Raw genomic sequence first — 121,896 nt, 5'->3', positions numbered from 1 at the left:
GGTTGAGTGTGGGTTGTTGCTGAACCACATGAAACCCAGCCGCGCTAACAAACCATGGTTTCTGGTTTCAGTTCACAGCCCAACCCACAGTTCACAACCCAACAATACACCATGGTTTCTCTTCGTGGGTTGTTTCTGGTTAACAAGCTATGGTTTGTTAGCATGGCTGGGTTCACACAACACAACCCACATTTCAACCCGTCGTTCGACAACCTCCACACAATCCATACTCAACCTTAAATGTGGGTTGTCATGTTGTGTGAACCCAGCACTGTTTAGATCAACTTGTGGCCCTCCAATTGTTGATGCACTCCCATCAGCCCTAGCTAGCATAGCGAATGGTGAGGAATGATGGGATCTGCCATCCAACATCTGGAGGACCACAAGCTGGATAGAACTGTTAAGACAGAATTGTATTCTATATAATAAAAGTGAAGGCAGCTGTTATAAGGTGAATATAGTCTTTTTATTGACTACTGTGAGTAGAACAAACTAAATACATCTGTAACAGTTTGGGTTCCTTTATACAGTACATTAAATAAGTTATGCACATGAAATAGGTAACAAAAATTCCTAGTATAGAATCAAATGATAAAAAATATATATAGAAGTCAGAATCCATGAAGTCTTCCCATAGTAGAATTTCACATTTTTCAAAAAATCATTTTAAAATCATGACTGGTAGTATTTAACCTATGTACATTAATGTATTTCTCTCTTAATACACAGAAAGCCATTGTAGTTGCATGTTAAGTTATGGAAGACTGTCTATTTACACACAATTTCGGAATGCCAGCACTTGCTCTCACTCTCTCACACTCATTCACTATTCTTTGGAGCTGTTCTTGTAGCATTCAGTTCTTTCCAGAGAATTAGGTGGCAATTGGGATTTATAAGCGAATAAGTACTTTCAGCACCACAGCTTTAATTAGTATCTCCACACTTGCAAAACGCTGGGAATATCACAGAGACCAGTCTTGGTAGTACACTGCAGCACTAGAAAAGTGTGTGATGTTAACAGGGCTTTTTGTTTTGCTTTTTAACACTCAAAAGTTCTCTATGTGGCACGTAAAGTTCTGTATCAAACAGCAGTGGCCAATAAATCCAGATATTTTGATAACTTCAGAACCTTGATCCTCCTCCTCATTGACTGATATATATTCAGGACTTCCCTCTTTGGCAATGCAAAACTAGGGGATGGGTTTCACATGTGATTGTGGGTGTTTTTCTCCATATAGCCGCATCTCTGGGGAAATAAATGTATGGAGACATGTAACACATGAATCAGAAAAAAAGAGAAAAAATCAAAGTCACTCCAAAGCAGTAAGTTAGCAAAGAAAATATAACCTGAAAATTATTCGGCTCACAGTTGTAACGCCAAACCATGTTTTGGCACCATGTGAATTTATGTGCTCCCTCTTCCTCTGCACTCTCACTTTCCTCTCTATTTTTTTATTTAGCAGCAAAAGCAGGATTTGCTGTTCCATTTGAATTAGGCAAAACATGCTTTTAATGCTAAACCTCAAGTGAGAGAGACGATCAGGCCACAAGGTTTTTTCACATGGTGTACATCTTGAACCAATCCAAATAACTTTTCAAAAAGAAAGCCTTCTTAGGTAGTCACTCCTCTAGAAGGCTAACTAGACGTGAGTTTGGAAATGTGTAAATGCATCTCAAAATCCTTGTTGTTGGCTAAAAGCGGCTGTATGTGCATGTGCGGTGGGGTGGGTAGAAGGAAATTATTTGGATTGAGGCTGTGGTCTGTGTGTGGCAGGGAGGCAGGGAGTAACCTTTTGCCTCTATGCCAGTTCCCAATGCAGGCCCAACCACTACCGCCCACCTCCCTACGAACTTGCACAATAAGGCCATCAAAGCTAAGTTTCTATATGTGGCTTTCCTGGTTTCTGCCATTATTTATTAACTTTGATCAGGCACTTATATCCAACCATGTCATTAATAGGCAGTTTGGCATGCTTAAAATGGAGCATCACAACTCGCTGGATTTAAACATTTCTCAAGTATCCTTCTTAAGCAGGGGTGGGCAACTCATGGGCCACATGCCATGGTGCACTAAAAGGGTCAAATCTAGCTTGAGAAGAAGCTCAGTTAGACCCTTTTAGTGCTTTGTTGTAGTTTGCCACTGATTTCCCCCCCGGTGCTCTGTGGAGCGCGGCCTGCAAAGGTGGGGGATCCAGGAGGTGAAAATGGCTCCTGGACTCCCCCAAAGTTGCGAGCTCCAGTTGTAAAGGTATGCTTTAAAATCCAGCAAAGGAAACAGGCAGGTTGCTAAAGATGCAATGGGTAGATCCAGAACCTTAGCCAAATGCTTTGTTAAGGTGCCACACTGCTTTGTTTTCAACACATGCAACCTTTAGCTGGAGCCAACAATTTAAAGACATACAGTGCTTTAGAGAAGGAATAGAATTCTGTTTGGCCTGAGATGTTTGTGAAGGTTACTGTATATGACCTGAGCCTTGTTTAGTTTAGCAAACATGCTTTGAGAGATTAGGCTATAAATGATCTATTGGAATAATGCATGTGTGGTGTGCATCTGTTAATTTATACATTATTGAAACCTAAAACATCGTATTTAAAGCCAACTCCTATGTAAAGAACAAGCAAGGGAGAGTGACAGAGTTGAGATAAAATAAATCAATTTGTTTTGGGGAAAGAGCAGCGAGCCATTTTAAAATAATCTTTGGAAGACACATTTCAATCTGTTAAGGCCTACTCACATTCATGAACAGCCTGCTCCAGAACTGTAAGGGATTAGAATGGGTCAAGTGTGATGGCTGGTGAGTCATTTCATGAAGTCCTTTTAGATCCTCCTTTTAGCAAACAAGGGCAGCATCCTTCTGCCTCCCCTTCCCCTTATGTATCCAGATTGAAGGAAGTGGGGTGGGGGAATCAATAAATAGTCTTAGATGGGGGAAAGAGGAGGGGTGAAGATAGGTAGAGCTAACAACCAGGCATCTACTTATATCTCATTTCACTTGATTCATTTTTGCCTGAGAAAACAGTTTCTAATGATATCCCACTTGCTCTATCCCACAGTGCTGTTAAAGCTTAGAGTCACTGGGGGTGGGGTGGGGGGAACACTGTTGTACAGGGGAAGAATCTGAATATCAAGTGGAGAGAAGAAGCTACTCAGGCAGCCCTGCCCTGTGGTAACAATGAAGAACAACCTCCTCATTAGAAGCATAGAGTGATAATAACAATGGAGTCACCCTGTGAGAAAGTTCAGATAAAAACCAAACAGGCCAAAGTCCTCAGGATTCCAGGAAACCAGGGGGATCTTTCTGAGATCCCAATATGGAAGGCTAACATGAACTCCTACAAACAACATCACACTGATGTGCCCCAGTCACATTAGTCTGAGTGCCAACGTGCTGGAGTACAAACTTCTGACAATGTTTCAAGGTGTCTGTTTTTAATGTAGAAAACTAATAAAATGTGCTGAATGCCATCTCCTCTTTTAGAGCCCATTTGAGTCTATTGCTGTCACAGAGGCTGGAGTGGACGATCGAGAGGTGGTAGCTGATGTTTTTTCTAGAGCTGGGCTTGCTATTCCTTCGACTGTTTTTAGGGTGGCTGTGGCAGACCGCCCTGCTGGTAAGGGGACTGGCTTGATCTGGCTGTGTAAGCCCTGCCCACAGATTCGATGGTGTCTCTCCCAATCTTTGTGCTGGCAGAAGGAGCCACAATAGCGGGCAATGTTGCACCCACTGCATGTCTCACTGGCTTTGCGACCGCAGTTCCAGCAGCTCTGGAAAACCAAAGAAAGAAAGAACATCTCTTTAAATACACTCCCCAATAAACAGTTTGGGTCTTGTTTATTGTTTCAAGGATGACCAAGATCTCCAGGGAAAAGCTATACAAGATGATGTTTCGATTTGCAGGCACCGGTGGTGAGAAAATTGCATTGACACCGCAGGAATTTAAACAGCTTGCCAGACTCTATCACATGGCAACCTGTGTATAACTCAACCCATCTGAAACCATCATAGCAATATAATGAACAACCCCATGGGCTTAGCAACTGATATTTCTATCAAGCCAATGTTCATAGCAATCCATACAAGACCCCACCCTTGCCCCCACCCCCTGCTACTAAGATAACAGCAATGCTTCATAAGCAAACTTCAACCAGTTAGCTATACAGTAGGCTTAAATGGACTAACTTGAAAGAGGCAACGTTTTCTGCTAGCCTATCCAGCGTGTGAAAACCTTCCAGCAGCAGGGATTCCAACTTGGAAATGGGGCAGAACCACCAAGGGCACTAGGAAATCGGCTGGTGGACTTACAGCATAGGACAGATTTGCAATGGCTGCCCTGGCAAGAGGCCAAACCTGAGTGCTGCCCATGGTAGCTGGTCACAGATGCAGGGCAGAAGGATTAGCCTGCTACTCCTGGGTGTTCATGGCAGAAAACAATATGGGGGTGGAGGTCAGTTCTCTTTTGATGAAGCGTTTTCTACATTTGCTTTCATTCATCTGTATTTCACCAGCTATCAAAGTTCTGCAAATCTAGCAGGCAGCACCTAGCAAAGCTGAGAACTTTCTCACCTCATTGCTGACATTGTCCCCCTGTGCAACTGTCCCCACACAATGGAGATCAGCAATGTGTGAAAATGGCAGGTCTCAAAGTCACAGGCTAGAAGGTACTATCAAAGGACCTGACTTAGCTGCCTGCTGGAGAGAAGTCTCTCAAAAACACTGTTCTAGTTAGTCAAGGTAAGTAGTAACTGAATTTAAGTTAACCAGAACAAAAAACAGTGATGAATCCTGAAAAACTCTTGCTATGCAATCTTTAAGACTTCGCTTTTAGACTTTTCCCATGCTTTCCTCTCCCAAGGCTGCTCAAGAGATTCCCTTGGCTCCTCACCTCTGTGGACTCCTCCTGCTCATTAATCACAAGGAAAGCATCTTCAGTAGCCTGGCGCTTTGCATCTGCAATGGTCTGCTCCATTCGGGCCCTCTCAGATGCAATCATTTCAAAGGCCTTCTGCTCAGCCTCTGCTACAGCTTTTTGGACTTCAGACATGGCCTGGCGCTTCACTTCATTCACAGCTTCTTCTGAAGGAAAACAAAAGCCTCATCAAATGGCTTCATATTGGAAGGTAAAGAACAGCTTGGAATAAAAGACACCCTGCAGTCATTGGAGTAAAAAAGTACAAACTTTGCATGTACTTTAGTCTGACTTGTGACAACACTATTGAAATGAGGGTTAGCTTTTATGTCCGGTTTAAGTTTGTAGGCATTCCTCTCTATCACTTAAATAATATGCAGGTTATTAACACATGTGTATCCAAAGCTTCCTACAAGGAACTCAAACAGCATATACGGGATTACTTTGAACCTTTGGAACTAGGTGCACTATAAATAAAACTGAATACATTGAGATGGTTATCGCATTAACGAACTTGGCAGTTCATACAGAAACTCACAGATGCTGTTTGGGGAAATCAAGCAAGGTAGGAGAAGCTCTCTAGCATTCGCAGGCTTGCAAAATAAGGCAGAAGGCAGGCACGCCACATGCACACTAGTTTCAAGCCACCAGCAATCTCCCAGCAACTAAGGATAGTGCACATGGGTGAGACATGAACTGGGAGGGAAGAGAGGACTCTGCTCAGTTAGGTTGAAGGAGGGCGTGGGAAGATATTATAAATAATCAAATAAATCAATCCTCACTTTCCTTTTACATCACTTAAATAACTTAGGCTGGGAAATGCTGACTTGCCCAAGACTACTCAGAAAGGTTCACAGAGGAGCAGAAATTCAAATCTGGGTTTCTCACACTATATATGTGCATTATTTCAGTGTTGCTTGGCACCCTTTTGTTCCTTTGGCTGCTGCTGCGTCTTGGCATCATTTTTCTCTTCCTTCACCTTCACTGATGTTAGCCTTGTTTGCCACATGGCAGTTTAATTCTATTGGCTACAATGACCTACATGATTCTGCTTACGAGCATCCATGACATCATCACATCAGAGGTAGCTTTGCTGCATCTTCAACTAAATCACATGAATCACAACCGCCCATAGGATTATGTGTCAGTGTGGGCAAGAGAAGCCAAGGACCATGAAGGTGGGAAAAGAGGGGTGGGGTGGGGGAAGCATAAAGAACAAGAGCATCAAAAGAAAGTTAATATGTCCACAAGGAGTCTAGAAAGTCACCAGAGTCAGGAGGTGCTTTTTAACACTCACAAAAAAACTGATGAAAAATGACGTAAGTACTTTCAGCTGAACTCTAGTAAAAGAAAATGTTCGGGTAAGTTGACTGGAAACCTAAGCTAAAACCCATTGTCATCATGTTGTGCACTGTGGTCTCTGCTGGACTCTGACAGGCAGGCTTGTAACTATTGATTTAAGGCGGTGCTGCACAGATTGTGGCCCTTGCATAGCGCCCTGGAGCTATTTCTTCTGGAAGGTTTTTTTTTTTTTTAAAATAACAAAAACAACAAATTATCTAATTGACCACTACAAAAACATATACCTTTCAATCTCCCTTCTCACAGAAGGGGAAAGGGGAAAAGATTGCCTACTTTCAAGGGGACTGTATGCCTTTTTAGCTTGCTTATTTCACTATCCATTTTAAAGCTATTTATAATGCCAGCTTAAAGCAAAGTTTTCCTAATTGTTTGGGAACAACCAGCAGCTCTTTACAATAAATGCACTCCTTTGGAAACTGTTTCAAATTACTGTTGAAAGCTACCAGCAGCACCAGAGAAGTATAAAAGTGACAAAAGTATTTAGAAATTACTCCTGGGGATCTGTGAGCATTCCATCTGCCCTGCCTTTGCCCCATGCCTCTCAAGGGGTGGGGCAGTTTCCTTCCTTCCTTTGTTCTACTTTACCATTCTGCTATGTCTATTCTGCCAGCTGTTTCCACAGAGCAGGGGTGGGCAACCTGCAGCGCTAGGGCCATATGCAGCCCTCAACCTAATTTCAGCCTAATCTCACAGGTGCTCTGCGTGTAATCAGTTCAGACCTCTGGCAAGAGTGATCTGTCCCTTTTTCCCTGACAGCCCATTGACGAAAAGAAAGAGGGAGAGAGAAAGGGATGGGAGAGAGAAAAGGGGGTGGCAGAAAGAAAAAAAGGGGTGACCCGCCCACTTTTGGCTCTGGCTTCACCCACCACTGGCTTTGGCCTGCCCAGCACCAAAATGCGGCCCCAGATAGATTGCCTGCAGGGTAATGTGGCCCTCAACAGAAAAAACCTTGCCCGCTCTTGCCATAGAGGGAACTGCTGGTGCTTCCAGATGAGGCTATTAAGGCGACATTGCCCGGCCTCAGTCACTGCATTTGAAGCGGGTCCAGTTGTCGTTTTCAACTTGTAACCCCACCCCCCACTGCCTCTTCCATCTTTTTTCTTACTGCAGAAAATCCATTAAGGAGAAAAAGATGGAATAGCTGCACAATGCCTTCTAATCGATAGGGGTTGGAGCCTTCTGGAAGCACCTGGAAACAGGGACCAAATGGATGCTGTCATTACTTCTATTCGCCCAGACAAACTTGCAGACTGAACATGCAAGAGGCAGTGATGCATCTGAGACCCTCTGCCAGAGACTTAGAGAAACTCACTGGTTGGGGAAGATGCCACTGCTCAAACCCCAAGATCAAACAGGCAAGCAGTGATGGGTCCAACTGGTCCATTGATTTGGAGGCCCTGGTTGGCTCTGGCCACTTAGACCAGCCTTCCCCAACCTGGCGCTGTCCATATGTTTTGGACTTCAACCCCCATCAACCCTTGCCAGCATGATCAGTGATCAGCAATTCTGGGAATTGTAGTCCCAAACATCAAGAAGACACCAGGTTGGTGGAGGCTGCTTTAGGCAATGAGAAAGCAATGTATTTATTAGGCTTTCCCACAGCCAACCTGTGGGATGGAAGGCTTTCCTTCTTTGCAAGCACCTCTTGTAACATCCCACAGGTTTGTGTGGCAGTCCTCTAAACAGGGCCTTACTTACTTACCAGCCTTTTTCCATATCTCTTCAGTGACGTAACCAGCTGCTCCTGACCTGCTACTGAACTCCCGCTGAGAATCTGTAGAAGGAAGTGTGGTGGCAACAGTATTAGACACGGAAATGTTATCCCTCCCAAGTGCTAAGAATTGTTATGTAGCATCTGCCCAGCAAGAGGAAGCACTGAGAGAACAGGACGGGGGTAAGTGGTGAAACCAGGACAAGAGATGTCTGCAGCTAAGAGTGTTCTCCAATGGCAAAATGATAAATGACCGCATTTAATTTAGTGTCCTGCATAATTTATTGCACAGCATAACCCATTTCCATCTTTTAATACTCTGTCATCACAGACTACGCACTTTAAAATATATCTTGCCAAGCATCTGCTTTGTCCTGCTGTAGCAAACATTAATCCTTGCTAATGGGATCTCGCATTTTACACAGTGCATTGTATTTCCAAGAATTTCAGACAACTGAAGTACTGGCTGCATTTTAGGGAGTCACTCACTTGAGAACTGGAACTTAAGAGATACACAATGCCACAGAGAGATCAAGCAAGATCAGCACTGACAAATGCTGCTGCCGAACATTATGTTCTCACTGTGCTCAATGGCATTGTGGTTGGATGAGATGACTGCATACCTTCAGATGGAATGCCTGCATTTCTTCCACCCAGGTGTAAATGTACCTTACCCACTAATTTGCAGAAACCAGGGGATAAAGCACTTTCTCAGCTCCAAACTAGATCTCCACTCTCATCTCTCTTTCTCACTCTCTGCCCCGTTGCTCCTCCCTGCCCCCAAAAGGTGAATCTTAAAAGGTGCTGAAGAACTATAGGGCAATATCCGATATTGCTTCTGTGCTAGTGGGAATGACCACTAGCACAATGGGAAAGTACTGCTTGCTAGTGCAATCGGCAACCACCACTTCCAGAATGACACAAGTCAGCGGAGGTTGAAGAAGGGAGCTCGGCTAACTTCGCCCATTCTGAAAGCAACTGTTTCAGATAGTTTTGGGGCTGCACTAGCAAGTGCTACTTTCCCCTTGGGCTAGTGGTCATCCCCATTAGCACAATGGGTTTAGAGCTGGCAATCGCCAGCACTGGCTACTGCCCATAACTTATTTACAAAAAGCACTCCACATTTCTATTGTTGCCACTGTGCTTTTGTACATAAACTATACTATTTCTTCAGCACCTTGAGGAGTGTTTGGAACTGGGGCCGCCCTTTTCTCCCCTCCCCCATATCTGAATAGCTTTCCACTATCAAGCCAGGTCTTGGCAAGGATTGTAACGGAGGTTATTAACATTACTAGACCTGCGTTCTGCAAGCCATTATCCATGTTCCTGGCTGCCACTGGAAACGCCCTCCCAAATCAATCTGATTTGACTGTTTGAGGTGGTACCCCTACCTCAACCGAAGATTTGCCCCATGTGTGGCTTTGCTTGCAACATGCTGCAGTGCACTATGGTAAGGTAAAATTCAGGCACCCTGTTTTGAGGGAGAGGTATCGAAATGTCCCTCTTCAGACTTTTCTAATAATTGGGCTTGGCAACTTTTTAGAGGCATTTTGATGCTGCCTCGTACAAGCTCTAGCATAATGCCAAAAGGGTATCCATTTGTCTCCCTGAAATATGTTGGCTTTTGACATCATCCTATCCATCTCAAAATGACAAGAGATGTGCTAAATATTAAACTGTGCAATCTTTCTGATTCTGAAGAAAAAGAGACAGCTTCAAATACCAAATTCTTCTCAAAGATGCATGCCCCAAATCCAGTATCAATATGTGGCAGGCATCCCTTGCCAATGAACTATTCTGCATGTGCATTTCTATTAGGGAAAGCCATACTCAGCCCCAGCCTTGAATCAATATGGTGGGAATATTAATGGCCTATTAATGGCCTGTGGAGAGAATCAATAGAAAAGACTATCTAGCATGTTCTCACAGAAATAGCAGCAGCAACAGAGATAGCAAAGGATTTCACTGAGCCTCAAAATAGTAAAGAAACTTAAGATCATCATGTATTGCTGATGTTTGCATGCAACTCTACGTTAACATCAGTGGAGGTTCCAATTTCTAATATTGGAGACACACAAACCAGTGGGAAGGGTGGGGGCTCAAAGGTATCATGCTCGATTTTAGGTAGCCCCATTTTTGTAGCTAACTTAACAGTGCAATCCAGTATCAGAGGCAGTATGCCTATATGCACCAGTTGCTGGGGAACATGGGCGGGAGGGTGCTGATGCACTCGTGTCCTGCTTGTAGGTTCCTGGTCAACAGCTGGTTGGCCACTGTGTGAACAGAATGCTGGACTAGATGGACCCTTGGTCTGATCCAGCAGGGTTTTTCTTATGTTCTTAAGTGTGTTTAGGATGGCAGACTAACCTGCAAAACAAAGGGGCTGATTGAAAAAAAAGAGATCTAAAGCTTTGGTTTGCTAGCCAATACCTGGAGCACACTAATACACAGCCATTTCCTAAGTGCCATTCCACTTCATAGCACAGTGCAACAGAAGAACAGTCCTGAGTCCCATAGCTTACCGCTGCTAATGGAGTCTGAGCTCCCTGGACTATGTTGTCTCGTAGTTAAGTCAGTCCCTCCTTTCCGCGGCTCTGTGGGTTCACTGCATCGCCTCTTCCAGTAATTGAGCTCTTCCCTATCAGCCTCCTGACAACGGCGGAGAACAGCCATGGAACGCCTGGTCTTCTCTACCATTTCCATGATGCAATTCAATGCCTTCAACAGTGGGGAAAAAAAAGCAGAGTCAGAAACTATGCATCCCCTTGCAACTAAGAAACTCAGAGGCAAATTACACTACCTTCAAAATAATATAGTGCGCTTTTGCTGGATTGTACCATTTCAAACTGCGACATTGCCTGTTTGAATGCTTCTTTGGTGGGAAAAAAATCAATCCCCAAACCCTACAGACTATAAACTAGCATGTTGTGGAAAAGGGACATAAGTTTTTATATGCAGGGACATAAGGGCCCCTAGTACCCTCTCTGACTTAAGTTTTTACATGCAGAACAGTCCAGCAAGAACTGTACCAGATGATGCTGCTGATCATGTAGTCTGGCTATTAACTGTGTGATCCAGAACACCTTCATAGATTGTGAATAATCTGTATATTTGCATTTGTTGCTTCACACAAGAGAGTGTATACACTTTTCCTATGCAACTGCCTGTGTAGGAAAACTGTCATGTGTGGATTTCTACACTGAGCCTATAATGTAGACATAGATTGCAGAATACTTGATAGGACATTTCCTTGTAATTAGTTTAGATTAGGATGCAAGTAACTGATGTTAAAAATGTGCCAAAATTATATAACTATCAAATTTTCAGAAGTGAAAAATATACAAAGTTCTATTCATTATTGGCCTATTCATAGTGAAAAAAGCTGTGTTGCATTAATGCTAAGTGCTCTTCTTTATAGGTGTGTTGGTATGGTCCCTGGGCAGTATAAGGAAACAAGACAATACAGGACCCTGCCATCTATAAATAAGCATTATCAAGTACTTTTAAAGTTCACCACATCAAATTAAGTGAGGCTTAAATCAGTACAGATGTTTCATATTTTAAAAATTGGACACTCTGATAGTAATGCTTTGACCTACAACATGAGTTCTATTTTTTACTCTCATAAGAACAGACTTATACAAGTGCCATTTGAATGTATGCAAGTTAGTATTGTTAAGAGCTGATCCAGGTGCTATTTGTAATGAAACCTGGAAATTCTAGCATTACAGCTTTGATCCAGGGAACTATAGCAGTAACAGAAAGCTACATATTGCCGCACCTATGAGCAAACAATGCCCATATAGATTACATATGGATTGCCCCATGGCTTCTCTATGCGGCCTGCATTTACTGAATAGGGTACAGATAAAGTGTATCACCAGCCATTTACAAATGACTAGTGTAACACTGGGGACTCTGAAGTTTGGTTCAGGCTTGCAGTTTCTGCCCATTTTCAAAGAGATTACTGGGTAAAATGTTGCAAGGGAAATGAGGCTCAAGTTCATCCCTTGAGCCTCATTTCCCTTGCAACTCATGCCAAATGTAAGAATGAAATCAGAATCTCAGTTGGGAAGAGAAATGCAATACTTAAACAGTGTGCCCGCCAGCAGCACTTTGTCAGCTATAAACCTGCCCAAGGCCTAGAGCAGCTCCCATATTCTTTAAAAGCAAATTATACATGGGAATATCTCAGTGTAACAGCTTTCCTGCACGTAAAATCCCTCCCTGTGGAAAACAAATAGCCTGCAAACTTTGTGCAGGGAATCACATATTAAGCTTCCTTATACCCAAGTCAGACTATTGGTCCATTTAGCTCAACATTGCCTACTCTGCCTGGCAGTGGCTATCCAAGGTCTCAGGAAGGTGGGCTTTCCCCCAGCACTGCCACTGCAGATGCAAGGAACTGAACTGAGACCTTGTGCATGTAATACATGTGCTCCACCACTAAGTTATAGCCCCTGGAGGCTAAATGATCACATAATGCACACATCTAAATGGCTGTGTGCACACATGCTGTCATTTTGTCACAGCTCAGGGGCGAGCACATGCTTTGCATGCAGAAGATCTCTGTTTTGATCCCTCTGTTTTGATCCCTCCAGTCAAGTAGCAAATGATGGGAAGGACTTCTGCTTGAGGCGCCAGAGGGGTGATGCCAATCGGAACACACAATACTGGACTAGATGGACAAGCACCCTGCTCCAATATAAGGAAGCATCTTATGTACATAATATTGACTTCACAGAACTCAGCAGGCAGTTCATGCTAAGAGGAGCAGAACATCCTATCTTTAGCAGTGCCCTCCTCATTCTGGTCTCTTACGTGATCAAGATGCTTCCATTCGTCGGCCCATTCTCTCTCTGTTAAGCGATGGTCCACAAGCTCATCTTGATAGCCTCCATTTAATCCTGCTATGCATGGCAAGGAAAAGGCTATAGTCAGAAAAGAGTCTTGACAGTTTGATACTAATGCAAAGGGCTGGCGGAGAGATTAGTCTATAAACACATGCTGGATTTACGACATACCAGTGTTCTACAAGATCAAAATAGGAACGGGAAAAATTTGCACGTGTGCTCATATGCATGATTTTGCCATGCAGGAACTCAATCCACACTTTGGTGAAAAATCCTGCATCCTTCAATTCTCGGCCTCCATTCATGTGTTGAGTTCGTAGCGTTTCTGGTTAAAGAAATACATGTGAAAATATATGAGCTGCTGCCTGACAAAAAGTGGCTTCCTTACCTATACTATGTCTATCTCGTAATTCCCTATGCTCCAGCATCTTGCTTGGGTCTCTGTACAAATGGGATGTTGCAATGTCTTCCAGGGTGTAATGCTGGAGCGGGGGTGGAGTAGGATGAAACTGCCCAGCTGGATTTATGACGGGCAACATCAGAGCTGGGCTGTGCCGAGGTGCTGGGCTAATGGTGCACACCCTCTTGGCAGGTGGCTCTGACGGGAGCGGCTCTCTCTCAAAGCTGTTTTCTTCCCTCCTGCGAACAAGTCAAGGAAGGAAGGCTTCCATTAGTGCTAAGGGAGCAAATTCAGAAAGGCAAGCAAACGAATCTTATCCATTCGAAGAAGAACTCAGATTGTGTGTTGTGCAGCACTGAAATAAGTAATTAGTGGAGAAACAAGAGTTATAAAAGAGAATGCACTTGGAAAGTAGAAAACAAGTTCACATGTACAGATGGCACATAAGAAGAGTTGAACTGAGTTGGTTTAGACCAAAAGTCCATCAAAAATCTCACACACCCCTGCAACTATTAACCATTTAAAAAGCTAATTGTCACACCAGGGCAGGGGGGCTTCAATTTTCATCAAGCCTTTGGCTGGAGAAGGAAGGGTTAAAGCTCCCTCTTCCCACATGCTGTGGTTCTGATGACCCTACACACACACACACACACACACACACACTTCACTGAAAATAACAATAACACACACAAAAAAACTAGTTTGGCCTATCAAAAGCCAGTAATGAGCTTCTGAACCATTTGCAGGGCTGGCCTTGGGGGCGGGCGAGCTGGGCGGTCGCCCGGAGCACCGCGCTGCCAAGTTGAACAGAGGGGGGCGCCAAGCTGAGCTCAGTGGCTGTGTTTTTTCAATGAGCTGTCTGCAGCTAGGACGGCAAGAAGCAAGGGTCTGTAACCTTTCTTTCAAGGTTCTACAGGTCATTTGGATACTAACTACAAAAATGACCTTCCTTCAGTTAGCTTTAAAGTATGTTTCCTTTTCCTTTTCCATTTCTATTTTGATGTTATTTGCGCTAGGTAAAAATCAGTGGAACACAGCTTTACTTTGAGGCAACGCTACAGAGCACTTAGCTCTTCAAATACTGTAAACACCATAAGCACTATATAAATAATAATCAAATAAATCCATAAGGTGTAAGAGGTCAGCTGGATATGTTTTTTATTTATATCTTTTAAAAACTATTTTTAAAGATGAAAATAATGGATATTCTAAAATAAAGAATGCTTACCAAAGGATAGGAACTGCTACAAAACAAAAAATATTGTAAGTAAAACCTGTGATAGTTCTGCTGTGTTGCACAGCTTAGAATGTGGCTTTTCGAACTTTGGCTTGTGCAACCTGTAGCACAGTAGCTGAGAGATCAAGGTTTTGAGCAATGTCATTATCAATGGACATCACATCTGCACCAGGGCTCATAAACCCTGGAGGGTGGTCCTGCAAAACTGACCACTGGGGGCAGGACACCACAGGCACATAGCCCACGGCACTATTTATCCTAGGGCCAACCCTGATCATTTGGCATGTAGTTTCAGTGATCCATCCCATGGTAACCTTCTGTTTAGATTACCGTAAGGCATTGTACATGGGGTTGCCTTTGGAGATGGTACAGAAATTGAATTTAGTACAGAATGTGACTTCAAGGCTACTAACTGGGACTGGGTGCTAAAAGCATATTGTGCTAATACTTCGCCATCCTCACCGGCTCCCAGTCCATTTCTGGGCCCAGTTTCAAAGTGCTGGTTTTGACCTTTAAAGCCCTTCACAGCTTGAGGCCATGGTATCTGAAGGATCACGTCTTCCCATAATCTACCTGTATGTGCCTTTCAACGGAGGTCCTTTTCTATGCACCCCAAACCTTAACAAGTAGCTCCAAGAAAAAAAAGGCCTTCTCAGCAATGGTCCCTCACATATGGAATGCCCTTCCTGGAGAGGATCGCCTGGTGCCTACTTCAGTTTAGTTTTTGGTGCTGGGCATAGACATTTTTTACTTGTACAGGCTTTTAAATGTGATTCTTTATACTTCTGTATTTTATTATGTCTTATGGGGCTGTTCTTTACTCTCTGGAATTTTTAAGGTTGTTAATATTTACTGCTGGTATGGTTTTAGCTTTCTCTCCGTTTATACTGATTATTTTAATACTTAATTTATTGTTAAATCGTATTTATATTTTAAAACTTTGAATTGTTTTATTATACTTTGGATGTTGCTCAGAGAACAGTAGCTATTGGGCAACTAATAAATATAGTGAATAAGGAAAAACAAACATGAATTGTGGTCGTCGATACACTTAGGCTCCATGGATTTGTCCAACCCCTTTTAAAACCATCTAAGACAGCAGTATCACCACATCTTGGGGGCAGCAATCTCCATTTCCTTTTGTCTGTCCTCAAAATCACCCACCAGGCAGTTTCATTCGCTTTTTATTGTTCTGTCCTCAGTGTGTAGCATTTCCTAACCATCAGCATTTCCTTTTCTAAAGCCTCCTAAACAGTCTTGCACTATCACTCAAATAAGAGAATATGAAAACCTTACCTAGCCACCAAGCAATGATTCCACAGACTTTGCTTATGTATTCCAAGTAGCCTAAGGAAAAGCTGTGTAATGCTGAACAACGCTCTATGTTCCTCCAGCTCTACCACACTCAACCTGTTTTGCTACCCCCCTATACATTGAATTCATTTGTACCTCTCTCCATTCCTATAAATCCCTCCTCAAAATCCACTTTTTCCATACGACCTTTGGCTTATCCCCAAATCCACATTCTCAACTGCAACCAAGGTCTAATCATGCCTAACAGCATTTGTCCACATTCTTCCTTCCTTACCCTTTTCTCTCCTTGCTGCCTGGAACAACAGTGGAAAGGAATGGGAGAGATTTGGTCATCCCCATCTCAGACACAGGCAAATCTTGAACTCACAAATGTCTGAAGAGGCCATACATTTTAAGACATGACATGCAGCAAATTTCCAGTAGAAGAAATAACGAGTCAGACACACAGAGAGAGACACACAGATTCCTGTGCTTTGTAAAAAGCTCACATTACCTGTCTGGACTATGCCTCTTTCCATTTCCATTCACTTCCATCAGCAGCTCTGAAGAGTCAGCTGGGGATGCAGTGTTTGTATTCAGCAGGATGTGCTCATGCTGGGCCAGGTATTGGGAAGGGGTTTGTTTGGCTGCCCGAGCACAGTGCAGCAGCTCCCTCTGTAGAAGTGGGAGGTTGGCCTGCAAAGTAATGTAATGGTTGCCAATTAGATTCAGAAATTGTGGAGACCCTATTGCTACTGTCCATCTAATGACTGATGGCAGCAGGACTATTATTAAAAACACTTGTGAATCAATACTTATATGGATATTTGGTGTGCATTTGTTGAAGTTTCTGTATAATTCTTAGCAAGCTGTATTTTCATACACACACACACACACACACACACACGTGTGCACACTTCATGCGCATTTATTGAAACTGATATATTCAGATCTATGTAGCTATATTGTTTATGTAGCTATATACAGCTTCACCTTTCAGTGGTGCTATAAAAGTGCATACGGAAAATACATGAATTGTTGCTTTCAATGACAGCCAATGTAGTGTAGTGGTGAGAGTGACAGACTGGGAGCTGGGAAATCTGGGTTCTAGTCCCCAATCGGACATGGCAGCTCACTCGGTGACTTTGGGCCAGTCACAGACTCTCAGCCCAACCTACCTCACAGGGTTGTTGTTGTGAGGATAAAACGGAGAGGAGGAGGATAATGTAAGCCGCCTTGGGTTCCTTGCAAGAGGAAAAAAGGCGGGATATAAATGCAATAAATAAATAAATCACTGGTCATATCTCTGCAATTTCAAAACCTATCTTAAGTCAGCAGATATTCAAAGTAGCAACAGTGTTCAGGAGACCACTCAGTCTCAGAATAAACTTGGCCAGGACATGCATTAGGTACTAGGATATAAGCCATTCAAGCCATATGTGCTCTGATCCAGCCACATTGTCATGAATCTCTTCCCTTTTCCTCTGCTAAACAGATTTCAGGCAAGACAGGGAAGGCTGTATATGTACCCATACCCCACAAGTTAGGTGTGTGAGAGGAAGGATTCACAAGCAGAGTAAAGGGTATGCAACCTATTCCTGTATGTGCAGTTCAGAGTAGAACTGCCGCCATAAGTGGGACTGAGGGACATTCTGAATGCAATATGACTACATTGGCATCCTTTGCTAGATCTTAGATAAATTGCTCTAGTGTGGCACACTGAGTTTCCTCCTTATTGTCTCACAGGTATAACACTCCCATTGCACACAAGGCATGAACCAATCACCTTCAAAAATGGAATCACAAATGGACGAAGAGGAAAATTTGTAGCCTCCTGAAGCTTGCAGTGAAACTCCTCTATTGTCACTGTAGAATTCTGTAAAAAGAAAGGGGTTTAATCTGGATTTTATCTCCAGTTCAATGAAAATTCTATTAGCCCTTCCTTCCCCAAACTGAACTTGTTTCAGATGCTGGCTTTGCATTTACCATGGAAGAAATAATAGTTCTTAGCATCCAATTCTCTGTTCAGTTCCACCTCACATTTGGCTAGAAACACAAACGACACTTAAGTCCTACAGCTCCCAGCTGGGCTGGGCAATTCTGGGAGTTGTAGGGTTTTTTCTGTCTAGAAAAGCATAGGATTGCACCTTTAAACTCTCACACTGATTTACACACACCAGGATTACCAGAATTCTTCCAAGTTGAATGGATGTAAATTTTTAAAAAAATCAAATTTAAGTGTTGGAAAGGGTCTTGGAGATCATCTAGTCCAAGTGCCTGCTCAGTGCAGGATCTGCCACACAGGATACAGCTACAACATCCCTGACAGATGGCTGTCAGCCTCTGCTTAAATAATTCCAGCAAAGAAGAGTGCATCACCTCCTGAGCCACTCTGTTCCTCTGCTGAACAGCTCTTATGTTTAGGAAGTTCCTCTTAATGTTTAGCTGAAATCTGCTCCACTGCATTGGTTCTAATCCTGCTCTATGGAGCAACAGAGAACATCTGCTCCGTATTCTGTATGACAGCACTTCAGATATTTGAAGACCACTATCATGTCTCGCCTTACCTTCTCCTCTCCAGGCTAAACATACCCAGCTCTATCAACTGTTCCTCACAGGACTTGGTTTCCAGACCCCTCGCTATCCTGGCTGCCTTCCTCCGGACATACCCTAGTTTGTCAATGTCCTTCTTAAAAAGTGGAACCCAGAACTGGGCAGAGTACTCCAGAGTACTTCTGTAGAATAGAGTGGAACTATTACTTCTCATGATCTGGACACTACACGTTTGAATTCAGCCTAAGATTGCATTAACTTTTAATCTCACAGCTGGCTCATGTTCAGCTTGTGGTTGGAACACAACACACACATATTCGCTCTTTTAGGCAAAATTTCCTCAGAGTAGATTTAAGCTGAATTTCACAGGGGTCAATAGAAACAGTTCTTTAAAACATGTGCATTGTATTTCTCTTTCAAAACAGGTTAAACCCCAGTCAAATGCCATCAGAAAATAATTTATCATATTCCAAATGATTATGACATTAGCATTTTCTAGGGGAAAGATAGGCAATGTTCCAGAAGAAATTCAAAATCAGACTAGACAGGAGAGCAAACTCTGTAAAAAAGCATGGTGATATAGTAGTTTTTTAAAAAAATATTCTTTAAAACTAGCTACCTAGCAACACCATTCTGCTGGCAAAGATGTACCATAATCAGAAGGCCACATACCCAACTTTTAAGAGCCTTTGCTACACCATTCTGCTGGCAAAGATGTACCATAATCAGAAGGCCACATACCCAGCTTTTAAGAGCCTCTGCTTCTCAATTCTTTTCTGTACTCAATCTGTTAACACTCACCACTAATGCCAAAACAAGGGTCCGGACCTTTTCCCCGATCTCTGGTGAAATGTCGTTGCCAAACTGTTGGAGGGTGGTTAGGAAACGTTTCAGTTTGCTCAGCTGACGAGCCCCACAGGTAGCTGGAAGCTGCTGATTGGTCAATGAGGATGAAGACGAGGAGGCAGGCCCATTGCTGAACCTCTGAGGGGGTGATGGTGCTCCATTCAGTGTAGGGGGAGAATGGTTCATCCCATTGGGTACTAGAGTGCGGGGTGGGGGATTAAAAAGCAATGAAGATATAAGCGTTACCTTTAAAGTCTATCTGCAATATGCTCTTGAAAAGGAGATCCTATTGTTAGGAACAGAATTCAGGGTTTCCTTAACAGCTTTTAAAGTTTGGCAGGAAAATATGAAGTATTTAATCTTTTAAGAGAGCAATCTTATGTCCCCTACACAGCGGGGGGGGGGGGGAGAATAAGATATTTCAGATTCCTGGATCTGAGGTTGGAGACAGCACTCCAACCTTGGACCTAGGAGAACTGCGGCAGCTGCCTCCCCAAGGCTGCAAAGGTGACCTCGGAGAGGAGGGAAAAGGGGTGGTTCTGTGGGTGGGGAGGGGACTGCGGAGGCCAGCTTATGAAGAATCCTCTAGCCTCCCCAGCCTCCTTCCCTCCTGCTCCACAGAACCCCAGTTGACAAGCAAAAAAGCCCATCTAGCAAAAGTGCAGAGTGGGAGGAGCATGGAGGTGAAGATCGTTTCTGCACTCCTCCTGCTCTGCACAGGATGCCTGTAGGCCTCCAAGTTCATAAGCTGATGGGCATCCCAATAGATCTGCGCCCTAAGAAGACCTTGCCAAAGAGGGCAGGATGGCATAGCTCAGTGGCAGAGCACATGCAAGGTCCCAGATTTAATCCCTGACACCTCCAGTTAGTAGTTGATGGGAAAGACCTCTGCCCAAAATCATGGAGAGCTGCTGCCAGTCAAGAGCAGACAATACTGGGCTAGAGGGACAAATGGCCTGACCTGATGCCAAGCAGCTTCCTGTGTTCCTATGAGCTCTCTTCGTTCTCTGAAGGGTGTCTACACCACAGGTAGAAATTCAACTGTGAATTCGAAAGGCCTGCCCACTCCACCACCCCTTTAGGTTTTAGAATCTGAGAATAAATAAAAAGTTAACATACTTGTCTTTGCTGATAAGCACATCTCTTATTGGTGAACAAAATCAAAATGAAAGACAGATTCAAGAGCTTTATGCTCTTGAGAAATTAAACAAAACTATTTTTAAATCACTATCTATTTTTTTTTTAAATCTATCTTCCCTGTAGGCACCATATACAGCAAAGGGATGTGACCACAGGAGGTTGGATTCATGAACAGTTACTTTTCTATGCTCCAATGCTGGATCTTTAACACTGGGCTCATTAGTGCCACTGGTAATAATGGTGGGATATCTTGTTCAGTCCTCCAAAGGCAACAGTGACTGGGTTTACACAACATGATAACCCACACTCAGGGTTGAGTATTGGTTGTGGTTGAACAGTGGGTTGCTGTTGAATCGTGGGTTGTTGTGTTGTCTGAACCCAGCCGCACTAACAAACCATGATTTACTAACAATGAACAACCCATGAAGAAAACCCATGGTTTGTTGTTGGGTTGTGAACTGTGGGTTGTTTCTAGTTAACAAACCATAGCTTGTTATCATGGTTTCAGACAACAAAACAACCCACGTTTTGACGACAACTCACACAAGCCTATCTAAGACACACTTACTAGCAGGGGTGTGAATTCCCCCATGTCCCTTCCTCCAGAATGTGACTGCAAGAGGACAAGACACACAAAAGATAGCCTTTCCCAAAACAACTACACTTGGTAAGATGATACAATTTTTCCCCGAAAAAGCTTTCCCCATAATTTTGCCCCAATAGGAGCTATGCAAATCTCAAAAGCGTGAACACTGTCACTAAGACAGAATTTCCAGCCATTGTAGGGGATTTTTCCCAGGTATTGTGCTTCCCCAGCACGCAAAGTGCAGTATCATGTCAGTTGTCATCTCAATGACAACAGTGAGCACTGTATGGAATATCATTGCAAAGAGGCCATAGGTTCTTATGGCCTCATCTGGGATGACTGACAGAACTCTCCCCCTCAATAACTACGCCATGGGTCCATCTTGGTGGCCAAGCCATGTGGGTTGGTACTGATGGCCTAGATCACCACAACCACCCATCATCCTTTACAAAGTTGAAAAAGAAAGGATTCCATTGGAAAAAAACATGCTTCTATATCAATAGGAGATCTATTTTATTTAATTTATTTATTATTAAATTTATTAATCGCCCATGCCTATTAAATGAAAAAGGTAAAAATGACAGGCTGATTTAATTAGGGAACAATACTAGCAGTTCACCTTTCCTGCCTTGGGACAACAGCCCCTCCCTTTTATACAGTGTGCATGAAAATGAATGAAAGAGCTTGTGTGGACTCTTTCAAAATGATGTTTCCTTTCCTTGTAACCAAGTACAGAGACTCACTGGGGGAAGAAAGTAAAGTGGTTATCACAGCAACTGGTTCAAGGCCAAATACGCCACAGCCTTACATGCTGCTGGGGTAAATGAAACAGGCCGGGGTCCACCACTGTTGACAGGAGGCAATGGCGGCATGCTGGACGGAGACGATCTTGACTGTATTTTTACTTCCACGGGGGATCCTGGCATTACTGGCACCCTCTTCTCGCTTGCAACTGAAATGGAAAGTAGAAGGAAGCATTTTAAAGCCAATTAAACGGTAAGAGCTCCACCTGAAACTGATACACTGGAGAGACTCAGCAAAAATACAAAAGGAGGAGAGGGAAAAAAGCAAGTCTGGATGAGGATATTTAGCCTTTACATAATGTTACACAGTGTTTCAAGCAACTCATATTCATTGATCTGGTTCACACGTAACAACAACCCAGAATATGAATAGAATATGGGTTGGGTATGGGTTGTTCTTGAATCATGGGTTGTTGTTGAATCACGGGTTGTTGATACATGTGAACCCTGCACTATGGTTTAACTGTGGGTTGTTAAATGCAAACAACCCAGGAAGAGAACCCATGGTTGTGAACTCTGAGTTGTTTGTGGTTAACAACCCATAGTAAAACTATAGCGCAGAGTTCACATGTAACGACAACCCACAATGCAATGACAACCCTTACTCAACCCATACTTGGCTTGTTGTTATGTGCGAACCAAGCCACTATCTCAGTAATCCTTACAACTCTTTAAAGAAGGGATGAGGAACATGTGGCCCTCCAGATGTGGTTAGACTGCAGCTCCCATCATTCCTCACCACTGGCTATGCTGGCTAGAACTGATGGGACCACATCTGGAGGGCCACACATTCCCCACCCCTGCTTTAAACTATGTTTATCTCTGGGGGGAGCGGGGTGGCAGCTGAGAGTGACCTAGGATCAACTAATAAGTTTACAGGAGATGTGTCATCTGAACTGGGGACCTCCTGGTCCACTGTTCACTCTCTTAACCACTGTGCTTCCTTCCTTCCTTCCTTCCTTCCTCCCTCTCTCCCTCCCTCCCTCCCTCCCTCTTAATTAATGGAACCAATTACCTGGGGAGGTGGTGGGCTCTCCCACACTGGAGGCCTTCAAGACGAGGCTGGACAGCCATTTGTCAGGGATGCTCTGGATTCCTGCATTGAGCAGGGGGTTGGACTTGATGGCCTTGTAGGCCCCTTCCGACCCTACTATTCTATGATTCTATGAATTACATTTATATCCCACCTTTTTTTCCTCCTTAAGTAACCCAAGGTAGCATCACTGTGGATGTATATGTGGATTTTCTGAAGGCTACTAACATTCTCTTAATTGCAGTTTGACTTTGAAAAGCATTTAAAAACTTCAGCTGGTGCAAAATTGATCTTTGGAGTTAACTTCTTGAAGCATACTACTCCTGTCTTGTACTATCAGCACTGGCTTCAGTTTGTTTCCAGGTGCAACTCAAATCCCTAAACTGTTTGAGACTGTGACATTTGAATACCTGCTCTTCCCATATGAACCTGCCCACCAACTAAATACATCACCAGTGGCTTGGCTACACGTTCCGTTGCCTTCCATGGTGCAGCTGCCTGGGACATGGGGCAGGGCCTTCTCAGTTGCAGCACCAAGTGTGCAACTCCTTCCCTAGAGAGATTCAGTTCACTCCCTCTCTTTGGTGCTTCAGATGAGCTGTGAATTGGTGTGCTTTTAAAAAATGTCTTTTGGTTCCCTTCTTGTTGATTGATTGTACTTTTAGGTATCCTGTTCTCCTCTCTAAATGTATTTTTAATAGGGTTTTGGAATGTAATTGTTTATTGGTTTGCTTTAGTTCGGTTTGCTTTAGTTTATGTCATTGTAAGCTATTTTATGCTGAAAACTGGAGCTTAAATACTCAAATAAATATAATATATGAGAACAATGGGCTACAAGTGTGTATCTCAAGACCCTACACATATCTCAAGATAAAACAGTAGCTATAAATATAAAAGCCAACTGTGCCCCAAAGCTATGCTATTCCAAACTTCCCTCTTACCCCACACTCATTGTTCCTGAGATGGACATGCTTAGCAATATGGAATAAATTGGCTGTATTCTGAGCTAACACTAAACCATCATCCAACTGGACACTAGTGCTAATGTAAATTGTGTTACACTATAGGATAAGGGACCTCTAGTGCAATTCCAATAGCGTTAGCTGGCGCAACAGGATTTCCTGCAAAACCCATTGTGCTAGCTAACTCTGCTGGCATTGTGCCAGAGGCCCCTTATGCTAGTGCAACGTAATTTACATTAGTACTGGTGTCCTATTGGATACTGCCCCATGGTTTAGCATTATGAGAATGAGCCTATCCTCTTCCTAGGGCCACACGCTCCTCCGGTCCCTCTCCTTCTCCAGAGTGGCAAGCAGGGGATTGGAAGTGTCTGCTTCCATTCTAGATCAACAATAGTTTTGTGTGCTGTCCAAATCTGAAACTGTGTTTAATGTTAATTATGGTTGGTGAAAACAAGCCAAATTCATAAACTATGGTTTATGATTAACCTGAAATTTCCTCTGAAACAGTGAAGAACAATATTTTCACATTTAACAATATATTTTTTTAAACTGAACAGTATCAAAAGCAAAATCAAATCAAAAAAGCAAAAGCAAATCAAAAAAGCAAAAGCAAAGGTAGCGGAGATGACAGTCTTCCAGCTGAGCTATTTAAAATCCTAAAAGATGATGCTGTTAAAGTGCTGCACTCAATATGCCAACAAATTTGGAACACTCAACAGTGGCCACAAGACTGGAAAAGGTCAGTTTACGTTCCAATTCCAAAGAAGGGCAATGCCAAAGAGTGTTCAAACTACTGTACAATTGCGCTCATTTCACATGCCAGCAAGGCGATGCTCAAAATCCTACAAGCTAGGCTTCAGCAGTATGTGAACCGAGAACTACCGGAAGTACAAGCTGGGTTTCGAAGAGGCAGAGGAACTAGAGATCAAATCGCCAACATTCGCTGCATCATGGAGAAAGCAAGAGAATTCCAGGAAAACGTCTGTTTCTGCTTCATTGACTACGCTAAAGCCTTTGATTGTGTGGATCACAACAAACTGTGGCAAATTCTTAAAGAGATGGGAGTACCAGACCACCTTACCTGTCTCCTGAGAAACCTGTACAAGGGTCAAGAAGCAACAGTAAGAATCAGACATGGAACAACCAATCGGTTCAAAATTGGGAAAGGAGTATGACAAGGCTGCATATTGTCGCCCTGCTTATTTAACTTATATGCAGAATACATCATGAGAAACACCGGGTTGGATGAATTAAGATTGCCGGGAGAATTATCAACAACCTCAGATATGCAGACGATACCACCCTAATGGCAGAAAGCGAAGAGGATTTAAAGAGCCTCTTGTTGAGGGTGAAAGAGGAGAGTGCAAAAGCTGGTCTGAAACTCAACATTAAAAAAACAAAGATCATGGCATCTGGCCCCATCACTTCCTGGCATGTAGAAGGGGAAGAAATGGAAGCAGTGACAGATATATTTTCTTGGGCTCCAAGATCACTGCAGACGGTGACTGTAGCCATGAAATTAAAAGACGCTTGCTCCTTGGGAGGAAAGCTATGGCAAACCTAGATAGCATAGTGAGAAGCAGAGATATCACCTTGCTGACAAAGGTCTGTCTAATCAAAGCTATGGTTTTCCCAGTAGTAATGTATGGCTGTGAGAGCTGGACTATAAGAAAGGCTGGGCGCCGAAGAATCGATGCTTTCGAACTGTGGTGCTGGAGAAGACCCTTACGAGTCCCCTGGACTGCAAGGAGGTCAAATCAGTCCATCCTAAAGGAAATCAACCCTGAGTGCTCATTGGAAGGACAGATACTGAAGCTGAAGCTCAAACATTTTGGCCACCTAATGCGAAGAGAAAACTCTCTGGAAAAGCCCCTGATGCAGGGAAAGATTGAAGGCAAAAGGAGAAGGGGATGGCAGAGGATGAGATGGCTAGATAGCATCACTGATGCAATGAATATGAACTTGAGCACGCTCCGGGAGAGAGTAGAGGACAGAAAGGCTTGGCATGCTATGGTCCATGGGGTCACGAAGAGTCAGACACGACTGAACGACTGAACAACAACATCAAAAGCAGAACTGTTGAGGCTCCCTTTGGCCCTCTGGTTTCTTACCACCACTAAAATATCTTACTAAAATTAAAGAAGAGCTTTAAATCGATTGCTTTCTTCAGTGTGCAAAACCACTCTCTGTAGTGCTAACCAATCTGTTGCAAGGACACTTTTTAATAATGTTGTGACCCAAAATAGATGCTCCAAATCTCCTTGAATACCACACTGACCACTTATTAGTTCAATAAGTAAATGGGTGACTGTCTCATTTGATTATTTCAAGAGCAATCTGGGATGGTGCTCTAGCATTTCCTTCATAAAGATATTGACAGGTTTCCAACATATCCATCTGTGTCCCATCTCCCTCCCGCTTTCTTTTTGTTAATGGGGAGACAACTAGGGATGGAAGGAACTGACAGTTGTCTTTCACTTCTGCATGTTGTGCAGAGAGTGTGAAACCCCAAAGGGAGTCCTCACTTCAGACCACCTGCTTTTTCAGCAATGGGCGCCAAGAGGCCCGGAGGAGATCTTAGTAGTTAGACATGTTGCAAGCAACCTTCAGCACTTGGCACAACACTGGAATTTAGTGTGGCTCACCAGCAGGCATGCTGAAATCAGAAGTTAGATGGAAAACTCTGGATTCTCCCTCCTGTCAAAAATAAGATACATCTACGCTTCTATAAAACACCGAAATTTTCTTCCATGCAAGAATATATACAGAGACTAAGAGCACAATGCATGTAAAGAAAAAAAATTGGGCACAATAAGACCCTTGATTATATTTTTCTCTCAGTGGAAACTGCAGCTTCTATTCGACTACACGGAAGCTCGTGCTTAATAAGCATACGAGAAAAGAAAAAGGAAGACTCTCCTCGGCTACCCAACCCAGCACAGGGGCCCTTTGCTGCGCTTCACAATGGCTAGCAAGCAAAGTTGCATTCCATTCGCTGTATGTGCATCATCCAGAGTTACCATGTAACTCCACTGTGCCATAATTAACTTAAGAGAGCACATACTTAACTTTCAGACATCGCTACAGCAAGGTGTGGGTAGTGGCTACTAGCTGAGATGGCTATTTCAAATGGGGGCTAGATGAACTTATGGAGAATGGGCCTATCAGCAACTAAGACTAAACAGAACCGGTTTTATTAGAGACAGTGCATCTGGGAATGTGTGTACACTGGTCACACCTCTTCTGAGGCAGAAACTAGTTTATGAAGGATTTCACAAATTTGTAACGAATCATACACCTGAATATTTGCTAAGTCTTACTATATTCAGTGGGGCTTACTCTGATGTAAGTGTGCACATAACTGCATCCATATTCTAGTAATTCAGCTGTAAGGAATTATTTCCCTTCAACTCAGGATCTTGTGGAGTTTCTCCTTTCCTTTATGGCCAGACACATACACATTGCATCTGTGTTGCAAGAAACACTAGCTGTTTCAAAGTTGTTGGATTGTACCCCACAGAACCAAACGGACTCTGCTTTATAAACAAACCTCCAAGTTTTATTGTAAACAAAGGCCCCTCTACAGAGTCCTCTCTGGCTGTGGCCTCTCATTTATTTTGTTACACTAGTGTAACACAAGTATAGTGTCAGTAAACAGACTTCTGTGTAGAGTAGGAAACTGCCCTGGGACTACTTCTGCAAGTCTCTGTATCACCACTAATGGATTCAATGGGCATATTTATTTTTATGCTTTTAAGAACAGTCTTGCAGCCCATGCAGGGCCCTCAATGCAATTCGTGACATAAAACCATAAACACTAAGATAGCAATAAAAAAACATACAGAATACAAATTGCCAACAGTCTCCAGAACAGAATAGTGAAAAGTATCAACCAAAATATCAACAAAACAAGGACATCAACTTCTAATGACCTGACAGAACATGACCATGTTGTCAAGTCTTCTAAAGCAGGGGTGGGCAACTTCCTTTTGGGACGAGGGCCACTTTTGACGCTGGGCAACTGGTCAGGGGCCAAACATCAAAAAGGCATGGGGATAGATAAAAAAGGAGAAACCTCTGCATGTCTACTCAGAAGTAAGCAGGACCAAATCACTCAACAGCACTTGCAGATAGCATCCCAAATCTTATGCATGCTTGTCCAGAAGTAAGTCCACTTATCCACGCAGACAAGGCACCAGTCCTCCTTCTGCCTCTCTTGCATTCTCTCATGCCTCTTCCTCTCTCCCTCCACCCTGAAGAGACTTAGGTGAGTCACAAGAGGCAGCCCTTTCTGCTGCTCAAGCGGGTGGTGGGAAAGGTAGATTTGGCTAGAACGAGCCCAGCAGTAGCTGCAGCACTGGTGGCCAGCCCCTTCCTCACCCCAATCTTGCGCATGTGTAACACTTCCAGGGAAGAAGGTAACATGGCAGGAAAATGCTGCCGTTTTGCTTGGGAGGAGGAGGTAAAGTGGCAACTTGGGCCATCAAGGGCTCCATATGGCCCATGGGACATGTGCTGCCCACCCTTGTTCTTAAACCTACTATAGAATTGGTTCAACAGACAACAGGAAAGGTGTAAGAAAGGAGGAGGCCTTTCCTTGAGGTTATCAATCTAGCATCAGAAGGCAAAGATTTCTAGAGCATGACTTCACTTAGGACCATGAACTAGCAACATGAACAGATGGGCCATTCTATTTGGTAGTAAGGTTAAAGATGCCATCTATGGTGCTCCTGAGACTATCATACTTTCAGTGCTACATGAAGAGGGCTCTGAAGGAATCACTATTAGTAAGCACGCCAAACAGAAGGCCCATAGTCAAATAAATAAGAGCCTCGGGTTTTCACTGAATTACAATGATCCCCTAGAAATCCACCCCTAACTTCTGTTGACAATTTGTTCATGAAGGCAGGGGTGTGTGTGTGTGTGGGGGGGGGGGGGGAATGAAGAGAAGAAAGTGCTAGTGTGTCAATATGTGAGGAAATGAACTAGCACAGGAACCTTTCTGCATACCATGCTGAGCTCTGCTGTCCTTCACCTGAAAAACCATGTGGAAATCTGAAACACCTGTTTTTTCCAGTCACATATGGTGCCAGAGTTGGCTCACTCTGTTTCCATATAGAAAAATAAAATGGATAGCAGGGCAAGAAAGAACTTGTTTTGGGTTCTCTCCAATGACAGTACTTGTGACAACAGTATCTAATTAAAGTTGTGTCATATAACAAACACAAAACATCCATATGGGGAAACCTGTTATTTATAAAACCACGGCGGAAGGAGCACCCCGTTTCAACACCACACTAGAGGGATTATTGTCCATTAACACTGGTTTCATTAAGTTTTCCGCTGAACACAGCAACTGGTTCATGAGACAGTCTACTGAAACCAACTTTCAGAAAACAGTAACCCCTAGATGGTAAAACAAAAATGAACATATCATTCCTTTTTTAAAATGCAGCATGCATCTGTCCTTCCTACCACGTGGCTCTTTAAGAAAAAGGTCTAGTGAGCTAATTACTATCAGGAATGAACAATGGAAAGAAAATGCAAATTTGTAAATCTCTTTGAAGTGACCTATATCTCTGTTCCTGGAAAGAGATGGTTCTCAACAGGCCCTTGAAGGAAGGAATTATAGTCAGCTCCCTAATCTAAAGTAGCTACTCAACCACAACTCCAGACCACCTGAGAGACACTAATCAAGAAACCAAATCCTTTTAGAGCACAATCCTATGGCCGCTAGACAGCCATAGAATTTTTTGTTTTCTGGGAACCGAGCTCAGAGCCAGCGCTCTGAGGTCGGTTCCCCAAAAACTGCCTCCCCGCCCCCTCCCCTGCCACCCCGTAGGCATGGCAGTTCATCCTCAACCCACCCTGAGAAATAAGCCACACAGTGTGAGTTGTTTTCGGAACAACCCACAGTTAGCCCAACAGACAATTGGGCTTACCATGGGTTGTTCCCCCCTCCTTCCCCCTCACTCCTCCAGCTGGCTCCACCCGGTATCCCAGGGGACTTGGTGGCAGAACCTGTCTTATTTGCCACCAAATCCCCCATCCCTGCTCCAATTGAGACCCTGGTTGCAGTTGGAGCCTTTAAAAACATTATTTTATTCACACAAAACAGGGCTGAAATGATTTTTTCACATTTTTCCAGCCCTGGGGAATGTCGCAAATGGCCCCTCTTATTTAAAACTCTGACTGTCAAAAATAAACAGGCTCGCCTTGCCTAGAGCCTTGTATGTTTGACCTGTCAAACATACAAGGTTACAGGCAGGACTAGACTGGTTTGACAGCTTTTGACAGATGACAGGTGGGGAAATTGGGTGCAAATCACCCCCTTAGCAAGGTTATCCCCAGGGTTCAAAGGGATCCCCTGAACCTTGGGGGTGCCCTGCTTCAAATCCTCACTTGCGCAAGTCTCCAGCAACTGTTTTTCATACAAAAGTGCACCCCTTTTTCTGCTCTCAAATGCAGCAACTGCATCTAGTTTGACAGCTGTCAAACTAGATGCAGTTACTGCGAGCGCGAATGCAAAACAGGGTGGTGTGTACTTTTCTATGAAAGAGTTGCTGCCCACTCGAGAAGGGATGGACTGTGAGGAGGGCACCCCCAAGGGTTGGGGGCAACCCTTTAAATCCTGGGGAACTCCTTGCTGAATAATGTTGAGCACTTTTCCCCACCTGTCAAGTGCTCAACATTACCCACTTAGCAACTGTATTTGGGCTGTGATGATGAAGTGTGATTGCTGCTACTCTTGGGAAAAGCGGCAGGGGTTTCTGCTGCTTTTGCCAAGCAGCAAACTGCCCAATACCTCAACCCACAATGGGTTGGCACGTCCGGGTTCAGATGATGTGCCAACCCATCGTGGGTACAACAGCCCCAAGAACAAGCTATGGATTGTTGGAGTGGCTTGCTGCCCATGCACATGCCACCCTGCGGGAAGCAGTCTGGGTTCGGATGACACAACAACCCAACGTGGCTCGTCACCTACAATGGGTTGTCGTGTCATGGGAACCCAGTCTCTGCCTTTTCAACTTAACACTACTGCTGGACTTAACAGCCATTAACGGCTTAGCATAGTTTTAGGTATGTGCATTTACTAAGCTGAAAGCTGCATTTTGCAGTATCCACTGTGGGGAATACTATAGCATGTTAAACACACCTTATATATCTGTAATATCACTAATGTCATATATGACATCATTGGCCAGTAATGACCTTGGGCAGTTTATCTATTCAAAAAGCACAGTCCCTATCAAATGATTAAAGATTAAACGTGAGTCAGACATTTAGAATGGGAACATTATGAAACCAGAGGCAGACTGTTTCAATCTCCCAGGAAATCCCAGCTCTGATTGCAGAGTTGCTATATTCAGAATGGCTTCAAATGTTGAAGATGCAGGGTCAATGGAAGCACGAGTGGCCCAGGCTTGCTGTTCTCTGAGGGCACAATCGTATCGGGATAGGCGGCCACCTCTGAACTCAGAGGTGGCCGCCTATCCAACGCAGGGCAGGAGAAGCATGGGGGAGATTGTCCCTCCGCACTTCAGCCACCCTGCATTTGCAGCTAGGCAGCCAATTTTGGCTGCTTATCTACGGGAAGGTGGAGCAGGGGAAGCAGCTGCCGGACGACACAGAGGATGTATCCTGCTGGCATTTCCACCTTCCCTGCCCTGGAATGCCCCATTTTTGCTGTTTTGCGCTCTTCTATTGAGCGCAGAGCGTGGGGCCATTCCAAGCTGCCTGCGAGGCAGCATGTGAGTGGGGGAAGGTCAGTTTTCAGGGAACCGACCTCGGAGCACGGGCTCTGAGGTTGGTTCCCAGAAACCGACGTATCCTATGGCCATCTAGCTGCTGACTAGCAGCCATAGGATTGCTCCCTGAGCGGCTTTATGGTATTTAAAGGGCAACTTTTTAAATGTCCCTCTGCAGTGCATGCACATCTGCACATATGGGGAGAGCAGAAAAATAAATGATTCTCTGCAACATTTGAAGGGCTTAGGAAAGCCCATGTGAAAGAACCAAAATAGGTCTCTTGGGCTTCCTGTTCCCTCTGCATCTTAAACAACTGAAGTGACTCATTAAACAGAAGAATGTTAAAACTTAGACATCAGTATTGGAAACTGGAATTCATTAACAAATTTGATGATAGCATTTCTCAAAGATGGGAGAAAATTCTCACCACAATAAGTCAGTTATTTCCATTTGCCTGCGTATTTACTGCTCTAGTAATACAGGATGTGCCGTTATTAACCTTTGAAGGACGTGTGCACAACACACACATACCCCTATCATCTTCTCAGTCCATTTTATTATCATCTGAAGGAAGTAGACTGTTGCCTGAAGATCATGCCTCAATATAACTATTGGTCCCACAGTATTTTTTGTTGCTGTCACCTGGGTAAAATCTATGTTCTGTAGGGACATACCTAACTAGGAAACAAAACCATGATATGCAGTTTCATGCATTTAAATGGTTCTAATGTTAAACATACGAACTATGCAACCACCTAACAGTTGCAAGATGATCAGCTAAGACCAACGGTGGTGCCTTCCTGATGGCAAACCCAGACCACAAGTTTACTTAAACAAGTGCCCTGTGTGGCCACTGCCCAGCTCCCCATTCCCACCAAGAAAAGGTTCTCTAGCTTTTTATTCCTTTCTCCAAACGGCATCACAAGTGAGAGAAAACTCCCATCTTTCTTCCAAGCCCATTGTACTCCCAGAGAGTCTGAGGGAGAGGTGAAGCCTTGCCTCATTTGCCTGGACACTTGGATGAGAGAAAACAGCAGGAGTCTCTCCCACAATTTCATATCCATACCTCCACATGACTGAGACAAGACTCTTCCAAACTTTCCATACTTGCTGGAGGCTTCGGAAAGAGATGGAGTTTATTCTTATTGGTCATAAACCATGGTTTGTTCTTGGCTTATGATTCTGGCAGCTTTGGGGAAGGACATGCCAGAGTTCCCAGTTCACACATCTTAATAAACCACAGAAGGAAGACCCACAGTTTGTTTATAGTCAATCCCACTTGCAGCAGGTGCAATCAGGCAACATGTACCAGCATGCTGACTCATTCACAATAAGCCAAAATCCTGGCTTATTGTGATGTGCAAATGCAGCCATTGTTTCTTCAGTTTTTATGCTTTTTGGGCCACTTCCTCCTTTACACACCCTGACTTCTAACGAGCTTCCCTAGCACACCTCTCTCCACCCCAGCCCACACAGAAAAGTGCCACGAGGGCATAAAGTGCTGCAACATTTCTTCAGAGCCATCTCTCTGGCAAGTCTCATATTGCCAAAATTCCCTGCCTACTCTACCTTCTTCCTCAAGCCTTATTCTCTACCCTATTTGGTCCAGAAACTTCAGCTAGTCCAAAATAGGGCAGCAAGATCATTAACAGGGACTGGCCAACAAGATCACGTTATGCTGGTACTTTTCTAGCTGCACTGGCTGCCAGTCCATTTCTGGGCCCGATTCAAAGTGCTGGTATTAACATTCAAAGCCTTTAATGGCTTGGGGCCAGGTTATCTGAAGGATCGCCTCCTCCCATATGTGCCTGCCCAAACCCCAAGATCATCCTCAGAGGTCCTTCTCTGTGAGCCCCTGCCAAAGGAAGTGAGGCGGGTGGCTACCAGGAAGAGGGCCTTTTCTGCTGTGGCACCCCAGCTGTGGAATGAGCTCCCTAGAGAGGTTCACCTGGCACCTATGTTGCACTCCTTCCGGCACCAGATGAAGACCCTTTTATTCTCCCAGGCATTTTAGCATTTAAGCTTCCTAGTCTTTTAGCTTTGGTGTTTTAAATCTGTATTTTAAATCTCTGCATTGCTGCTAGGTTTTATTCTGGTTGTACTGTTGTATTGTGGTTTTAAGCTTTCATATTTATATTGTTTTATGCTGTGCTTTGTGGTTTTAATTTCTGTGAACTGCCCAGAGAGCTTTGGCTATTGGGTGGTATAGAAATGAAATAAATAAAATATTATTCATTCAGGTTCTTCTTTCTCAGTCCACTGCTTGCTCAACACCCTTCCTCTAGCCTTCTTGCTGTTCCCCATCTCTTAGTTCCCCATAATGTCCGTCAGGATGTCCCTGCCTGAAGACAAAGGAAAGCTTGCGTTCTTTGGAACACTCAAATTTAAAACAACTTCTTTTGCAGGGACTGCAATTTGAATTTTAAACAGATGTTCCTGTCCAAACCACTTTGCCAGCACTATTGAGTATTTTTTAAAAGACACATTAAGGACAGAAATCTCCTTTGAAAAACACCTTTACACCACCCATTGTAGTCCGGTTACAACCAAACCACACATTCAAAATAAGGCTATTTTAGGAGAGTCATTTAGGAGCACAAAATAGCAGGGAGATTGCACTTACTGACCCTGAAGCAAAGGGCAGACTAGACTATTTACTCAAGATTCCTTCTGACCAAAATTGGAAAGTATCCTTACCACGGAATCAATCTGCTCCATTTCCCAGGTATTTTGTGGTAATGATTTTAATACAGCTAAAAGTAGCATCACTGTAAATGGATGAGATAATGTAAATATGGCTTGTCACCTCCCCAGCTGCTCACCATCTGTTCTTTGGTTTCCATAAAGCTAACATTTTTCACATTGAAACCCTGTCTCTTTTATTTTATAATTAACATAATTCTTTCTATTTGAGGTCAATCCTGACTAAACCCTTTCTCTACCTGATGTGTTTTATAAACTGGCAAAATCTATTCACCTTTGCCCATATGTACCAAGGTTCTCAGCTGACAGGAGAAATAACACATGCAAATTAATATCAATACCCAAGCACTCTCTCTCTCAGGCAGTTCTGCTCTCAGGGAATCCTCTCCACCTTAACCTGTCTACTGAGGAACCTGAATATTGTGGAGATATCTGCAATATATTCTAGGCAGGTATCCATACTCCATTTGTGCAGGGCACCACTGAGGCTTGCTGCTCCATGTGTACAGAACACCCTACACTGTGGCTCTTGCAGGAAAAAAGCAGCAGTGCCACAAGCTACCTTATGTGGATGTTTGTCCACTATTACTAGTTTTCTCACTAAGGAATCCCTGCAAAGTTCTCCTGAAGGCAGCCTGACATCCATTGCTCTATGAAGCAGTAATGTGCAACCTGTTTCGTTCTGCGACTGTCTTTGTGTATCTGATATTCCATAGTTCAATGTACGATTAAGTTGAAAATAGTTTAGCAAGAAAAAAACAGTCAGACTTGAAGCATTTGGAAACAAAGCTACTACAAAAGGGGCGAAAGAACAAGGAAGCTACAAAGGGTTCTAAAAATAGAAAGGCATGGCCAGCCATCACCACACAAATGAACTAAAGTAGAGTGGGCCTTTGTCGGCAAGTTCATGACTTGAATACAAGAACTACACTTACTGTAAAATACTCTTCAAAGGTTCAGTTCCATAAAAATAAAAACTGGCAATACATACTGATGATTCCAGAAAGCCTCAAAAAGTGCTGATAGTGGACAACTGGACTTGCCAGAAAGATGTTGATAAGAAAAAAGAGTCTACAGGCCATCCAGGGCCTCAAGAAGCCTTTCATGTGGATTAATTCCATTAATTCCTATCACATCTTCAGATCTGGTCTGCCTGCAAGTACCTATATTCCCACTGCTGCTTCAATCTCATAGGAGAGGCTTTCAGCTGACTAAGTCTCCTGACTAAGAAGAGGAGAGGGGGCAGGGCAGAAGAAATATAATTGGGAGGGGGATTATATGGCAAACACCATCCCTTGTTGTTTAGTCAAAACGAAATGAAGAAACAAAGTGTGGGATAGCTAGCTCAGCCCTTCCACCACACACATAATCTCAGGCCATTCTGGAGCTGACTATGAGATGGCAGCAGTAACAGAGGCTAACAACTGGAAGTCAAGACAGGAGTCCAAAGGCCTGATCTGGCCGAAGGGCCTCTAACTGCAGAGGTGGGGAAGACTATTCTGCATACACCACAGAGGAGCAGCTTGTTCAGCACTGAGGATATGAGCTCGATGGTTGCCACTCACTCCGGCATTACATATGACTGAACACATTTTGGATATCTTGTCACAAAGTGGAGGCTGCTGAGCCACAGCTGGGGGCAGTCTGCATTTATTCTGTAATATTCTCACTTTTAAATTGTTAATCCTATATATGAAAAGCCCTGGGACGGCCCATAAAGCACTTTGGAAATAGATCCCTTCACTGGAAGTATTCTTTCTTTCTTTCTTTCTTTCTTTCTTTCTTTCTTTCTTTCTCATGTTGAGTAAACCGAACAGTCATACTCCCATTTCCTTGAGTGTTTTGGCTATGTATTCAGCACACTCAAGGAAAGACATAAATGGTCACTACATTTAGAGAAGGGGATGTCATAGTACTGATGGAAATCCATCCCTTGGCGTGTTTGATTCTGCAGGATGCAGTGGGAAGGGAAGGGATTTAACACCTCTTGTGAGCTCTCAGCAGTTTGTAGGGTTGGACCCCTGAAGCATGGGCCAGTTACTAGATAATTCAAAAATAAATATATGCCTCTCCCACACACAGCTGTTTCATGTTATATTCAATTCAGCAGTAAAAATAAGTATAAAGGGTTGATATAGCAGAACATTTTAGAAATTCAACACTAGCTTAGAAAGCATTTAATAAAGGGGGGAAATGAATACATAGCTTTTCCTTGTTGTAGAGAAGAATGCTTGTATTAAACTGTGTAAAATTGATTTAACCACAGAGCAACATCCATAATTAAAATGTATTCAAATTCACAGGCTAAAAATTATGATGGCTTCTTTTCTATCACTGTTATCATGTATTTAATTTAGAAATTTTAACTTCAGCTTCCCCTTGCTTCCTGCTGCAAAGAGCATTTTGAGCAGCTAGCCCAAAATTTGAGCATTTCAGCCTAGGCTCAGCAATAAAGTATCATTTAGCAAGTTCCAGGGTTCAAACTGTAGTTCACTCAAGACCCGCTGGACTGAATTAACAGAAGCAGGGGGGAAAGTCAGGGTTGGCCTCTGCGCTTCTTTGCGATGGGGTTCGACACTACAAGCCCCACCCAGATCAGGGTGTCTAGGGGTACAGACCTTTCTTTCCTCCATGAACTAGAGTTTCCTGGCTTTTAATTTCGGGAAGTGAGGTAAGCATTAAGAATTCTGACCCTATAGTTTGTTGTTGTTTTTAATGGTACTGTTCTTCTCATTTTATTCTTGTACCAGTTGGCTGTTGTGAACTGCCCTGAAGTCTTCTGGAGGAGAGGCAGAATTTAAAATAAATAAATATTTTTCATCTTAGCCATTTCTCCCTGAATCTGAAATGAAATTTCAGTAACTTAGCAATTATCATATTAGGTCAGGGCCCCAGGCTTTTGTGAGAAGGAGCCACCAAGCTACTTGCAAAATGTGCTGAGGACTGTACAGGACGAATCTGGACGGTGCAGAGTTACTTCTGATGGCACCCATCAAACATATTTTGAAATTAAGTGTGCTTCGAGAGACAGTGCTCACAGGGTTGTATCCAATCCTAGCCATCCACCAGGTTAACAGAAACCATTAGTGGAAAGGATTTCCCCTCCACCTTCCATACCCCCACCCAAAATCTGCTCCGGAGGGCTAGAGAACCCTCTGGAGCAGATTTGGGGGGTATGCAGTGGGGCTGCAGTGGGGAGGGGAGCAAAGGGATGTCCTGTGGCACAAGCAGACAGCATGTGTGATGCTAGATTTAACCCACAGATACTACATATAGTTATTCAAACTGAAAGAAAGCCTTGGAAAAGTTCTCCATCTTATTCAGGCTTGAAAATGCCCATTTGCATGGTTATCTGTGGCAAAAGTTATGCCCAAGCAACAAGACAGGCAAGACTTTCAAAACTGGAAGACAATTGCTATTTGGCCCCCCTACCCCTTTTGTTTTCAGAATGCCAATATACACAACTGACTAGCACACGTGTGGGCAGGGGGTCTAGTAAAGATAGGGGAAAGGGGTTGGGATGGCTAGTACATTTTGTAGACTTATTTGGAAGTTCTTAACAGCCTGCACAAACAGTTCCTGGTCATTTAAGGGACTTCTCCTCAAATGGAGGCATTTCCAAGGATTCTCATTTCAAGTAGCATTTCTGCCTAGCCACTGGTATCCGTGGACTGATCATTCATTCATTCATTCATTCATTCATTTTCTCACAATAAAACTGGCATAAGTAACTTGTCAAGAAACCCTAATTGTTTCTTATTTTGGATGAAAAGCCAGCTCTGTGTTTCAAAATAAAGTAGTTAATGTCTCACAATCCCACCTTTTCCCTTTCCGGAGGGACAGCAAAGTTTTCAGATACTGAAAGCAGTCAACAAGAAAAGCAGTCCCTTGGTGATTACACAAGGGTAATGGTGGAAAACCTCAGAAGCCTTTTACTTTTTCAACCACAGAAAAAACTTCTGCAGTAAGAATAGAAAGTTATCATCTAAAAGGCTTAATTTTGACACGATTACACAGAAGTCATAGCCTCATCACCTCTAATAATGTTCTCCTATGCCTACAGCCCTATTGCCCATTAACCTATAATCTCCTAAGCAAACATTGTCCAAAACCGAAAATATCTTATTGAGAACAGCGCCTTCAAATTCTTCTTTTTCATATATGTGACAAATTTAATCATTCATTTCGAGTAAAATTTTCTTGCAGATGAACCTGAGATTCTTTGGTGCAGAACATTTCTGTTTCCAGTGCAGATATCCAAAAGGGTATCTATGTTCTGTATCCTAAATGCTATACTGCACACAGCATCCAGCTTTGCTGTGGGATGCGGGATTATGGAAATTGTAGTCCAACACATTAGAGAGCACCAGGTTGGAGAAGGCTGGCATACGGTCTTTGGTTTACAAGGCCATGTAAGTACAAATGCTTTATTTAATGCCAATTAGACATAATTTACAATTTCTTGTAACCTCACTCCTAACTCCAGATAATTTATGAACAAGTTGAAAAGCATTGGTCCCAATATAGATCTCTGTAGGACCCCATTGTCTACATCCCTCCACTAGGAGAATTGACCATTTATTCATACTCTCTGCTTTCTGTCCTTTAACCAGTTACTGATCCATAAGAGGACCTCTCCTCTTATTACATGACTGCTAAGTTTACTCAGGAGTCTTTGGTGAGGGACTTTGTCAAAAGCCTTTTGGAAGTTCAAGTAAATGTCAACCAGATCACTCCTGTCCACATGTTTGAACAAAGTAAGAGAGGTGACATCACAGAAGTGTCCTGGGAGGCAGTTCCAAGCACATGGGGCAGCAACAGAGAAAGGGCAGGTTTTGAGAGAGCAGAAGACTTTTGGACAGCTGAAGGTGGTGAAGCTGGAGGAGCTAAGATCATGGTCAGCAATGTATCAGGATATAAGAGCGGAAAGAAGAGCAGAAGGGGGGCAAGGCCATGGAGGGCTTTGACATTTGTGGCCTGGAGTTCATGCTGAAGCCAGGAGTGCACAGGTAGTGAGTGTAGGGATTTTGCTGGATCCCGGAGTGGACAAGAAGGGAGTGTAGGGATTTAAGGATGTCACATGTTCACAGGAATGAGACAGGTGAGTGATTTTGGCAGCAGGGAGTTAGACAGATCTGTGGGGATCGAGCTGAGATAATGGAATAACAGATAGAAGAAGACAGCAATAGGCTAGGCCAGAGTTGACCAGAAGTTCTGTTGATGGAACAGCATTATTGGCCTAATTTATATTATAACACAGTGTTTATAGAGAGCTTTGCCAGAAGTACATAAATTACTTAACATATATTATCTCTATAACTCTTACAAACAACCCTGAAAGCTAGACCAGGCCAATATTATGCCCATATTAAAAATACAGTGGTAGAAGGGGAGCCAAGATCATAGTGGCTTGCCTAAAAAGCCACCATGAGTTAGTTCATGGTTGAGTGAGTCCTAGCTCACTGTTAAGTCTCATAACCACACAACCCCTCAAGTAAAATTTACTCCAATATGAATAGTATGACTTATTAATATGCTTCTTGGAAAACACGCACAATCCATTCATGGTTTTAAAAAATAATTTTGCAACTGAGTAAAATCTCTGGCATACAATTTCTAAACATGCATATTAGAAGTAATTGCCACTGGAATTCAACAGGACTGACTTCGAAGTAGGCATGCTTAGGACCAGCTTCAGTTTGTCAACACTATTAAGAAAAGGTTTCTAAAAATATATCTACTATTAACAAAAGATTCATTAATATTAATCCTCCAGGCTTTAAATGCTGACTGAAGTTAAAAATGGCAGGAGTTATAACATGCAAGCACAGAAGTTTCATGCGGGGGGGGGGGATTAGTTCAACAGTTGTCTCTTGCTTCAGCACTCTCTAAATATTCCTGATACAAACTGTTTCCCTGCAACAATGAAGCCTAGAACTAACTTTCCAGATGTGAACATCTGTTTTTCATTTGCTTCAGCCAAGAAAACATGAGGAAGATTAACGACTCCAAGCCCAGCACTACCCAGACAGAACAAGTAAAACCTAAGAATATTCTGGAGCGATAGGTACTATTATTGAGCCACTCACAAATTCTGTACTCAAGGTGATTTTCTGACCTTTCCCCCTCCCCAACCAAGCACAGAAGTGACACACTCATAGTCTTCTAAAGTGGAATCCAATGATACCTAACTTGGAACACAATACAATAGAGGCAAAGCCTTCACATGAAACACACTAGTCTCTAACAGGGGCAGGCAACTTGCGGGCCTCCAGATGTTTTGACATACAATTCCCATAATCCCTTAACATTGGCTAAACTGGCTTGGGAGGATGGGAGCTGTAGCCCTCCAGATGTTTTGGCCTACAAGTTGTCCACCCATGCTCTATTATACAAGATGTTTAAGACTCAGGGATGAGGGTAAAAGAATTGCTAGCTAAGGTACTTCCATGCCATCTAGAAATCAAAGATTTGACACACATATAGGCCAAAACACTGATTACTAGAAACATCTGAAAGGGAGACATCAGGACACCTCTCCCTCAAAAACCTGGGGGAACATGAACTGACCCCCCAAATAGAAAAGGTACTTTTATTATTTATTTTACTTGTACCCCACCTTTCTACCAAAAAATGGTACTCAACGAGGCTTACATAAACAATTAAAATTGATAAAACAATAAAACAATACATTAAGACACAATAAAAACCTAACTATTACAGAAAGAAAAATATTAAAAACTTTACTCTTGCCAGCTCCGCCCAACTAGAAAAGCCCAGGAATGGGGCATTTTACAACTATCAACCAAAGGTAAGGACATAATGTTTACCTCATATTTTGGGTCACTTCTCCAGCACTGAAGAAGCCAAACTATAAACCAGAATCTGTGTTGCTGGGCTGTAATAATTCACTTGCCTCTGTTCACACACTGGGAGAATCGGGCTTGGGTTTATTGCCAGTAACAACTAGGAATGTTTTCAGAATGCATGCTCAATGTATCAGTATAGAGCATCTGCTTTATAAGTACAGCATCGTATCTAAAGGAAAACCCAAACAACCCCTTCTACACTGCAGCAGCCAAAGTGGCAACATATCCACAACAACAGGATTTAGGAGCATTTGTCAGAACAATTCCTCCGGCATACTGAGTTGAATGCAAGACCACAGTGGGCAGTATCCAATTGGGCCCTTCTGCACGCGGCCAGCCCCACCGGTGCCAGTCCGCAAGCGGCCCCTGCTGCTTACACAATGTGATATAGCACTTCCAGAGGTAAGCCCCAAGACAAGCGGAAATGCTCGTTTCTGGAAGGGGCAGGGGTATAGCAACCACCCCCTTCCAGAAACTAGCATTTCCGATTGTTTCGGGGCTCACCCCCAGAAGCGCTATATCGCATTGCGCAAGTGGTAGGGGCCGCTTGTGGACCAGGGGGGCTGGCCACACGCGGACTGGAACCAGTGGGGCTGGCTGTACATGGAAGGGCCCGATTGGATACTTCCCAGCATCCCCAGTTGCATCTCTGAAAGGCTGCAGAATGTCATACAAGTGGGTTGCAGAGGAACACTCCCTCCCTGCTCCCACAGCACAATGCAGCTAGGCAGCACTGCATCAGAAACAGAGGGCAATCAACCAAAACAGCAGCATTGATATAGCCACTGCTCTGACAGCACTGGTGATTGGTCCCAGCTCATGGTCTGTGCAAAATGACCAGCTGTGCAGGTCTACAGCTCAGTGATGGAGCACATACTTCACATGAGCTACCAGGGTTCAATCCCAGGCAACTACACTTAAAGGTAGCAGAGCTAGGAAAGACCTTTGCCCAAGGCTTGGAGATCAACTGCCAATCAAGAGTAGACTTGGGGTGGGCAACTTCCATCTCACAGCCTAACTTCAAAAGTCCTTTGCAAGCAGTCATTTCAGACTATCCCTCCCTGGCAGCCCACTGGGCAGAGAGGAAGGGGGGTGGCAGAAAGGGACAAAGGAAGAGAGAAGGAGAGGCCCCACCCACTTCTGGCTCTAGCCACACCCACCACCAGCTTCAACCCTGCCCGCCACTGGCATGTGGCCGACAGATTACCCCTGTGAGAATGCAGCCCTCAAGAGAAAAAAGGTTCCCCCATCTCTGGAGCAGACATCTAAATATACAGAATCAGACTATTGGCCTAAGATAATGAAACTTCATTGGCTCATATGCCCTGACACCTAAACTTATGTGCTACTTTACTGACACAGCAGTGCATGTGATTGGGATGCAAAAATTTCCATAAAGAGAATGGACTAAGGCTAAATTAGTCTTGCCACTACACCACACTGAGAGCCAGTGTGGTGTTGTGGCAAGAGTGTTGGACTAGGAGCTGGGAGATCCGGGTTCTAGTCCCCACTTGGCCATGGAAGCTCACTGGGTGACTTTGGGCCAGTCACAGACTCTCAGCCCAACCCACCTCACAGGGTTGTTGTTGTGAGGATAAAATGGAGAGGAGGAGGATAATGTAAGCCACCTTGGGTTCCTTGCAAGAGGAAAAAAGGTGGGGTATAAATGCAATCAATCAATAAATTAATATACCAACCCTCTCATATTACACAAGACTAGAATCCACCAAGACTTTCCGCTTAAGAAGAATACACTGTACTGAAGGACACATTAAGCAAATAATTTGAGGGACAACATGGTTTTACTGTATGTGCTAATTTAATCCAACGTGTGGGAAGTTTCATCTGCCTACTATGTTAAAAAAAAAAAGCCACGAGCAGCCACAATCCAAATAGTCCAACATTACCGAATATAGAAAAAAAGAATATGTGATTTTACCCAATGCAAAGACAAAGCCTTTTACTCCTATACATTTCTCTGCAGATTACAGTAAATCTGAATAAACAACCCTTTGTGTACATTTACTGTTGAACTCCATGCACAGGGAGGATTTACTTGCATATTTAATGCTAAGCACATGTTGGTCTTGACGATTTCAACTCCATGCACGAATTTTTACACAAGTCATGTCTTTTCGTACTCATTCCAGAACAAAAATGTATTTTTCCATTTAGGAGAAGAGTTCCCGAAATGACTGGGAGGGGAAAATATAGTTCCCACACTGGTACTTTCTTCAGTGTTCTTTTCTCCTATTATCTCAAAATGTTGGCCTCAAAGAATAGCTGAGATAGGACTCTAGGTGACTGACAAAAAAAGATGTAAAGAGTTGAGTTTGGATGATGCCCAGTTTTCCCCTGTCAATTCCTTGGGTGCCATGGTTTCATAACCAGGCTCTCCCCTCCTTGGTTAGGGAAGCAGTCAGTCAATTTATTTCAGGTTCAAGGGCAGTCCATCATCCCACTTACACTATTGACTTTCCCATATGTCATTATTCCTCTAGCCTAACATCTCGGAAGTCCTTTAACCCCCTTGGTGATTTAAGCCATTATTTAGATCAGTGGTTTACATCACCTTAAATCACACTGGCCCCAGTCAAAAGATGATTGGTTGTACTTGCATCCCACTGAAATCAGTGGGACCACTTAATTGCAAGGACTGACTTAAGTCCTGATGATTTCAACAGGAGTGAAACCCAACTAACTTTCTCTGGATTAGGGCTGTTCTCTATTGCTTCCTATTGCCTGCCTGTCTCTTAATCACTTTAACGAGCCAGAGTTGTGTTTGCTTAAGATTTCTCATTTCGCCCCCTAAAAAGGCCTACAGAGGCACCAAAGCACAGATCCCAAAATAGTATCATAGCCACATTCCTACGATCATATCTCAGCTTAATAGGTCAAAATATGAATGAGCCTTCTGCCTGTGCACACAGTCTCTTCATGCAAGCTGCAATTAAATCAGGAAGTCTCTAATTAACCACAGTTTCCTGCTTTGAACTGAGAAACTATGGTTACCAGCTTTGGAATATACCATGATCTTAAGACAAGTCATGGCTTAAGATCCTGGTTTGTCCTGAAGCTGGTAACTACAGTTTCCTGCTGTGGACAAAAGAGGAAACTAAAGTTAGAGATTTCCAGGTTTAATCGTGGCTTGCATGAAGGGGCTGCATGTGCAGGCAAAAGTCTCATTCACATTTCCGCTTATATCCCCAGGCCACTGCCTGTTTAGTGCAATTCCCTGTAGTCTCAATTAAAGCTGCTAAATTTCAGATCCAAACTACTACTACTCCCCCACACACAAAGGCACGGGCCCCCTCAGAGTCTTCTTATTTCTATAGCATACAGAAAATTGACTAAATTCTCTACTAAACAATTTCCTATTAAACAGTTCTACTAAACTGTTTAAGGTAACAAATACTTAAGAAAGTCAGAATTATGCTAAGGGTCACAAAAATATGCTTGAAATGGCAATACAATACAATTGTTCCTTTAGAATGTTTGATTTTGCAGTCCTAGGAGACTATGGTTTTGATGTTTGTAGATACTGGACTTCTAAAGTGATGGCTTAGCTGGACATAGTATTGTTTTTGGGGGGATTCTCAGTAAAGGAAGCTGTGAAAACTGCAAAACACTTGTTTTCCAGTCAAAGTGTCCATTTCCATCTTTGGCTTTCTAAGCAAAGGTATACAGGATGCAGTGTTAAATCTTGGCCTGACACCATCTCTCATCTTAATCTACCTCCCAAAGATTTTAAGATAAAATTGGGAGGGGGGCCTTGACTCCTGGAAGAGGGATACGATGAAAATCTAATAAAATAGTTCATAATGACTATATTGCTTCACAATGCCATGATGCCATTTTTGTTTCTATTTTATAGATGCGGAGAGAGAAAAGCTGAAACGCAGTAACTTCCCAAGTTTAGTGAGTTTGTGGCAAAGTTACGATTTGAAAAACAGGCATCCCTGCCCATTGTCCAAAACACTACTTCGTTCCCTTCTCATCCCAGATGCTAGGTACTGCCTTGAACTTATCAACTTAAGACTTAGAAGTTCCTTTCCGAGAGCTGCCTGCAGCTTCAGCCAGGATCTGACCAGGCCGAAAAGGAAAGGTCAGAGAGGAGTGAAAGTCAGCTACATATGGTTGTAAGTTGCAGTATCAGGTTTCTGTGGTTTGCACGGACATAAGACCATGGGAGGGGTCAAAACTATTTCCTCATCTGTAAACGGAGTTTAATAAAGCTCCTCTCTCATATGTATGTGGCAAGCATGCCCAAGAGGCTTAATTAAAACATATTTATAAAGAGCTTTATAACCTTTTCCCAAATATGTAGGTGGTCCTCCCCTAGGCAAGGTCACATCTCTAGCCAGAGATAGTCACCCCAATCCAGCAATCTTTTCCATGTGCGGAAGGTTCCGATACTCCAAGAATGGCTTCCCCATTCTCTTCAAAAGAAGGGAGCCAAGTATGCAAGGGAATGCACACATAGATTCACTCCCTCCACTGAAATGAACGCAAAGCCCCATGATCACAAAAGATTCATCTGAAATTTCACAGATCTCTGGATAAGACAGCATGCATTATTAAAACCAAAAGCTCCCAACATTATAGGACTCAGCCAGGACTGACTTGCATTTATACCGAGAGAGACAGCATCCCTTGGACAGGATCCATTTAGATCTTGAGAGGTTGGCATTCATACCATGAATTTCACACACAGCCAACAGGGAGCCAATGCAGATAATATATAAAAGATAGGAATTTCTTCAGAATCCAGGTTCATAAGGGAAAGTTTATCCCTCCCCAGCATTTCCTTTTGTGCCATGTATTTTAGACTGGCTTTATTTATTTGGCTTTCAGATCCATAGAATAACGGACCAAATTTGATTGTGTGTTCTAATAGCACTAAACACAATTTTCACAAATTTAGCAGATGCCCTCTAGATGCATGAGTGATGCAAATATAGTTATTCTTGTTATTCTCATTTTTTTAAAAAATACCTTGATAATGCAGAATAAAAATTGGCCGAGAACTCCCAAGATGAAAAAAGAAAGGAATTTGTGCTTGCTTTTACTTAGCTCCTTATTTCTGAGCCTTGGTGATTCTCCCAAGCACATTTTCAAAGATATCTCTGCAAGCATGACTGTTTCCTTTAAAAAAACAGAAGATAGATACCATAGAATCTAAGTGTCCTAGAAATTTGGCAGCAAAAATACTGCATTTTCACATTAAAACACTTGTTTTAACCCTCATCCGGTATCTACAAAAACCTAATATCATATATGGGTCTTTTTGGACCCCAACTTGAATTCCAACTCATTTGGGGGTATAGAAGGTCCCATAGTGCCACTTTTTTTTGGTTATTCATCATAATGAAGCATGTTTAACAATAGCAAAATACCCAGATCCAGAAAACACACAATCACATAAGTTGGAATATTTGTTTTGAATACACAGTAACCCCCCACAGCCCATTTTTGCATATAGAGTAACCAGCAACATTTCTGAATCCTTAAACATCAAATATTTTTATTTTCAATTAGAAACAATAAAAACTGTGTTTTCGAACCAAAGATGGCAGAACACCAACACAAACCGGCATGAACTGGGAACAAACACGTAAGTTTCGAACACTAGCATTGTTGGTCTTCGGGGTTATTCTTCTACCTCATACACAAAACTGTCTCCGGTGTGGCAAATGTCCCCTATGAAAGGCCATTCACGTCAGTGATGCAGTGCTCCTTCAAAACAAACCTCCCACAGCTGGTGCACTGCCTGGTGGGCTTTTTATCTACTGCTCTAGCACAGAAGTGATAGTGTCATTTTGATCCAGAAGGCTGTACTGGTGGAGGCAAAGGTGGTGTACACAACCCGGAGCATGTGCATCAAACCTGATGCTCGCGCTAAGATTTGGCGCGTCTTGCACTCTTCACTGCACCTCAGGATGCATCAGTTCTTTCCTAAGAGCTGTGAGGAACAGATGCCTTCTCTATTTTAGCACTCTACTCTCCCACTGAGGGTGTGTGTGGACTGACAACACACAGCTGGCTGTGGCCGCCATGTCCCTCATAGTAAAACAAAAGAAGAAAAAAAGAGCACCACTGACCACACGTTAATTTTACAGTTACAGGTGTAGTCCTTCACAAGGTGGTCAAGGTTATCCACTCCACTTTTGGTGGCATTGTAATGTGCAATTATATCTGGCTTTTTTAACTCCCCATACATCACCATGTCATGGTGCACTGATGAGAGGAGAATGACAGCTTTTCCTTTCTGGAGTACAGTAGAGTCATGGTCAAAACCAAATAGTGATGACATGGATGTGGCTGCATCTCGGGTGGGTTGTATGGTTTATTCCTTCTCAGTGTGCCTACATAAGTTAAGTCTTTGATTATCAATGCTTCAGCAAATTCAATACTTGTGAAGAAATTGTCCCCCACCACATTTCCCTCCCAGTGTGGAAATAGGCTTCCACAAGTTTTGTCACCATGTTGAATCCAAGCTGGATTTCCAGTCGTGCTCCAGGTTGCCTGCCCAGATACACATCTCCCCTGAGAGGACAGGATGTCCCAGCATTGCAGCACCACCAGACCTTTATGCCATATTTCCCTGGTTTGCTTGGCATGTATTGTTTGAATGGACATCACCCCCTGAACTCCGCCAGCTGCTCATCACAAGTGAGGTCTGTCCCTGGTGTGTACCACTTGGGTAGCTGCTCCACAACACAATCCAGATATCCAGAAAGGCAGCAAGCCTGTCAGTAGCTCTACGAGTCTCTCTTGTTGCCTTATCATCGAACTTCGTGAACCTTGTGATGTTATGACCTTTTCCACTGGAGACTAATCTTTCCCCAGCAGATTACAATCAGTGTAACAATGGATTTTTAGGTTTCAGTTTCTCAGTATTTGGGTGAGGAAGGTCTTCCTGGCACTCAAATCAGTCTAACAGCACCTGTAGTTTAATCAAAAGGGCATGGGACATTTTGTGCCCCAATATGTGACATTGTGTGGGGTGCCAAAAGCACCCCAATGGCAAAAATCCATAGACTTTGGGGGATACTGTATGACTCAGGCATGTTTGGGTTTATAGAAAGAAAACTGTAAAAAGCAGGTGGCTGAAAGTTGGGGACACCGTTTACTACCATGCAGGTGACAACATCCTAGAAGGACTTGTAGGTTTACTTATGTGTAAATTAAACAACACAATGTGAGCCTGGGGAAGGAAAGTCCCCCATAATACAGGTGGAGGCTTAATGCAACATGATGCTCCTGAAAGCCCTGGAGGAGCGCGAATTTGCATTAAAACAAGGCATGCATTCCCATGCAGTTAGTTTTAAAGTGAAAATGCAGCTTTTTGTGGCCACAACATTGCCGAAATTCACTGACGTTATAGCGGCGGCTCGGGCAGGGGGGCAGCAGGGGCTGCAAAAAAGATGGGGGGTGAGCCATATGTTGCCCATCCCTGCACTATATGAAAAGTAAACTGAGATGCTTTAACAAAGTTGTGTATTTGTGTTCTTGGCTATAACAATGAGTACAACATCCTTGAGCGCATAGAAACTAGCAAAATGAGAAGCCTAAAAGGATTACAATCAGAGAATTATTAGGAAAGAATATACTATATCTCATAATGCTTTAAGAGGGTGGGTGGGTGGGTGTTAAAGACAAGGATAGCAAAACATGAGTGTCCAATCCTTCTAGCATTGGCAACCCACATGAAAGCTCAAGACTTAGTATGTTTAAACTGAGAATTGCAAAGAAGTAAAATGCACAGGAAATTGGAATTTTCAGTCAAGAAAGGAGAAAATATGCTAGAATGTGGTGGAAGCACAGTAGTTAAAAATGAAATAAGAACCAATGGAGAAAACTCATATAAGACCAAATGTCGATTTTATCCAACACAAGTGAGCTCTCCAAGTATAGAAACTCTGGGGACTCTGGGCCTCATCCAATATAGTAACTAGAAAAGGTGTTTACCCAATTAAATGTCACCCAACAACTAGTAAACTAATGAAAGAAAGCATTACACAGTTACTCTCAAATTAATGCTGAAGTTCTCAAGATAGAGAAGTCCCAAAACCTTACTCTTTTATGTTTTGAAGAGGAAAAAAAGGGGGCTGGGAGACAGACAGACAGACAGACAGACAGACACTCTATAGATACAGTTCTGAAGATGGGAAAACCATGCAATACTATCTAGATGGCATTTAATCTTTGAAGGCACAGCCTGGTATGAAAAGCCAAGAAGCAACACATGCACAGACAGCATATATTTAAAAGTGAAGACAAAACGCACAAACACGATTAAGAGCACAACTGTTGAGTAAGTCATTTTTAATTAAGCATACAACATGCAGTCCAGAAAATGACAGGCACAACTACTGACCTGGGATGAGAAATAAGTTGCACCATAAGGTCAGTTTTCTTTGACAAGAACCAGAAAAAAAGTCACTAAACATAAAAGGAAAATTAATGCTCTTTGAAAATCTGGGAGGTAAAGCAGAGTCCTCCAGGCAATCCTGTCTCCAGGATGTTGGCTGAGCCACCAAGGGCGAACTCCTTAACCAAGAAAAGTGATGGGTGACATGGGAAAAGAATATGTTCCTGGAAAAGGCTCTAGGGTAGAAATAATCATTCCCTTTAATAGTGAACTCAGGTGGTGAGTGCCAACAGCAGTGGACTCAAAATGGGCCACTGAGAAACAAGAGAAATATATCTACATCCTCAGGGGAACCCCAAGGTTGGCAGAAGTACCACCCACCAAATAGCCCAATGAGGACAGAGCCTGCTCAGCAGCCATGAAACATTGAGTGTCATTTGGAAATAGAAAACAGAACAACAGGGTGAGGGCTGGAATGCCTTGGCTGAGCCTCTAAAAGCTTATAGTGTCTTAGGGGAGGGCATGTCTGGTACCCTGAACAGGAGCACTGCTGTTAGGAATTGAGAATACAATGCAAGGTCTCATTGGTTTTTCCTAATGAGTTTCTTAGGTCCAACCCCCACTTTCAACAGTTAAATTAAAACAAATTGAAAATTGGCAAGTTTTTGTTAGTCATAATAACCCCAGAACTGTAAAATGACACCTGTATCCAATAAACTCTCAGACAATCCTTGCCAGCCTTTTCTGCACTATCAGGATACCTGTCTATCTGAACCAAGCCAAATTCATCTTAACGGCGCAATCCTATGCATGTTTAAACAGAAAAAAGTCCTACAACTCCAGCATTCCTCAGCCAGCCATGTTTAAACATGCATAGGATTGTGCCCTTAATGTAAGTTGGTTCTCCAAGAATATTAAGTGACATGATTATTTTAACATTGCTTTGATGATAAGAGTAGACATCATGAGCAGCACCTTACCAGGCATGGGAGTTTTATAAAGTGGTTACTGACATCATAAAAAGCAACCCATTTGAAATACATTTTTTAAAACTTTGAGAATTTAGAGCATGCAATGCACAAAATGTGACATGCCAGCACATTTCCATCTTTGAATACAGACTGATCTTGACCAGCATTCATCTCAAAAAAACCCTCATGAGAGATGCACCGCTTTTGCTTTCCTCTTTTAAAGCTGTCTCATTTTCCCCACACTGGATTTGCAACATAATCTACATTTGGAAAGCAGGAGAGGTGAGACTTGAAGAATTTTCTTCACAGCTAGGGATTTTTGAATAGATTTTTTAAACTAGATATACTTGAATTATTAACAAAGTTAAAAACCTGAACTAGATCCTTTACTTTTCCAAATGAGCTATCCCAAAATCTTACCCGCTAATCATCAGAAATATTGGGCTACATCCAACACTACTTGAACAGTCTTCTGCTTGTGCAATGGGAGTTTCTCTTTCCTTCCTCTTCCCTGAAGCCCCACACACACCACCACCCCCATCTGCTTCTCAGGGGCTGCAGCGGGAAGGGGGAATTCAATCCACGAGCAGTGTCTGTTCTGCTGATGAAAGGACACTGGTGGATTCAACCAGCAAGAATCTGCTGTGCTAAACCTTGGAAAATGTACATTATTCCTATAGTGGGATTAAACATTATGGGTTGGATCCAGCCCTAGTAGACCCACAGAAATCAATAGGACTTAAGTTTGTCATGACTACCTTAAATACCATTGATTCTAATGGGTCTACTCTAGTACTACCAAGTCTGGACCCAACCCTATATGAATATGCTATCATGGCAAAATTGACTAGTTTTATTTGAATAAAAGAAAGTAGGCAACAGATGAATGGCTTTTGTCAAAAATTGAGTTTATGCATAAAATATTAGAATAGTAAGGCTCACATTATAAAAGAACTATCTAATTAATATACTGGAATAAGCAATTTTGATTGTATCTTTCTTACGTTTGTATTTAATGTTAATAAAATTATTACTAAAAAAAAAAAAAGACCCACATAGCTCCCATAAACCAAGACAAAAAAACTCAGGATCAGAAAATATGTTCTTAAAAGCTGCAGCCACAGGTGCAAGACAAAAAGCAATAAGCATTACTTTTGTTCAACAGTCGGTCAGCAATATGGGGCCTGTAAATTAACCTTTAACAAAGCAGATGGAGCCATACCAGTGCTTGAGCACAGGTGAGCCTTCACCCAATTACTTAGGACAGAAAGTATTTCAATTACATTCACAAGGCCATTAAACAAATTGGATTTGCTGAGAAGATGATAACTGGCAAGACAAGAGAGAGACCCTTAAGAAGAAGAAAATAGATATAATAGATACATGAATTATGCAGACAGATGCTGGAAACTATTTTCCTGTCCAGAGTTGGACTGTGCTCAGTAGTAACAGACATGAACAAACTGGCTTAGTATGAAGAGTGACCTTTTCTGCAACAGCCACCAGTGTCTATGCTCTGAAGAATTACAAGTTTCATTCTTAAGCCAAACTATCACCATTGATCTGGGACATTGTTGTAGTCTTTATTGGTGTTTCTTCATAAAACATTTAATACTAGATTCAAACGTTTTTGCAAAATGAATCTGAACACCTCTTCCCAAATACACAGGTGAAGAGTGAAATAAAATTATCACTGCTTGAGAACTATGCAATCTAAGGTTAAACAGCAAGAAGAGACAAGGTTGTGAGTGTATGTGGTGCTGAGCTGGGAAATGGGCATGTAGAATTGAGTACCAGGATGATTGCGCCTAGCATGATGTCACAATTTGGGACACCGAGCTGGCAGACCCAAGATGAAGCACTCATGGCATGTAACAATGCTACTTCATCAGCAATAGCCACCATCACCAGATACAGCACAGAAGCAGAACACAAAGAGAAGTTTTCCAACTGTGTCATTCCATTACCGCAAATGACGTTGCACTAACGGAAACTAGCTTCTGAACTATGCACAAGAGGAGAATCCAACTAAAGTTATGTTTGCGCAAGCGTGGTCGCGCAACTGGTTCTGTATTATGCTTGCACAACCCGCTATACAATCAGTTGCACATTACGTTGTGCAACCAGTTACACAACTACTTGCACAACTGGTTGCGCAAATGTAATGCACAACTGCTCGCACAATGGAAAGATGCAGTGGAGCTCTGCTAGTGCTATTTGAGTTTGTGGAATGTCACCACAAGATACTGCCCAAAGCCATCATGTGGCAAATAAATACATCAAGGGTGCAGGAACAATGCTTAAATACCTCAGCTATTTATTGTTTAAAAGGCCTCTTGGCTGTTCAGCACTTCAGGTATACTGGCACAAGCCTATGTATGGCAAAAGTGTTACTGTAATTAAGATTTAGAAAAGGATATCAACTCCTAGGCAGAAAAGGCCACTGCAACAATATACACCTATAGGGTCAGAGGAACAGCTTAGAAAGGAGAGGAAGAGTTAGAATAAAATCTGTTAGATCAGTGGTACATTTGAGAAGGGACTTGGAAAATAAGTGTGTGTGTGTGTGTGTGTGTGTGTTCAAGACTAAGAGGCAATAAAGGCAATAAATGGATGTTAGAAAGAGGAGAGTGAGCATAAAACCAAGTCATGTTAAAGGTCATTTTATAAGATACAGCCTTGGCATGGAGGGTGCTTTTTAAAAATCACTCCACATGGCAGCTATAGTCATGACGGCCCAGTTTGCCAGTGCACATACCCCAAAATGAAAAATTTGATGTGGTGCAGTGTGATCCACATGGTTAAGTGCTGCTGATTAATAGCTCACCACATGGAGCTATTTAAAGGGGCCTCTACGTGGCAGTAATATGGCAGTAACCTCCCACTTAGATTACTCATATGCATTGTACACTGCCTTTGAAGACAGCCCGGAAACTTTAGCTAGTACAAAATATGCTGGTAAGAGTAGTTATTGGAACTGGACACTATGACCGTATTATTCAGATGTTGCAACACCTTCAATACCTCCCGGTCTGTTTCTGAACCCAGTCAAAGTACTGCTTTTAATCTATAAATCCCTTCAAGGCTTGGGACCACGGTATCTAAAAGGATAACCTCTGCCCATATATTCCTACCTGGGCCCCAAGATCAGCAGAGGTCCTGCTCCAAGTGCACCCGCATGCTGAGATATGTTGGGTGGGCACAGAAGGAAGGGCCTTCTTGGCAATGGCCCCACGGTTCTGGAATGCTGTCCCCAATGAAGCTTGCCTGGCACCTACTGTCCTTTTGGCACCAAGCAAAGGCCTTTCTATTCTCCCAGGCTTTTAAAACTGTGTGTTTATGTTGCCATGGTGTGTTTTAATTCTCTGAATACTTTTTAGAGAGCTCCCGTCTTCAGTCCTAGCTCCTGCCAACCTAGCAGTTTGAAAGCAAGAAATTGCAAGTAGATAAATAGGTACTGCCTCGGCGGGAAAGGTAACAGCGTTCTGTGCACCTCGGTGTTCAGTCATGCTGGCCACATGACCACGGAAGCGTCTTCGGACAGCGCTGGCTCTTCGGCTTAGAAACGGGGATGAGCACCACACCCTAGAGTCGGACACGACTGGTTGGGGACACCTTTACCTTTTTATTGTTTGTTGCTTGTTATGATGAGGCAATGGCTACAAGAGAGAGGGCCTTTTTTATTCTCCCAGGCATTTCAAGAACTATTTGAGTACTTCTGGAGTCTGTACTGTTTTATTTTTTGCTGCTGATCTTACTATGGTTGTATGTACTGCATTGTTTATGCCCCTTTTTTCTGGTTTTATTTTATGCTATTTTATTACCATTGTTTAATTGTGATTTTGTATTTTTATTTTTAAATTTAACCATGCATCTTTAGGTATTAGGTGGCCTAAGTATATAAATTAATTATTTTCAACTCTGCTTTGGTTTTAAATTGACTGATTTACTGATGTGCTGCTTCTTTGAATTTATGTATGCTTATTTTGGTATTTTATTTGTTAATTTATTTATTTATTTACTTTGCCCTGAAAACTGTTATAAGGTGGCTAACGAAGCCAATAAATATAAATAAAATAAGTGTGTAAATCGGAGAGTATCAGAAACAGCAGCTGAAATAATGGTTGGAGTCATCTGTATTTAATGTGCTAATAAAAGCTACACATTTTTCCCAGATCAGCAGCAGCAGGTAAAGCATCTTCTTCTGGAACTGTATAAGACTGTAGAGACAGACTTACTCCTCTTTTGCAAGTGCTAATTTTAACAAGTGAGAAGGCCTACTCCCAATTCGGCCTTAGCCTTGGGGTTTTATGATCAAACACATGACAAAAACTTTGCTAGATACATTCTGCAAGATGCCACAACCTCATTCCTGCAGCAGCCAGTTGGCACCATGAAGTCTTTGTACGATAGTGGAAGTAGGCAATTGTTTACTGTAGGCTGCTTTATAGAGAAATTATCTCCAAAGAAATTGCCACATTTGTAGTGGAAGTTTCAAGAAGGGGTTTGAGATGAGGAAAGGGCTGGATGCGCCTGATCTCGCCTGGTCTCGTCAGCTAAGCAGGGTCAGCCCTGGTGGTACTTGGATGGGAGACCGCCTGGGAATCAGGCTTCCTGCACTGAGCAGGGGTTGGACTCGATGGTCTTGCAGGCCCCTTCCAACCCTATGATTCTATGAAATAACTAAGGTGAGAGAGCTGATGTAAGCTTTAAGACGTCCTGAATGTTATGTCTTGAAACTGTACACCCAAAGTCAGGATTCTGATACCAATATCCTGCAAAGCCAACTGGAAAGATCAGAGATCCCAAGTGGAAGATATTTTGAGTCCTCTCGCCCCAATAAGCATGACTAGCAGCGAAGGTGCTGACGGTGGGCAACTTCAGATGTTACAAATAAACTATGACAAATGCACAAGTGACTTGCGCTTCCTCTGTAATGTGGAAAACAGAAAACTCAACTGCAGTTAAGATGCCAGGGTGGAGCTCAAGCACCTCACCTGCACATTACACAAGAACCAAGGAAACAGACACTGAAGTCACTTGCACATGCTCTTTTGAGGCTTGTTCGCAACATCCTAGGCCTCCCTCTGTTAACTCCCAAAACGACACTTAGTTCAAGTCTTCTGCAGCCCACATTAGCTAAATGGTTGTGTCAGCAGCTGGAAGCAAACAACTGTCTGGATCACCACCAGCTGGGAGGTTTGTCCCATTAATTTGTAAACACAGCAGGAAAAATCAATTCTGTCCCACCCACCCACACACACATTCACCAACAGCAGCCAGAACTCTGAATCAGTTTTCTCACCAATTCAGAAATATGGTTGAAAGGAAGCTCTTTTTTTCTCATTTTGACAGGAAAGTGAGAAGAAGATGACCTGAAGTGGCTGCAAGTTCAATGTCTAGAAGCATCAAACACTAGATTTAAGGGTTTCAACTAGAACAAACAAATGAAAATTGTACGTGTTGTGTCCTAAAGTTTTTGGCTCATACATATCTCCCAGAGGAGTTATCTTTAGCCCTGCTTCAGAAGAGACTGTCAGAAAGAGAAAACTAGAGTAAGGTCTGCTAGACATTGGTGGGAAACCAAAGTATTAATCGTCCAAACCCCTGCAGACTGTGGCAGGAATTAGCAGTGTTTTACAGGTTGGGTAAACAGAGGAATTATAGGATTTACCGAAGGTTACAAGTGAATGAGTGCCAATCTGCGAGAACAGAATGCCTACATTTTAGCTCACAGCCAGGTTAACCACCAGGCAGCACTATTATATTAATATAACGCTGCTGTGTGTTCAAAACACAAAACTGCCTACTAGTTTCTCTAAGTGGGCACTATACTGTATAATATGCACTTAAGCATCGTACACAGGAAGTAGGTTGCTAAGTGCTATGGTGTGTGAGAAAATTATGGATCTGTAGGTTTGATTTTAGATGATCATTTTGAAGAACTAGCCTTGAACGACATAATGGCTGCATTTTACATGAGCCTAACCAGCTTGCTTCTGCCACCTGCTCAGCGTGCAGCATACTCATGTGTTTAAACTTTTCAATAATTGGTGTCCATTTTCTCTGCAGGAGTACCAGGTACAATTTGTTTGTGTGCAAGATAGACAGACTGTGTCATCTCCTCCCCACCTCCCCCTCTTACCTCTGAATTCTATTACAGCTGAGGAGACAGCCAATTCTCAAGAAAACCTGCATGTAACATCAAGCCTTGTGAGTGGCTGAGACTGTTGTGCCCAGACATCCATCTGGAGGAAGGGTGACACTGGCGTACTTTATACCTATACTTATAACTTGGCTTTAAGTTAGAACCACAGTTGGTGGCTAAGGCAGATTGTGTGTTTACTGTGCGAGTAGCACAGACTTGCTCCCCTTTTTCTGCCTCTGTATTAACCAAGGGTGAGACTGCACGTTTGCCATGATGGGGTTTGTGAGTATGGCAGCTCACTGTATCCTGTGCTGCTACTATATTAATAGGTTATGCTCAGTTCTTCTCTTGGCTTCTGCTTTGTCTCCTTTACATTCATATTGTCTAGTATACTGACTGCTTGAGTGGGGCTAAAATATGGGTTATACACGGGCCTGGTTCACACCATCTCTGCACCCACCATGGCTTATTAACCACAGTGGGCTGGAGACCCTCAGGCGCCAGGTTGCCCATCGAAGCCACCACTTCCACAGCTTCTCATTACGTACAAATCCGAAGAGGGTGGGTTGTTGGGATGGTTGATAAGCCATCCAGAATCCATGGGCTGTTTTAGGGCTGCAGGTGGTTTGTCAACCACCCCAACAACCCGCCCCTGCTGGATCCAGAAGAACCTACAGGGCACCCCTTCTGCAGCCCTTCTGTGACCTGGCAGCAGCCACCGCGATGACAAGCCCTACAGAGAAATTCACTCATGGTGGCTTCTTGCTACATACAAACAGGACCACCATCTCCTTGCTTACTGATATATTGTTTAAGAATTTTCTGTTGTTTATTAAGAGAAGTGGTGTTTTCCCAAGTACTACACTGAAAATTTATTTATAGGTTTTATTGTATAATTCTTATTGTCAGATAATTTTTCATGTTCTTTGGTTGTCTTTTGAAATTATTGTATTTGTTTTTATATGGTGCTGTCAGATACTTTGGGCTTCCTTTCAAAGAGAAAAGCAGGGTACAAATAAATAAAATAAAAATAAACTTTCCAAGAACATCCTGCATTACGATAAGCCAAAATTACGATAAGCCAACTATTTCCTGTGAAACTTCTAAAAATATTATGATATGCCAAACATTGCAACTATTCAAGTTCTTTCTGCAAGGGTGCAATTTACCTCTTTCTAGAGAATAATATTCACCCAATCTCATTCATCTGCAACACAATTACCTGGTCCCAAGTGAGGTATTGCAAAACACTACCTGTGATCAGGGCTGTTTCACACTTTTCTTCCTGCATGAAGACAATCCCTACATAGAAAAAGTGTATACCATCCTGTCAGAGGTGTGTCATGAGCATTTAGTTTTCTGTTAAGTAACACCAGTTGGAAAGTCAACATACATTATCAATAGCTAATTAAAGTTTCCCAATCCACAAACCAGGAACTACAATCCACAAACCAGTTGCCCCAGTATGGCTATGCTTACACTGGCCTAAGTATTCTTCATGTCTTGGTTCCAGATAAACAAACAACTTCTGGGATATTAAAAAAAAAATCCTTAGGTCTATTAGATTTCAGTTTAGACTTAATTTTGATATAGATTCAAGATCATATAAAGGTTTTTGTTGGCATACTAGCCATCTGAATGGTTAAAGAGCATTAAAGCATAGATTTCCCTACCATTTCAAACTGTAATTATGGGTAGAGGGGGAATTTTACCTAAGAGTTCGAGGCACTTCATAGTATATGGCTCAGCGATGAGAGTGTCTCCTAATATAGGAACACGCTGCAAAAGAGCTACAAGCAATCAGAAGTTCTCAACAGCTTGTACAAATAGCAAAATCTTACTTTAAAATATGTATCTGTAAGTATTCCACGTTACATTCTTAGTGTACACAAGCCAGGCACAGGCTTAAGATGTATAAAGTGGCCCCTAGCAATTTGACTACAGAATTAGGGTTTGGCAGAGATTTTAGATTATCACTTTGTACATACCTGTTAATCTGCCTTAGCTGTGAATCCACAAGTTCAAATAAAACTACACTTATAATGCCCACTGACTTCAACAGAACTAGCAAACATAAAGGCAGTTTAAAGGTGGTCAGAAATGTTTGCATTTGCTGGCTCCTGTCATTTTAAAAAATGAAATGGAAACACACATAACAGGAGCTTCCACACTCATATATATTTCAAAGAGAGCATTCATTTATTTAGGACGTTTCTTGGCTTCTTTTCCATTTGGAAGTCTGGGAATGTGCTGCAGGCGCATACACTCCCCAGCCCTCCTCTCACTGCATGCTCAGATTCTCTTTGGATGTAACAGCAAATTACAGTTTGCCAAAACAAGGAAGTGAGGGAATCAGAGGAGTGCACAAGGTGAAGAGAAGGGGAAGGACAAGCTTGGTAGTGTTGCACCCAAAACCACCCGTTGAGCTTAAGAATGCTTTTCTGTGGAAGAATGAGTAACACGGGAATACATTGGACTTTAGGAGGTCACGCATTACAAATGACAGATCATGTACTGTATTTCTTAAATGCAAGCTTCTCAATGGAGCAGATCAACATAGACACTAGGATCCAGGAGACACAATTCTGTATCTCACCAGATCATCCACTGACATTACCTAGATGATCTTTTGTGCCTCTCTAATGTTCTCAGATCTCTGCATTGTGTTCATTTCTCAAATTACAATTTTTATGACTGTACTAAAAGCATGGTAGCATACTCTCACAGAGGAAAATTCTGCCCAGTAACTAGCAATAATCCCTTACTTCTGGTAAATTCTGGACAGTTAAGTCTTCAGATAATTCATGTAGTGCGTACATACAGAGAAATCTATTAATCTCACATCTGCCCCTCTGAACTCTACTGAAATAGTGCTGTAATGCAGCAAGAAGTCCCAAAGTGTGGTCTGAAGATATACATAATACAACAGGGATAAGCAACCCGGTGCCCTCCAGACAGCAACCTTGCTAAAGCTAAACAGGCTTGGATCTGGTCAGTGCCTGGATGGGAGACAGTCTGGAAACACTACCTACTCTATGTATGTCACCTTGAGCTCACTGGAAGAAAGACAGGATATACTAAATATCAACATTTTTGAAATATGCTTGTAGGTAGGATAAAAGCTCAATTTACTACAAGCCAATATGTTTAAATCATTATAGCAACCAATTAGGATGCATTAATATTAGTATTCAGGAAATATGTGAATTACAAAAAATTGGAAACTTGATTTAAAATCAATATTTTGTGGCAATTTAAATTATGATATCCATGATTTAAGTCATCTTGATTTATATCAATGCACCCAAGGAATACATTATGAATGCTCCCTCAATCTAAAAAGCTACTTGCAAGGAGTAAACTAGTGCAGAGACAGGTTGCATGTAACCTACCCCCTATTTTCTTTTAGTATAAAACACAGGCAGAGCATTCAGAAATATGACCTTCCACCAGCAGTCTGAAATGGCACAGTCCAGAATTCCACTGCCTCATTCAGCATAATATGTACATCAGCTCTAAGGGAATGCAGAGAGGCATTATTGGTAGGTGTGCTCCAGGGATGGAACCCCACCAATGGAGATGCATTGACATCTATGACAGCGCATCTTTCAGAAGCCTTACAAGACTTGGCAATTTCTTCAAGTTTATCATTTAAGGGAGAGACTGTAGCTCAGTGATAGAGAACATGCAATGCATGCAGAAGGGCCCAGGTTCAATCCCTGGCATCTCCAGCTAGGGCTGGAAAAGGCTCCTGGAGAAAATTCTGCAGAGCTGGTTCCAGCCAGTAAAGGCAATACTGAGCTAGATGGATCAATGGTCCAACTCAGTATAGGGCAGATTCCTAGGGTTAGGGTAAGGCCAACAGCAGTACGGAGACTTAATTATATTTTACTCTGAGTTGCATTCATTTTAAGGGGGATGCTTAATACTTTTGAGATGTGTTTTCTGCCCCAGGTCTGTGGGATAGGCCAAGTTTATACTTAATTAAATTTATAGGAGAATAAATTCCATAAGTACTTACAAGACAGGGTGCAAAAAATTATTGTGTAAAAGCTAACTATAAAAAATAAGTTGATATGTAGCAGAGTAAAATGATTTCACTCTTGCTAGTACACCCCAATGCCATTTAATTTCCTTGTTCAGATCACAGGCTGCCTTGGAGCACTTTCAAAATAAAACAAAGATCCTCTTAGTTATTAAAAAAAAAAAACCCTGTATATTTTCATTGGCAGCAAATCCTTTCGACATAAACATATCTAAAAATGGCACTTATGCACTTCTGATTAAGATGCAATAACTGATCTTGAGAGGAATTCAGGCACATCTCCAGGGAAGTTCTCCTGCAAAATCACCACTGGAATACATAGGAGCTATACAGGTGCTGCTACTCATCTGCCATTCATTTCAATGGTGCTTGTGCAAGAGAACTTTCTAGTGAATTTTGCCTGCAAGTCTAAAAGAAAAATGGTATTCTCCCGCCTATCAAATTCTGCTTTCCTGTCTTCATCTGGCTATTTTTAGCACATTAATGAGCAACAAGTTACCACACTTTTCTCTCAAGGCATCACTTTGCTCATCTCATTTATAGGAGTGGTTCAACTGTATAAAAAGTTCATTGACAAAATATTTTCCATTGAAGATCATCTAAATGCTGGCAGAGGCTTCCAGCTAGTGAGAATCCTCATCGTTGGCTATTTCAAAGCACTCACTTACTAGCCAATGTTTATTGTGCATCTGGGAAGCATTGAAGGAAGAGGGGTGGAGAGAAGAGGGTGTAATTAGCTTCACTTGTAAAATGTTCACCATGGTTGTAATGCTGACTGATGGGAAGCCTATGGGGGAGCCTAATAGATTTCAGGATATTGTTCTTCGCAGATAATAAAGTGTATGTGTTTCAGGGTGGAGAAATTGGTAAGTGGATACTACTTCTCACCACAAGCCCATATGGAAGTAATCAAGCGCAAGGGTGGCAGCTGGGGCCAATAACAGTCACCTGCAGTTGAGGGACACAGGGGCTTGGGATTGGTTTTTAATGCTAATTTCCCCTCCAAAACAATGAGCTAGAAAGAGCAGAGTAACAGACGAGACCGGATGAATAGAGACCCGCTAGAACAATAGCTGCACCTGGTGTTAGGAGCAGAGGAACAGAGCTGGCACGCGTCAACAGCACAGGGCACATCTGTTACCCTCACAAAGTAACCCAACCCCCCCTCCTCCACCAGACTGCATAAGCCAGATGAGGTCTTTAAACATTCACAGCTTGCTGTACAGCAACAAGTTTGAGTTCTTTCAAAGCTCCTGTCGTCCCTTCTCTGCCTTGCCCAGAATTAGCTGAGTGACAGAAGGCTATCATAATCAACCCATAGTATAGGGCAGTACCCCAGTTAAAAGTGAGAGAGAGAGTCAGATTAAGTTAATAAAAGGCCCCAGAAGTCTGTTAATCAAGTCCCTTCCATGGAATTCAGGATGTGTGGGCATTTCAGTACCTCATGGACTCAGTTTCTCTCCCACCCGAACCCCAGATCTGTGCCACTACTCAAATGTGACATAACCACAGAATAGCATCTGAAGAGAAAGTCTTGGAATACAGCACTACATTCAAGGTGTGTCACTTTTAAATCCCTTGCTTCATATTTCTGACGAATACCTGTGAAGTGATCACTGACTTGTAAAGGGCTTGTCAGTCAAAAAAAGAATAGCTTAAGACCCATATCGCAAATACAACACATCAACATAAGAAAACCTCTAGTGAGGCAAATACAAACGTAAGGAAAATTCACATTAGCATCTTTAAGAAGCAGCTTTCATTGCAGCTCACATCAGATCTTAGCACCCTGACCCTGCTATTTTTTAAAAGCAGAAATGGGAATGCTTTGAGATTCAGGTCAGAAGCCCATTCCCATAACTTATTTGGAAAGCCAGTGGGGTGTAGTGGTTAGAGTGTTGGACTGGGACTGGGGAGACCTGGGTTCAAGTCCCCACTCGACCATGAAGCTCACTGCATGACTTTGGGCCAGTCACTGACTCTCAGCCTAACCTACCTCACAGGGTTGTTGTGAGGATAAATGGAGAGAAGGAGGATCATGTATGCCACCTTGGGATCCTGGGAGGAAAAGGCAGGATACCCATGTAACAAATAAATGAATATATTAAATGTATCTTAGAAAACAATAGTTAGACTAGCTTCTGCTGACATTCCATCAAAGCTCTACCTAAGACAGAGAGAGAGACCACTGCTACATCTAATGAGAAACAATGAAATACACTAATATTAACTCTCTGTTAAAAGTTTAAGATCTTTATACTGAGTGCAGAAAAGCTAGTTCTTAAATGAAAGCAGCAGTTCTTTTTCTTTTTGCCTTTTATTCAACTTCTACCATGACTGTGAATCAATCAGATTAGGAGATAATTATTTTGCTACGTTAGCCCCAAAGAATCAGAGGACAGCGATATTTTCTGACTGGACCATCTTCTATTGGTGGAACAGTAAAACCTTTAAGGAATAAAACTGGCACTCTGCCATCCAGGAAAGTGGTCCAGCCAAAAGACACTAACTTATTTATGCGTAGACAAATCCATCCTTAGTATGAAGCAAGGCAAGGCGATGCACTTCAAGCAGCACATTCCAGAGAATGTGCTGTTTTTCTCCATCCATTTTCCATATGTGTATTATTTAGGAAATAAACTGCAGTTGAGAGCAGAGGGTTCATCTTTAAGTTTGATTAGGCACTGCTCCATCTAACAAACACAACCAGCAGTTACACCATCTTATTAAAAGCAGTGATAGTCCTATCTGAAATGGTTAATATGATTGTACTTCCAAGGACTGTATTAACACTGAAAATTCAAATCCATGAGCGCCAGCCTCAACATTTTAAGCACTAGGTCATCAGGGGATTGGAATCTTTCCAAGTCCTGGGCTGCATGATTTCAAAAATTCTTATTTTGACAGCTATGGAAACAGCATCAATCCAGAATCCAACCTATTTCTCCATGTTTATTTTCTCATTTTCCCAACAAGTTATGACAGTTCTGCAAACCAAGAGCCATGAAATGCCCTGCATTTAAAGTGGATTCACACCAATGTAAACCTTTGGGGTCTAAGAAGCATCTTGGTTGGTGAAACATGAATAAGAACAGAATGCAGCTTTTGGTTTTTTGATATTAACTGTACAGAACAAATGCCATTCAGTGTGAGAACATGAGAATGATTAGTGGTCTTTGGGGTCAGTAAATAGGACTCAAAGCAAAAATCTGTGGAGAAAAGGGTGCATATGGCTGATTAAAGTTAAACTGGCAAGATTTTCTACACTGAGAAGGATTCATATTGCAGCTCTTAAGTAAGAAAAATATTCAGTTATCCACTATGTCAAATGTAAAAAATCCCCATGTTTCCTCAGTTCCATTCTTTCCTCCAGACATCAGATCTTGGCTTACTTTAAACTCTCTCTTTTGTTGTTATATTCTTCAAAACAAAGGTCTTTGCTCTCTAAAGTCCATCCCTTCAGTTTGCAGAGGTTTTTCTCAAACCTACTGACAAACTTCCTCTGACAGGTTGGGGATCTAAATCACCACAATATCCTAAATGCAGTTTTATGTTTTTCACATACAATTAATATCACCAATCCTTTTGTCCAAAACTTTACTGAAGGGTTGGATCCTTCTATTCTTATTCACCTTGAGTAATGCTTTATTTTATTTATTTATGGGAAAAACCCTCTCAAGGCAGCTTCCAAAAACTGATAAAAACACAAGTCACAATAATCAGAGTCAATTATTATTTTTAAAAAACAGCTATAAACTAAAACATACGGTTCAGTAAAATACAAAACTCCAATAAATATTTTAAAAGCAGTAGCTAAAACCATGTCTTTTCAGTGGCTCATAAAAGGAAAGTCCAGAGAAAACACACGTGTCTTAAAAGTCCTTCTACAGGCTTGTAATGACAGGGACTGATGCACACCAATTGGCAATGTGTACCAGAACTCTGGGGACATGGTGAAAAACAACCCCACTTCCTACTGCCCACCAGCCTGACTGCCCTCACCACAGGGCATATGAGCAGGGCTTTGGCAGCTGACCTCAAAGTGTGAGCAGGCTGCTATAAGCCATTGAGGTCCTTCACGTAACATGGCCCCAAACCATTTAAGGTTTTGAAAGTTAAAACCAACACTCTGTTGGGTTTGGAAATGCACTGGCATCCTGCACAGCTGGTGCAGTATGGATGTTGCATGGTCCAACTGCCAGCTTGTTTCCAAACTATCAAAGGCAGCCCCACTTAGAGAGCATTACAGTAGTTCAGCCCAGAAGTCACAAGGGCATGGGAAATGGAGGCAAGACGTATTCTCACCAAATGAGGCCACAGGTGGCAGGCTAGCCTAAGGTGATAAAAAACACTCCAGCCTACTGCCCTTGCCTGAGCTTCCCCAGTTAGCAAAAAGTGGAGGAAAACTCAACATCTAAGACCAGCTGCAAACCTCCATCCAGAATACACAGTTTCCCTATCCACATTCTACAGAAATAAGTAGACCTTCTCATTGCTACACACTGTGAATAAGGAGCCCCTAAGAAACACTAACCCTCATCCTGACTCTTTGAGCAACTATATTGCTTTTAATCATGAACAAGGATTTCTTAATGACAGCTACAAGTGCATAAACACAGAGGTCTGAAGAATTATTTCATGCATTCCCTGGACATCCCAAAATCTACTGAATGCCTTTTCCTCCTACCTGTTTGGAAATCCTGGGCAGGAAATTCACTTCTATTAGTTTTTGAAGGTAAATGGACCAGCTTGGACTACATAATGGAGCATGCTTTGTTCTTATACTTGGACCTTACCTGAAACTTCACTACCTCAGGAAGTGGGGGGGGGGGAATGACTCGTGCCACTCAAGTGTAGGCCTTGTTCCTTTCAAACAGCTATGTTCAGAGTGTATCTTTTCAGAGACATGGAGGTAGTATTGTTGAGCTGACATTTCCTTGTGATATACACTCCTTTTTTGTGTTCTGGTTAGATCAGTTTTGCAAGTTTTCACAGCACAACAAGCTGTACTCTGGGAAAACTGAAGCTGGCCCCCAATACACAAGCAGCAATATTGCAATACATGCATATTTTGATATAACTGCGTATGAGGAGTTTTAATCGATCCTGGATTTGTCTTATGGTTATGATTGCTTGTTTTTAGATATATGTTGTCTTTGTGTATATTGCCTGTTCATGTCTTTTTTGTGTGTATACTGCCTGTTCATATCTTCTTCTTTTTTTATGTAAATGGCTTTTAACTGCCTAGAGAGCTTCGGCTATGGGGCAGTATAGAAATGTAATAAATAATAACTGTTCTTCATGTGAGTAGTACTTACTGGTCCGGTTTGCACGACCAAACAGTGCATGTGGGTGGCCATTTTGAATATTCAAGCTGCAGCTGAGGCTTGTCATGTTGTCTGAACCCAAGCAGCGGGGGCTGTTTGCGAGGGTTAAACAACCCTCACAGAACCCATGGCCTGTTCTAGGGTTATACGAGGGTTGTTTAACCCTCACACAACCCCCGCTGCCCAGGTTCGGGCAACACCAGAAGCTGCAGCCATGGCTTGAATGTTCAAAAACCACCTGGCACATGTCAGGGCTTACCGTGACTTAAACAAACCACAGTGGCAACAAGTGTTCATGCGAATCAGGTCATTGGCTAGTGCCATGAGAGCAGTTCTGGAAACATATATATATATATATTTTTTTAAAGAAGTTCCGTACCTAAAAGGATAGGTACATTTCCTTAAGGGTAAATTCTCTATCTGTCATAGTAATCCCCCCACCCCCAACAAAACTCAACAATATATTCTGCTTTTCCTCTTTTTTTCCCTCCAGGTTTCCCTTAGAAATGAAACTAGCTTATAATTGTTTTCCTTTATCTCAGAGGTGGGCAACACATGGCCTGAAAGCCGCACGCAGCCCTCACTGCCCCCTGGTGTGGCTCCTGCCGCTGCTGAACCACCAAAGCTCATGGCAGCAGTGTTAAAACATCAACAGTTTGCTATTTTTGGCAGCAAATAGATGATTTCCACCCCCTGGGCCCCTGAAATTGCCCCCCCCCGGTTTATCCCATATAAGAAAGTAGGAATGGAACCTGAACCCTGTCTCCCCAAGACTGTACAGTTATCAAGTTCCTGATGCTAGATTACAGCTAATACCCCACAGAAATATTTCACTTAAAAAAAATTTCCCCTGCTCTTCCATGTTTTTCTATTCTTCCCATCCTGCTTCACCTAGCAGTCACTGGTTTCTTGTACAGCCTCACACTCTAAAAGCTTGATCCCCAGATTAATTAAAAAGAGCTCATTAGCAACACTGACCACTGCATGGGCCCAGAATAGAGAAAAAGAACTAGAGATACACATAATTCTCCAGGAAGAGAGCATACATCGGAATGTGACTTATCTTGTTGCAAAACAACAGTGGCAATGTTTTGGAAATTGTTCTTTTTGCCTGGGGTATTTGCATGTGCATTACTGATCAGAAATAAGCAATATTGCATTCTGCCTAGTTCTGGAAATTATCTCTTAGCAGATACTATGGATTGAAAAACAATTTTTAAAATGCAGTGGGGAAGAGGGTTAAGCTCACAGGTGCAGTCATTTCTTTCAGCTCTGCATAACTGCAACTAAGAAGATGATAAAACTTGCTCAATCCTTACACTTCTGAGTTCAAGAAAGCAAATGCTGTTTAGGATGCAAGCATAGAAATTATTATAATGCAATAATATGACTTAGACGGGGGAACAAACGGATGCTGCAAAGTATCATTCTGCTAAGAAACACCCCATTATTTTCCTGGAACCAAACCCATGTAAGCATAAAATAGGGAATAAACTTGCCTCGGACTAGGTGTCCCTAGAGATACCTTCCCACCTTAAAATTTCAAGATTTTAATTACTTAAAGTTATAGGATGAAGCACAGAAAAGAGGAAATGAAATATAGCATAGCTTTCCCCAACCTGGTGTCCTCCAGTTCTGTTGGACTCAAGCTCCTATCACCCCTAGAAAGCCCATTGGCCATGCTGGCTGTGGACTATGGAAGCTGTAGTCTAACACATCTGGAGGGCACCAGGCTAAAGAAGGCTGCCATAATGGGTCAGGATTTTAGTCTTGTACATTAAAAAAAATTCCTGTAATTGTGGGAGATTGAGAAGCATATGCTTGCTGGGTGCTCAAAACAGAATCCAAGGTTCGTAGGGGCCCATTACACCCAAAGTATATTCCTTGACGATGAAGAGATACAGAGGAGATACATTGCTGCACCATAAACTGCACCAAAAAGAGTTAAGCACTGGCCGGATTAGCAGCTGCTCTTTACAGTCTAGCACACACAAAGTCTGACATAATGGAAGCAGAACAATTTGAGTAGAGAAGATGTTGGTGTTAAGATTATCTGAAATGAAAAGAAGAAAATTCATGCTGGAGTCCACTCCTTAATTCTATCCCATTATAGTATGTCTGCCATTATTATGCATATATGAAAACGACCATTTCTCATAGTGGAAAGTATACGGCATCACAAAATTATCCTGCTTTCATTTCCCATTGGACTATGACATACCGAAAGCTAGCGTTCCTCTCAAGGATTCATAATAATAAAAAGTCTCCTCATGGCAACAAAATAGGAACATACAATGTTCCTGCCATTTCTTTCCCTATTTTTCTCAGCTGCATAAATCCATGTAGAAATCAGCTCAATCTAATGAAGTTTTGACACAGCAGAGGCACTGCAGTCAAACTGAGGGTGGCTAGAGAGAGGGGAGGGAGATGTAGCAAAGTACTGCATCTGGCAACATTTTCTCCCATATGCACACACACACACACGTACACACACGAACGCACACACAAACACAGAGCTATATCGAGAACATTATGCTTCTGGGGCAATTTGCCACAAAACATTTTTTTTAAAACGCGCAAGCACCCACAGACAAAACACACACACACACACACACACACCAGCAAACTAACATCAACAGCTTTGTATAGACAAATATTATTTTGAGAAACATGCTTACCGTATGCACCCAAAGGCCAAAACAAGTCAGGCTGCTGCCGAAGACACCCAATTTATTTAACATATAAATAAAAAGGGTCTTCTTTTGCGGCTCTTAATCTTCAAGCCGAGCCTGCAACCAACCTTCCTTCTCCTTTCATTAGCTGGACATGTGTCAGCTCCCTCACATCTGCGATTTCTCACTGACTAGAGCCGCCTGTCCGGTTCCAGAGAAACACAGATGGATCCCAGATGGGAAGGTCCTGCCAAACAGACCAGCTCTTTACCTTGCCAGAATACCCAGATACGCACACGCACACAAACACACGCTCCTTTCTATCTAGCTCTCCTTTGCCTCTCCGCCTCTTGCTCTCTCTGTTACCAGGGCTCTTTGCCAGCTGATGTCACTAGGTACACACCTACCGGTGGCTTTCAGTTATTCTGACATTATCATGTTAAAGACACGTAATTTGTTTATGGCCAAGAGTAAGAATGATATTGTGCTAAAACTGTTCAGGAACTCTAGCAGGCAAAAGCTTCAAAGACTGGGATAGCATTGTACGGCCAATGGGACTGACCCTTTCAAAAAACCTTTTTTTGGTATTGCTTTGGAGGCTCTTGCTCACAGAGAACGCCTTCCATAAAACACTCTTACCAGCAAAAGCCACAGAGAGTCTTGGCACCTTAAGAGGCAAACAAATATATAAACTGCGTCATACGCTTTGATGGGCCAAAGCCCACTTCACCAAATGCATTTAGTGGTTATCTAAATGGGTAAATGTAGATTATCCGAGTACAACGCTGTTGGGGTGATTGTTTTTTTGTTTGTTTTTAACAAATTGAAGCCCATGCAATGTAAGTGAGAGCAGGAGATGTGTCACGTTGCTATGCAGAGAACAAATAGAGCCAGTCAAATGATTACCAAACCCAATCAGTGTGGTGTGCGACTCACTCCCAAATGGAAGCCATAGGTAACGAGCAAAACAAATAGTGTAAGTGAACACCTAAAAGAGGGACGCTTGCTTCCCCATCTCTCCCAACCTGATACTCTGCAGATCAGCCTTCCCCATCCTGGTGCCTTCCATCTGTGTTGGAATACAGCCCCCATCAATTCTGGATCAGTCCGGCCTCACCACAGTAATTCATGCCCCAATCACCTTCACCCTTGATTTCTGTAATACACTCTATATGGAGCTGCTCATGAAAAGCGTTTGGAAACTTCAATTGGTACAGAATGCTTCTGTGCTGCCAGCTAACAGGCTGGCCTTAGGACCCATGGCATAGGTGATTGCCTAAGGTCAGAGGAACGTCTTCCAATCTACACTTTTTACCTTTCTGTTTCTGGCCTCAATTCAAGATGCTGGTCTTAACTTTTAATGAAGCTGGAGACCTGAGAGACTGCTTTCTCTCTTTTGTGTGGTCCCTGTGCACACCATTGATCAGAGGCTTTGTTCCATGTGCCTCTGCTAAACAAGGCAGGACAGATGTCTACTAGGAGCAAGGAGCAGGGCCTTTTCAGTAGCAATGCCAACATTGTAGAATGCACTCCCTACAGAGGCCTGCCAAGCCCATATGCTATAGAGCTTGAAATAGTAGCAAAAACATGGCTCTTTTGTGAAGCATTTGAGCTAATCTTATTGCTGAGGTACTGCCATTACAGTTTGGCCCTTTTTGCTTCACCCTGCTGAGTGCTGGATCCTTACCAACAGTTTATTTAGGCTTTTATGCTTATGTTAGTTTGAATTTTGTTGTATTTATAAAATGGTTTTTATTTTAGCATATGAATTTTTAGCCACAGTGGGTTGGTCTCAAATAAGAATAGCAAGATACATTGTTAAAAAAAGTTTTAAAACAATAATGTACTCAGGCTATATAAATTTACATATCCTTCAACTTAGGTAAGCATTTCACGCATGCACCATGTGCACTGATGAACAAACCTCAGGTCACAATATATATTTTTAAATCTTTAAAGGTGCCACAAGCCTCCTTATTGTTTTTATTGCAACAGACCAAAATGGATTCCCTCTGAAAGTCTCACCAGAAAGCCTGTAATTGCTGAAGAAAGACTTCGTCTCAGTCTCCAGTATGTTGAGAACGGGACTTGGAGAAGCTGTTTGATAAGTTAGCACATTAATTTTCTAAAGCCTTCCAAGTGCATTGTAAATCTTTCCTGTAAACTGCCTCTCATATCTTGGCCCTGAATTCTGCCTCATATCTTGGCCAAAAGGTCTGCAACAATACGAACATGGCATGTGTTAGCAATTAGAAAGCAGAAAAGGGGGGGGGGGAATAAATGATAGAGTTCTGATGTTCCAGAAGGAATACTAAACTAAATCTGGAATCCCCAACACAGAACCTGCATGTTTAAAAAAGGCAAGCATGCTCACAGGCTACAAGAAATGTAGAGAGAAGCAAATGTCTTAACAGAAGATGTATACTGAAGGGGGACATGGCTGAATTCTAAAAAGCTAATAAGAAGGCCCATGGATTTAAGCTATGTAGGTGTGCTTCAGATCACAGCCCTGTATTAATGACTTAGTACTTCTGCTGATATTCTTGAATCACCAAAGGAAATGAGGCATAAATAATGGCTTGGGACCCATATTTATGAATTTAAAGATGGCTGCCAATGCTTGAAGTAGGTAAAGTACGCTTTTAAAAATCCCAAAGTCAAGATTGCTCCACTGGTCTCTGACAAAGCCTCCAAGAGGAACCTCTTAAATACACTGTGCTTAACAATAATTACTGGACAAGCAAGAGGGGGAGAAGGACCCCAACAAGGTAACAAAAGCATTAAAACTCCCAAATATCTAGAGATCCTGATATACATAATAGGGGTTGAACACCTGCATGTTGTTACTTGCATTGAGATCCCACTAAAATCAATGACGCATACACAGAGGTACTAACGGTCCTGATCGTAGTCCATTTTTTCTTTGATGGGAAATATTCAAACTGACTGATAATTAACAACACTGATATTAGTCAATGTTCTCTGATCATTTTAACCTGGTGTATTCCGAACAATATATTCTAACTGGCATAGTCATGCAATACTTTTTGCTGTAGTAAATTCCATGTGAAAATGTTGTTTTTTCATCTTTGGCAGGAAAATTGTTCCAGAACTCTTTTTATGACACAAGCATTAGAACCCTTATACAAAACACATAAAATGTGAAGCTGTGACACACAAAGGAACTACACTAGGTAGATGCATCACTCTGCTTTGGAGTTCAATATTAGAAAGTCACTATCAGAAAGTACAGGAGATACATGGCTTGTTCTAGGATTTCAGGATGGTTTGTAAACCACCCCAGCCACCCACTCAACCTTGCCGGGTTCAGGCATCATAACACACACCCAGCGAGGGTAATTAAGTAGGTGGCTCGTGACTGGCACATGGGAGGGAAAATAAGCCACCAGGGCTTATGTTCCCTCTGTGATCGTGCGAACCCGCCCAGTGTCTGCATGCATATGCCATGAGGGATTGGGACCAGTGAAGAGCAGACCCAATGCTTTAAAATGTAATACAAGATGCTGCACTTAGAGAAGTAGCCTACAATATGCCATCAATCCTCCTCCAGAAGAACATAAAACATGTACTTCACACTGACCTGGTTTGCATGATCATGGTGGCTTAAACAAGCCACCATGTTGCAGCTACCATACATGCTGGCCACGTGCCCGTCAGATTTCCCTGCATGCAGCTTGACATGTCATCTGAACCCAGGTGGCATGGCTTGTTTGGGATGGGCAGCAACCCTCAAATAACCCAACAACTGCCCATGGGTTATTTTAGGGTTGCTGCCCACCCGAAACAAGCCATGCCACTGAGGTTCAGACGACACTGCAAGCCATGCCGGTGTGAGTAACTAGGGAAATCCGGTCAGCACGCTCAGTGTCTTGCTTCAGCCACCATGATCATGTGAACCAGGTCACTGTGAAACTGCTGAAGTACAATTCATCAAGAGGTCCAACTCTATTTCCCATCATTTGAATAAGAACAAAGGGTTTACTTCTGTGTGTTTTTGTGCATCATCAATATTTTGTGAACGGCAACTGTTAAGGTAATCAATACTGCCTGTATTTCTTGCACTTTGGTTCCCTCAGAAAGCACATCTCCCCACCCCCCACAGCATGTGTATATATAAATCTGCCTCTTTGAGGTTACACTTCATGCATCTGATGAAGTGGACAGTGTCCACAAAAGAGTATGCCGGAATAAATTTGTTAGTCCTTAAGGTGTCACAAGACCCTGTTGTTTTTGCTCCAAGAAGAGGCAACACTTTTTAGCTATTGGCCATGCCAACCTTTTGCAATACCTGCAGTACCTGACAGGATTATAGAATCACAGAATCATAGAATAGTAGGGTTGGAAGGGGCCTATTAAGACCATCGAGAACAAGACAGTAGGATTAGTACATAGGACAGACAAAACCAGCTGCCCTTAGTGCTATCCAACACCACAATCTACAAGCACAGCTTGTCTTGGATGCAGCTGCACAGCATCAGCCTAGCAAACTAATGTTGCATTTTATTACCACAAGCTTTCCTGAAATACAACCAGCTAAACACATTCCTATACATATTCCGCTCTGTGTGTGTGCGCACGCATGAAGGAAACCAGTAAGTTAACCACCAAGCCACACTGAACAACGCACAACTTATACATTTAGTATAGCTGTATATATTGAAATGTCAAAACAGACATGGCTTTGCCTCACAATTCACGTGAGGCACAGGGTGCAAAGACATCTCAAAGGAGGGAAATCATCTTTACGTACTTCTGCTTCAATGGAGGTGCACAAGAAAGCTGTTCAATGCAATGGCCTTTTCATATCTGCAATTCTTCAAAGAACCTTTTCAATCAAACCAAGATACACCAAATATCAACAGAGTAAAATAAATTGTAGTCTGCAGTTCTAAATAAGCATACATCAAAAAAACAAGTAAACATGGCAGGCTGCCAGCCCATGTTCTCTAAGAACAGCCTTCCCCAACTTGGCACCCTCCAGATGTGTTGGACTACAACTCCCACCATCCCCAGCCAGCATGGCCATGACGGGGGTTGTAGTCCAACACACCTGGAGGGCGCTGGTTGGTGAAGACGGTCTGAGAACATAACTAGTGCCACTAGTGTTAATACAGTGTTTACTCACACCTATGAAGTTGCGTCTTATCAGATAAGGTCAAGAACAATACTGCAAGCAACGCAGCCAATTAGGACAATCTTTTAGGCATTGGGGATAGTTAATGTTCTTCCCGAGCACCTTAATTTGTCATCTATCCACCATAAGCCAGCAGAAGCAGCTCAGTTTGCAACAGCAAACCTCTTTTAGCTAATGCCCTCTATGTTGACCCAATCGCTACACAAAACATAGCTTTGCCTACTTTGAACTGTATGTTTCCCATCCCTAAACTGGTTAAGATACGGTATCTTCACGACACTGCATAAAAGAGCACATCATCTAAAAGGGGTAGTACAATGAGGCAAAATAGCTTGTACTCCCACAACACAAGCCATAAACAAGTAAGTGCTCAGTTTTGTGTCAGGTGCCAGAAATCGGCATAGGTGGCATACAGCAAGCGGACCGTAGTTGCCCACCTCAGCATAGGTGATTTATTCTTGTATTTGGAGGTTGAGGTTTCTTATGACATTAACATATTACATATGACTCTTCAAAAAGTTGAATAGTGAACATGAGTTTATATTATGAATATTCCTGCAACTGTGGTAGCTGTCACCTAATAATCGGAATATATAATACCCCTGTAGGGCTGAGCACTTGATCAGTCCAAAAATATTGTCAATTGACTGCTCAAATAATGAAATATAATCTGCAGAGGTATCAAACCATTTGGTAATTACAAAAACAAAGTTAGTTAATTGTTATTATGAATCCCAGAAAGTGACTTTTAAAAAATGGCGAAAAATAATTGTTAACATTGTTAAGCAAGGTTTTTTTTACAGATGTGAAATCTATACTTCTCTCTGGCTTTTATCCTGGAACACCACTCACCCTACATCTACCATTTAAAAAATAAAAATAAAGTCAAGTAACAGCAATTATTTAAAAAATAAAAGGAGTCCTTCAAGCATCATATATTCCATATTTGCCAACTGACAATATGGTGCCAATCCCAGATATTAGAATCAGTCCTTGTGTGATCAATCCTAATTACTGTCACTTCAGTTATTCAATAATAGGGTGAAATCTAATTGTGTCCATCTGCTGACAGAATGGCATCCACCAGTGGAGCATATTTCCCCTCCCCCTCCCAATCTGCTCTGAAGAGGGAACCCCTGGGGCAGATTTTGGTCATGCAAGGGGAAGGAGAGGAGAGGAAAGGTACACTGTGCGATCTGTTCAATGTAGCCTATGGGGACCCAACTGGGAAGCAGAGTAGCTATCTTGTTCCCAGGAGAAACTTTATCCCTTTAATAGCTATCCGATAGGCAGAAATCCAACAAGTAAGGCTTCCCCCAAGCACACGGGTGTGAGGGAGCATTTTCACCTGCTGAATTTCTGCCTGCCCTACAAGCAGTTAAGGGTGCATGAGCTCTGACAGAAGAAGATGGCAACCCAACAAAAACCACGATAGCCAGATTGCAATAGGATTGCAGCTGCTTCACATATTCCTTTTTCAAATGTGCACATAATGTATTCGATGAATGTACCTTGAATTCATAGTTCTAACACACAAAAGTACAAATACATGCATGATTTTAGGCACACTCATCGTAGAGTTGGGACTGACCCTAACTCCCATGTTTTGTGGGGGGCAATCTGGGCGTGCCATTGAGTAATGCACAGAACGGCCTACAGCCAACATGGTGGTAGCCCTTCCTTTGAATAATTGCATTAATTCAATTACCACAGGCTCTTTTTTGAGGAACACATCTCCATAGCGTATGGCACTGCGTAATGCAATGGGGGCAACCTCTTTTGGTCGGGGATCAGATTGCCCCCTGGATCAAGTCCAGCAGGCCAGATGTTTTAATGACATCTGCCTTAGCAGAAACAGCCTCAGTGCTTCTATTCTGGAAAATGATATTAATTGGTTGATTGCCTGTGATCAGGTCTTTAGTATAGCTCTCCTAGTGCCTTTTTAGGATACGACATTAGAATCCTTGATCTGCACTAAATGAAAAGTGGATTTGTACTTGTATAGCTAGATTCCCCTAATGCATGGCTTACAGGTTGCAGGAGGCAACTGTGACCGACTCTGACACCCTGCACCCCCCAACCTGCCATTTTGTAACTGATTCCAGTGTACACACAAACACGGCTCCGGTTTTAAAAACAGTAAAGCCCACAAGGCTGAAGTCTGCCTACCCATGTCCTAAACAACTATCTTCATCAAACTGACATAGAGGGAAAAGATTTACAAGGGTTATGCCCAGAATGCTTTAACAGAGCAAGCTTTTGACCAAAACAGAAGCAAACCAGCTTGGTGGGACAGCAGCCACTGCCAAGGATTTTCCAACTCAGACAGCAACAACTCTATGGAAAGAAATAACACTGCCTGCAACAACCAGGAAAATTGCTTGAAGCTGGTTTTACTTTCTTCGCATAAGAAATTTCCATGCAACAAGCTAGGAATGCCAAAGTCTGAGTACAGAAGACTATTCATATCTGCATCCCTGATGCGGTTTCTGGGGGGGAACAAGGAAATCAGGAAAAGTATTCTGAGCTTTCTGTACCTATCATGAATTCCAGAATTACCCTAGAAGCTGAACTTCTGTGGAGTTTTGTTAAGTTTTATGATGTGATACAGCCATGGGGGGGGGGGGGGTTGTGCTAGCTTTTCGCCTAGAAAGAGATCCTTATTAGCAGCTATCAATGGTTTGGCATGCTAGTGAGAAGCTTTTTAGGAGACCAGAAGCACTCATTCATTGGTCCTGATCCCAGCAGTTCACCCAATGTGTGCTGGTCCCTTGCCTGCCCACTCACACTGTGGGCCAGAGGAAATGCAGGGCCAGAATAGGCCATGAAGTTTGCATGGCAGAAGGTTCCATGTCAGCATGAGAGAAATAGTAGCTATTTCCTTTCCCCCCAACTTCCTGCCCTACTGGTTTAGAAATAAAGTACTAAACTAGAGCCTGAGAAGACCCAATGCAGAGGCAACTTCTGCCCAGAAGTTCCTGGGGAAAGAACTCCCATTCAGTATAAATGCCACACATTAGAAGAGTGGGAGTATCACTATACTATTGGGTATGCATGAGTGAGTTAGGGCACAATCCTACGCATATTTAGACAGAAAGAAGTCCTACAACTTCCAGCATTCCCCAGTCAGCCATAGTAGCTGAGGAATGCTGGGAGTTGTAGGACTTTTTTCTGTCTAAACATGCATAGTATTGCGCCCTTACTGTAGTATTAATGCCGGCAGATTGTGGTTACAGTGGCTTTAAGATGACAAAAGTCTGCAGTCCTATTACTTGGAAGTGTATGCTACTGAACACAAGTAAACATGCCTACAATCAAGCTGCAAGGATGAAATCCACATTCCACTCATTTTTAACAAGAGCCATACTGTGCCCAATGGAGGCTTAAAGTTGAGTACTCTCAACACTGACAAGTACATACAACAAGCTACTGTCAGATGTTTTAGCATTCTGATTTAGGCATGTGAGGTCTTATTTTGTCTTGTAAGATACGCTACGAAGTATTAACTCAAGGACAATACATTTTGAAGTCAGAGGTGTTTACTATAAAATATCTGTCATTTTTAGGACGGCAGTTTCCATTAAATAGCTCAGAAATAAGTAGCTGTTTAAAGTAGAGCCAAGTAGTGAATAGGAAAAGAACTTGTCCAGTAACAGAAATCTTTATCAGAGCCCAATACTCAGCCTCTATTTGAATTTAGAGCTTTCATGAGTATTTAATCCACAGATATCCAACATCTACTTTCTCATAGGACACTCTGTTCTTCAGGCGCTAGCTCACGGCCAGAAGCATAATTTGCCACACAAACTGACCTCTTCAAAATTGGTCTGGCTCTGTGTAAAGTTGGCACCATCTTCTAGTAAAGGCTTTACAATTACAGCACACATGCATTCAGATATGGCTGGGACATCACATACCCAAAGAGATGTAACATTAAAGTCTCTGAATGAAATCTGGGAATTTTCTTTTATCACATTTCCAATAATGCAAGTGGGCCCCTGCAATAAAATGTTGCAGTGTGGAGTACTTCAGTTCACACAAGAGGGCAGGCTGGACACACTTGTGCTCAGCTCAGCCCAGCTATGTTAAAAACTTTGATTTCTCCAGTAATGCCTATGGGCAGCTCTCTGTGGATATTTAAAAACAGCTTTTCAATGAGAGCCAGGAAATGACCTACACAAACAGTAAATTGTTCTGTCTGCCCTTTTTATCTCCATGTGTCTCTTCCTTCCCCTTCTTTGTCCAACCACTCAATTCTCCCTCAGACCCAGTTGTCAGGGATTTTTTCATTTCGGTCTGTCAACATTCTATGCCTATGAGTTATCATTGGGCTGGGGGGGGGGGTTTCGGGGGGTGCCCCACATAGAGGTTTTTTGTTTGTTTTTTTAAAAAGGCTTTTCATATCCCTGAAACCTTAGCCACCACTTCAAAGAAATATCAGAAAATGAAGGTGACGGTGACGCAATGCAAGGGGCTAAAATAGTTTCCTAGCATCAATATCTTCTCAAATAACTATTTCCCACTAAGTTATATGTTTTCCTGTCACAGACAACACTGTAAAGATCGTAATGTTGTTGTTGTTCAGTCGTTCAGTCGTGTCTGACTCTTCGTGACCCCATGGACCATAGCACACCAGGCCTTCCTGTCCTCCGCTCTCTCCCGGAGTGTGCTCAAGTTCATATTCATTGCATCGGTGATGCTATCCAGCCATCTCATCCTCTGCCGTCCCCTTCTCCTTTTGCCTTCAATCTTTCCCAGCATCAGGGTCCATTTTGCCTCTTTGCTCATTACCAAGGAACCCAAAGAGGGGAATACCATGTATTGACAACGCTACTTTAAATTCCAAACATTTTCCTTCTCCATTCAAATGAATGTGGCTGGCATCCCATGCCACTTCTATGATAGCATTTGTGCTATTTCCAAATTTTAAACCGTACATCATAATCCTTAGGAAATATTGGAAACCACCCGCTAAGCAGAATCACGATTTATACTTGGAGGTTCAGCAAAGAAATCAGTTACTCAAAAACCTCAAAACTGCTGAGTGCTGTGCTGGTTGGAGGAAGCAATTCCTTGAGCTAGCTGCAAAACAGAGGGAGAGAAAAGAAGTGAGGTTACTGTACTGCCTCCAACTGCATTTGGCCCTCCTTCAACTGTCACCTAGTGGCAGCCATTCCAAGTAGGCCACCTGAACTGTTTCCATCCTAGCTGGTCATTATAAGAACTGTAACTTTAGGAACTGGTGCCTGAACTTGGTTTTTCCTCCTCCCTTCCCATCCCTTTTTCCTTGTGTGTCACGTCTTTTAGACAGTAAGCCACAGGGCAGGGGCTGTCATGTTTGGAAACTGCTTTGGAAGCCTTTTGGCTAAACGGTGAGGTAAAAATACTTTAAATAAACTGTAAATGACAACATTTTATGTCTCCTCACACCACCTGAGTCCATGAGTGACCTTGATTTAGCCCTGCCCTGTTATCCCAAACGCTGAAAACCAGGGAAACAGTACGGCTGTGGAACCTTGAAAATAAATTTATTGCAGCATGCACCTGTCAAAGAAAAAAGAGTGAGCCATAGAACGGTACTATGTTTCCAGGTTGAAAAACACCTAAATGGCAGGGCAATACACAATGTGAGGGGGACACAGGCCCAGTTCACATGTCGGAAACAGCTCATTGTTTGTTAACCAGGTGTTGTTGACAGTGAAGTGGGAGCAAGCAAGCGTGCTGGCTCCTGATTGAGCAACTGGTCCCACTGCGTTCCATAATTCATGGACGTTCTCTCTGGGTTGTTCATTGTGATGTCCAAACCTGGAATTGGAGGTTGTTGGGGAAAGAACAACCCAGAGTTGTAACCCATGGTTTGTTCTTAGGTTACAAGTCTGGGTTGTTCTTCCTCCAACACTCTCCAATTCCAGTTTCGGATGTTACAATAAATAACCCAGAGATGCTTTGTTTAACTCAGTGGGAGCTGGTGGCCAGGTGGGCACCTGCACACTCACTCGCTCCTGCTCATTTCTTTAAATCCTGGGTAGCCGTGATGTGCAAATGAGGCCACAGAAAGCCTGAGCCTATGCACATATGTCCACAGTACTGCAGCACTGCACTGTATTTGAGCATGGGACAATTCTCATTGCCACTCCTGGCAGCTTTCCAGACAGATGTTCTGAACAGAGATGCTGGGGACAGAAATGGGACCAACATGCAGACATCTTCACCACAACTGAAGCACAGTCTGCCTCCGGAGAGGATGAGGAATAGTCTCTGGATACCTTTCAGCAGCAAGCTGAGTGTAGCAGCAAGGAAAAGCAGCCACCTCCTGAAGTGGCAGAAATATTTTTTAAAAAGCACTGCATATTTAAGACAATTATATTTTGTCTTTCTGTCCAACAAGGTTCCCCAAGAATAAAATAAGACACCAATTAAAGCAAAGTAACATATAAAAAGAAACAATAAAACAGCGGACAAAGGAAAACAAAAAAGAAAGAGTAAAAAAACCCAATGGCCAGTAAAAATGAAGGAGACGTATTCAATCGTTACTGATCCCAAACACCATCTGAAATAGCAGCGTTAGCTAAATGTCAAAAATCAAGCAGAGAGGGAGGCAAACAGCATCCCACAGAAGGAAGTACCAGAGGATAGATGCCACTATCAAAAAGATCCTGGCTTATATGGCCACCTACTGTATTTCAGATGGCCTCTTATAATGGCCTGCATAAGAAGGTAGCTTCATAAATAACACCTTTCCATAGAAGTATTTCCATATGGGTGACTTATCTTCCACAGCAGAAACAGCCATGGAATGTAATATTGAAGATTTTTGTGTAAGTAAGCTCCGCATTACAGCCACATCCCCCACTTGTGTCCCCAGATCAGATAAATGACCACCACACACACACACACACACACACACACACACACACCCCATGAAGCAAGAAAACACTTGGTGATGCAAATGGGTGCATTTATCTTGCCACAGAGGAAGCAGAGTTCACAAGGGGAATGAGGTCATTTGGGGGACATAAAGCCTTATGGATTCCTAAAGGCAGCTTATTTCTTAGCATTGCATAGCTTCCTCTCATTTTGTTCTTTGCAGACTGTTTATCCCATTCTAACTAACAGCTTCTTTTGGCAGCACAATAGGAGAATTTTAAGGCCTTAACCTCTCAGTCAAGGGTGGGGCTGTTAGTTGTGGAGGAGAGACTCCTGAGGACAATGAACTCTACTATAGCAATTTGCAATACATGACAATAGTGGGCTCATCCCTTTAACTGCAAAACAACCAACAACTACTCTTTGACTGAATAATTGCTGGCACATAGTAGGTGTTCAGATGATATTAATTAGCAAACTCCTTAAATTTAGGATGCTTATACAGGGCAGATGGGCTTGCTTCCTTACTTGCAGAGAAATTACCTTGGTCTGAAATGCCACATTTTTAATTTTCAACTTTCACACAGGGAAACAAAAGCTCCCAAGGTTCTCTCACATTATTAACGGGATATGTGAATATTAAGGCAGGATACAATGCAGAAGAGAAACTGAATGAACATCCTCACCAATGCAGGTTATATGTTCTCATTACACAAACTGATTTAAAAACAAACCAGCCTAGGCTCCAATTCTATAACCACTTATCGGAGAAGCCCTATTGAATTCAGTGGGACTTGGCCTGCGCTGTTAAGCAGTTTGGGGGGGGGGTGGAATGGGGGAGAGATCCCACATGTTAATAAAACACTACACAAACAGACATATATATATAAACCATACTAATATTGATTTTACGTTGCTCTTTCAAATACCTATATAGGAATCCTCCTGGTAGTCAAAACTAATTATCTTGCAGGTTCAGCACTGGAACATTTACCTCTCTTTCCCTCCCCCTGCCCCCATGATGACTTTTTATATACCCAAATACGAGTGCACATACACTGTCCCTCAACGGTAATCAAATCACTGCCAGTTTACTCTCATTGTCAATTGGTCCACTGAATTATTAGTATGGGGGGGGGGGGGAGATGGCCAGGATAGGAAAAAAGACAGACCTTTTGTGCCTGCCTGGCATTCCAAGCTCTCTGCTCTTGGCTCCATGAAGTCTGATTCAGCAGCAGTGCTGGGAGCTATTAGTTTACGAAAGAACCAGCACGCCCACCCAAGCACAGCCGGCTGTGAGGGGCTCCTCTTACACTATCACCATGTGCCTTTCATTTTGCCTTAGAGGAGCCTGAAAGGTTGTGGTTTTCACTTAAGACAGGAAACCAATCAAAAACCAGAATGGCCAGGGGAGAAGAGAGCAGAGGTCAAAAGAAGAATTACAGGATCTCTTCCAGACTGTGGGGCTGGAACAGGAGATATTAATTAATGTGCAATCTATTGGAAGGTTTTGGCACGTCACTATCCATTAGCCTAGTTCAATGTAAACTAATGCACTCTTCGCTTTTTTGTTTGTTTCCTCTCTGCCCTTATTCCACCCCTCTCTTCTGTTTACAGATCTAGGGTTCGGTCACTATCATTCTCAGAGTCCCTCTTCATCCATCCTATCACTCCTTCCCCGATAAGTAGTAGATGCCAGTAAGTGCATTTCAAACGACCTCCACCATCATTCTTCCTTTCCTGTTCTAATACCTCCTTCCATCTTTATCTATTTATTCTTTTAGAACTCTAGACAATCCAACCATGTCCAGCATCCACTAGCAGAACAAATTCCCCCTCCCCTCTGCAGCCCATTATACACACACACCCAAAAAATCTGCTCTGAAGGGTTGGGAGACAGAAGGAGGGAAAAGCTTGCTGCATGAGCAGAAGTCCACTTGCTCAATGTTAGATATAGCCCATAAAATGGAAGTTATCAGTCACAGAACTACCTGCAAAGCCTGGTAATTTTTTAAATGCAAAGCTGAATATAAATACCAAATAAACTAAAAACTAGCATTCCTAGCACAGAAGAGCAATTAAATGTCAAACCTCTCTGCGCCATGCAAGTGTCTAGTTAGGAAAACCATATGACTCTGATCCGTAGCAACATCATTCAAGAATAGATTTATGAGCAAAGCATTTTAGTGCCTGATTTTCCAGATTAGACTGAACAATTATTAAGATATAAATTAGGATCCTTTCTCCTGCTCCTTCTCACCCCACCCCTTGATGTTTTCACCACCACGACCAGCATATCTCCTCCTCTTTCACTCCTTTGCCATCACTACCAGAAGTACAAGAAGCTTTGTGATAGTATTCTGAAACTACTGAGAAGATACACTAAAAAATGTACCTCTGCCTTACACACCTAAACAAGTTTTAAATATTTCTACCATATGGCCCATCAAGGAACCCTGCAAATTACAGCTCTTGGGGCAATCAGAAACCTCAAAAAAAAAAACCTGCATCATCATAAATCACAACTTCCAAAGTTCAGTTGGGGAAGGCATGACAGCTAAACAAGTTATGTTTGTACTGCCAACGTACCTAAAGGATGAATAAAAACAGACTACTTCTTCCCTGTTTATTAACAAGTTTAGAACAGGAAATACTTGCAGTGCCAAAGACCACCTTCCAAACTCCCAGCATTCCTGACCACTGGCCATGTTGGATGGGGCTGATGGGAACTGAAGTCTAAAACATCTGGAGGGTACCAGGTTGGGGAAGTCTGGCCTAAGAGCACATGGACACATACAAACACACACCATTGTGTTGATCCCCTCCTACTAAACTAAGGGTGAAAAATCCAGCACTTGTTAAGTATACTCTTGAATGCTTCTGAAAATAAGAAGCTCCTGTATGCCAATTAGTTCTGCTTCCCTCCCATTTCCCAGGAAGTAATGGGCAACCCAATCCTATACCTGTTTACTCAGCATTAAGTCCCACTAAGTTAAATGGGCGTTACTTCCAAATAAGTGTGCACAGGACTGCAATGTTTGGCTGCAGGCTTGTACACTTACCTGGGAGTAAGTACCACTAAATTCAGAGGGGATTACTTCTGAATAGAAGTGCACAGGATTGCGCTGTTAGTGTTCCTTTCCCCCCTTTTTTCAAATAAGAAAATCCACAAGCACAAAACCTATATAGATACAGGTCTGCTTTCCAGCACTGATCACAGGGGTTAAGCCCTGACTGCAGGGCTTGACTGTTTTAAGAAGGTTTTCTAGATGCACCACCTGAATATTAACATTTTGAACACTCAGTATTGAATAGTGGATGTCTCGTGGGAAGGGGCAGGAATTGTAGCCGGATTGTCAATATTCATAACAAAGCCTTGTTCATCTCTAAAGCTATTTCCCTAAAGAGCAACAGTTTTCCTTGAAAACTTGCTAGGAACAGGAATTTCTTCAGTAAATCTTTGCATACCTCCCTAGCTAAGCTTCTTAGGGCACAAACCTATGGCTGCTAGTCAGCGGCTAGATGGCCATAGGATAGGTCAGTTCCCTGAGAACTGACCTCCACCTGGTTCCCTGAGAATCAACCTCCACCCCCTCCCACGCTGCCTCGTAGGGAGCACAGATTGGCCCCACGCTCCACGCTCGTAAGAGCAGCACGGAGCAGTGAAAACTGGGTGTTCCTGGGGGCGGGGCGGGCGGAAGTGCCTTTCCAAAGCTTCCTAGGTGTCCGTCCATCCCCGCCTCCAACTTCCTGAAATCGGCTGTCTAGCCACAAATACAGGGCAGATGAAGGACGGAGGGCAAGATCCCCTCCGCGCTGCTCCTGCCCTGCTTTGGATAGGGGGTCACCTCCGAGTTTGGAGGCGGCCGCCTATCCCGATAGGAGTGCGCCCTTAACCGGCTTTTAAACCATGAAAGAAGTTCTAACTTTTACACTCACACACAAAATTGGAATTTGGTACCAAAAATGCCATTAATTAAAATGGAGACACTTTGGCAAAGTGGTACATATCTCCATGTTATAACAGAAGCAGAAAATGCTTCTTTGAAATTCTGTCTTGATTTTTACTGAGTGGCCACTGAAAGCTATGCTTATGTTTCCATTTACCTTACACAAATGGGCCCTTTAATCTCAAGGCGCATATGTAGCAACTGAAATGGATTCTACAGTACAAGTGGAAGAAGTGAAGTGGTCTTCACTGCTACTCCAGAACTACTCCATGCAACTTCTCCAAGTACTTATTAAGTAGTTCAAACCTGGAGAATACATAGCACTCACCCAAAAAAAGGCATGCCTTTACTTAACACATCACGTGCGCTCAAGTAAAGCTCTGCTTAGCCACCATGTTCATTCCTTCTTGCAATCTACTTCACCTTAGCGAGACACAGCCCACTGGGGGCTTTTCTTAACTTGTACCAGGTGAATTTTGCCTACGTCGCTGAATATCACCACCTGCTTCCACAGCTGTTGTTGCTGCTGTAGTTCAAGGCAAACACCTGGCTTTTCACATTCGCACATTGTGGATTTAAAAAGAGATTAAGAGTTAATGCAAGTCTGGACAGCGTTCAGAATTTGGATTATAAACCCTGCTTTGAGAGTTAACATTCTGGCTGTTACAAGTGCTATTCAGTTCTGGCACTGAAAGGTTTTGTTCAATGAGGGAACTTTACATTGGGGTAACTGCTTTTGATTTGACACAAAAATCAATGGTATTTCTATTTTATTGGTTTAGTTTTTGATTGACACTGTTTTCTTAGCTGTTTTAGTGGGTTTTATTTTTATCAAAACTGTTTTGGCACCTCCATGTGGGAGGGGCAATGTGAGATTTAAGTTTGCATGAATAGTCAGGTCTCAAGGTACACGATGCAGCCACCTTGCTGAAGCTAAGCAAGTCTGGGTCTGGTCAGTGCCTGGATGACAGACCACCTGGTATGGCACCTTGAATTCCATGATGGAAGTACAGCAGGATATAAGTACAGCAGGATATAAAGCCTTTGATTATGTGGATCACAACAAACTCTGGCAAATTCTTAAAGAGATGGGAGTACCAGACCACCTTACCTGTCTCCTGAGAAACCTGTACGAGGGACAAGAAGCAACAGTAAGAACCAGACATGGAACAACCAATTGTTTCAAAACTGGGAAAGGAGTACGGCAAGGCTGCATATTCTCGCCCTGCTCATTTAATTTATATGCAGAGTACATCATGAGAAACGCCGGGTTGGATGAATCACAGGTTGGAATTAAGATTGCCGGGAGAATTATCAACAACCTCATACACGCAGACGATACCACCCTAATGGCAGAAAGCGAAGAGAATCTAAAGAGCCTCTTGTTGAGGGTGAAAGTGGAGAGTGCAAAAGCTGGTTTGAAACTCAACATTAAAAAAACTAAGATCATGGCATCTGGCCCCATCACTTCCTGGCATATGGAAGGGGAAGAAATGGAAGCAGTGACAGATTTTATTTTCTTGGGCTCCAAGATCACCGCAGATGATGACTGTAGCCATGAAATTAAAAGATGCTTGCTCCTTGGGAGGAAAGCTATGGCAAACCTAGACAGCATAGTAATAAGCAGAGACATCACCTTGCCAACAAAGATTCGTATAATCAAAGCTATGGTTTTCCCAGTAGCAACTTATGGCTGTGAGAGCTGGACTATAAGGAAGGCTGCGCGCCGAAGAATCGATGCCTTCGAACTGTGGTGCTGGAGAAGACTCTTACAAGTCCCCTGGACTGCAAGGAGGTCAAATCAGTCCATCCTAAAGGAAATCAACCCTGAGTGCTCATTGGAAGGACACATACTGAAGCTGAAGCTCAAATATTTTGGCCACCTAATGCGAAGAGAAAACTCTCTGGAAAAGACCCTGATGCTGGGAAAGATTGAAGGCAAAAGGAGAAGGGGATGGCAGAGGATGAGATGGCTAGATAGCATCACCGATGCAATGAATATGAATTTGAGCACATTCCGGGAGAGAGCGGAGGACAGGAAGACCTGCTGTGCTATGGTCCATGGGGTCACGAAGAGTCGGACACGACTTAACAAGCAAATCAATGTTACAAGTGAGTCTAGCATAATGTATGTCAGTCAGTGGGAGGAGTATACCACTACAATACTTTCAGGATCAAAACTGTCCATACCTTTTGAACCTATGTTGACTAGTGCTTAGTGATGAAGGCTTTGATCTTGTAACCAGTACACATGGGATGACCAAATGCATAGGAGGACTAGGCTCTGGTACTTTTAACAGCTGTGTTTCCATTCACTCTAACTACCACACTGTTCCATACTCATGATCACAGATACAATTAGAATTATGTTTCTCATGTAAGCATGTACTGCAAAGAGTAAAAGAATCATCTTATTAAATCATTCATCAAATGTTCCAATCACAACCACAAATCACAGAGCTGGAAGTGGCCACGAAGTCCATCTAGTCCAACCCCCCTACTCAATGCAAGAATCCACTTTAAAGCATCCCTGACAGCAGTTGTCCAGTCTCTGCTTGAATACCTCCAGAGATGGACAGCCCACCACTTATCTAGGCAGTTGGTTCCATCGTCTGACTGCTCTGACCATTAGTAAGATTTTTCCTGATGTTCAGCTGAAATCTGCCTTCCTGTAACTTTTGTGTCCTACAGTCTTGGATGATGGAGAACAGGTTGTGGCCCTGTTCTGTGTGGAAACCCTTTAGGTGCTTGAAAAGTCCTATATGTATCCCTCGGTCTTCTCTTCTCAAAGCTAAACATACCCTGTTCCTTCAGTCTTTCCTCATAGGTCTTAGCCCCCGATCATCTTTGTTACTCTTCTCTGAACTTGTTCAGAGAACGCACTTTATGTGGGGCTGCCCTTCAGGTTGGTCCGGAAGCTGCAGCTGGTACAGAATGCAGGATCTCAACTGTTGTCAGGAGCAGTCCCTTTTCAGCATGTAACTCCTTTGCTGAGGGACCTGTATGGGCTGCCTATTTCCTACCAGGCCAGGTTTAAGGTTTTATTATTGGCATATAAGCCCTAAATAACTTGGGACCAGGATATTTGGGGGAGTACCTTCTCCCTTTCCAGCCTGCCCGGAGACTGAGGTCATCAGATGAGGTGCTTCTGGTGATTCAGCATGGACCTGTGATCCACTTGGAGTCCACTCAGAGTAGAGGCTTCAGTGTACTGGCTCCTTCTCTGTGGAACTCCTTGCCTATTGATGCCAGGCAGGCACCAACATTGTTTTGTTTTCGACACCTACTGAAGACAGTTGGGTTTAAACAAGGCTTCCCTGACTGACCAACCACGGTTTTATTAGCATAATCTGATTTAAAATATTTTAATTCTGTAATTAATCTTGTCAGATACAGAATAGTATATAAATCCTGTAAATAACAAAGAAACAAACTTACTGTACTCCTGCTCATCATGCAGTGTTAAGGTCACAGAACCTTAACACCCTGGGATGAGATCAACTGTTTGCAGCACACATTAGCATCCTATAATGTGCACCGGCTGCTTGTCGAAATCAAGGTGAAAATTATTTTCCAATAAGCCATGCCATTGTGAACCATCTATTCATTACAAATGGCTAACCAAAAATGAAGTTAGTGGTGTGTGTGTGTGTTTTAAACGCAAAACGAAGGCCAAGGTAAATTATTACCCTGCAGAGCAGAGGAAGAGAAGAGAAGCAAGGCTATTTGATTGCCTCTCCTGAGAGACCAGCTGCCTTTGGCTCTCCCCAACTATCACTTAGCTGTTTCCATCCCAGCTAGTCTTCAAAAGAACTGTAACTTTAAGAACTGATGCCTGAGCTTACTTTCTTCCTCCTCCCTCCCCATCCCTTTTTCCTTCTGTGGCATGTCATTGAGACTGTAAGCTGATGGCAGGGGCTGTCATACTACTGATTCACTCTGGAAGCCTTTTTGGCTAGAGAGCAGGGTAAAAATGTTTTAAGGGCACAATCCTATGGGTTGCACTCTCAAAGATCAGAAGTCCTTGAACGTGGAGGCTTATGAGCATCCAGTGAAAGGTGGGAGAAACAGCAGAGGTGCTCTTCATCTCCCTGTCCTCCCACCCTGCATTTTTCCCTAGATGGGCTTTTTTTGCTGGGGAGCTTCAGATGGGGAGGGAAGAAGGCTAGAGAGGCTTCAGGAAAGCTAGTCTCCTCCAGTCTCCTCTCCCCGCCCACTGAAAAAAAACCTACTCTGAGGTCAAGTTCCCAACCTTGGAGAGCAGCCAGTAAAGTTATTTCTGTGCCAGTTATGAGGGGGAGGGGGTTGGAGCTCCGATTCTCCCCTCCAGGGTTGGAGCACTGTCTCTGACGTTGGATTGGCAAATCCGAAATATCCTATGGCTCCTCAGACGCTGTCTTGGGGCCACAGGATTGCTCTCTAAATCAGTAAAATAATTAGAGCCTGAATACAGAATAGTGTCTAACTAAGAGACTGAGATGTGAACCTGGAACTCCACATATCAATCTTATCTCTCCAATTAAATTCACTATATACTTAATTTAATCCTATACTGACTTACCTGGGACTAAGTCCCACTGTACTCAATGGGACTTGCTTCTGAGCACACATGGATAGGATTGTGCTGTAGGTGATCTTAATGCAAGCTACAAGCTCTCAGTCTTATCACTCCATCAGTAATATGGAGATAATACTGACCTACTTTACAAGGCTTATGTCAGGACTACCAAGATAATGTGCAACACTCTGAACACTCTATATAAATGCCAATTATCATCAACATCATCCCTCTTTTTTCTAATACATCAAGCATCTATACAGTTCAATTTCAAACTTCCCTAGAAAAAATTAAGTGTATATCATCATCATCATCTTTATCCCACATTTCCTCTAAGGAGCCCAAGAGGGTATACATGACCCTCCTCTTCATTTTATCCTCACAACAACCCTGTGAGATAGGTTAAGGTGAGGGTCAGTGACTGGCCCAAGGTCACTCAGATCTCCCCAGTTCTAGTCCAACACTCTAACTACTACTGTTAACTAACTTGATTTTGGAACCTACAACAGGACCTCAGCTCTGTGATGCCCATCAGGGCCCCAATTAGGACGTCCCAATGTCTGGAGTCTGTTTTGCTCTTCTGTACATATACTCTCTGGGCAAAACAGCAGCACACTGCAAGGCACCCCCACATGCTGCTAGACTTAAGCACCACTGCCCAACACAAGTGGACAGAACGTCCGGGGGGGGGGGGGCTGAATGGGGACACAAAAAACCTCCATACCCTCAAATAGCCATGACTATTCTTTCTTTTTTTTAACCATTTGTTAATCCAATCCATGTACATCTGCTATAATACGCAGAATTAGCTGTAGGTCATATTTTTACAGGTAATACCTTTAAGAAGCAGCATGTATATTTTCCAAACAGGACCTCAAGCCCATATTTCTTGAGACTATGACAAGTAAACAGCAAATTCAGTATGGTTATCTGTGGTATGTAAAACTATCCTCCAGGAAACCAGATGGCAAAGTTTTACAAATGCAGGTTCTTTGCTTTTAGGCTACAAATGACTAGTACTAGTAGTATTTTCTCCGTGGACCTATACACTTTCTGGCACAATTTCCAAAACTGCCCCTGAGAAGCCACATATTGTGACCATAATACAAGCTGGAGAAAGCTTTGCCTCCATCCGCCCAAGGAGTACCCAGCCTCAACATCCTAACAAATCCTGGTATCGCTAACAGGCACTGCCAAATAGGGGGACCAACTGTGGCAGGACACCTGTCCAATAGGAAATAGACTAAAACCAGCCATTCCTTTCACACAGGCCAGCAAACAGCTGTCAGATGGTAATAACTTCATCAACGCCAACCTGGGCTGCAGCTGATCTAGTGACCTCCAAGTGAAAGGCTCCATATGCCATTGCTTGTCGGCTATAAGCCATTTAGCTTTTGCAAATAATCAGCCGAGCTTTCCCCATCTCTTGTCAAAAATGCAATTTAAATACAGCTGGGAGGGAAATTAATCGATCAACTGCAACAACCTATCAATTAATTCATTAATGCAGAACAGCAGCACAGCCCTAATTAAAAGGCACTGGGCTGAAAGAGAGCCAGATCTATAGCAATGCCCTGGAAGAAGTGGGGTGAGGGGTTTAATGCTGCTGACATTGCCATTAACAAGCTTGATGCATCTCTTTTAACAAACTGGGGTGCTCAGAATCTTGACCAGAAAGCCGTTTTTCATCTGACTAACTGCCATTATTCTACTGGTTTTATTTTTTTGCTCAAGACTCCTGTTTGATGATGCAGCACAGTCTTTTCAACAGCAGCATCTACAACAGGGTGAAAATGAATCAACAGAAATACCTGCCTTCTACAATGACTCATCACCATAAAAATTCTAATGAAGAAGCACCCGACATACACCAATTCTCATTCCCTAGGCAATTAAGATATACCCCCAAATACACCCTCCTTTCTATCAGTGCATTTTCTCTGCAGCCATGAGCATTCAAAAATTTTAATTAATTGCCATTTACTGAATTTAGCTTGGGAGTCGAATCAAAAGAAGAGCTGGGGGGCAGAAGTGTCATGTGTGAATGCCGATTATCATTGTCTGCCTGGCTCAGTATGTTCCCAGCTTCTGTGGACAAAGCAGTGACTTCTGCATGGCCTTGCTACAAACTTAAAAACTGGCACATGCTGAGTATGTTAGCCTGCGTGTCAGAAGAACATGTGGCAGCCCCAGGTGGCCTTAGGCCAAAGCTGCCAGCCTACAAAGAAGTTCAACAGCTTGATCTCATCTTCCTCCCTACAGTTCCCCACAAAAGATGGTTAGCATTTAGTTACATTAATGCTGATATATCCGCACCTCCAGAGGAAACAGGGGAGGGGAGGAACGTTCTGATTATTTCATAAGGGCATTTGGGACTTTCAGATGCAGCAGACTTAAAACAAAATTATTAAGGCTTCATTAGGCAGAACGTCTTAGGGGCTTATTATTTTGCCTCAGCAACTTAACTGGATTATATGACTACAATCTCATTTTAAAAGGGTAAAAAATGCAGTTTTCCATTTATTCAGCATGCCTAGCAACTGATCCCTAAAAGGAAGAAAAGTTGATTCCTCCATCAAGTTCGGGAGCTGAACATGTTGACACCACAAAGGTGGCAATGGAGAGGGCAGTCTTTTGGCCAGAATGAAAGTCTATATGGACTTTCCATCTAATGACACATGCAGGCCTGGCCCAGTAACCTGCCAGATGGGAGATCAGCTGGGAACCATATATAAGCAACTCTAAGCCGGGGGGGGGGGGACCATTGTGGATGAAGCCCAGTTATACCCCTCCAAAGAGCTTAGAAGAGTGGGCAGACCTACATCTGCTGAATAATGGCATAACATTTTGAGTACCAAACTCTGCCTATGTTGTATGACACACTTGCATCCTTTGACACTGTTAGTAGTGCTATAGCAGTCTCAAGTATCGTCTGTTGAACACACACATGGAGTTTGCAACCCCAGACCCAAATTCCTATTCACAGCTGCCATAAATGTCTTTATTACATGCTTTTAAAAAACTCATAATTCTCACAACCCTCAAAACACTGGTCTTTAAAGGTGCTAATTCAATGGTAAGTGGATTTCAATGCAAAGTGGCCATCAAAGCTCATAGGCTATGATATCATTTTTTGTTTTTCTGGAAGCAGCCCTGGAACACAATATTAGCCATTTGCCAGCTAAAAATCATGAAATATGTTTCAGACATGATTTAGCACTTATTAAATATTTCCAAACACAATATCCAATCCACAGCCATGTCAGAAATAAAAGATATTTTCAGCTGGCGATGTTGTTCTAATGCCGCAAACTAAGCTTAAATTAGCATTTTATGTACTGAGGATAGCCTAAATTAGATCTGTTTAGAATCAGAGCAATTGTGAAATTTTCCAAGTTGACTTCCCCATCTCCTCCCCACACCATGCAATTCTGTGCCATCAGACATGGACAGTAGATCCAACAGTGTAAGACAATTCATGCTAGCAATTCTAGCATTAAAACCCCCCGCCTTACAGCACTCCAGCATGACTGATGGAGCACAGGGCGGCTGGCAAGAACAAAGCAAAGTTCTGCAGGAAGCCAGCCAGATAAGAGTGCATTCCAATTTGCCCTTCCTCATAACTTACTGAAGGAAAAAAATGCCCTCAGGGAATCTCCCCACCTGGCTGTGCCATGAGGTGACAGTCTAGAGGTTTCCGTTATTTTCAGCAGAAATGTGTTCTTCCTCCCAGCTGAGCTTTTACCAACTGTTCAGATAAAATTCATGTCTCCACCTTTAAGTAGTCCAACTTAATTCTTCTGAAAACGAGCTCAAAAGGTCAAAGAGATGGAAGAAAACCTGCTTGAAAAAAAGGGGTCCTTCTAAAGGAGCACAGGGCTAAAGACAACTCAGACCTTGTCTGCTTTCTCCAACAACCCACAATGAAGTTTATGAGACTGGGTTTGTCAGATTCTAACTTATGTAAAACAGGCACAGGAACTGTCATTTACATCTCCCTTGTGGCCTGTGTGCAGTCCACTTGTAGAAAAAAAAAACGGGGGGTGTCTGGTGAATGAATACATGTACCGTGTACAATGATCCTTTTTGCTTAGGACAAATTTGCTGTTCAGCACATGGCCAAACTCACACAATAAATTAACTGTTTGGCAACCGCTGAGCTATTGCTGGAGCCAAACCAATTAGGGCTTTAATGTGATCCCAATTTCCTTTTTCTGAGAATAAGAGGAAGGGATGGGAGGAGGAAAGAAGGGAGGGCGGTTAAGTAAGTAAATCCCCTCTTGCTTTATAAATCCTTGCCAATCATCCCAGATAAACCTGTCACCCACAGCTCTCAGATCTATATTCACACTCTTAAGCTCAAAAAAGGGGCTATGGCTGATCACACATGGTGTTCAGTGTGTCTTGACTCCTGACATGTGTTTTCCATAGCTTCGAAATTCAATCATTTAAAAAATATTTACTAAGCTTTGGCTTTAATCAAAAAAACATGGCCAAAGATAAAGCAAACTTAGCACAAGTTACTGTTTCTGTTACTGGAATGCCAGAAAAGCAAGTGATGTCACCAGATAAACTCAGCACCCTACCCTGGAGTCTTATGGTCTGCTCTAGGATTAGAAGAGGCGGGGCAAGACCCTTTAGGCCTCAAAGCCCAGAGACACACAGAAAAGTTATTCTGTGAAAATTATAGCAGGGAATAGACTGGTACGGTTACATGTCTCAGAGGATGATAAAGGAATAGGAAAGATGAGGGAGAATTAATATTACCAGCTCTTTCACTTCCTTTAGTGAGCTCAGCACAGGTTACATGGGGTTTGCAGTAGTCTCCCATCCAGGTGCTAATCTGGTCCACAACTAATCAGGTTTAGCTTCAATAATGCTAAAGCACTGGGTCTTCTGAGACCTTTCACTTGGTCTTTTGAAGCTCTCCTTATAATCAGGAATGAATTAAGTGGCTTAAAAAAATGAGAACTCCAGGACATCAAAAATGAGAACTCCAGGACTCAACAGATCAACTATCTTTCCCTTGCAAAGGAGTGAAGTCTTAGACTGGACTAATGCTAAGGCCCAAAGAGCTACTTTAAGGCACAACCAAGGCCTCAAGTACACCCAGTGGAATTTTTTATTTCTTCAAATAGAAGGTCCCTCTGCAGTTTGGAAAGTTCCCCCTGTTTCACATGTGGCCTGCAATCTGGCATGAGGGCCTGATGTTAAGAGAAGATGTTAAGACTTTTACTCCAGCTTATTAGGAGGAGGTCCCACAACTCACATGATAATGTCAGTGAGAAGAAATTAAAACCACAGACTGTCCCCCCTGGACCCACCATGGGAGATGGAGACTGTCAAAAATGGGTTAATAGAGTAGGAGCCATGAAAGCCACTGGGGTAGTGACGTACTAAGCAGCCACCTGGAGGTTGATTGTTTTTAGCTGTTTCTCAGCCTGGTAGCTCAAGGCCACAGTTTGCTCTGACTAATTTGGAAAATGATAACAAGCCGGGCCTGGTGGGAAGATGTACCATCTTTGGCGGGTGGAGTGGGGTGTCCTGGGCCTGGGATGAGATTGGGTGTTCAAATCTGCCCTGGGTTGCTAAGGCTGGGCAATAAAAGGAGGGCTAAGGAAGGGGCAGGTGTATCTTCTTGGCCCTGACAGTACTAGGGTGTGCTGCTGGTGGATGGCTATCCTGAGAAGCCCATACTTTGGTATGTATAGGATAAACTAGCTAGCTTTATTGTTTTGCTCTTGGGAGCGTGTGCCTTAGCATTTGGCGTTTCTGGTTTTGCTTAGAGTTTTGTACCTTGCTGTAATTTCCTGTACAACCTACCCCCTCTCCCTGTTCCTTCCTCTTTGTTCCTTTCCCCAAATAAACTTTTACCCAACTTTCAGTTGGTGTGCTGTGTCCTGAATAACTTCAGTGCTAAATACAGTGCCTATTGGCCTGGAAGGGAGCTACTGGGTTAATTTGGGGAAAACTTGTGGCCAAGTTTGGCCTGGTCTACCTTACAAGGCTGTTGGGGTGAAACCAGCAATCCTTCACAGAGACTATAAAAAGCACCTTTTTTTATTTTCCCAAGCATTTTAGCATTCCAATTTGAATGGCAGTGAAGAGTGTAACTTGATATTTAGAGTGCCAACAGGATCTCTTCACAGTGTTGTTTCAGATGAATGAAACTTTGGGTGTACAGCAAAGCACACTAAATTGCTTACTGTGGTTTTAACATTTTATATATTTTGTATTGTTTTATGTGTGCTCCTTGGTTTTAATTTTTGTGAACCGCCCAGAAAGCTTCGGCTATTGGGCAGTACAGAAATGAAATGAAATGAATAAGTAAATAAGTAAGTACACAGTTACTTTAGTTAGCTAACTCTGAAAGGATCAGCGCAGAAATGGAAAATATTAATGTTTTAAATTGCCAGTTAGATTTCAGATCTGACACCCCGAGAGATAATCTTATGATAGTGGTGTCTAGTTCCAAAAGCAGAGCAACTTGCTCATCATCATGCCCTGTCTGAATGTTCACTTTCACCTCCAGACACCTACAGCTTTGAAAAATGTTTTGCACGTAGGTATGCAATACACTGGAAGGAAGACAGCCAGTGTTGTGTAGTGGTTAAGCATATTGGACTGAGACTTGGGAGATCCAGGTTCTAGTCCCCACTCGGCCACAAAGCTCATTGGGTTACTTTGGGCCAGTCACTGACTCTCAGACTAACCTACCTCACAGGGTTGTTGTGAGGATAAAATGGAGAGGAGGAAGACTCCGTAGGCTGCCTTGGGTTCTTTGGAGGAAAAAAACAGTGGAATATACAGTAAATGTAATAATAAAAAGATCAACAACCACTCCCCAGTCTTGGTTTAGGAATTCACTGAATTCAAATTCAGCTGAAAAATAGTCCACAAAAATCTCTACTATTTGCCAAAAGGCTGAGAGAAGGTAAAGGAGAAATAATATGTGCAAGTCTGTCAGCCAGAGAAGCAAGCTTAACTATGGATGCAGGGCCAATTTGGACATGATGGGGTCTATAACATAAACAGAGGAGATGAGCCACGATGCTCATGGATCTCATCACAGGGATAAGGACACAAGAACAGCTCTGCTGGATATGCCCAAAGCCACAGTAGAGTATCCAGTTCCCATAGTGGCCAACCAGATGCTTTCCAGGAAGCCAACAAGGAGGCCATGAAAGCAACAGCCTCATCATGCTGTTGTTCCCCAGCACCTGTTAGGTATTCAGAGACTGGAGGCAGCATATAGGTATCATGACTAGGAGACACTGATGGCCTTATCTTCATTGAATTTGTCTAACCCCCTTTGAAAGCCATCTAAGCCAGTAGTCATCACATCTTGCGGCAGCAAATTCCACTGACCTGGTTTGCACGTAACGACAACCCACAGTATGGGTTGTTGCCTTACCCACTGCTTATCCATGATTTGCCTGCCAGACGATCGTGCAAAGCACAGGTTGTTTTTTTAAATTCCAGGGCGGTTTGATTCCCTCCTTTGCCCACTCCATCCCTGTACCTAAAATACCTTTATGGCACTGTAGTACTGGCATGTTGAGCAGCCGGGATTTTTTTAGCATTCTTGCCCGCCAACTCTGTAGCCTGGCAAAACAACCCAGGAACAACCCATGGTTCCAAGTTTGCATGTAACGACAACCCATAATTAAAACAACCCAGAGTTTACAACCCAACAACAAAAGCATGGGTTCTCTTCTGGGGTTATTCATGGTTAACAAACCACAGTTAATCCATACTTCCGTATTTGTATGTAACAACAACCCGGGATTCAAAAACCAATATTCAACCCATGTTCAACTCATGGGTTGTCATTACATGCAAATCAAGTCATTGTTTAACTATGCAAGATGCACACGCCCTGCTTTACATGTGGGGTTTTTTGTTAATACAATAATATAAAACTAACAAAAAACTATGTTTTATTGCATGTACCCTGCTTTGGGATTATTTTATAACAACAAGCAGGTAAGAAATTTCTCAAATAAGTAAATGAATTAATAGTGGAAGTTAGTAAAACAGAAGTACAACTCACATATTCCTTTCTCTATCTGCCCAAATCAACTTTCATAAGAAGCCTAGGCAAGTCATCTGCCATTGTTATTTTATAGTGTCTGCAAACCTGTTAGATGTTTTAGAAGAAACAAAACAAACCCAACCCTCCCCAATGCAGTTTGCAGTTTCCAAGGGGAATAACGGTAACTTAACAAGGTTATTACAATGAACAAGGAATTGTTATCCGAGCTAGAGCAGTATCTCAATCTAAATAAAAGAAAGGCTACTTAAGGTACAGACTAGATTACCAATGAGCCAAATTATATCTTCCATTCTCTGAAAATAGTTATTTTATTTAAAAGATTTATAAGCCACTTTTTCAAGGCTGTTCACAACCATTAAAACAAGCAGAACAATAAATACACTCAGAACGAGCAGCAGATTAAAAGTGCTATTAAAAAGGCAGATTGCTCTGACTTTTACTTAAGATACTTCAGATAGTAAAAATGTTTTCAAAGCCTAGATGAATGAGCAAGTTTTTGCCTGACACCTAACTGACAAAAAAGTTGGTACCAGACATACCTCTCCAGGGAGGGCATTGCATTGCTGAGGTGCCACTACCAAAAAAGACCTCTCCTTGTAGGTGTGAACCTCACCTCCAATGGACATATTTGACGAAGGGCTTTGCTCAATGACCTTGGCAGGTTGGTATGGGAGGAGGCACTCATTCAAGTACTTGGTCTCAAGCTGTTTAGCGCTTTAAAGGTAAGGACCGGAACTTTGAATTGGGACTGGAATTAAACTGGCAGCCTGTGAAGCTCTTAAGATACAATCCAAGCAAGCAGTTCCAGTCAAAACTCTGGCCACCGCACTTCACACTAACAGAATCTTCCAAACCATTTTCAGAGGCAGCCCTATGTACAATGCACTGCAGTAATCCAGATGAGATGTTACTACAAAGCACAGATAGCCATGGTTAGATAATCTCTGGCCAAGAGAGGTCAAAGCTGGTGAAAGACACTCCATGCTACAAAGGTCACTTGGGCCTCCAAAGACAAGGCTGGATTGATGAACACCCCCCAGCTGCAAACCTGTTTCTTTGGGAAGCACAACTCTATCCAGAGCTGATTAAATACCATCTACCTGCAGGACCGCCATCTTTTCAGGCTTAAGCTTCAAGTTTACCTGTTATTGAATCCAAATCCAGGCACTGGTTCAGCACTTCCACTGTCTCGCATTACAAAGAGAAATAGAGCTGGTGTCATCACAAAAATGGTGACCACTTCAAAACCCAGATGACCTCTCCAAGCAGCGTCGTCTATATATATTAAAGAGCATGGGGGACAAGATGGAACCTTGCAGGACTTCATAACACAAGCGCCAAGGGGGAGAGCAGACAAAGCTGAGCACAACCCTCTGGAAACAATCCTGCAAGTAGGAGTGGGACCACTGCAAACCACACCACCAGCTCCCAAGTCACAGAGCCGATCCAGAAGGATACGCTGGTCGAGGGTATCAAAAGTCGCTGAGAGGTCAAGGAGAATCAATAGGGTTGCACTCCCATTGTCTCTCTCCCAACAGAGGTCATCCATCAGGGTGACCAAAGCTTTTTTTGTGCCAAAACCAGGCCTGAAGCCAAACTGAAATAAGTTTAGATAATCTGTCCCCTCCAAAAACGACTGGAGTTGGACTGCCACCATCTATTCAAACCCATGCCCAAGAAGGGAATATTTGTGACTACACTACAGCTTATTAATTATTAATTATTATTTATTAATTAGATTTATTGGCTGCTCATCAGGCTGGCTACCCAGCCACTCTAGGCGGTGTACAATACTAACAACAACATGAAATACAACCAATTTACATAATCAACTGAACAAAACAACATAACAAAACAACAGTGCTCTTAAAAAAACCTACCCCACCCCAAATGCCAGCCTGAACAGCCAGGTTTTTAAAGCATGGAAGAAGCTCATCAAAGGTATAGTCACCTGGGTCCAAAGAGTATGCATAAGGTACAGACTGCTGCTCCTTTCCACAGAAAATAAAACCACAGAAGACAAAACCTTTGTATAAAATTCATTTTTGCTACTTGAAAAACCTGTCAGCCAGACGTATAGTTATTTGGTTGATATTCCCCCTTTCTGTCCATAAGAAGACCCACAAAGCGTTAAAGCCAATGGACCGATAGTAGCATGGAACAACTATCAGCACTTCAAGCAGCAGAACTGTGAGATGACTTGAAGTATTGTCCCTATTAGGCCAGGAAGGCTGAAATGAAGGTTAGCAGTTTCAGGTTAGAACCTGAAATATTACAACTTTTCATGCACATGTCCATTCACTTTATCACTCCAGTTGGAGATATAACATCTAGTAACACTGGTTCCAAAGTCAGCAACATCCATTCACCAAATTCAATTCATTTAAAAGGAACTACATCAACAGGAAATAACAGGAGGCTGGAGCAAATCCCTTAGGAAACAATACATCTGGGGCTTTTTAGTTTAGAAAAAAGACAAGCAAGGGGACACAATACAGAGGTTTTTGAAGGTATGTATGATGTGGAAAGTGGACAAGAGATAAATGTTCTCCTCTCTCTCATAGTAGAACCCAAGGTCATCCAGGGAGGCTGAATGGTGGGAGGTTCAGGACATACAAAAGGAAGTACTTCACACAGCACAAGGCTAAATTATGGAATTTGCTGCCACAAGCTGTGGTGATGATGGCCACCGACATATGATGGCTTTAAAAGGAGATTAGGCAAATTCATAGAGGATAATGCTATTAATGGCTCCTAGAAATGACAGCACTATATAATACCTCCAGTATCAGAGGCTGTACATCTCTGAACACCAGTTACTGGGGGATACGAGTGGGAGAGTGCTACTGTGCTCATGTCAGGGTGGACACTGAGCCCATAGAATCCCAGAGTAGTTCTGATTCTGAGGAAGAGCAGTCGCTCCTGGGAGAGGAGCGTGCTCCTCTTTCCCAGGACCAACAGCTGACGGAGATTCCTCCCACCATCATTCCTAGTTTAGTTAGCAGTCCAGGGAGTGACCGAGCACAGATAGCAGACTTGGTGGATGCGCGACGCAGACGCAGAGAGCGGCGCCAGATGGAGGGCGCAGAAAGGAGGCGTAGTGCCCGGTTGGCGCGCAAACAACGGCTGCGCCCAGTGGATCCAAGAGAAAAGGGGAGGGACTCTCCCTAGCCCTTAAGTTCAGGGGTCTGCCAGTAATTCCTTTTCAAACGGGGACCAACTGTTCCAACTTAGGGCATAGGTACTCTGCTGCTCAGATCTAGTTGCTACCTGTAGAGTTGTTAAGTTGTAAAAGAAGAATAAAGCTTGGAAAGGAATTCCTTTGTCTGTGTCTGGACTTGGCTACTGGATTAGACTGAGAGAGGCCTCCAAGGAGCCCTCGACAGCTCATGACCTATCTGTAGGCTTCCGATAGGCAACTGGTTGGCCACTGAGGGAAACAGGATGCTTGACTAGAAGATGACGGGCGTCTGGTCTGATCCAGAAGAGCTCTTCTTAAGCATTTTTAGGATCAAAAGTGTCTAGAAAGCATTTCACCATTCTTTCTCACATTGATCCAAAGAGACAAGTTGTTCCATCAATGCAAGTGAATTGAAGACAGAAACCACTGACCCATCGAAGTCAGTGAACTGAAAGCCCAACTGTACTTCTCTCCCAAAAGATTGTAACTATATTTGTACAGATTATAGGTGGGGGTTTTGGTGCAGTGAATGCTTAAGTAAGCACTACATGAAATACATGCAATGAAACCCCAATGGACTTTTCTCTTTACCATCACAGACATTTGGAATCTGAGAGAATGAAGAGAAGTTGGGGCAATTGATACCTGAAACAGTGGAGGGAGGTGGTGCTTAACCCTTTCCTCATTTGCTGCAGGGTGCGGGGGGGGGGGAGTATTCATGGATAAATGCTAAGGGACAGAGCACGCTTACAGTCACCACTAGGATGCTGATCATGGAGGAGTCCGTGCTGTCAGTAAAGTTTCCAAGCACTTGCCATATGACTCATCCCCATCACCAGTTCCATGTTTTAAGCAGCAGCCAGAGAGAGGGCAGAGAGACTCACAATCTCATGGGACATGCTGCAGGGCAAGTAGTACTTACAAGCAGCACCATCAAGAAAGAGGGAATTGCTCACCATGGGGAAGCCATTTCTTGGAGGCGCCCTATGACAACCATGACATGCACCTCAGCCTGAAGACTAAACCCCTAATATGAACCCACTAATCTAACCGTTAAAAGGGATATTTCCAACACTCCGTACCAAGGTCTTGCCCCCATGCTTGCACTTCTGTTTTTGAACAGACCCCAAAAGGTATCTAACTATTTGAGTATTACAGAACATCTGTCATGGGGGGAGTAATCCTATGCCCCCTAGACAGTGTCTGAGGGGCTATAGGATATTTCAGATTCCCAGATCCAAGGTCAGAGGCAGTGCTCCAACCTCGGCAGTGAGAATCTGTGAACCTTCCCCTCCCCCCCTGCTTGCAGCCAGTGCGGAAAGGACTGCACCGGCTGCCTCTCCAAGGTCAGGAGTGCAACCTCAGAGAGGGAGAAAAGGGGGCATTTTGATGGGCGGGAAGGCAAGGAGACTGAAGAGGCCAGGATATGAGCTATCCTGAGGCCTCTCCAGCCTCCTTCCCTCCCCCTCCAGAACGCTTTCGCTAGAGGGGCAAAAAAGCCTGTCTAGCAAAAATGCGGGGTGGGAGGACAGGGAGGTGAGGATTGCCTCCACTGTTCCACCCACCCTGCATAGGATGATCATAAGCCTCTGAGTTCAGGGGCTTACGATCATCAAGGGCACAACCCATACAACTGCGCCCTAAATGAAGTTGTTTCCTCTTCATCCAGTGTTGATCACCACCAACCAATCTGCAGCGTTTCAAGATTTGTACCAAAAACTTTTCCACAAGTTACCCTCAATTGACACATGAATCTAATAATAAAGGTTAGCCCAAAGATCATCTCTATCACAAATGGAATGTGTGAACAAATGACAAGTTGTCTAGTACATAATAATGGCTTCATCACTTCCTCCTACCTCAAGCCATTTTGACAAGGAGTTTCAAAACAGCGTCCTTTTCCTCACTGCTAAATTCTGCACCAGGCTAATGAAACAAGTTACTATACAAGTCTAGGTTTTCAAACAGTGGGTCAGGATCCCCTGGAAGGTCATAAAACATCTGCCGGGGGGGGCTATCACACGTACTTGGAATCAAAGCATGATCTACTGCTGTGTGAGGCAAGTGGCACCTTAGGATTCCCTCTTTCTTCCTGAATCATAAGTGGAAACCCCCAATCAGCAACTAGAGGAAGCGTTCAGTTCTTGTCCTTCAGATCAACCATCTTTGTACACTCACTCACCCGACAGATGATTGGTGTGGGCTGGAGGGGTGGAGCAGAAGGTATGGTAAGTTTAGAAGAGGGGCCCAAGTTCAATGAGTTTGAGAAACAGCGGGATACAGTTATGTACTTTGCAGGACCATCACACAGTGTAAAATGCTCTCTCATTTTTGTTGGGCCTTGGGAGGCATTCCTCAGTGTTTGTGTTGCTTTACTAAACTGAACTTGTAAATACAGGCCAAACAAAGATCACAGTTCTGCACACTTATTAGTGTACACCAATATTTTCTATGGTTTCTAAGTGGCATCATAGATGTCAATTCTCTGTGCTAGTGCCTCATTACTCAGCTTACTGTGGTTATCTGAAAACAGCTCTCAACACACTAGTATATAAACTAGCAATTGCTACGCATGTGACAAAGTCTTAGGGAAATGAATAGGTTAGCACAATCGCTCTCTCATACATATACAAATATGCATACACATACAATCTTAGGGATAGGCAACCTGGTGCACTCAAGATGCTTTGGACTACAATTCCCATAATCCCCAACCACTGGCCATGTTGGATGGAACTTCCGGCAGTTGTAGTCCAAAACATCTGGAGGGTTGTTGTTCAGTCTTTAAGTCGTGTCCGACTCTTTGTGACCCCAAGGACCATAGCACGCCAGGCCTTCCTGTCCTCCACTCTCTCCTGGAGTGTGCTCAAGTCCATATTCATTGCATCGGTGATGCTATCTAGCCATCTCATCCTCTGCCGTCCCCTTCTCCTTTTGCCTTCAGTCTTTCCCAGCATCAGGGTCTTTTCCAGGGAGTTTTCTCTTCGCATTAGGTTGCCACAATATTGGAGCTTCAGCTTCATTATCTGTCCTTCCAATGAGCACTCAGGGTTGATTTCCTTTAGGATGGACTGATTTGACCTCCTTGCAGTCCAGGGGACTCGTAAGAGTCTTCTCCAGCACCACAGTTCGAAAGCATCAATTCTTCGGCGCTCAGCCTTCCTTATAGTCCAGCTCTCACAGCCATACATTACTACTGGGAAAACCATAGCTTTGATTAGACGGACCTTTGTCGGCAAGGTGATGTCTCTGCTTCTTACTATGCTGTCTAGGTTTGCCATAGCTTTCCTCCCAAGGAGCAAGCGTCTTTTAATTTCATGGCTACAGTCACCATCTGCGGTGATCTTGGAGCCCAAGAAAGTAAAATCTGTCACTGCTTCCATTTCTTCCCCTTCTATATGCCAGGAAGTGATAGGGCCAGATGACATGATCTTCGTTTTTTTAATGTTGAGTTTCAAACCAGCTTTTGCACTCTCCTCTTTCACCCTCAACAAGAGGCTCTTGAGATCCTCTTCGCTTTCTGCCATTAGGGTGGTATCGTCCGCATATCGGAGGTTGTTGATAATTCTCCCGGCAATCTTAATTCCGACCTCTGATTCATCCAACCCGGCATTTCTCATGATGTACTCTGCATATAAGTTAAATAAGCAGGGTGACAATATGCAGCCTTGTCGTACTCCTTTCCCAATTTTGAACCAATCGGTTGTTCCATCTCTGGTTCTTACTGTTGCTTCTTGACCCTCGTACAGGTTTCTCAGGAGACAGGGAAGGTGGTCTGGTACTCCCATCACTTTAAGAATTTGCCACAATTTGTTGTGATCCACACAATCAAAGGCTTTAGCGTAGTCAATGAAGCAGAAATAGACGTTTTTCTGGAATTCTCTTGCTTTCTCCATGATGCAGCGAATGTTGGCGATTTGATCTCTAGTTCCTCTGCCTCTTCTAAACCCAGCTTGTACTTCCGGTAGTTCTCGGTTCGCATACTGCTGAAGCCTAGCTTGTAGGATTTTGAGCATCACCTTGCTGGCATGTGAAATGAGCGCAATTGTGCGGTAGTTTGAACACTCTTTGGCGTTGCCCTTCTTTGGAATTGGAATGTAAACTGACCTTTTCCAGTCTTGTGGCCACTGTTGAGTGTTCCAGATTTGTTGGCATATTGAATGCAGCACTTTAACAGCATCATCTTTTAGCTCGGCTAGAATACTGTCATCTCCACTAGCTTTGTTGTTACTAATGCTTCCTAAGGCCCACTTGACTTCACTCTCTAGGATGTCCGGCTCAAGTTCAGTGACCGCACTATCATGGCTATCAGGGACATTCAGATCTTTCCTGTATAGTTCTTCTGTGTATTCTTGCCACCTCTTCTTAATCTCATCTGCTTCTGTTAGGTCCCTGCCTTCTTTGTCCTTTATCATGCCCGTCTTTGCACAAAACGTTCCCTTGAGATCTCCAATTTTCTTGAAGAGATCTCTAGTCTTTCCCATTCTGTTGTTTTCCTCGATTTCTTTGCATTGTTCATTTAAGAAGGCCTTCTTGTCTCTCCTGGCTATTCTCTGGAACTCTGCATTCAGTTGGGTATATCTTCCCCTTTCTCCCTTGCTTTTCGCTTCCCTTCTTTCCTCAGCTACTTGTAAAGCCTCATCAGACAGCCACTTGGCTTTCTTGCATTTCTTTTTCTTTGGGACGGATTTCGTTGCTGCCTCCTGAACAATGTTACGGACCTCCGTCCATAGTTCCTCAGGCGCTCTGTCTATCAGGTCTAATCCCTGAAATCTATTCCTCACCTCCACTGTATATTCATCAGGGATATGACTTAGGTCATACCTGAACGGTTTCGTGGTTTTCCCGACGTTCTTCAATTTAAGCCGAAATTTTGCAAGAAGCAGCTCATGATCTGAGCCACAGTCAGCTCCAGGTCTTGTTTTTACTGACTGTATGGAGCTTCTCCATCTTTGGTTGCAAAGGACATAATCAATCTGATTTCGATATTGACCATCTGGTAACGTCCATGTGTAGAGTCGCCTCTTGTGCTGTTGGAAAAGAGTGTTTGCTATGATCAGCATGTTCTCTTGGCAAAACTCTATTAGCTTTTGTCCTGCTTCATTTTGTACACCAAGGCCATGGCTGCCTGTTATCCCGGTGATTTCTTGACTTCCTACTTTAGCATTCCAATCCCCTATGATGAAGAGGACATCTTGTTTTGGTGTTAGTTCTAGAAGGTGTTGTAGGTCTTCATAGAACCGATCAACCTCAGCTTCTTCGGCCTCAGTGGTTGGGGCATAGACTTGAATTACTGTGATGTTGAATGGTTTGCCTTGGATTCGTACTGAGATCATTCTATCATTTTTAAGATTGTACCCCAGTACTGCTTTTCCCACCCTTTTGTTGACTATGAGTGCTACTCCATTTCTTCTAAGGGATTCTTGGCCACAATAGTAGATATGATGGTCACCTGAATTAAATTCGCCCATGCCTGTCCATTTTAGTTCGCTGATTCCCAAGATGTCGATGTTCAATCTTGCCATCTCATGTTTGACCACCTCCAGCTTACCTTGATTCATTGATCTGACATTCCAGGTTCCTAAACAGTATTGTTCTTTACAGCATCGGATTTTCTTTTCACCGCCAGACACATCCACAGCTGAGTGTCCTTTCGGGTTTGGCCCAGCCGCTTCACTCTTTCTGGCGCTACTTGGAAATACCCTCTGCTCTTCCCCAGTAGCATATTGGACACCTTCCGACCTGAGGGGCTCATCTTCCGGCGTCATATCTTTTAGCCTTGTGATACGTTCCATGGGGTTTTCTTGGCAAGAATACTGGAGTGGGTTGCCATTTCCTTCTCCAGTTGACCACATTTTGTCAGAACTCTCTGCCATGACCTGTCCGTCTTGGGTGGCCCTGCACGGCATAGCTTATGGCTTCACTGAGTTACGCAAGCCCCTTCGCCACAACAAGGCAGTGATCCATGAAGGGGAAGACTTTAATTATAAATAGTTTAAAGTCTTCATTATTTTTGGAGTGCAGCTTGAAAGTACAACAATCCAGAAGAAGAAGAAATCAGAAGGCAAATAAAAACAACACTAATACTGGCTTAGAGTCAACGTTGCACAAGTGCAAGTCTGCTCACACAACTGGAATTCTGCTCGTGCAATGGGACTTCCCCATCCTCTCCTCACACACACACACACTGCAGACATCCCCCCCCCCTCAAATCTGCTCCAGAGGGTCCCCCAACCATCAGAGCAGACTTGGAGAGGTATGGGGGAGCTGCAAGGGGAAGGGAAATCCATTGCACCAGCAGTCTCCCTTCTGCTGGTGGAACTACACCATGGATACAGACCACATCTTTTTTAATTCTTTTGTCAATTAAGGACTGACAAAAGAAAGGGGGTTAGGCAAATTAATGGAGAAGGCTATCAATGGCTAATAGTCATGACAGCTATATATTATCTCCAGTCTGAGGCAATATGCTTCGTAAAACCAGTTGCTGAGGAACACAAGTGAGAGGCTGTTATTGCGCTCATGTACTGCTTGTAGGCTTTCCATAGACATCTGGTTGGGCACTGTAGGAACAGAATGCTAGATTACATAGGCCTTTAGTCTGATTCTGACAGCAACCCTTATCTTCCTACTTCACGCAACATATAAATAACTTATGGAATTCGCTACCGTAAGATGTAGAGATGCCCAGCAGCTTAGGCAGCTTTCAAGGAACTATTGGCCAAGTTCATGGAGGACAAATATATCAGCAGTTATTTGCCATGACGATCACTTAATGGAGCCTCCAGGTACAGAGATAGTAGACCTCAGAGTATCGGATGCTGAGGATAGTTATGGGAAGACTATCACCTTCTTCCTCTCTTTGCAGTATCCAAAGGCATTTGGCTGGCTGATGTTGGAAACAATGCAATGCTAGATGGACCTTGGTCTGATCCAGCAAAGCAAATTATATGTTATTAAGAGCTCTCTGGCAGCACTCTCAAATAGGTAATAATGTCAGAACTAGTCCTCATAGAACTTCATTTCCAGGAACAGGAAGGTACCATTACAATGCAGCTCTGTGAGTCCTGATGCCCCCCGGGATGGTCATGAAGTGAAGACATTAAGTTTCCCAGTATGTATTTCCCACACATTTGGCAATTAGCATTATAGCTTCCCAACCTTGGAAACATTGCCCATCACAGAAAAAGGTCAAATAATCCCATAACACAGAATGCCACTATAAAGAACATGTAACACTTTAAAGATCTTGTGCTCGAGCAGCTAAAAGAGAAATCCTATGCCAATATCCTTCAACAAAGAACACAGTTCCCAACAATGCCCATAGATCTAAACTGCAAATTCTTATTCAACTGGCAGACTAACAGACAACACACAACCATCACAAAGGGAGACACTTTTCAAATTCCCATTTACTCCCATCAGATCTTTCACAAAGGATAGAATGTTTCTTGTGCTCATTCTGAGCCCAGGGGCAATATCTTATCAGGTGCCAACTATATTGCATGAATATCCCCCAAAAAAAGTAACTGCCCAAGAGTCACTTATGCTGTACTTTCAAAGTTTCCCCAATTGCAGTCTTCAGTGAGGACAATATTTTTGCATATCTACTCATAAACCAAATTTATAGGCTATCAGATTTATAGCCTCATAGATAGGCCAGTGTGGTGGCCAGAATGTTAGTTTCAATGTAGGAACCCCAGCTTCAAATTACTGTATGGCTCTGAGGCCCATTGGACGGCTTTGAATAAGTCACTACTGTCTCTCAGTTTAATCTACTTCACAGAGTCATTGTGACGCTAAAATATTGCTCTGAGTTCTGCAAAAAGGAAGAATGTGTCATTTACATTGAAGTCCAGTAGGATCCACTGGGTTTTTTCCCCCATCTCCAAAGGGATCATAACCTACTTGTGGAGGAAAGACATCAGGCAGGTATAATGCTACCACCTTAGGTCAGCAAAGTCACTACCCAAAAGTTTGTCAGCTGCCCACAGTTCTAGGGAATTTTGCAAGTTAGTCAATGTTTATCTGTTTTCTTGCTGCACATCTCAGGACCATTTGCAGGTAAATTTCTTAATATGTTGCTCAAGAAAGTAAACTGGCATATGGTAAACTTGCAGAAGATATTTCTGCGGTTATCAGAAAAGACATGAAGCCAGCAGCAAGGAAATAGGAAGGGCTGGATAAAGCTCACAGTCAAGTTCACTATCTTGTCTCCAGCAGAAACCAACTCCAGAGGAAGTCAGAACACCAGACCACAAAAATACTGTTTAATCAGACCCCTAGGAGAGCCTCATGCCACACACTCATGAAAAGGGGACAGTTTTAACAAACCTAAACAGAATTACCGTGGAAACTGCATGAATGTGGAAAATGCAGCTCTAATGCAAAAAAGGAGGGTTGGAAGACAACATCAAAGTGCATGTGCATGACTTAAGTGAAAGGAATTAGCTGGGATGTTGTGAGATAAGAGGGACACCAACAAATCTGAAAAGAAAATTTGCTGATGATATTCATCTCTCTCTGTTTTGGCCTTCCTCCTCCGTTGTTTTTTACTACCATCCTTTGAATTCTCTTACACACATGTTCATCCTGCACAGAATAGAGAACAATCCATTTCCACTGGATCAGAATAACAGACAAACAACACTACAGTGAAACAAGCCACAACAGAAATGGGAATGCTTTGGTAGATGTTGAGAGAGAATAAGCAAAGTAGTGAGAAACAGATGTGGTTTCATTGAACTGAAAATAAGTTGTGGGAAGCAAAGCTGCAGTGTTCTGAACTTTAGGAATGTGTGTAAGAACATCCAGAGGGGTAGCTGTGTTAGTTGACTGCAGCAAAAACAAAGAATCTAGAAGCATCTTAAAGACAAACACATTGGTTGTGGCATAAGCTTCAATGGAATAGAGCCCACTTCATCAGTTCCATAAAATGCTATAATCAGTTGGCAGATTGTGATATATCACACACACATGAATATTAGCAGGGGACCAAATGGCCTGAAATAAACGTTTTTCAGCATAAAACTTATGTATAATAGGCAATAACACAATCTTCTTAGTTTTGCTATGCCTATTAACACCTGTAGTGGGAAAGAAAACGGTGTCTCAAATGGGGCCTAAACAAACTGAATCAAACTTAGTGATAAATTCCAGTTCAGCAATTTCATGTGGGGGACAAAAAAGGAAGGCCAGGAGATAAATACACTGAATTGGTACCCAGTCCTACAGATGAACTTCAAGCGCAGTAGCACAACTAAGAGTGCAATCCTATCCAGATAGGCGACCGCCTTTAAAGCAGGGCAGGGGAGGCTCCTGCCCTGCATTTTCAGCTGGACAGCAGATTGCTGAAGGATTATCCTTCAGCATAGCAGTTTATAGGATTTTTATTCAGAAGAGATGGCTATGTTGTGAAGTTAATTTGACAACTAGTGCAAGATTCTCCCCCCACCCACTCCCACCACAACACAACACAAAGAAAGTGGTGCTAGATCACAAAACAAAAAATCTGTCAAGCTAAGGTAAAGCCCCAAAGTGTACAGGGCTAACCACCAATACCCATAAAGTGATCATTGCTTCAGTTACAATGCCCTGCTTAAATTGCATCACAAAATATGTCTGGCTGCCTTTAAAGATATCTTAGAAACTTCTGTGGATACAGAATGCAGCAGATAGGATGCAGTTTTAGATTGTGGTTTTATTAATATCTGATATATTATACATTATGGTTTTTTGATATAAGCCACCTTGGGAGATTTTTTTCCCTAAAAGGTGGTACATAATTCTTTGAAATAAACAAATTTTTAAAAATAATGTGGTGTAAACATTGAGCAAATCCATTATATTTCATAATATTATGATCTTCCTGTTCTTCTCAACTGTTGTCATGCCCCCACTGGAAGAATCCTCTTCAGAGGAAGAGCTAGAGCTTTCAGAAACAAACACCTTCATGGAGCAGCCCATTCCAGGAGAGGGGGAGGGGGATCAGGAGGAGCCTGGGCCCTTAGGGGAGATAATTACAGGTCCATCCCTGCAAGAGGAGCGGGGCTCTGTCTCTGAGATGGAGGCTCAGTGACCACCTAACCCCCAAGAGCAGTGACCTCTCAAGAGACAGAGCAGAACCAGAGCAAAAGGCTGGATGCGCCCAATCTCGTCTGATCTCAGGAGCCAAGCAGGGTCAGCCCTGGTTGGTACTTGGATGGGAGACCGCCTGAGAATCAAGCTTCCTACACTGAGCAAGGGGTTGGACTCGATGGTCTTGCAGGCCCCTTCCAACCCCATGATGTCTATCATTGTGAGAAGTGCAGAGTTGCAGAGGAAGTCTCCTCATGAGTAAAGTGCTCCTCAGGAGCAGGATCCTCCTTACGATAACATAAGAGCCATGCTGGATCAGACCAAGGGTCCATCTAGTCCAGTATTCTGTTCACACAGTGGCTGACCAGCTGCCCACGGGAAACCCACAAGGAGAAGGACATATGTGCAACAGCACCCCTCGCACCTGCCCATGTTCCCTAGCAACTGGTGTACATAGGCATACTGCCTCTGATACTGGAGGTAGCATATAGCCATCAGGACTAGTAGCCATTGATAGCCTTATCCTCTACAATTTTGTCTAACCACCTTCTAAAGCCATCCAAATTGGTGGCCATCACTCCATCCTGTGGGAGCGAATTCTATAGTTTAACTATGTGCTGTGTGAAGAAGTAGGTCCTTTTATCTGTCCTGAATCTTCACGGAATCAGCTTCATAGGATGACCCCACATTCTAGTATTATGTGAGAGGGAGAAAAAAGTCTCCCTATCCACGTTCTCCACATGCTGCATAATTTTGTACAAGTCTTATCATGTCTCCCCTTACTCACTTTTTCTCAAAGCTGAACAATCCCAGCTGTTGCAACCTTCCCTCACAGGCAACTTGCTCCAGCCCCTTGATCATTTTAGTTGCCCTTTTCTGCACAAGGAGGACTTCCTCCAGAAGCCCCTGAGGTTCTGCAGCTTAGGCCTGGGTGAAAGCTTCAACTTATAAGCCTCATTTTTCAGCAGGGAGGGCTGCTGGAACAACACCTTTACACCTGCTCTGTCCCTGTTCTCCTTGTCTCTAACTACCTAGCCTCACCCTATCCCACCCCACCCCTGCACCTCCCACGTGCAGACAGTGGACTGCCTAGTGACTTTTCACTTGGACTCTTCCTTGCCTGGTGCTGTACTCTTTGCTTGAACCTTGCTGGCTTACCCCTTAAATTGCTCTGTGACTTCACATCTGTACTCATCCTTGTTTGGTACTGTGCTCTAAGGAACTCCTTCAGCCTTAACACGTGCACTTGCACGTACACACATGCATCATAAGCAGGACAACTGTTTATACACTGACCCTGTTGGGGTGTGGTGCAAAAATACAACACTACCACATTACAGAGACCCTCTAAAAAGTCATCACTGTGAAGATATACATGCTTATAAGATTAGAGGTATGGGATAAACAAGCCTATGGGACAGTGAGATCTCAAGTATAACTTTTACAGTAACCAGAACATATTTCCTTATGTGTGCCCCACATCTGATGTCTGCAACACTTCACTTTCTTTCTTACGATCACTTCAAAACCATTTCCACAGCCTGTGGTGGTGAAGGAAGCACAGCAGCAAATACAATTTCCCTTCCACAAAACAGATATACAATTTCTGTATACTAAGGCTGCATTTACAAAGACATGCTGGCTCTCCCCAATTAAGCTACCATGACAGCTTTGCTTAAATACTTTGCTTCTGTTGGCTCCGCACAAAGTTCTACTGAAACTATTCCTGTTTTCCCATGATTTGTGGGTCTTGCTTAAATGCTGTGGCAGTTCAATAACTCCCTTGCAATGAGTGAGGAGGAAGATGCACTTGGAAAGACATTCCACACAATTATTTTTGTTGAGGAGGAAAGCAGTTACTCTGAATCCCCAAAATGCCAACACTGATTTGTCAAAAGCAGCAATCCTATACACATTTACTAGGGAGTAAGGCCCAAGGAATTTCACAGGAGTTATTTCTGAGTAAACATATTTAGGGTCCCATTACATTGCTGGTTCAACTGAGCTACTCAGAACAACCAATGGACCATCAATAAAACTGGACTCAAACACCTAACTTCCAATAGGGTGGGAGGGGGCAGCTCCAATGAGGCCCATTTCCAGGAGTAGTTTGTTCCGAAGATAATTCAAGGGTGTGGTCATAGTACAAATGCACCTTACATTATTTTTAATTATTATTTTGCGAAGCTGATTATTCTAGCAACACAGGCATCCCCTAATCGGGGCCAGAGTATTATTAGGGGAGAGCCTTACACTTCTTTAAGGGGGGGGGGGAGATGGGTGCAGAACTTCTCACATAGCAAAGAACATTTTCATTTTAGGACACAAATCTTAAAGAGCAGCCTTCTTGTTCCTTCCAGATCCCCCATTCAGATTGTGGCATAGGTCCAACATTCGAGCAACTCAAGCTACAGAGGTACAACCAAGACTCCTGCAGAAAGCACTGCATCCCAATGTGATCAGCAGATGACATGAGAACGGGTGAAAGGAATTTTGTATAATGCGTATTAGGAAAGAAGAAGAGGGCCCCGGTTAAGCACAAAAAGTGGAAGATCGAGAAAGGTCGGGGAAAGGGAATAATAGGATTTGCAGAACATATCAGAGTAAGAAAAGGGAGGAGAAAGAACTGCAGATCTGAAACAAACAGGATCCTATAGAGGAATATGGGAATTATAAGAACTGGCAAAATAAGGCGCATCTAACATGGGCTGCAATCCTGTAGCCACTTACCTGGGAATAAGCCCACTGGGGTCAATGGGACTTAACATGTATGGGATTGCACTGTAAAACGGGAGTAAGTGGAACAGAAGACAAGAGACGAGGAGAAAGGGAGGATTCGCAACAGGGAAACTGGGGACTGGGAATCGCAGCAGGCATATAACGGACCCGCAATCGGGGAGGGGAGAGGACGAGCTCGGGCCAGCGCAGGACGTGGACGGGGAGCAGAGGTGGGAGGGCGCCAGGACGAGACGGCAGCGGGGTAGGATGCGGGGTAGGAGCCAAAGAGCAGCGGGCGCGCGTTGCACGGCCAGGGTCGGAAGGGGGGCGAGAGGCGAGACCAGCGCTGCTGCCCCCTCCCCCGTCCCGGGGCGCGCCTGCCCGGAGTCCTGCGGCTGCAGTCCCCCCCTCGCTTAACTCGGGCTTCCTTCTGAGGAGACCGCGCGGGATCGGGATCGGGATCGTGAGGGGACGGGGACGGGGCAGGAGATGAGGCGGCGAGGGAAGCAGCCCTTGGAAGGGGCGGTGTCTTACACTGGGAGGCTCCCGGGATGCCCACCATCGCCGAGCCGGGACCGGCTCCTTCCCTTTGTTCCGTCCTCCACGGCAGAGCCGGCGGCCAAGACAAGACCGCGGCCGAGCGGGCAGCCCGTGCTGCCAGCGCCGCGCTAGGCCTTCGCCTCGGCCCCACCCGCTCCGCCTCCGGCCCGCCCCCCGGGTGACGCCATCGAGCTCGCTCGCTCCCTCTCCCGCCACTCTCCCCCACCCCGCTGCAGAGGCGCGCGGGGGGGCGCGTGTCGACTCGAGTCTCCCCCCCCCGCGTCACGTTTTGAAAATTTCGAGTTACAGTTAACGAAAGAAAGGCAACAAGAAAGAAGAAAAACGCACGTAATCAATCAAGATCGCTAAAGAAACGACGGAATTCACTCATAATTCTTAGCGCATAGCCTGTATGCTTATCTACAGTAAGACGGCCCAAGTAGGTAATGGAAGAGTAAAAATACAATATATGCAACATATAAAAGGAGCACGTGCGAGTTTGTTATTTTGTATGTATTAGGCAGAAAAAATCTAGGCGACTGTGTTGTTGTTGTTGTTGTTCAGTCGTTCAGTCGTGTCCGACTCTTCGTGACCCCATGGACCATAGCACGCCAGGCCTTCCTGTCCTGCGCTCTCTCCCGGAGTGTGCTCAAGTCCATATTCATTGCATCAGTGATGCTATCTAGCCATCTCATCCTCTGCCGTCCCCTTCTCCTTTTGCCTTCAGTCTTTCCCAGCATCAGGGTCTTTTCCAGAGAGTTTTCTCTTCGCATTAGGTGGCCAAAATATTGGAGCTTCAGCTTCATTATCTGTCCTTCCAATGAGCACTCAGGGTTGATTTCCTTTAGGATGGACTGATTGATCCATGAAGGGGCTAGGCGACTGTACTTGGCTGGAATTTGATCAAAAGTCTGAAGGGCTTCAACATAGGGAATAAACGGAAACTACAGCGCCATACTCTCTTTCCTAAGGGCAGGATCCAATGAAAGTCCTACATAAACTAGGCCCATTCACTTCAATGGATCTTCAGTGGATACCATTGGATACTGCTCAAGAATACTTGCTCTGCTTGCGGAGCAAGTTTATACATAGTCACAGCCTCCCAAAGTTTATCAACCCAATGCTTTTTAGTTGGTTGCTTTGGAGACTTCCGATGACAGCTATACATGACTTTGCAGCTGTATACAATTGTTTAAGAAGGTCTTCATGCAGGCATCCAGGATCATTAGATTCAAAAAAAGATGAAGAAGCACAGCTGTAGGAGGTACCAGTGGCCGAAGGTGAAGACATTTGCCTCAGGGCGGTGGGGAGACAGGGGTGTTCTGGAGGGGTCAGGTTGCTGCTATGGGCACCACAGTTGGTCTGTGTAAGTCTTCAGGAGTAAACCCTTTGGACCACAAGCAACTGGCATTCTTGTAGTGCAACTCTGTGCGTGCTTACCGTGCACAGGATAATTGGGTATAGGGCTGCAGCTTAAAGTCTTGGGCTGCAGTCCAGTACATACTTACTTGGGAGCAAGTTGCTCCTGAGTAGGAGCGTATGTTGTATTTACAACAGAGCGTGTTGTAAAGAGATTACCTAGATAAATCTGTGTAAAGTGCTTAGAAATGCTAATGCTTGTGACAGTGATGATGATGTTGCGATGGATACTATACACAATCCTGTATAGGGTTGTGGTGTCAATAGGTATGTCAGTAGGGAAATTACCTAGGGCTTTAAAGAGCTTGTTCTGGAACTACAATATAGGTTAGTTTCCCCTAGCACAAAGATTTATTTAGAACACACACACAGAACTACACACTGTCCCTAATACAGCAGTGCTATTATTTATTTATAGTCATTTATTGGAAGCAAATTGCACCTTGTATTCACTTTATGCTTGCTATATCAAGATCAGCAACAGAGACCCTTTTCACTTGCCCATCTTTGAGGGTAGTTCAAATCAGTCCATCCTAAAGGAAATCAACCCTGAGTGCTCATTGGAAGGACAGATACTGAAGCTGAAGCTCAAATATTTTGGCCACCTAATGCGAAGAGAAAACTCTCTGGAAAAGACCCTGATGCTGGGAAAGACTGAAGGCAAAAGGAGAAGGGGACGGCAGAGGATGAGATGGCTAGATAGCATCACCAATGCAATGAATATGGACTTGAGCACACTCCGGGAGAGAGCGCAGGACAGGAAGGCCTGGCGTGCTATGGTTCATGGGGTCACAAAGAGTCGGACATGACTGAACGACTGAACAACAACAAGGTGGGCATGTACATGACAGAGGGCCTTTTCTGCAGTAGCCCCATACCTCTGGAATGTATTGTCATGGGGGGTGGGGGGGTCCGTCCATCAGGCCCCATCATTGCAGACTTTTAGGAAGGCCCTGACGACTTACTTCTTTACTCTGGCCTTCGCCTGATTATGTTTTACTGGACTGTTCTGGGTTGTAACTGAAATTGTGTTGTAACTTTTTAGTACTGTCTAGGCCAGGTGTTTTATGCAGATTGTTGTTTTTATGAATGTTGTTTATTTCATTACTATATCATTTTTATAGTATGAATTTTGTTGTAAGCTGCCTTGGGTGGGTTCCTGCCCTGAAAGCCAGTCTAGAAATATTTTAACTAAATCCTGTCAATAAATAAAATAGTATTGTGCAGTATCGTTTAACTGAATCTTGCAAAAAAAAGAACTACCTATTTATATAACAAAGATAAATGTTTTGTATTGGCTATGAAATTGATATTAATATGTGGATAATTTATATTGTACTGTATTAAGACAATCCAGTTAAATTATGTTGCCTTCCTAGGTAATGCAATAACGTTTGCCTGTTTAAAGGAAATGCTGAAGCATTTTGGTCTGCAGTGAGATTATCTTAAAGCATATTTGTTTTTATGTTCATTGCTAAAACAGATCACAGTGATATCTACAAATAATTAGTTTAGAGCCCATGAGGATCAGCCTGTAATTTGCATCTACCTTCTGCACACTTTCAGTGGTACTGCAGGGGAAAGCTAGATTGCAAAAAATATACCTGCAAAACAAACTCTTTGTGGTTTATCCTTGATCTATAATGGAAAATACATTTAATTCTGGCCAATTTTTCAAGCATTGTCCCTGATTGGGATTTGCCTCAAAGTTTGCTTGAAATTCTTATCACATTATCGAATCAGCAATCAATATTTGGCACTCCTTCATTTTCTTTGTTGTTGTTGTTGTTCAGTGGTTCAGTCGTGTCCGACTCTTCGTGACCCCATGGACCATAGCACGCCAGGCCTTCCTGTCCTGCGCTCTCTCCCGGAGCGTGCTCAAGTTCATATTCATTGCATCCGTGATGCTATCTAGCCATCTCATCCTCTGCCGTCCCCTTCTCCTTTTGCCTTCAGTCTTTCCCAGCATCAGGGTCTTTTCCAGGGAGTTTTCTCTTCGCATTAGGTGGCCAAAATATTGGAGCTTCAGCTTCATTATCTGTCCTTCCAATGAGCACTCAGGGTTGATTTCCTTTAGGATGGACTGATTTGACCTCCTTGCAGTCCAGGGGACTCGTAAGAGTCTTCTCCAGCACCACAGTAAAAGGGCTAATTATGCAACCCATTCCTATGCAGACTTATGTAGGCTAAAACGATTGATTTCATGAGCTTGGGTGTGCCTAACTGCATAGAAGTGAGCTGTTAATTGGGCAGAAAGCAACATTCTCTGATATAGATGGAATCCAATAATTTATTAATGCATATCATTTGTCAGTGGATGAAGTGCAATGCAGTGACTAAAATAGTTTACGTTCCACTAGGTATTGGCCATGCTGGCTGGGAATTATGGGAGTTGCAGTCCCACACATCTAGAGGGCACCAGGTTGGGCAAGTGCCAGCTTAGTATATGCCCCGAAGAGCTAAGAACCAGGAAATACTTGCTTCGAATAACACATCAGTCATGAACTAAGGATGGCCTCTGGCAAGCCATTATCTCTCAGCTTTAGTTCCTCATCTTCAGTATGGAGATAAGGATACTGACCTCTATCTTTCAGGGTTGTTGTAAAGAGATTACCTAGATAAATCTGTGTAAAGTGCTTAGAAATGCTAATGCTTGTGACAGTGATGATGATGTTGCGATGGATATGATTTGTATGTACTTGATGGTTATCTTTTATCATTCTCCCTGTTTAAGAATTGTGTATATGTATACATTTTGCATATGCTTTTCCAGATGGAAGCTTTTTCAGTCAAAGAAGGCATAGTCCTGAGAGCTATTTTTAATATGTGGAGTAACAAAAAGAGGAGAGTGCTCCCAGATGATGTGCAGGTCAGCTTTCCTTAATTCAGTCTTCCCCAACCTGATGTGTTGGACTACAAATCTCATTATCCCCAGCCAGCACAGCCATTCTGGCTGGGGATGATGGGTATTGTACTCAACACATCTGGAAGGCACCAGGTTGGGGAAAGCTGCACTGCCTACTCCCATGCAATCTGATCAGGGGCTTCAGTCTTCAGGGTTCTGGACAGGCATGAGCCTAGGCATCTCTCCTTTCCCAACCTGCAGCCCTCCAGATATTTTGGACTACAATTCCCATTAGCCTCTCCAGCATCGCCAATGGTCAGGGGTGATGGTAGTTGTACTCCAAAACCTCTGGAAGGCATCAGGTTGGGGACTTAACCTCTATTTTCCAAGTTTAGGAGTGTTGGTCCTTATGTAACCAAAACAGTACCATTCACGCACAAGAGGGAAGTATCAGCAGGCTTGGGGACACACCAAGGTTTGCATAAGTTCAAAATAGTGGGAAAAAATCCTAAGAAAGTGGGGACTAAACCTCTGAAAACAGCTCAGTGAGGACTGAGCATGCTCAATGGATGTGGAATGTTGGCTAAGTGTTGAATGGGCGTGGAAAACCAGAGTATCCAGAGTATCCTGGAAGAGGGCGTGGCTGGCTGGAAACCTGAACAGGGAATGGAACAGAGTATCCTGGAAGAGGGCATGGCTGGCTGGAAACCTGAACAGGGAATGGAACAGAGTATCCTGGAAGAGGGCGTGGCTGGCTGGAAACCTGAACAGGGAATGGAACAGAGTATCCTGGAAGAGGGCATGGCTGGCTGGAAACCTGAACAGGAGCACTATTCACTGCAACAATGTCTCACTTGTATCATCTTATTCCTCATGTTTTCTTGGCTGAACATAATAACAGCCATGTTATTGTCTGGTTCAGATGCACTTGATTTTCATAGGCTACTTGAGGGAAGAAGAATATTAAAGAACATATCAGGGGATGTCCTCTCTTAGGCACATGAGCACTAATGCTAGCTATGGGATGAGAGTACTTTAAAACGAGACAAAATACCAGTAATGGTTCAATTAATTGCTGTGTGCTAAAATGGTACTTACCCCCTCCAGATGACACACCCACAAGCCAGGGTACTTCACAACTGCACCCTTGGCTCTGGAAATGGTTAGCACACCTGGTTCATTATAGGGCTTGCACATTCATAACTCATAATCTCAACAGGCAAGGTAAGCAGGTTAATCTTGGCAATGATTGCTCTCCACAGAGACAAATGAAGCCACGGGACAAAAGGGGAGGAGCTCTCTGTTGAGACAAATGCCCCTTAAGTGTAGGGATGAAAAGGTTCTGAGAGGGTTCCTACCAAGAGTAGGAGACCCACCGTGAAGCTTCTTTTATTGCTGAAAGAGTGCATCTATTCAGAATTGCCTGGGAGGAGGGAAGGTAGATTGCTAAAAATAAAACCAAATAGAAACATTCCCGACTTCCAAAAAAACCTAAGATGTGTTCCATTATTAACTTTTAATACGACTGCAGTAAGAATATAACATTCAGCCTTTTCACAGCATGCTTGGATGCATCTTACTTATATGCAGGTGGTCAAGAATCTGTGTTCTCAGTGGCACCATCAGGGCAGGACTTTGGAGGAGATGTTCTGGGTCCCCCACTCAAAAGAATGAGCAGGAGAGCTCCCAAATGCAGAAGGGCCAGCTTACCACATTTTGAAGTAAGTGAAGTCATACACATTGCTATAGGAAATGAGGCATAAGACAATTTAGTTCAGAGTCGAAAGCTGGTTAACTGCACCACTGGCTGTGCTCTTTAAATGTTCCAGGTTTTGCAAAATTGCTACTCAGCCAATGCAAAACATAAATATTAAACATATTTATGCACAATATCTTAATTTGCCTTATTCACAGAATGGGGGGGGGGGGGTGGGCAGAGCAGGGAGGCTGGTCACACAAGCCCATGCTATAAAAGACTTATATTCCATCCTTCAAAAAAAATCCAGGGCAGATTTAAAATGCAATGGATAAACAATACAACAATATCAAAATTAAAATGCCCCCAACAACTTCAACAGCGAATACAAGAGTTTGACCTAGGATAATAAAAAGGGGTTGCCTGGCTAGAATAACAGAGTAGGCACCAGACAAATCTACCTGGGAAGAGCATTCCACAGCTGGGGTGACACCACTGAGAAGGTCCTCTCTCTTTCTCTTTGTCACCTGCCTCACATCAGTTGGCAGGACACCCCAAGGAGAGCCTCTGAAGATCTTAACACTTAAGACCTTTAACCACTTCCGAATGCCCTGCAAAATTTTCCAAAATCACATATTATCCTTCTAAAAATATAGAATTGAGCTTGCTTGATGAGCTTCCTGGGGGAGGGAGTTCCAGAGAATAGGCACCGCAATAGAAGATGCCCTGTTCCTAGTGAATGCCAGTGTGGCCTCAGAAGGCATAGGCCCTTATAACAAGTTCTTGGTTGAGGATCTGATTGAGCAAGTATTAAAATTCCACCTGAATTCAAGGAGGACGAATGTGGCTGCCAAGGGAATAGCTCAACAGAAGAAGCCCATATCTGTGATTAGCTTGGAACATAAGATTATTTCTTGAGAAGACATACCAAACAAAATAAATAGCCAAAGCCTATGATATTGATGATGTTTTTCTTTCCAGTATCAGCCCTGCAGTGCTCCATTTTAAAAGCATGTTTTCCTAAAGTCTGTTTTGTCCTTCTTAAAATGTTTCTAGAGTCCATATTTAATGACAAACTGTCTTGGTGTTTATCCCAAAATGAGCTTACGCAACACTTTCCTAGAAAGGCTTGGCAGAAAGAAAGAAAGAAAGAAAGAAAGAAAGAAAGAAAGAAAGAAAGAAAACATATCTGTGTAGAATTGCAGAAATTATAGGACAAAGGTATGTGTTGGTTCACTATATTACAGTGGGCTGATTCGTACAATCACTGCACCCCACCGTGGCTTATTTAATCCACAGTGGGTTGCAGCCTGTGCTGGTGGTGATTTTGGATATTTAACCCTGGCGGGGGGGGGGGGTGCCTTGGTTTGCTGGGCAGCAGGGGTTATTGGAGGGGGAACCAACCCTCAAATAAACCATGGTCTCTTGTAGGGTTATTTGAGGGTTGTTTTGCCCTCCAACAACCCTTGCTCCCCATGTTCAGACGACATGGAAAACGATGGTAACGCCCCACCAAGGGTTGAATATTCAAAATTGCCACCAGCACACATCACAACCCACCATGGATTAAATAAGCTAGGGTGGGCTGTGGTATCATGCGAATGTGGACTATGAATCTCTCATTGCCCTGCTGCTGGTTTCCCTTCTATTGTTGATAATGGCTTGATATGTTAAGGAAGTGTGGTTGAATCTATTGATCCCCAAATGGCCCTCTCCAAGTGTTGTCATGCGATGAGTGAGCGGAAATGGCTCTCTCATTACCCAAAGCATAAGGCAAGGAGAGGGATGGAAAGGGAATATCTGTATCTGTTTGGGGATCAGCAGCCACTACAGTTACAGGGAGGCTTCTATATGATGCCACATCAAAAGGCAAACAGGCATTTGGAGGCACACATGATTCGTACATCTTCCATTCCTGGAAAAAAATGTAGCCTTTATCCAATTACATGTTCAGAATGCTAGAACCAGTCAACATTGGAAGGTTACCATTGCCTCTTGGCACCTCCTGGTTTGATGAACAGTTTTCAAGTTACCTTGTGATATTATGTAAATCTCCCACTCTCACTCTTCCACAGAAACCCATATCTCATGAAATAGGAAATGTTTCTCCATATGTCAGAGTAAAATGGCAAGATCTATGTTGCTAGCAGACCAGTAGCCTACCAAATTAACAGTACAATACTATGCATGCTTATCTGTGAACTAAGGACGCAATCCTATCTGGATAGTCAGCAGCCTCCGAAATCGGAGGCTGCCGACTATCCTCTGCAGGGCAGCTGCAGCACAGAG

General features: G+C 43.1%; 1 protein-coding gene across 15 annotated transcripts; it reads right to left on the bottom strand.

Annotated features, from left to right (window-relative positions):
• Positions 1-444: 444 nt before the first annotated feature.
• CBFA2T2 (CBFA2/RUNX1 partner transcriptional co-repressor 2) lies at positions 445-113,805 on the bottom strand. 15 transcript variants are annotated; one of them, XR_014790701.1, is made up of 12 exons: positions 113,642-113,805; positions 21,698-21,841; positions 19,119-19,360; positions 17,551-17,640; positions 16,279-16,460; positions 13,223-13,473; positions 12,803-12,891; positions 10,504-10,699; positions 7,973-8,044; positions 4,885-5,075; positions 2,736-3,766; positions 445-1,246 (listed from the first exon to the last, which is right to left on the bottom strand). XR_014790701.1 is itself a non-coding variant. In XM_084853837.1 (11 exons), the coding sequence occupies exons 1-11, from the start codon at positions 113,667-113,669 to the stop codon at positions 3,476-3,478; spliced, it is 1,776 nt and encodes a 591-aa protein (XP_084709963.1). In that variant the 5' UTR covers positions 113,670-113,805; the 3' UTR covers positions 445-3,475. The 15 variants fall into 15 exon arrangements, 10 of the variants coding, with proteins under 10 accessions (XP_084709963.1, XP_084709965.1, XP_084709964.1 ...); XR_014790703.1 differs by having other exon boundaries at positions 4,885-5,072; XR_014790702.1 differs by having other exon boundaries at positions 12,803-12,888.
• Positions 113,806-121,896: the final 8,091 nt, after the last annotated feature.

Source organism: Heloderma suspectum, chromosome 4 (genome assembly GCF_057233095.1).
Source record: "Heloderma suspectum isolate Gila_16-S chromosome 4, 16-S_ref, whole genome shotgun sequence".
Classification (NCBI taxonomy): domain Eukaryota; kingdom Metazoa; phylum Chordata; class Lepidosauria; order Squamata; family Helodermatidae; genus Heloderma; species Heloderma suspectum.
This window is presented reverse-complemented; position numbering and strand designations above follow the sequence as displayed.

Coding starts and splice junctions, on each gene's coding strand:
- CBFA2T2 (XM_084853837.1), bottom strand. CDS start 113,669: ATGGTGGGCATCCCGGGAGCCTCCCAGT. Junction 17,641..19,118: donor CCCTTGTTTTGGCATTAGTG/GTGAGTGTTAAC, acceptor TTCTTTTTACAG/AATTCTACAGTGACAATAGA. Junction 13,474..16,278: donor AAGAGGCATAGTCCAGACAG/GTAATGTGAGCT, acceptor ACTTGTTCGCAG/GAGGGAAGAAAACAGCTTTG.